This window comes from Corythoichthys intestinalis, chromosome 18 (genome assembly GCF_030265065.1).
Source record: "Corythoichthys intestinalis isolate RoL2023-P3 chromosome 18, ASM3026506v1, whole genome shotgun sequence".
Taxonomy (NCBI): Eukaryota; Metazoa; Chordata; class Actinopteri; order Syngnathiformes; family Syngnathidae; genus Corythoichthys; species Corythoichthys intestinalis.
Window position 1 is genome coordinate 9,175,253 of NC_080412.1, and position 121,896 is coordinate 9,297,148.

Sequence of the window (121,896 nt, forward strand, 5' to 3'; positions counted from 1 at the left end):
ACATGTTTAACATGCCAAAACATAGCACTCCTGTGGGGTTCAAACATCCATGGTACAGCATTTCTGCCTTATTTGTATCTCAAACTGAAAGATGCTTGATTTACTGGTGTTGTTCATTGTTTAGTTAAGACTTCTTAAAGTCATGTTGTCTGTATTTTACTTGTTTTGGACTCATGCGTTCGTGTTCTTCACTCATCAGTCAATATGTACTTGAACTCATACTATGAAGAAAAAATGTCAATTTGTTAAATTTAATGAGCAAATTCTCAATAAAAACAGTTGACAGTTAAATGTTTCTCTTGTGTGCTATGACTTTAGGGTAAAACAAACCTTATCCACAATAGTAATTAAATTGATATTTTAATTAGTTTTTTTTTTTTTTAATCATTGAAATAAACAACACAAATTCAATACAATCATGTGTAAATAATACTCCATTTTAATAGGTATTAGGTGATATAATCAAAAGGTTAAGTAAACCTTACCCAAAATATTTGTGTATATTATTGTTAACTCATTTAGGTAATGTTTGCTCATTAAAATTGGCTAAACTTTACACTATCAAACTGAGTGTAAATTGTTACCACAATTTTATTGAGTAAATTCTATAGGTTGTTTTTTACATTGTACATTATGAGGCAATAACAAATTAGTAACGCACAGACACTAATGAATCTGACTTTAATCAGATTACTGGTTTGGAAAAATGAACGCTTTAGATTGCTCATTACTAAAAGAAAGTAATCATATTACAATAACGCTTTACTAAGAGAGGCAACACTGGTGGCGACTTACAGCCAGGTGCACTTTATAGTCCAAAAATGGTAAATCTTACTTGTCAATTCCATTTCATTTCATTCATTGTCACACAATAGCGCAGGTGGGTTGAGTGAACTCCTTTTTTTAATTTTTATTTTTTAATCTTGTTTATTAAAGGGGATGTAGCGGCAAGATAACAAATATTGATAAAGTTAACAAAAAAAACCAATCACATTAATGAGCAATTATCGAAAATAGATCGAAAATGACGAACATTCCCGAAAGTGTTCCGGAAAAAGCCGAATGGGGCGGCGACGTCACGACAAGTGATTGACAGTCGAGGCGGAGCCAGGTGCCATTGTTTTTTAACGACGAGAGAGTAGCGTTGGGGTTTGTTTGACGAAAACATCTCAAAAATGGTTCAAAACTGCTGTGCTATGTGGTGTACAAATAGCTATTTATCGGAATATAGTATCCAGGAGTTCCCGAACGCGAAAAAAAAAGCTGGACTACGCAGACGATGGGTAAAGTTCGTCCGTGCAAAGAGGGCTAATTTTCTAGACAGCCTCCAGTGTTCGGCCATTCCTTACTACGCGGCGAAACGTCCTACACAATGCTCAGGGCGCTTGCGCATGCATTCACACGCATGCGCACATCGGTTGGAAGCAGCGAGTACTCACTATTTTTGTTTTTATTTAGTTATTTAGAACCTTTTCACAGCCTCAAAGATACTTTTTGCATGTATTACCCTCTCATACTTTTAACCATTGTGTTTTTTTGTGTTAGCTTTGAAGCAGTTGACCACATTAGTCGAGTAGCGTATTTAAACCGTCCTTATTTGATATAACTACATTTAAGTATTTTCTGCAGGCATTTTTTCAGTACGTTATTCCTATATGCATCTAAACAAAACAAGTTTAGAGCGCACGGTAGTACTTTAGGTGTCAAATTCGACTAATGTAGGACGTTTCGCCGATGTAGGATATTTTGGCAGAACACCGGCACGCTTTTCTGTGGTGCGCATTTTCCACTTGAAAGCTTCTCGAACTATGGACAAGTGAAATCGGATTTTGCTAAAAGATTGCTGCTCAAAGGAGATGCGGTGCCGACCATACACGCGCAGCGACCTAAATGTCCCGAGATATCAAGAAAGAGGATGATGACTAGCAAAGGAGGCTAAGGCTAAGCAAAGGAGGGGAGCAGCCAAGCTCGAAATGGCCAGAGTGAGTACTCTTTTATAATAAAAAAATGTCACGCATTGGATACAGGACTGGACTCATGTATACATTATCGTTCGTAAAATATATAGAACAAATCCTCTGATCCCATTCATATTTGTGTCTGTTGGCAGAGCGAAAAGCTATGATAGCGCAATAAATGATAATTATTCTATGCATTCCTTTATTTTGCAGTCACGGTGTATCAGCTTCACAAAAAGAAATGCAAAACAAATCATTGGTGTTTCCCACACAATCTGCTGCCGATGTTTCATCAGTGTCATTGCTCCCCTAAATGACCGTTTCATTATGCTGCATTGGCGTTCGTTTGGGCTCTAATTGGTAACCTAATACACCGATTAAAGCTTCGTAACTCTCCTCGTCACCATTAGATGAACATTCGTTACGTCCTTCTACGTCGGATTCGTCGCTGAAACTAGAAACGAAATTGTCTGCCATCATCACCGCCATTCAGTATTAAAGCACTGAGCCTTTTTATTGTTGAAGAAACACCCCTCACTGTCAATTCTGAATTCTCTTTTATTGACAACGAGGGGTGTTTCTTCATGAGGGAACCTGGAATATGTGCAGGGCGAACACAATGCATCAGCATAAACAGCTCAAAACACCCCTAATTCTCCCCTCACTAGAAGGAATTATATTGATGCAGACAGGCGCTGCCCCCCTAGTGGCCGGTGGCACTCTCTTCACTTGTCGTGACGTCACGCACACAATCTGCCAGATCTCGGGCGCCGGTCGTTTTAGCTTGACAATCGAGCCAAATTTCTCTCATTTTCTTGTGTGTAATTACACGAAGTGGCATGATACAAAAGGCATGCGTTTATGGATAAATGATGGAATATTAAAATTTTCCCAGGGCACTACATCCCCTTTAAGACAAAGCAGCAAACAGGAAGGGGTTATGAGGGAACAGAAAAAAAGGAGAGAGACAGAAGAAACAAACAACAACAAGAAATACATTGAACCCCTACACTAACTATGAATATGTTGGTGCTATCGTCAGCTCGATGTATTTACCGTTGACACCATGTGGGGGGCCTGTTAACCAGGGAAATAAGGGGGGAATCTATAAGATAAGTGATTGGGAGGGATGGTGTGTACAAAAACCAGCCCTGTGATCTAGAACCCAGTAATCGTGTGAATCCCTTGTGGTGTGAGCCCTTTGGCAACCCACCCTATGCTGCCCCAACGCCAATCCCAGCACCAAGGCCCCCCACCCGAGCGCGCCTAATCAAATCCAGCCATGCGCGAGTCCCATCTAACATGCTATAGCCACGCAGATGAGTGGTGACACCGCGCGAGCGCCACCCCAGGGCCGCGGCCCCCACCCAGCCAGTCCAGGGAGGGGGGCGGCCGGGCGGGCGGCTGTAGCCAGCACAGCCCATCCCTCCTCCCAAAGCCCTGCAAAGGGGCCATCGTCACCCCCAAGGGATCCAGGGTGGTCCCCCTTGCCCCTATCAACCAGCCTTCAGGGATGGGAAGAGGGGACGCACCACTAACCCCCACGAATGAATGACCACGTAGGTGCCAAGGTGAAAGATTTTTACAGTGCAAAGTGAGGAGTGCGTGAATTAAGAGGCAGGCTCCCATAGACGTGGCCCCGTCCGCCAGAACCACCGGCCGCAGGTCGGGGGAAGCTCCAGGGCCCTGGTCAACCCCCGCCCCAGCCCACCCCCGGTGCCCCCGCATCCGCCTACCTATCCCCCCGCCGCCCGAGCATCAACCACGCACACCGAACAGGCGCCATGCCAAGCGCCGGAGACCCGGGGATATCCACCCCACCGGCAGGGGACGACAAGCCCCACCCAAGACCCCACTGGCCCCAAGAGGCCCCGCCGACGACCCCACCAAAAGGAGGGCAGCGGCAGCCGGCGCAGTCTGGAGAGGCGGACAGGGCCGGAGAAAGACCAAGAGGACGGAGGCGCGACCCCCCATTGCCAGGAGGGGTGCATGGTATGACACCAGGGAGCACCTCCCTAGTACCCGGTACGAGGAGACGCGGCTCCGGCTGGGCCGACCCGGGAGGGTTCTGTGGCCCCCCCAAAGTGAACCTCTGAAACACAAAGTTACAATCAACTTGCCCAAAAAGGGGTAAAATCAGGACAGCGGTACATGGAAGAAAATAATGGATAGGACATAAATGAAACTTCCCAGGAACACAACCAGAAATGATCTTGTTCTACCGATTCTGCTACTAGGCTAAAGGAAGCTGTCAGAGTGCAATGATGGATGTTAAGAAGCCCACTATTATGAAGATAGAAGAGTAGCCTCTGGCGTCTTGTAAATGTGAGCCAAGAGTTAAAAGGGAATACTGTAGATCCAGTACTTTGGTCATGTCTAGTTGTAACTTGTCATCATTAGTGGGACACCAAATATTGTTTGTGCACTGCCAGTTTATAACGTCTTTATCAGTTTATTTTTCTTAAATGTAGTGAAATAAATTTCTCCATCTTGTTTTAGGTGTTTTTCACCTAAATCAAGAAAAATATGCTTTCAAATAATGTTTTGAACAATATCTATTCTTGAATTAAGAATATATATTTTTTAAAAACAAACTGTTTTTTAAAGATTAAATATACTAATTTATTGCTTAAAACAAGTTTGTTAAGCTTATTTCCAGAGAGCTGTTTTTGTTATTTTAAGAAATCTAAGTCTAAGTGAATAAAATTTACTTGTAGAATAAGCGGTAATTTCACTTATTTCTATTAGATTTACGCTGAAAACAAGGGAATTTAACAAGTTTTAGTGTGTTTTTGCAATTTGGATGTTTAAGCTAAATTTATTTGTTAGTTTTTTCTACCTGAAGCCCTAGTGCTTGTACAGTGCCTTGCAAAAGTATTCGGCCCCCTTGAATCTTGCAACCTTTCGCCTCATTTCAGGCTTCAAACATAAAGATATGAAATTTAATTTTTTTGTCAAGAATCAACAACAAGTGGGACACAATCGTGAAGTGGAACAACATTTATTGGATAATTTAAACTTTTTTAACAAATAAAAAACTGAAAAGTGGGGCGTGCAATATTATTCGGCCCCTCTACTTTCAGTGCAGCAAACTCACTCCAGAAGTTCAGTGAGGATCTCTGAATGATCCAATGTTGTCCTAAATGACCGATGATGATAAATAGAATCCACCGGTGTGTAATCAAGTCTCCGTACAAATGCACCTGCTCTGTGATAGTCTCAGGGTTCTGTTTAAAGTGCAGAGAGCATTATGAAAACCAAGGAACACACCAGGCAGGTCCGAGATACTGTTGTGGAGAAGTTTAAAGCCGGATTTGGATACAAAAAGATTTCCCAAGCTTTAAACATCTCAAGGAGCACTGTGCAAGCCATCATATTGAAATGGAAGGAGCATCAGACCACTGCAAATCTACCAAGACCCGGCCGTCCTTCCAAACTTTCTTCTCAAACAAGGAGAAAACTGATCAGAGATGCAGCCAAGAGGCCCATGATCACTCTGGATGAACTGCAGAGATCTACAGCTGAGGTGGGAGAGTCTGTCCATTGGACAACAATCAGTCGTACACTATACAAATCTGGCCTTTATGGAAGAGTGGCAAGAAGAAAGCCATTTCTCAAAGATATCCATAAAAAGTCTCGTTTAAAGTTTGCCACAAGCCACCTGGGAGACACACCAAACATGTGGAAGAAGGTGCTCTGGTCAGATGAAACCAAAATTGAACTTTTTGGCCACAATGCAAAACGATATGTTTGGCGTAAAAGCAACACAGCTCATCACCCTGAACACACCATCCCCACTGTCAAACATGGTGGTGGCAGCATCATGGTTTGGGCCTGCTTTTCTTCAGCAGGGACAGGGAAGATGGTTAAAATTGACGGGAAGATGGATGCAGCCAAATACAGGAATATTCTGGAAGAAAACCTGTTGGTATCTCCACAAGACCTGAGACTGGGACGGAGATTTATCTTCCAACAGGACAATGATCCAAAACATAAAGCCAAATCTACAATGGAATGGTTAAAAAATAAACGTATCCAGGTGTTAGAATGGCCAAGTCAATGTCCAGACCTGAATCCAATCGAGAATCTGTGGAAAGAGCTGAAGACTGCTGTTCACAAACACTCTCCATCCAACCTCACTGAGCTTGAGCTGTTTTGCAAGGAAGAATGGGCAAGAATGTCAGTCTCTCGATGTGCAAAACTGATAGAAACATACCCCAAGCGACTTGCAGCTGTAATTGGAGCAAAAGGTGGCGCTACAAAGTATTAACGCAAGGGGGCCGAATAATATTGCACACCCCACTTTTCAGTTTTTTATTTGTTAAAAAAGTTTAAATTATCCAATAAATTTTGTTCCACTTCACGATTGTGTCCCACTTGTTGTTGATTCTTGACAAAAAAGTAAAATTTTATATCTTTATGTTTGAAGCCTGAAATGTGGCGAAAGGTTGCAAGGTTCAAGGGGGCCGAATACTTTTGCAAGGCACTGTAAGTGTGCCTGCTTACCTCTTGTCAACTGGACCACTATCACCCACAATAGTCACTTGCCCTTAACTTTTCTTGAATGACAAATCCGTGAACCTTGTAAGTTTTTTTTTTTTTTTTTTATCAAAACAACTACAGCAAAGAAAGGAGTGGCAAAAGATTAAAGGCCTCACCTGCATATTGAAAAATATATCTATATATATTAGGGGTGTGACGAGTGCACACAAGTCACGGTTTAGTACGTACCTCGGTACGGGAGTCACGGTTCAGTGCGGGTTTACTACAACAGGAAAAACAAAAAGGCTTTTTTCTCACAGCATTTGAAAGTTAAAGTTAGTATACCATTACAATCTTATATAGGTGAAAAAATGTAAAACGTGTGACCTACGTTTTTTATTCTTTTTGGGGGCGGGGATGGAAAAAATCAGTTCAATCAGTTAATATGAACATTTATGATGTGAAAGATGCCATAGAATGTTTAATTTAATAACGTGTAGAACATGAAAAGTAACAATTAACAACACTGCTTTCAGTGCTGGCCAAAAGTATTGGCACCCCAGCAATTCCTTCAGATAATGCTCAATTTCTCCCAGAAAATGATTGCAATTGCAAAAACTTTGGTAGTAACATCTTCATTTACCGATTTGGCCCGAATATAAAACGGCCCTGATTATAAGACGACCCCCTCTTTTTCAAGATTCAAGTTTGAAAAAAAACTTTTTGAACACCAAATTAATTTTTATACAGAAAATAATTACAGTACATCTGAAACAAATGATTATAACAATATATTTGAGAGAAAAAGCCTTTTATTTTGCCTCATTCAAATCTTAATATCTGAACATTTAAATATGTAAACTAAGGTGCAATCGCATTCGTAAATGAATGGCTTCTGGTTTTTGAAATGTAAATAAACCAATCTATTGTTATAAAACAACAAAGTTGAAATAACTGCGTTAACCATCAAAGTGAGGTCTAACTGTAACTAGTCTTGAAACAAATCTGGATAAGGAAAAACATTGCAATAAAATAATGCAAACTTGTTAAACTTGAGAGTAGCTGAGATCTGTCATGACAGAACATTACTCCTCAAGTTCAGCATTCGCGTCAATGATATCTGGCGCCATCTAACGTCGTGAGTGGGTATAATGTCTAGACCCTGAATATAAGACTATTTCCCACTTTTTCAGTCTTATTTCAATGCAAAAAACACAGTCTTGTATTCGGGCCAATACGGGTATTTTGCTTGCAATGAAAAACCACAAAAGAGTATGGAAAAATTAAATCATGATAATTTTACAAAAATACTCCAAAAATGGGCCGGACATAAGTATTGGCACCCTTTGAAAAATCATGTGATGTGTCTCTAATTTGTGTAATTACCAGCACTTGTTACTTACAACCAAACCAGCTGCAGACAATAAGTTAAGGTTGTACCTAAGGATCCACCTAAAAGATTGTATGTTTGTTCTGATCACTTCCTTGATCATTCGTGGACAAAATTCTAACAACCTGTGCAGCCAGTGTTGCCGAATGCAGAAAGGCTGACACGGATTTTGTTGTTACAAGGAAATACTACAAGGTATGTACATACACCAGGGGTCGCGTTAACCGGATATTTTCCGTCGTTGACCAGTTTTTTAAAACGGTGACGGAAAAAACTGAAATCCGTCCGTCATTTTGACAGGTTGCAATTCACACCCCAGACCACAGGGTGGCGAGTCAGCATATTAGCTATTGTCTCTCTTAATGCATGACGTCGTTGGCTCTTCTGTCAGAATATTGTAGCGTCACCGGGGTCTGGCGGCGGCACCGTGATTGACACATCAACGCGAGGTTCTTATTGGTGCACCCGGTGTGCCAGCGCGTCATCCAATCACCCAATCACATGACGTCACAACTCCGCCCCCCTGACCGGAGCCGCCATATTGTGTGTCAGCTCGTCATATTTACACATTACCGCTACGTACATGCCTCCTATTACGGCGTGTTTTTCTGCTCATTAATATTAATAATCAAAATGGTGAAGATGAGAGCGAGATGGACTGCTGTAATTCGACAAGAAGTCTGGGCACCAAACGATCACCACAGACTATGTAGTAGTCTTTTTATATCTGGTAAGATGCATTTAATATATATTTAGAAGATTTTGGGCTGACAACCACAATTAAGATCATTGTGTGATGTTGGTGATTGGGGTCTATATCGTTGCCTCTTTTTCTTTGGGGGCGGAGTTGTTGGTAAGCAGAGTAAAAAGGGAGAAAAATACCACGACTTCCGTGTCTAATTTTTCGCCGCCAAGCAAGTGTTAGAATATTAATTAAAAATGAATGAAAACTAAATACTATTGAATATGTCATCATTATCATTTAAAAAAATTTAAGTGACGGGTAAAAATAGACTATGACCGGATTTTTATGACCCTGTCAGTCAAAATGACAGACAACGAAAATGTCTAGCGCAACCTCTGACATACACATAAACAAAAATAGTATGTCATTCTTTTTTATTACAGATATTGATCGTAATTAAACTTTTGGACAACATGATTCCATTTCTTGTTTTATTTAAAATGATTGGTGCACGTGCAAAGCATGACAATAAATCACAATTAATACAATTATTAGAAAAAATATTAACAAAGGTGGAGCATACGAGAATGTGATATCAGACAGCAGAGCTCCGGAGCGGCTTAAGGTAGCCTCGCCAAACTTTCACCCGACATCACGGAGACCCTTGGGGGCCTCCAGACGGGCTTTTTCCCGCTGTCCTCTGTAATTCCAGCTCCAATAGTGTATGTTAGAGTGGCTATATTTTGATTTCCTAAAAGGTGGACACTCGGCCCAGCCTTTAGATACATAAATTTTACTCAAAGTTCACTCAAAGATGCCTACGGTGCTGGCCAAAATAATTGGCACCCCTGCAATTCTGTCAGATAATGCTCAATTTCTCCCACAAATGATTGCAATTACAAATGCTTTGATAGGAATATCTTCATTTATTTAGCTTGCAATGAAAAAAACACAAAAGAGAATGGGGAAAAAAAAAAAAAAAATCATTATTATTTTACACAAAATTTTCAGATCTCTCCACAGATGATCTATGGGATTCAGGTCTGGACTCATTGCTGGCCAATTTAGAAGTCTCCAGTTCTTTGTCTCAAACCATTTTCTAGTGCTTTATGAAGTAATTGCCCTGCTGGAAGACCCATGACCTCTGAGGAAGACCCAGCTTTCTTACACTGGGCCCTACATTATGCTGCAAAATTTGTTGGTATTCTTCAGACTCCATAATACCATGCACGCGGTCACGCAGTCCTGTGCTAGAGGTAGCAAAGCAACCCCAAAACATCAGGGAACCTCCACCATGTTTGATTGTGGGGACCGTGTTCTTTTCTTTGAAAGCCTCATCCCCCCCCCAATAAACTCTTTGTTGATGCCTTTTCCCAAAAAGCGCTACTTTTGTCTCATCTGACCAGAGAACATTCTTCCAAAACTTTTTGGCTTTCACAGGTAAGTTTTGGCAAACTCCAGCCTAAAAAGGCTTTACATTTATTGAAGACACTACGCACGGTTGACACAGGAACATTCAGGTCTTTGGAGGTGGACTTGTAGGCTTGAGATTGCCCATGCTTCCTCACAATTTTGCTTCTCAAGTACAGTTCTTCGGTCTTCTTTTTTTTCCCCCATGCTCAATCTGGTACACACAAGGACACAGGACAGAGGTTAAGTCAACTTTAATCCATTTTAACTGGCTGAAAGTGTGATTTAGTTATTGCCTCCACCAGTTATGTGCCACAGGTAAGTAAAAGGTGCTGTTAATTACACATATTAGAGAAGCATCACATGATTTTTCAAAGGGTGCCAATACTTTTGTTCGGCCGAATTTTGGAGTTTTTACCCCATTCTTTTTTGTGTTTTTCATTGCAAGCAAAATAAATGAAGATAATAATACCACAGCATTTGTAATTGCAATCATTTTCAGGGAGAAATTGCGCATTATCTGACAGAATTGCTGGGGTGCCAAATACTTTTGGCCAGCATTGTAATACTTCAATACATCGAACTACCGTATTTTTCTGACTATAAGGTGCACTTGACTATACGCTGCCGTCCACCAAATTTGACACAAAAACTACATTTGTTCATGGATAAGCCGCACTGGACTATACAGTTGCCCTCACTGTATTATGGGATTTTTACACCAAAAACCCCTTATTTGACAGCGATATCATAAGATTGTCAAAAGATCAAATGAACAACCATTAAGCTTTGAACCAATTAGCTGCAAAGCTTTATTGCTTCAAGAAGCTTCATTTGGCCATCACTGCTCCCTTGGGGGAGGCAGTCGACCTCTGCTGTCCCCTGCTTTCAACACTGTTGTCATCTAACTTTCCTCCTAACATTCATTGCAGCACTACATATGTAAATAATCAAAATTCATGATCTGTGCAAATTATTTCTTCAGTTACTGTTCCAATTGTTTCATTAATTGCTATTTATGGTATTTGGTAACATTTTAGTTGACAGTGGCGCCATGAGACTGTCATAAGATCATCATACTGTAATTTATGGACTATAAGCCGCTACTTTTTCCCTCCACTTTGAACCCTGCGACTTACAGTCCAATGCGTCTTTTATGTGGATTTTGCAGGCTGATAAGGTGTATGTCTTTAGTAGGGTTGCTAAAAGTATTGAATTGTATTGATACTGAAATGTTGTATCAGGATACGATATTTCATTACTCAGTAATCCATTGGGTTTTCGACTGTCAGAGTTTAAGAGAATTTGTGATGGGGTAAATTTGATTCTGCACTCCTGATAGTAGGATATTGTTGCATTTTCCTTGTTAACTCATTGACTGCACTTGACATCCAATCCACACATTCAACATTCTTTCACTGCCACCCTCCCAGTTAATGGATGGATTGGACATCCACTAGTCATAAACTCTTTTAAAGAGTTTTGATTTTTCATAACCTACAAGAAAGGATGTCTATCATCGTCCAACGCAAAGAGTTCCTAAAAATATCAAGTTGACAGTGTTATAGTATCGCGACAACAGTCGTCTTTAGGTGTGACTATCCCTGTGGCTTATCGTCCAATGCGGTTTATACATGAACAAATAGTTTTCTTGTCAAATTTGGTAAATGCGGCCTATTAGCGGTTGCGGTTTATCTATGGATACATGTCGTATTTTCTTGTGTGGTGCAGCTTATAGTCAGGTGCACCTTATAGTCTAAAAATTAGGGTAATTATGACATGACACTATCATGAGCATTAATGATCCTTATAACAGATGCTATTTAATGTCATCCGGCAAATTATCTCACTTTTGAACAGATCTAAAAGATCCGAGCTGGACATAAAAGGAGCTAGTTCCATAATTTTTTCAGATGACACTTAATGACATCTGTCATAAGTATTCAGTAATGCCCATGACCAGGGCCGTTCCTGACCAATTTGGTGCCCTAGGCAACATATTTATTGGCACCCCCCCTACTTTCACCACATATATTTAAACACTCACACTGAAAAAGCACGTTATGTCTTTGTAATTCATTATATTAAAAAAAAGACAACGAACAAGTGCAGAAATTAAAAGAAAAATGCTGTAATAACTAGGGATGGGAATCGAAATTCGATTCCAATTCCGAACCTGTTCCTAGTGTTTCGAGGCCTCGACATCACCATGAAAAAGCCTTAACGATCCCTTTAACGATTCCTAAAGACGCGTATTGCGTCGTGACTGTCTTGTTGTCCAGATGCATCAAACTAGCATGGCGCCAAGAACCACTCGCTCTAAAGTGTGCTTCACTTCACGAGGATAAATGACAACAAAGCGACTTGCAGTCATTGCAAGGTGGAGATAACTGCATCGGGAGGGAATACAACTGCACTGTCCTCACCGAGACGCTAAGGCTCAGTCCTGGCTATACAGTAGTGATGTTACGCTCGAAGCAGACGCTCAAGACAAGTGTCGAGCGCTCGCGGCAGAAGTATCACGACTCTGTCGTCCCGATGTCTCGCTGGATCCGGTGGAACAGCTCGTGACGTCACGCTCAAAACAGACGGCCGACAAGTGTCGAGCGCTCGCGGCAACAAGTATTCCGATACGTTGTACTGATGTCTCGCTTCATTCAGTGGAAAAACACCTGGCCGCGGAAGCAAAGCGTTGTGATGTCACACGCGTGTCGGCCGTGACCGTGGACGTGTCACTCAGGTAGCGAGGGGTCGAGTCAGTCAATTTGGTTCAGTCAAACTCACAATGCTTATTAAAGGGGATATATCCCTCAAAATGTTGTGGGTTGTGAGGAGAGCTTTTGCGCTCATTACGTCATATTGAGAACGAGGGAGAGTAAAGTGAAACTAGATCAGATTACACATTAGATTAATTTGAAAATGCACATAGTATACGCATTCCTTGACACACTATACACTGATTTATATAATACGCACACACACGCACCCCTCCGCCCCTCCCACACACAAGTTACTTTTTGTGTCTGTCAGTTTGTCAGTTTTTGTGTTTGTTTTTGTGTCTGTCTGCTTGTCAGTTTTTGTGTTTGTTTGTCTATCTGCCAGTTTGTATATTTGTTCGTGCCATGTGAGAATATTCTCAAAAGCTGGAGAGGTCATTAGCAAAAAGAGGAACCGGCTGAAACCAAATGCTGCTGAGATGATTTTGTTTTTAAATAAAAATGTGTGAAACACCCAAATCGCCATCCCAGTGTCACTAGCATTCTTTACACCTACCATCAAGAGTTCCCTATTCCACAAGCATTTCCGTTTTTTATTTAAAAGTAACAAAACAGCTTTTTTTTGTTTTTGTTATTTTTATTTATTATTTTTTTAATTAATCTGGGGAAGAATAAAGATTTCATGCTAGGGGTCGAACCAACTACTGCTTGCACACTAAGCAAAGTATGTAACCACCATACGACCCACATATTTAGTTGCTCAGATGACACTTGGTTATATGAAAGTACAATATATTTTTGTCCAACAGATGTCATCAAACTGAATTGTGTCAAATGCCTCGTAGCACTGAACCATTTCAACACATTTGCTTCAGTGATACAGAAAGCAGTGGGGAAGCAGTGTCATGACTCACTACACCGATTCATGGCAAATGCTTCATAACACTGAACCATTTCGACACATTGCTTGATATTGATTCAATGCTTCAGAAAGCTTCAGTTTCTCCATCACAACTCATTTGGGAGTTTAGCTAGCAGTATAGTATACAGGGAGTTGGGAGTTTAGCTGAGTTTAGCTAGCAGTATAGTATACAGCTAGCTAAACTCCCAAATGACGATGCAAAAGACGTTGCTATAATTTGCTGACTTTATTCAACCATCACTTGAAGAGTGAAACTAAAAATAGAAATGAAACAAATCTATTTCGTCCCCAAAAACAAACAGGTTTGCATCAACGTAAATCAGCGATGATTAGCTGCTAATAACACAAACTGTTAGCATGCGTTCGCTAGCATTAGCACATCGTTCAAACCACTACACAACTGGATTTAAGTGTCCGATCGTGGGTGGAAACACACAACAACACAGAAGATGATACATACAGGCGTTGCCTCTGTAGATATTTTACAAACATTAACAAAGAACGTAGGCTCGTAGCAGTATTTCCCTCTCTCACTAACTCGCTCACTCGCTTGGATGCGGCACTTCTTCGCGTGTAAGTGCGCTCTTCTTCACGTGAGCGGCGTTCTTCTTCGCGTGAGGAAGCGCAAGGTTGCCCCCACTTGAGCGTGAATGCATCATAAATACTAAAAGGCATGCATTTCAATATGATGATAAATAATACACTTTAACACAGGAGTCCCTAAACTACGGCCCGTGGTCCGGCCCCCTGAACAATACCAGATAAGAAGCATTTTGATTTTTTTTTTTCTTCTTAATATATTGTTATCTATTTCCTGGCCTTTTGCTGTGAAGAACTCAGAGAGGGTTATTTGGTTATTATCTTTTTAATTAATGTTGTTATTATTATAATTATTATATTAGATTAGATTAGATTAGATTAGATTAGATTAGATTAGATTAGATTAGATTATTTTTATTTTTTTTATTTACTTTTGCTCCATGAAGAACCCAGAAAGGGTTATTTGATTGTGGCTTTCTGAAAAACAATAGTTTTTTAGATTTAGGCACTCCTGCAATCGTCACACTTTTTCTGTTACAAACTGACCCCAGCCCGTCATCAGAGAAGGGAAAAGTTATGTCGTCCTCACAGGAAAAAGTTTGGGGGCCCCTGCTTTAACACATATTGCCAAAGGCAGAACAACAACCTATATGCCAATTAGGGGTGCAACGGTTCAGTTACCCCACGGTTCTGTTTGAACCTCGGTTTTGGGATCACGGTTTCGGTTCGGTTTCGGTTTGCGTTTTGCATCTTTCTTTTTTTTTTTTTTTTTAAACTGCCTTTATTTTGCTTTTAAGAAAATGAAATAAACACTTAAAATGTAAACATTTTTGACTGTTAAAATGCCTCTTAGCTCTTTGGCTAGTGTAGTGACTGACTACTGAAATACACAGTAGTAAAAAAGTTACTTGGCAAAGTAACTGGTGTTAATTTTAATGTTTTTTTTTCATTTTTTCAAAAAAAAACAAAAACAAAAAAACATATTAACCTTTGCTATTTTTGGAGGTCATTTAATCAGCCATTAAAGTTGATAAAATTGCTCCCGTTTTTGCATTAGTTCCCTTCTGTCTACTCTCGACGTGTGAACATTTTAAAACTTGTTTCATCCTTTAAAGATAGACTCAAGTCAAGATTTTGCCAATTTAGGAGTGTTTTAGATAAAAAGTTACTTAGGTTCGCTAGGAAGGTTCACTACAATACAGCCTTTCTGAGAAGTTTACTGCTCTAAAATGGCGGCTGTTTACCAACGCTACCGAGTCTGTCATTTCGCTTGTAGTTCTATATGCATGAGATATCTAGGCGTAGATTGTAGGCTGTCGGCTACAGTCAGGAAATATTGGAGCCACCTAGCCTAGCATCACGTTTGCTACAGCGTCACAACAAACACTCTTCCCTCTCCGTGTCTCTGACTTTTCTCGCACCATTCAACCAACGTATTAACGCACATTGTCTCGTTGCCGAAACGGTGAAAAATCAGAACGGAGGAAAAAAAACATAATGCACGAAAAACGTAGAGATTTTGAACGTAACATACGGCGTACACATTTAAAAATCAGTGCTCACTTGTACAAATTACGCCGAGACCGTACAACTTGATAGGTATGAATTATAGTGGACCGTCACAGTTAAGTAGTAGCGCACTGTAGCACGGAACGTCCAACTATCAGTGGTCAGGGCGAAACTATGTGCTTTAGCGAAATCATCTTCGATAGCTTTGCGTGCCATTTCATAAATGTCAGGGATTACGTTGTTGGAGAAATATGTCCGCGAGGGAACAATGTAACGTGGGCCAAGCGTTGCAAATAAATTAACGAAGCCCGCCATGTGCTTTCACTGGTGTCATCTTCGGGTTTATTCTGCTCTGAGAAAGTGATATCTGTGGGTAATGCCGGCTGAGGTGTCGGAGTCATGTTATAAGTGTTGCCATTAGCATAGGGAACACGCGCTGAGCAATGCTTGCAAATTGTTTTGTTTTTTTCCCCCAATATTTTCTCTCCCTCCGCATTGTATTCCACAGGGAAACCGAAATGTTGCGACACTGCAGATTTGAAAGAAGCCGGTGCTTCCTCAAAATTCGGTCTCTCCACTCCTCCGCTCGCCATAGCTTTTTGTATTCTTTCTTGTTTCCCTTTCACTCCGCTCGTAAGCGAGAGAGGGCGTTATTCGGCTTCTATTATACAGGTGTTTGACAGCGATCGGACATTTACTTGCGGGAGGGGAATTTCTCCACAGCTGTGCTTCACGTCACAAACAGGCACACAGAGCTCGACCAATTCATTCCACAAGCGTTCGGAATAAATTAATTGCAAAACCGAAAAGGCGCAGTTCATAAAGGCGTATTGAATCGTACAGGGCGAACCGTACGGTTCGGCTTTTGAACCACACTGCTAATGTCAATATATACCAATATTTTTTATTTCTATCCGAAAAATGTTTCAGTAAAATGTTAAACATTCTTGTGTATTTGCCACTTATTGCCTCAGTTAACATTGAGGCTTTGACCCTCTTTTGACCTCGTGAGGTAAGGTTGTGTAAGGTTGTGACGTCTGATTAAACAAATTCGATGCCAATCAAAATGTTTGTTCTTCTTTTTTTCCCAAATTAGAATTGATAAGAGAATCGATAAAGAATCGAATCGTTAAGCAATATCGATAATGGAATCGGAATCGTAAAAATTGTATCAATTCCCATCCCTAGTAATAACTATTCAAAAGCACCAATGAAAACACTTCAAAAACAAATGCATTAAATAAATTACAATTGTTATTACAATACGATTAACACCCACCCACACAAACCTATATAAAGACACACAGAACACTTTAAAATGCAACTTTTTTTTTTTCACCTTGATTTATAACCTTACTCCAAGAATATTTATAATAATAAAATGAAAATAAGCGTTCTTTGTTTCCCATCATTCTTCAGGGGAATTCTAATTCAGGCTGCTTAGGACAGCTATACTTTTCGCCAAGATCGTCAGCCATTGAATATGGTACGCCCGCCGGTGTCGTGCCAATGTAGTTACCCCAGTCAAAAACTGTATCCCCTGGGCGGAGCCATATGGAGGTAAAAAAAAAAATGTGCTTGAATGCAAAAATAAATCTGAAACTCAAAAAAATGCATTTGAAAGCTATTTTTCTTTGTTTTTTTTTTGGGGTTTTTTTTGATTGAAGTCAATTTTTTTTTATTGAAGTAATGTTGTTTTGCGTTTGGGACATATTTTGGCTAGTATATTTGTGTCTTTATTATTTAATCGAAAAATAAGTTTCTTCAAACAAAAAATATATATTTTCAAACGAAAAATCACTTCAATCAAAAAAAAAAATTTCAATCATAGAAAAAGTTTTTGAGTGCAATAAAAGATTTGAGACTTAAATATTTGCATTTGAACACTTAATTTTTAATTTAAAAAGTTTTCTTTGATTTTAGCAATCCTTTTTGTACTTGGGCCATATTGTGGGTAGGACATTTGTGTCTAAATCCTTCAATCCCCCAAAAAGTTGCTTCAATAGGAAAAAAAATAAAAAAATAAAACAATAAAATAAAATTCAAACAACGAAAAAAATCATTTGAAAAATAAAATTTCCCTCCTCTATATATTTTTTTAATAATATGCAAAGCAAATGACCGTCTTGGGTGCTATTCACATGTTCTGTTCGAAAAATAATTTTGACCCATTATAAAAACATCTTTTTTTGTTCATTTCATTCATTTTTGGTGTTTATTTCAATGCTTTACAACTTTTATATATATAGGAGAGTCAATTACATGCAATGACACTTTTCAGCCACGTATTTTGTCTTATCTGCCCCCCTTAAACTCCGCTTATGCCCATGACAGTGTCATATCATAATTATGACAGTCTTATGATGTCACCGTTAAATAAAGTGCTACCTATTAACCCAAATAAATCAATAAATAAGCCGCACTGGACAATAATCCGCAGGATTCAAAATTAGGGGAAAAAATAGCGGTTTGTAGTCCGAAAGTTACGGTAATTGAATGAATTTAATGGTGTTCTGTGTATGTGATTTTGAGGTTTGCAGATGATTATAGTTACCTGCAACAAATCTTAAAATCAATATTTTGAACAGTGTTTTTTTCTATACCTTTTGAAAAGTGCTGTCGTATTAATATTCAAATTGAGGGATCAAGCACTCCTGATATTGAGATCCAAGTTTTCCTCCTGCTTTCATCAAGGGCATGGATGCATTTCTGGTGAACAAGGCCAATGCGCGCCTTTTGATGCTTTTAATTCTCGTTAGCTGTCTGTGCTTCTTCTTCGTGGCTTAATGGTGCAGCGCAACACACCGACGGAGAATACCGATTTCGGACCACTTCGGCCTTTCACTCGGCTGTGTCTCCTGTGAGCTGATGCAAAGCGGACGAGTTTATTCGGCGTCGATGGGCTGAAATAGGGGTGGGGGGTGATATTTTATTTGCGCGTGTTATGATCAACGGGAATGACACGTATCCAGAAGAAGCCGTGTTTGTTTTGTGCACCAATGAGGCAGGGGGTGGATAGTCGCCACAGAGACGCTGGGCTCCGGCCAAACATCTCTGCATTCTAGCACCTATTCCATGCTCCGGATTTGCATTTGCTGCATCGCCGATCGACCGTGTTCTCTGGTCTCCATTTTTTTTTTTTTTTTTTTTTTTTTTTTTTGCAAAGTGCATGGTGGATGGAAGATGCAGCTGCTTTGAGGACACCCCCCTCCGGATATCAATTCCTGCCATGACAGGCAGAGGACTGCTCTCGACCGCGGCTCGGCCGGTTGTCGACGAGGCAGACTGATTTGGGACGGTCGGTCGCATCTGCGGATGTTATTCTGCCGGTGGAGCCTATAAAAACTGTTCACTCAAAACAAGCCGCGATTGTCACTCAGGGAAAGGGGAGAAAGAAAACATGTCCTCTCGATCTGCATTACCGTCTGGAAACGACAGGAGTACTGGAGACCATGTAAGTGCAGCTGCAGCCTGAAGCCTGTTTGGGGGGCATTCGAAGATAAAATACGTGCTTAAATTCATATCTCATCATTTGGGGCCTTTACTGGCATGCATTTGCTGCTATGTTAACGGTGCAGGTTAAATGGGTGGCTTGATCCGTTTATATGATGGGACTCAAGAGGTTAGATTGGATTTGTGTATTAAAAAAAACATAAAAAAAGAAAAAAAAAAAAGCGAGCTAACCTTGAGTGTTTGCGCATGCATGTACACTTCAATGCATGAAAGAAGCCCCCTGCATGCAATAACCAATATGCGCAGAGAGCCTTAAAAGCAGCTGTCACATCTTATTATAAGGCTGTATGGAGATTGTGATGTCACAATACCCCTCTCTGCTGCTGCATCCTCTGTGTACATGCATGCATTCTCTGGCAATCGAGCGGGTGGGAGGTGTGCACAGGCCAAAACAAATGTATAGAGGATACCTGGGTTGTTCGTATTAAACGAGGGGGAATTACTGCATGAAATGATGTGCAGTCAGTGCTTGCGCAGGCTGCTTAGCGCCCAACCCTACAGCCAGTGGGTGTCAGACAGCGCCATACATCCAATCCAGTGCAAAGAAGATAGTGAAGGCTTATGCATGTGACTTCTGTCTATCTATCTATCTATCTATCTATCTATCTATCTATCTATCTATCTATCTAGCTATCTAGCTATCTAGCTATCTATCTATCTATCTATCTATCTATCTATCTATCTATCTATCTATCTATCTATCTATCTATCTATCTGCGACAAAACACTTATTTCACCACCCCAGCGATTGTTAGCAGAGCTTTTAGCACACAAAGGTGGTTAAACCAATGCGTGTGTGAATTTACAAGATGTATGATTGATTATGAATTCACATCCACCCTTTCCATTAGAATGATCTTGATCTGCTTTCCACAATAAAGTGATGATGGTAGATTGATGATCTAAACAGGGATGATATTGTTGTCACATTGACAAAGGTTAGGCTTAGGTTGTTGTGGGGGTTCAAGTAATTGAGCCCCCTGCTGTAAAATGTTGGGTTGGTCAACAGTTACATTTTTTTATTGTGATTAAAAGCACTTCACTCATTAACCATGCCGCTTATCCTCACGAGGGTGCTGCAGCCTGTCTGAGTTATTTACGGGCAATAGGCAAGGTACACCTTAAATTGGTTTCCAGCCAATCGCAGGGCACAACAAGACAAACAACAGTTCACACACACACACTCAAACCTACGGACAGTTTGGAGTTTTCAATCACCACGCATGTTTTTGGGATGAAACCGGAGGACCCGGAGAAAACCCATTCAGGCATGGAGAGAACATGCAAACTCTACACTCAAAAAAATGAAACATAGTATTTATGCAAGAACCATATTTCAAGTGGTTACACACAACTGTTTTAAGTAACTGTTAAGTTAAAGGTCGTTAAATGAAAAATGACTATCGTATTTTTCCGACTATAAGCCGCTACCTTTTTCCCTCATTTTGAATGCTGCAGTTTATTTTTTGAGTTACCGTAATTTCCCGAATATAACGCGCACTTTTTTCCCCCAAAAAATCAACTTGTGAAATCATGGTGCACATTATACATGGGTACAGGGATGGAGACAGAAATATACCGTATATAGGGATGGGAATTGATAGGATTTTTACGATTCCGATTCCATTATCGATATTGCTTAACGATTCAATTCTTTATCGATTCTCTTATCGATTCTAATTTGGGGAAAAAGAACAAACGTTTTGATTGGCATCGAGTTTGTTTAATCAGAAGTCACAACCTTACAAACTCACAATGAGGTCAAAAGAGGCCCAAAGCCTCAATATTAACTGTGGCAATAAGTGGCAAATGCACAAGAATGTGTAACATTTTACTGAAACATTTTTCTAATAGAAATAAAAAATATTGGTATATATCGGCATATAGGTCGTTGGTCTGCCGTTGGCAATTTGTGTTAAACTTGCAGGGGTCCCAAACTTTTTCCTGTGAGGGCCACATAACTTTTCCCTTCTCTGATGAGGGGCCACCACAATCAAAGCCACAATCAAATAACCCTTTCGGGATTCTTCACGGAACAAAAGTAAATAAAATAAAAATAATATAATAATAATAATTAATAAATAATAATAACACTATTAATCAAATATATAATAACCAAATAACCCTCTCTGAGTTCTTCTCAGAAAAAGGCCAGAAAATAAATAACACTATTGAGAAAAAAAAAACCTTCAAAATGCTCTCTGGTATTGTTCAGGGGGCCGGACCAAATGCCGGGACGGGCCGTATCCGGCTCGCGGGCCGTAGTTTGGGGTCCCCTGTTAAAGTGTATTATTTACCAGTATATTGAAATGCATGCCTTTTAGTTTTTATGGTGCTTTCACGCTCAAGTGGGGGGGCCTTTTCGCTTCCTCACGTGAAGAAGAACGCGCTCTCGTGAAGAAGAGCGAGCTTACACACGAAGAAGAAATGCCGCATCCAAGCGAGTGAGCGAGTTAGTGAGAGAGGGAAGCACTGCTACGACCCTACGTTCTTTGTTAATGTTTGTAAAATATCTACAGAGGCAACGCCTGAATGTATCATCTTTTGTGTTGTTGTTGTGTGTTTCCACTCGCGATCGGACACTTAAACCCAGTTGTGTAGTGGTTTGAACGATGTGCTAATGCTAGCGAACGCATGCTAACCGTTTTGTTATTACTGTATTAGCAGCTAATCATCGCTGATTTACGTTTATGCAAACCTGTTTGTTATTGGGGACAAAATTGATTTGTTTCATTTTTATTTTTAGTTTCACTCTTCAAGTGATGGTTGAATAAAGTCAGCAAATTATACCAACGTCTTCTGTATCATCATTTCGGAGTTTAGCTAGCTGTATAGCTGTCTCGGTGAGGACAGTGCAGTCTATTCCCTCCCGATGCAGTTATCTCCACCTTGCAATGACTGCAAGTCATTATGTTGTCATTTTTCCTCGTGAAGTGAAGACACACTTATGTTATGTTTACGGCTAGAATGCTCATGCTAAACCATTGTAACCTTTCATTTTCACCCTCTTTCCTGGTGAAGTGTAGCCAAACTTTGGAGCGGGTGGTTCTTGGCGCCATGCTAGTTTGATGCATCTGGACAACAAGACAGTCACGATGCAATATGCGTCTTTAGGAATCGTTAAAGGGATCGTTAAGGCTTTTTTATTGTGATGTCGAGGCCTCGAAACACTAGGAACCAGTTCGGAATTGGAATCGGATTTCGATTCCCATCCCTAACTGTATATGTATTATATATATGTAAAAATCGATTTATTTATTTTTTATTGACTCGGCCATGTTGTGTTGAAGAAACGTATGCGGCGATCCATTGCTAACCATTGCGGTACATGACGTCACCATTTTGTTTCGGTAATACTTCACTCTGATCGGGCGAATGATTTCGTCTGTGTTAAATTCTGCTTTTTTCACTCTTCATAAAGCACAGAATTTAGTTTCTTGAACTCATTTGAGTCAACTTTTATTGCAGCTCCGCAACTCGGACCATCACAACCGTAACACAACACGGACTTCCTGTGTCCGTCAACTATATCTGTCCCTCGGGAAACTCAAACCCAAATAACAATAGTTCCTGTTGTTACTGTCGTGTCTACAGCGATGAGCTCTCTCGGATTTCCGACTTACGTTCTCTTTTTCATTTTACCGAGCAAGTTATACAGCAGCCTTTAAAAGAAAAGTCACATCTGGTTTTTTTTTCTCCTGGATTCTGGTAAGTTGAAGAAGTTATCAGATCATATTATTACCGTACATATTTTCAGTTTACGGTAATGTTTTGACCATTGTGCTATGCTTGTGCTGTGTTTCACCAGTCAGTAAAATTACATTTCTGTATCAGTACACGAGCTCTGTTTTCTTGTATTCTACTATTAATTGGTGCTAAAATTAGGGTGCGCGTTATACACGGGTGCGCCTTATGTTCGGGAAATTATGGTATTTGATTTAATAGGGAACACTTTTACTTGACAACGGCGTCATAAGACCGTCATAATTTTGACATGACACTGTCATGGGCATTAATGAATGCTTATGACAGAAGTCATTAAGTGTCATCTGGAAAATTCTGTCAATAACTCCATTTACGTCGAATCTTTTACATCCATTCAAAAGTGAGATCATTTGCCAGATGACACTTAATGATAGCTGTCATAAGCATTCATTAATGCTCATGACAGAGTCATGTGATAATTATGATGGTCTTATGACAGTCTGACGACACCGCTGTCAAAGTATTACCAGTTAATATCTTTTGGTGTAAATATCTCATAATACATTTAGGACATCTCATAATACAGTGAGGACAGCTGCGGCTTATAGTCCAGTGTGGTTTATCTATGAACAAATGGCCTTTTCGTGGCAAATTTGGTTGGTGCGGTTTATAGTCAGGTGCGCCTTACAGTCCAAAAATTACGGTCATTGATTTAAGTATGACTTAATAAACTACTTGAACAAGTTAAGCAATTCCTATTCAAACCTTTTGCATGCAAAATGTGTAACCACACCCAAACAAATGAAACATAGTATTGATGTAAGAACCTTATTTTAAGTGGTTACAAACAACTGCTTTAATAACTGTTAAGTAAGATCGTTAAATTAAAAAATGCCTAATTGATTTAAGTAAGACTTAATAAACTACTTGAGCAAGTTAAGCAATTCCTATTCAAACCTTTTACATGCGACTTATACTCCGGTGCGACTTATATGGTTTTTATCCCTCTTCATTGCGCATTTTTGGGCCGGTGCAACCTATATTCAGCTGCGACTTATAGTCTGAAAAATACGGTACATTTAACACTGCCAGGGGTGTCTGTGTTCAAATCACTTAGATGACAGTGCGCCAAGAGCGATCTTAACACTGCTAATGTAAAACAACACCCAAATCAACACCAATCAACTCAAAATTCATTTAAACTTAAAAATCCACTCCACAGATTTTGCTGTGTACGGCAACCTCAGAGGGCAAGGCAAGGCAAATTTATCTATATAGCAAAATTCAACACTAGGGAATTCAAAGTGCTTTACATTGCATGAAGATCATAAAAAATTACATTAAATCAATAGAACTAAAAAACAAAGACAATTGAAACAGGAAATAAAATTGTACATAAAAAAAAATCGCATTTAATCACAAATAGAATTAAAAAGAAAATAAATAAAATATTTAAAAAATAATTTTAAAAAAAAGAGGGACAATAGTCATACAATTTGTGCAATCACGTTACATATATATTAAGCAATGCTTTTTCATACGTGTTTTAATTGACTCTCTTATACAACAATGGGTTCAGTAATTTGTAAAAACACAACGCTAATATGTATATACAATGAAAAACACGTATTTAAAAGTAAAAATAGTGCATGTGCTTTTTTATTTTTTTTTGTAATTGTAATTTTAATTAATTAAATCACGTTACATACATATTAAGCAATGCTATATCAAAAGTGTTTTAATTGACTCTCTTACATGATAAATATAACAATGGATGCAGCAATGTGTAAAAACACAAAGCTAATGTGTATATACAATGAAAAACACCTATTTAAAAGTTAAAATCACGTTACTTTTTAATTAAGCAATCCTTATTCATACGTGTTTTAATTGACTCTCTTACATGATAAATACAACAATGGATTCAGTAATGTGTAAGATCACAAAACTAATGTGTTTATACAATGAAAAACACCTATTTAAAAGTTAAAATTGTGCATGTGCATTTTTTTGAGTGGACACAGGAAGGCCAGAGCCCGGGCTTGATCCCTTGATCTCAGAACTGAGGTGGACATGCTAACCACTCAGGCACCGTTCCGCCATTCTTGCTGCTTATTGTGATTAAGCGTCACATTCAGAGTTACTCAGAGAAGTTGCGAACCGGTTAGATTATAATGAAAGACTTTTATCTCAGCCTGAGCGAGGATTTCAGCAGCAGTGTGTATTTGATTAGATGCTTTCTGGAAGTCTACCTAACAGTTCATGGACGCTACGAAGTGCTAGCGCAGCTAGCCAGACTCCATGATCCATTCAGCCAATCACTTAACTGACTCCGCCTCATGTAGAGTATTTGCTTGACAGCAAATGCTTCAGTGTGCTGGAAAATGACATTATGAAATAAAAAGGCCATTGTGTAAAAGGACTTGTGAAAAAGGCTTTTATCTTTTAAAATCTCATTTTGCTGAAATACACATTATGAAATAAAAAGCTAATTGTGGAAAAAGGCATGATGAAATAAAACAAAATACTTTATAAAAAATGTATTTTCTCTTGTAAAACATTTTTTTATAATTTTACCTTATTAAAATTTAAGGGTCATATCACACAATTTGTTATTTATTAAAGGGTATTTATTTCAAAATGTTGTTTTTATTTATGTAATTTTGACCCTTTTGGGGTTCCATACAGTAGTGGTAGTCATACCCAAATCTGTCCTGACTCCCCTCTACCTGTCCTATCTGTTATTAGGTCATCCCCTCCCTATATGATGTCCCCTTGATAAATCAAGTCATAATGAGCTAGTAACACTACTTATAGCTACAGTAGTCATCATATACCATATCGGCCCGAATATAAGACGGTGTTTTTTTGCATTGAAATAAGACTGAAAAAGAGGGTGTTGTCTTATAATCGCGGTCTGGATATTATACCCATTCACGACGCTAGATGCCGCCAGATATCATTGAAGCGATGTTCTGTCATGACAGATCTGAGCTACTCTCCCCATTAACAACGCTAGATGGTGCCAAATATCATTGAAGCGATGTTCTGTCATGACAGATCTCAGCTCCTCTCAAGTTTAACCAGTTTGCATTATTTTATTGCAATGTTTTTGCTTATTCAGATTTGTTTCAAGACTACAGTTACAGTTAGACTTCACTTTGATGGTTAATGCAGTTATTGCAATTAGTTGTTTTATCACAATAGATTGGTTTGTTTACATTTCAAAAACCAACAACAGCCCCAAAACATCACTGCTCTAGAGGAGATCTGCATGGAGGAATGGGCCAAAATACCAGCAACAGTGTGTGAAAAGCTTGTGAAGAGTTACAGAAAATGTTTGGCCTCCGTTATTGCCAACTAAGGGTGCATAACAAAGTATTGAGATAAACTTTTGGTATTGACCAAATACTTATTTTCCACCATGATTTGCAAATAAATTCTTTAAAAATCAAACGATGTGATTTTCCGGGTTTTTTTCCACATTCTGTCTCTCATGGTTGAGGTTTAACCATGTTGACAATTACAGGCCTCTTTAATATTTTCAAGTGGGAGAACTTGCACAATTAGTGGTTGACTAAATACTTATTTGCCCCACTGTAATTGTACCAGCAGTATTTATTAAGGATTTGGTGTAGGTTTTTGGGCTGTGGCACGAATTAATCAAATGATAATGTATTCTTATAGGAAAATTGACTTACAAATCAGGTCCTGAAACAGATTAATTCATACATAGAGGTACCACTGTGTGTACAATTAGTATGATAGGGTAATCTGTGCCTACATTAAAAAAAAAAAAAAAAAAAATCACAATTTTTTTCTTCGTATTCTTCATATTAACTTGTATTAATTCTTTTATTTTTATTATTATAATTTGGAATTGGTAGCTTTTATATTGGCGTCTACCATTCTCTGTTAGCATTAAGTTAGCCGGTGCTCAAAAAAATTGTGTTTTTTCTGTATTTTAGTGGACCATGTGTGTAATTTCCTTTGTCATGTGTGTTTAGCTTTCCTGTAGACCTCACCTGGAGTGTAATAAACCCCTTGATTAGTATTGACATTGGACTCTTTTTGAGGGACTGCCAAATGACACGGCTAATCACTGGGATTCATTTGGAAAAATTATTTCTGATCTCTATCTTAAAATCACCCAGTCCTATACAGTGTTGTTAATCTTACTTTAAAAAAGTAATTAATTACACTTATAAATTACTTCTCCCAAAAAGTAACTGTGTTAGTAACTCAGTTACCTGAATGTAAGAGTAATGAGTTACTTGGCAAAGTAACGTGAAAATTTTCATGTTTTTTTTTCTAAAAAAATAAAATAAAAAAGGGTCACACAATTTGAAGTTTAAAGGGTTTTTTGGGCAATTGGCCCTAGCACAGTTAACTTAACTAGACACAGGGGTATTGCGGATATTGCGATAACTAAATAGTAACCTTTGCTATGTGTGAAAGTCATTTAATGTTGTGAATCAACCGTTAAAGTTGTTAAAATTGCTCCCGTTATTGCATTAGTTCCCTTCTGTCTATTTTTGACATGTGTAAGTTTTAAAACTGTTTCATCACTCTGCTCTCTCGTCTCCGTGAGTCCGTCTTTTTCACATTTTTCTCGTGTCAGTCAACCAACATCGTAACGCATAGTAACGCACGCCTTTCCCGCCTCAGTAACGTCAATGGCGTTGCCAAGATGAGAAAAAGTAATTAGATTCCTGACTACTGAAGAAAAAACGCCGTTAGTAACGCCGTTGTATTCTAACGCCGTTATTAACAACACTGGATACAGTTTTACTGATATATACAAGTAGCACAGTTTGAGTGAGCCTAAAAAAGGCTTAACTTTTTCTTAGGTGGCTCTGATATTAATGTGTGACGTAACTCAGAGTTAACTAGTTGCACAGCCTGAGTAAAATGCTAGTTAAAAATATAAATAGCCCTGTACCTTTGCTCATGGTTTGTTGCTGCCTATGCCTATTGGGAGAAGGAACAAAATAGGCCATATACTGTAGATGGGGCGTGAGAGGAAGAACGACAGCACGGGATGGAAGACTTGTCTGAGAGTTTGTAGAGATCTGTTTATGTGTGTGCGTGTGCATGCGTGTGTAGATGGCATGCTGGGTGAATAGAAGTGTATTGCCTTAAGGCCTGGAACTGGCCAGGGACTACTGTGTCGGCATCTGTTCTTTTTTGAGTATAACCTCCTTTTATTTGTTTGTCTGTGCACCTCACCCACTTATCACCCTGACATCCTGGTTCCTCTGCCTTCTGTTTTGGGCTCTTGTTTCCCACTCTATCGAGTTCGTGCAAAATACTGATGACGATTTTTAATGGCAGAAAACACAAATCTTAATCTTAAAAATGTAGAATTGAATTCCTCACAGTTTTCCAGAGGTGGGTAGTAACTAGGGTTGCACGATATCCATTTTTTGAAACCGATACCGATATCGATAACTTCCTGCTCCTCAAAGCCGATACCGATCGATAACTGATAATATATAATTTTTAAAATGTACATTCACCCGAGTTTTTGAACACCTGGAGGTTTAAAAAAATAATAATGGTGGATTCAACATAGATTTGTATTTGATTTCACCAGAATTTTCATAATAACATGAACATTATTATAATGAACAAAACAAAGACAAGAACATTCTTGACTTCAAATAAAGTGCCAATATTTATTTTTTCAAATAAATATAATTTGAGTCAATCACAATCAATTAGTCAATATAATTGAAGATGTGTTTTCTGAGCAATGAGCACTGAACTAAAACATAAACCCAACAGGTATTGTGCTTTGTCATCAGATAAAAATATTTGGTGCCATAGGAGACTTTTGTGGTCTTGGTCCATGAAACAACTTTCTTAACCTGGGAGACAGGTTAGGACAGCAAGCCTATCAATAACCAAAAGGCCTCTCAATAACTTACTAACATAACTAACACTGTAAACATTATATAGTAAGGTTTATCACTCATTCCTCATATCAAAAATATGGTAGAACAAAAAGGATTAATGGCTTGCCATATAATAATCAATATAAATGGCAGTGAGTGAACCCATATTCAATAAAGTATGAGGTTTATTCTCTGCATAGTATAAAATCCTACCAAGCATGCTGACAGGACTAACATTACACGACAACTATTATATGTATGTATAGCATAGCACAGTAGCTTGAGCTACCAAGCCTTAAGCATTGGCTGGCTTCTATAACACAACAACTTATGAAGTTCTGTACATATGACCCTTCAACACCGAAGTAAACATATATTGCACATCCATATGTTATAGTAAACATAAATACTTGCAGACATATATTTCCGAAGCGGAAACGTAAGTAACAGAAAGCATTCACGATTGTCAATGCTACCGCTAGACACAGCACTGTGTAAAGTGAATGAGTTTGTGGGCCAAATTATAGATGCAGCAAATTATTCTGACCGGCAGGTGGCAGCAATGCCCCGCAAATGGTCTACTGATTTCCCAGACAGCGAGCACAGTTCATACTGTATTATCGGTCCTATTAATTATGTAATTGGATTTATTGGGATGACGTCATAATTCCTGTTATCGGACCGATAGTTATCGGACCGATAATTATCGGACCAATAATTATCGTGCAACAGTAGTAGTAACGTGTACACATCGTTACACTTTTCCTCTATATTCTACATATTAGATCAGTGTTGTTTTTTTGTAGGTCTTTTAATTTTTGTCGTAGTCTTTTGGACGAAAATACTTATTATTCATAGTCATATTCTAGTCATTTCAAAATGTTTTTGCCTTCGTCTAGTTTTAGTCAACGAAATCTCATTTCTTCTAGTTTTAGTCAACAGGTACTCAAAACTCAAAACGTTTTTGTCTGTAAAATTCAAAAGTATTAGCCAAAAAAATAAAGGTTTGCAACAATTTCGAATAAAGTGAAACAGATGAGCACATATTGTAGCGTCTATGTACAAGGACAACACCAACTTTGCGATGATAATACATACACACTCAGCAGCAAAAGCAGTTCATTATTTTCTATAAAACCTACCTAGAAGCCACGAACTGCATGTAAAAAAAATGTTGTGGGGGGTTTGGGTGGGCAAGAAAAAAATAATAAAAAATGAATATAGTTTGTTATGTTGTGTGAGCAACATACGAGTTATATTCTGTTGCCCACACAACATAATTAACTATGTGCATTTAAAAAAAAATCTTTTTTTTTTTTTTTTTTTTAATGCTGCGAGCTACCCACACTAGCGTTGTTGAAATCGCCTCGTCGATCGGGATCGACATAATGGGCACCCCTGCTCCTGACTTACTGATCAGAAAAGCCGAGTGGCTCTGCTTTGGCCTGGCCAGTGTTTTAAAAGGGCACTTGCATTCTGTAGCTAATGCTCACGTGAATGCTACGCTAACATGAGGAGTTGCATTTAGCGTCTGATTATCGCTCAGCATAGAGCTTGAAAGGCTAAAGCAAAATTGCATATTCTCTCTTGCCAAGATAAGAAAATACATTTTACCATGTTTCCAAGCAAGCAAGATGGCGCGCAGCCGAGCTTGTGATACAACCTATCACAACTCCGGTGAGCAGGGAGAGGCGCAGCACATCTCGCATGAGTGAAACGATATACTGCTACGATGCAAGCTGAAGTACTCTATGTACAATATGAAAATATGAAAATGTCATGCATTGTGAACATATTACAGAAACAATGTCTCATTTTCGTCTTGTCGTCTTGTCAGACAAAAACTGGCATTCGTCTTGTTATGTTCCAGTCTCCTGAGCCACGTTTTTGGCTTCCCAGATAGCAAAATATAACTAGAGCGGACATGTGCCAGATGAACTGCAAATTTTGGCCCAACTTCATGAAACGGATACACCCCAGTGTCTTTTTGAACAATGGCCCAAACTCAGTTAGAAGTCACTTGCTGGATAAGTAACCAGTTTTAGGCCAGAACTGCTCCAAAGTAGCAGACACAACATTTATGTATGGCCCGGATATGGCACACGTTACCCAATCTGGGCCAGATTTGTATCAAAACCGTTTTCAGTATTAAATTTGGAGTCCATTTTGTTCAGTGTATCATACTATAATGTGTTTTTTATTGCAAATTAAAAATGTGTCTATTAAAAGCAATGATAACAACACTTCGTTTTCATGCTATTTATTAACTCATTCACTCCCAGCCATTTTCACTGGAGCAAGCCCCTTTGCTCCCGGCCGTTTTACTGGATTTTGATTGATTTTGCAAGGCCCCACAGAAAATTCTGTTCTATTGCTAGATAACCATGGAACCCACGAAAAGAAGCAGGAAAAAAAAGTAAGTTCATATCTTTTTACGTTCTTTAGAAATCAGCATTAGAGAATAGCTTAGTTTGAGCAATTTTCCAATTTCTGATGAAAAAAGAAATTGGGCTTTTTGTGAAAGCATACATTTCAAACATAATTTTGACTTTAACAAAGCTATTTTTTGCTTCAGTTACATCCCAAACATCTGAATTATGTTTTCCTTTTACAAAATAACATAACAAGACAAATAGAGCTTTTGATAGCAAAGTAACAATTTATTTACACATAATTGAGATGACACTGTTGTGGCCGCGACAGCTGGGTAAATTTTTCCATCATCGCTGCCTGTCTCATAAAGATGGATTTTTTTGAGTCGCTGCGTGGTCTGCTAGGCGAGCAGCACGGACTCACGACATCGTCCGCTGCACTGGTGGTCCCGGCCGTTCTGCTCAGTTGTGTAGTGCCTGGCATCCCGGGCGTCCTCTCGGTTGTTCTGCTCAGTCGCCCGCCGCCTGGCATCCTTCCTCCGGCGCCCCGGCTGTGTGCCCCGGCCGTTTGTTGACGTTGAATCGGGTTGCGGGTCTTACCAAATGTGCTACAGCCCTACAGTGGCCAGTTTTATTGCTTTAAAATGGATTTTCAGCTTTGTGCTTTGGAGCTCAGTAAATCAGAACCCAGAGATGTCGCTGAAAAAAAACGTGTTAGACGTATAAATACATCTTTGGGACACTGAAACATTTAAAAATAGAACGTATTTATACGTTTTTGGGAGCAATTGAGTTAATGGAAACATATTCTTTCAACATACAACAACATGATGATGATGAAACTTTTTTATTTCGAGCATGCACACACAAAAGAAACAAAAAACATACAATATAATTCAACAAAAATAATTGTACTCGAAAGGGAGTGGGAAGAAGAAAAAAACTTATTTTGTCCCACCCCTGATCTCATTGTCCAGCATCCTTACTCGTGGGATACTCATGTCCACACAATGAAAAGAAGAAAAAAGGAAAAACAGACAAAAACAACTAAACCAACAGACAACCAACTAATCTTGCCTCATTCCCAAAAATTTCAATATTTACACCAACTGACATAAACAGCAACACACATTGTCAGCAAATGTCATTATATTGTGACCAGACCATATTTTTATACAGCGATTTAAATTTTTGGATATTCTGACACTGCTTGAAATGATTGTCTAAATTGTTCCAGAGTTTTACTCCACATACAGACACACGAAAACGTTTGCAAGTGGTTCGAAATCTTGGCAACATAAAATCTCCAGAGCCTCGCAGACTATGGATATTCTCACGAACCTTAAATAGGTTATGTAAATTTTGGGGCAGTAATTCATTTTTTGCTTTAAATAGCATTATAGCTGTATGATAGTTTACAAGAGCTTTGATTTTTAATAGTTTTGAGAGAGCAAATAAACGGTGGGTGTGATCGAGAAATCCAACCTTATGTATGATTCGTACCGCACGTTTCTGCAATGTGACTAATGAATTGATGGTAGATTTGTAAGTGTTTCCCCACACTTCAATACAATATGTGAAATATGGGAGCACTAGAGAACAGTACAAAGTGCGGAGTGCACTGTCATCAAGGTATGATTTCACTTTGTTTATTAGTGACAGGCTTTTGGAGATCTTGGTTTTGATGTGTCTGATGTGGGGTTTCCATGATAATTTACTATCTACAATAACTCCTAGAAATTTGAATTCATTTACATTCCCGATTGGGACCCCATCAATCTTTATTTGTAGTTCTGCGTTATATTTTAGGTTACTAAATATCATTACCTTTGTCTTATTTAAGTTAAGTGATAATTTATTTATATCCATCCACCTCTTTAATTTACTTAATTCCTCATTAACGGTAGTTACCAATTCATTTTGGTTTTCACTACTATAGAATATGTTTGTGTCATCTGCAAAAAGTATAAATTTCAATAACTGAGATACAGTATATATATCGTTGATATAAATGTTAAATAATTTTGGTCCCAAAACAGACCCCTGAGGGACCCCATGAGAGATACTGAGATGTTCTGATGACCATTTCCCCATTTTCACATATTGTACCCTTCCTGTTAAATAACTTCTCAACCACTCCCCAGCAACCCCCGATACCATACAGATGTAGTTTCTTGAGTAAAATTGTGTGATCAATTGTGTCAAAAGCTTTCTTTAGATCAATAAAAATTCCAACTGCATGTTTTTTTTCATCCAATGCATTTGTGATTTCTTCTACTGCATCTGTAATTGCCATTGAGGTGGTTGTTTTTGTTCTAAACCCATACTGGCCCTGGTTAATTATGTTGTGTTTATCAAGAAAATTATTAAATCGGCAGGTAAATAGTTTTTCCAAGATTTTAGAAAATTGCGGTAATAGTGATATTGGTCTATAATTTGTGTAACTGTGTTTACTGTCATTTTTGTGTATTGGAATTACTTTAGCAATTTTCATTTTGTTTGGAAATTGACCCGATTGAAATGATAAATTACAAATATAAGTGAGGGGCGTTGCTATACTATGTATAACTTTTTTAACAATAAACATGTCAATATCGTGACAGTCAGTGGACAGCTTGCTCTTGCACTTCAATGCAGTATTTATCACCTCCTGCTCACTGGTTGCATAGAGAAAGATTGAATTCTGATTCCGTTTAATTCTTTTATAATAGTGGTCGGGGTCCTGGTCCGGAATACCTGCAGCCAATTCTGAACCGATTTTTACAAAGAAACTATTAAAGCTGTTAACAACTTTTTTCATATCATAATTTATACCATTCTTTTCAATGAAGTGGTCAGGATATGTTGCCTTGCTAGATCCTTGTTTGATTAATTTGTTCAATATGTTCCATGTGCCTTTTATATTATTTTTATTTTCATATAATTGCTTGTTGTAGTATAGCTTTTTACTAGTTCTTATTATAGCTGTTAATTTGTTCTTGTAAATCTTATATTTCAGTTCAGCTTCTTTGGTTTTTAACTTGATAAACAACTTGTATAAATAATTTTTCTATTTGCAGGCGTTGATTATTCCTTTTGTCAACCAAGGGCATTTGAATTCCCTTTTCTTTGTACTGCTTCCTTCAACAGGACATTGCGTATTATAAAGAGAAATAAATTTCTCTAGGAACTTATCATATGCACTGTCCACATTTGATTCCCTAAATACAGTAGTACAATCCTGGACCATCAAACTGTTATTGAATGCGTTAATATTTTCTTCGGTTCTTTTCCGTTGATATACCACTTCACTATCCTTACTTTTCCAGATATCACAATCAAATAAGGTAAAAACCGGTAAATGATCTGTAATATCACATATGAGCAAGCCACTGACTATCTGGTTTCCCAAGTTGTTAGTAAAGATATTGTCGATAATTGTAGAACTGTGTGATGTAATCCTACTTGGTTTAGTTACTGTTGGGTAAAGAGACATACTATACATTCATTCATTCATTGTATCCAAAAAATCGTCTATTGCTGCCAGTTTGCTTGGATTTAATAAATCAATATTAAAATCTCCACAGATGAATAATGTTTTTTGCTTAATAGTGGAAAACAATTGGCCCATCCATTCAGTGAAGGATTCAATACATGAACCTGGTGATCGATAGATACAGCTGACAATTATATTTTTCTTTTTTTCATTGTAGATCTCTACTGTCAAACATTCCATGCACCCATCCAGTGTTCTTGACATATCTGTTAATACCATACATTTAATTGATTTATGTTAAGTATATATAGGGCAACTCCACCACCAGTTTTCTTTTCTCTATTTATGTATTTTAATTCATAATCATCCATAAGAAAATCAATACCTTTATCAATATTAAACCACGTTTCTGTGATAGCAATTATGCTGAAGGGGTGTGTAAATTGTTGCAGATAGTCTTTGATAGAGCTGAAATTTTTGTACATGCTTCTGCTGTTGAAATGTATAATTGACAGTTTGCCCATTGAGTTGATATGATTTTCATACAGATGCCGTGTAAAAGAATTACAATTGGTAACAGTAGAAGGAAAAAAATGATTGTCAGGATCAATATCTATATTAGGGTCTGTTTTGTTGGACTCGTTGGATTCAAAGGCCTCAAGTTCTATTTGTTTGTGCTGAAGGGTTCGCAGTAGTGTATCAATATCGCTCTTATTCCTGAGTACAGTTCGTGTGTTTGATGTATCGTTCATAGTCAATGTATGCAGAGATGGTACCTGGTCTTGATAGGTATCAGTACTTTTCAAGCTCTTCAATATCTCGCACCATCAGCACTTTTGCTTCCTCAGGCGTTCCGTTCAATTTAATGTATATTTTACAATTGACTACCCACGTGTGTTGAATTTTGCGTTGCTTTTTAAGATATCTTGCCTTTTTGGCGATATCAGCATTCTTCCGTGTTAAGTGATCGTTCATATATACGTCGGTACCTTTTAACTTGCGACCTTGTTTCAGCAGCATTGTCTTGTTTTTTTGACTGATAAATCTCATGATGATGGCTGGCGGTCTGTCAGTCCTCATCGGCAACGAGTGGCACGCCTCGATGTGCTCCAAATCCAACGTTATTCCCTTGCTCCGAAGGTAAGATGCCACTTGTTGCTCCACCGAGTTTTCCTCCTGCTGGCTGGGTTCCACGTCGTCCGTGGCCACCGCACGCGCGTAAGTGCGCGGTCGGATCTTGATGCCGGTGATAACCACGTCAGTTTTACAACGGGCACTTTGCTCCAGCTCGTCCACTCGCCTCTCCAGCTGAGTGATGCGCCGATCTTTTTCCGCATTTTGGATGCGAAGTTGTTTGACCTCTTCCAGCAGCCCCAGAAGTTGTCTTTGCTGTACTCCGATCGCAGTCACCTCTTCAATCAAGGAAGTAAGAGAATGTTTTATGTCCTCAAACTCCTCTGGTGTCGGACCTTTTTTCGGCGGCATTGCGTTGTAAACGGTGTGGTCAAGGTGTCGCTTGTTGCGTGCGGCTAGGCGAGAATAGCCAGCCAGCAAGCTAGCAATGCTAGTTGGCTGGAAACGATCCCAGTTCTTTCCTCCTCTTGCCTTTGTTTGAGATTGTTTTCCAACGGGCAGCGTTCTAAACAATTTTCAGGCTCTTTAAACAAGCATGAAGCTCGTTCTTAGCGAAGCCATTCGCCCTCTGGGTATCCCACGCAGCCATTCGCGTGACCCGAATGGCTGCGTGGAGAATATAGAACTGTTTTTTCAAATATTATAATTGAAACAAGCAACTCAACATTATAACTCATTTTTAGACAGTAAACAACATATTCTATTTGTTAAGGTTCTGGGGTAATGGTGAAACTAATTCATTGACGAGGGAGTAGATAGTATCCGAAGAATCCAGTAGGCAGTTTGGTGATGGAACAGGTGAACGGACAGGCAGGCATTTTGCCAGGCAAGCAATACAGGATCTAGAGGGGAAAAACACAAAAATGAGCTCAGTATCAAGACTAAAAGATTGTTTGTGAGCTGAAAGTCACATACCTGTAGGTGAATTGTTGATTTGGCAATGATGTGAGGCCAATGACCGGTTTAAGTAAGCTGCTGACGATGATCAGCGGCACCTGGTCCCAGGCTCACCCATCTGTGCAATCAAGAGACGATAATTGAGGCAAAACTGTCATATTGCTGATCCTGGTCGCATCTGACACACTAACATTAAGCGGGTGTGGTTGCTATGCGGATCTGGCGAGCTGAGGCCGGATCCGGCATGCAGTCGCCTGCTATTGGGGTTGTCATTGTCTCGTCATTGTCATGAAAAAATTGTTTGTGTACAAAATGTTTTCGTTATCGTTATTGTTAACGAAAACAACACTGTATTAGATTTTTACTTTACTTTTGCCAGCACACTGCCTCTACCAGTTTCACCATGAGACAACACAACAATAATCACATGACTCTGTAATATCAGACGTAACAATAGAGTCACATGACCTCACAGAGGCTTGCAGTCGGAAGTCCTATGACAATGCCAGCATGCTTAATCACGTAGTGTCTTTAAAGCACCATAAAATATATATACAGTATATATATCTTACAAAGAGCGCTGCATTACTACATCAACATTACTCAAAAGCGCAGATTTCAACCCTTTTACAGTTTTTATTTGGCACCAACACGGTCAAAGCAAAAGCATGTGTCATTGTTTAAAGATAACATCCGGTTTGCTTCCCTGTTGTAGAAGTGCTACCTCCAACGTGGCCAAACACATCATTAGTGTTAAGAAGACCCCTAGAAAGCATTTTGGCACGTAGAATGCAGTTGCAGTGCAAAATAATGATAGTATCGAGTTTTATAAGGCGTGTCTTACGTTCAATGACGTCACACATCACCAGAGAAATGCATTTTTTTTTTTTACCAAAATCGTCCATATATATGCACAACGTCGACTAATGTGCAAAACATCTACTTTACACATGATCTATTTATTATCACATCGGATCACGAGAACCGATGGCGTTTTTTGCGATAGGGCTACCGCACAGACAAGCAGATATGATCTTGATGTCACTCTTTTTCAACGGTAAATATCAGGCAACAATGATGTCTTCAGTTCCATAAAATGGCCAGAATAGTAAAATGATATCGCATTCAATAGTTTCTGATATAATTTTGCTCTAACATGTGTTTTGATAGTTTGAAAGCAAGAATATTGAGCCATTTTTGTATAGCTCCAGAATAGAATCCAAGATGGCTGCCATCGATCCGAAATACCTAACACTATGTGTGTTTGCCTTGTTTAAATTGACAGCAGTATTTTCTGTTGTCTGCAGCTTGAAGTGAGTTTGCTACCTGCTACAATGCTGCATATTTATGGATTTCTCAACATACACTGGATTTAATTGATAAAGCAGGTTGTGGATAATCATGACATCACAGATGATTTAAAGATTCTGGGGATCAACTATCACACTGTATGTATGGGAGGGGGCTGGAGCGCCTTGGCCAGCCATCTGCTTTGTGTGACATTGTTGGCGAAGTAGTATTTCCTTAAAGCAGTACTTCTCAAATAGTGGGGCGCCCCCCCCCCCCCCCCCCAGAGGGGCGCAGAGCGATGCTGGGGGTGACGCATGTGACCTTGGGGAAAATACTTTTTTGCCGTACTAGAAGAAAGTGTAATTGCACATCCACTCAGTGGGCGGCAGTGCCGCTCTCATTTTCAGCGTGTGTACAGTACTTTTGAACCAAACAAGAGCACACAGCAAAGAGCACTGAAGATATGAAAAGCTAAGACAATGAAATATGACAAAGCATATGTAGCATTTAGCTTTTGGCTTTGTCTTTTAGTACAGTGGAAGACGAGGAAACACCAGTCCGTCTACTTTGTCTAAAAATGTTCGCAGCGGACAGCAGGAATTATTTTTTTCAGCGAGTTCCAAATATTGCCAGCAATCCTCCCGCTTTGTCAGTGTTACATTAGTAAGCCAGCAGGCACGGTTAGCATCATATAGGGTGGCATATCAAGTTGCTTAGTGCAAACTAACCCCACACCATAGCAAAGGAGCTGATACTGCCTGCAGCAAAAATAAAAACTGTCCCTCTGCCCACTGCCATGTCGTTTTTGTTCTATTAATTTTTGTTTTTTCGGTCTAATTGTTTGACATATTGTCTTCATGCTTGATGTTGTTAATCAATTTGAATTTATTATTATTTATTGATTTAATTAAACGGTCAAAAAATGTATCGAGTGTATTTTTACAGAATGATGTGGGGTTTTTTTTCCCACACTTTATTGTAAGTTGATCTATATTACTTTTGTCTTTAATATTAAAAATAACACAATGTTATGCAGAGTTGTGCTTATAATAATAATAATTTTATATACAAATGATACTATAGTGTATTTACAGTGGTGGCAGAGAGTTGGGGGGGGGGCGCGGAACTTTTACGTCTTCCTGGGGGGGCTAACAGAAAATAATTGAGAAGCACTGCCTTAAAGTGTTTTCCTTTATTTTTTGCAGCATGTGTTGCTGGGGGCCAGCCGTTCAGACAAGAGTACAAGTCAGTCCAGCCGTTCACTCGGTGCCCGGTGCAGAAACTCTATCGCCTCCTGCTCTGACGAGCAGCCGCACATCGGCAACTATCGTTTACTCAAGACTATCGGCAAGGGAAATTTTGCCAAGGTCAAGCTGGCACGCCACATCCTGACAGGCAGAGAGGTAAGACAACAAGAGTCGATCGAGGAATAATTGGTGTAAGCGAAAGAAAATATTTGCATGATTAAGAATGGCAAAAAAGCCCAATTTTTCTTGTATAAAGTTGCCCACGACCCATTCAAATATTGTCACCTTGCTAAAATAATTGTAGGTAATGTAATGTTTTTTCACAAAAAGAGGTGTGGGTGGGGCTTTCCCTTGAACATCTAATGCAATTCTACCCTTCAAGTGCAATGATAATTAAATATAAATTCAGCATTTGTTTTTTTTTTTTTTTTTTTTTTTTTTTTTTTTTTTTTTTTTTATGGGGGGGTTTTGGAAACAATGTGAAAATAAAATAAAATGCCATTATATTAAGAATGCGGAAATATAATTTGTGTTGATTTATTGCATGTACATTCAACAACTAGTACCTGTATTTAAATCCTAAATAAATGGGGTGGTTAAATGACTAGGCTAGGGCTGCAACTATTTATTTACCTATAACTTATTTTTTACAATCAATCGGAGGATTAATTGATTAATCAGATAAATGTCAATTGTCTTTAATTTCGTGCACAATTTAACTTGAAGTTGTTTTAAGCATGTTGTAAGGCAAGGCAAGGCAAGGCAAATTTATTTATATAGCACAATTCAACACAAGGCAATTCAAAGTGCTTTACATCACATGAAGATCATAAAAATCACATTTAAATCAACACAACGTAGAAACGAAGACAAAAGATCGCATTTAATCACAGAATAAAAATAAATAAATAAAATAAAAATAAAACAAAAACTACTACTAATAATAATAATTGAAATCAGCAATGGAGATAAAAACAAGAAGAATAGAAAGCAGGTAGATTGAAATATATAGACAGTTATAGATATGCAGTGCTAAACAAAAGCGTTTTTAGCCCTGATTTAAAAGAGCTAACAGTTTGAGCATACTTCAGACGTTCGGGTAACTTGTTCCAGAGGTGAGGAGCATAATAACTAAATGCTGACTCACCCTGCTTGGTTCTTGTTCTTGGAACATGCAGAAGACCGGTTCCAGACGACCTTAGGGGTCTAGATGTCTCATAGGACTCTAACAAGTCAAGCATGTATTTTGGTCCAAGGCCGTTAAGTGTTTTGTAGACGAGCAGTAGTATTTTATAGTCTATCCTTTGACTTACTGGAAGCCAGTATAGCGATTTCAAAACTGGTGTAATGTGGTCCACTTCCTTGTATTTGTGAGGACTCTGGCTGCAGCATTCTGTACCAGCTGCAACTTCCTGACTGATTTTTTATCAAGACCTGTAAATATACCGTTGCAATAGTCCAATCTGCTGAAAATGAATGCATGCATAAGTTTTTCCATGTCTTGTTGAGTCAGAAGCCCCTTAATTCTGGTTATATTTTTTTAGGTGGTAATAAGCGGATTTAGTGATGGACTTTAAATGGCTATCAAATTTTAGGTCTGAGTCAATAATTACGCGAAGGTTTCTGACTTGATTTGTAGCTGTAAGTGACATTGTGCTAAGTTGGCTGCTTATCTTTGACCTTTCCTTTTTTGGCCCAAAAATGATCACCTCTGTCTTCTGCACATTTAACTGGAGAAAATTCTGGCACATCCATTCATTGATTTGATGAATGCATTTGCTCAGGGTGACTAAGGGACTATAATCATGTGGGGACACAGAAATGTACAGTTGTGTGTCATCTGCATAGGCGTGATAGGAGATGTCATACTGTTCCATTATCTGATCTAACGGAAGCATATAGATGTTAAATAAGAGTGGTCCAAGAATTGACCCTTGAGGGACTCCACACGTGAATTTGGTTCGTTCTGACTGATGGTTTCCGATTGACACAAAGAAATCCCTATCATGTAGATAGGATGTGAACCACTGAAGAATAGTGTCAGTAAGCCCTACCCACTGTTCCAATCTGCTGAGTAGTATGTTGTGATCAACCGTGTCAAATGCGGCGCTGAGATCCAATAGTAGCAGAACAGATGATTTGCCTGCATCGGTATTCCGACGAATATCATTTAGGACTTTGATAAGCACAGTCTCGGTGCTGTGTTGTGGTCGAAATCCAGACTGAAATGAGTTAAAAAGATTGTTTTGCATCATATAATTCTGGATCTGTTCGAACACAACCCTTTCGATAATTTTAAGTAACAATGAATACAAAGTGGATGAGTATTTCCTTCAAAAATAATATTTTATTACAACTTCCTGACTTAACTGTAGTCTACAACTGTATGTTTTAAAGGGGAAGTTTAGAATTTTTGACATTATGCTTAACCTTCGAGTTAGCAGTGGTTTAATTAGTGGCTGGGGTTGATTTCAACAAATTCCATGTAGTTTTTCAGTTATTTTTTAGTCTCACGGCTCTGGAGTGGCTAAGCTAGCGCAAGTCAATTGTCCTATCTTAACATGCCAATAAAAAACAACATATACATGCATGAGAATCACCGGTAACCCATGCAATCAATATTGTTGGCTATGTTTTCTGGATAAAGTTATTAAAGCTTACCATTGCTTGTCTAAAATTGTAGTATGAACAGCGAAATTCGTAATCCAGCAGCTCTGCAGGGAACAGGCTGCAGAGCGGAGTGATATTTTTTCCACCTGTGTTTTTATGTCATAGCCAGCAGCAAGTAACCACAGTTTGTATTGTTCCTCGTTCTTCATCGGGATTTTGTGGAAACTTTCATTTACCCATTTCTTCTGTTTGTTTGCACAGCTTTTAAATGCACATTTCACCATGTTTGCCGTTCAACAGTCAAGACTCAGGCGCTACACTAGGAGAGATAATTTTCTCCAGGGTATTTTGCTAACTATTTATATACCTGTCACCACTTCGTTTAAGGTGCATTTAAGGCCCCCCCGCTTTTGCAAGGTACGCCTGCATTTGCGCAAACTACGCATGCGTAAAAAAGAGAAGCCTCATGTGTTATGTCATCGCCTGCGCGGTTTACCTCTGAACCGGAAGCTCATTACTCGCCAGCAGCAGATTTAAAAATTATTACACCCTCTAGACCACAGGTGTCAAACCGATTCCAGAAAGGGCCAAGTGGGTGCAGGTTTGCTTTCCAACCAATGAAGAGGACACCTTTTCACCAATCTGATCTTTTACATGCGTAATCAGTTAAACTTTGTCAGGTGCTGCTTGATTCAGTAGGAGGTTCATTGGTTAAACTCTCTGCACGGTATCGGTTGGAACAAAATCCAGCACCCACTTGGCCCTTTCTGGAATCGGTTTGACACCTGTGCTCTAGACTGTCATTATTTTGTGATCACTGTTTTTTTCCTGAACGAAATTAAACTCATCACGCAGGAGAGCGAGTGAATGAAGAGCATGCTCGGCCTTTACGAGCAGTCGCTGTGTTGTGATTGAAATACATCTGTAGAAAACAACAAATGCCTGACATCGTTACTTGGGACGTTATAATCGATGCTCAATTGCGCTTTCACCACTTAATATAACAAATAGAAGCATATGGTGTGGCACTGCGTATATTTCCTGGAAGCCGCAACCAGGAGTGCTTGTGCATAACAGTGGCGATCCTGGAAGTGGCGACAGTTTTGACAGGCAGAAATGTCATGGAAAAAAACTGATCGCGCGCCTCTTTGACTGGGGGTACCACGCAGGTCACTTTTCGGGGTTTAATTTACGGATTTTTATATACCCAGGTTCAGTCAGCATTGAGTTGGGGAAATCCCCACAGCTGGCTGATTGGAGACATTGGAACCCTAGTCGAACTGGGAGGCACAAGTCGCAAAGTGAAAAAAAAAGTACCCCGACGTCACGAGTTGCTTCAATCTGACGTCACTCTACAAAATGGCGCTGCCTGACGAAAAGCAGATTGTCAATAGTAAAGTTAAAGAAGGCAGTTTACAGTATGTGCCATTTACCTTAGCTGTTGTTTTCCTCCACTATTTGATCGCTTACGAGAAGGCAGGTTTGCTGGAGGTCAAAATGGCCAAAATAAATAACAACTTGTCACAGTCAGCCATGTTGCTGTTTACATTCGCTCGGAACGCTTTGAGGTCGCAACTGGTACCAACCGAGTGGGATAAATTCGACTTCCCACCTTCCTCGTATGCAGCATGAGCACAAGTGGCCGAAGCACTCCTCTCTATAGTGGTCGCATTACGCATCTAAGAAAAATAGTCCTGGAGAATAAAATGGATTAAGGCAGTTTGGTGTGACATTGTTTTGGCCACATGGCTATTTGGAACAATGATTGGCATTTTAAGTTTATTTGACTTGTTAGATTAGTTAATATCGTTTTTTTATTGACATGCTAAGATGGAACCAGTGACTCACTCTAGCTTAGCCACTCCAGAGCCCTGAAACTAACAAATAATTGACAAACTGCACAGAATTTGTTGAAACCAACTCCAACGACTAATATAACCCTCGCTAACTCAAAGAATAAGCCTATTGTCAAAAATTCTGAATTTACGCTTGTTTTAAGTACCGTATTTTCCGCACTATAAGGCGCACCTAAAAGCCTTCAATTTTCTCAAAAGCTGACAGTGTGCCTTATCATCCAGTGCGCCTTATATTTGAAACAGTATTGTGCCGCAACAGCAACTCGGAGCGCAGCTCCATCTAATTGATGCATAAAGTAGCCCCAACCTCTACTGTAGCGTCTATTCAATGCGCCTTATGTAAAAAGTTTTAAAATAGGCCATTTATTGAAGGTGCGCCTGATACAGCGGTGCACTTCATAGCTTTCATAGTGGAAAATACGGTACATAAAACTTTAAAAAGTTTTTAATAACGGTTCTGAGTATAAAACATAAAACTAATTTCTCAGTACACAAATCTGACAAAAATCCTGTTCATTCAAATAAAAAAAATTATTGTGGGCAAAGCGCTGATAAATTGTGTCAATTACTCATTTATTTTCTTAAACTAAACAACAAATCGAATGAGGAGGAGACACACCATCCATCGTGAATCAAATTTCTTTATCCAACAGTTGTTCATAAATACAATCCAAATCCAATGTCAAATCACACTATCTTGTATGACAATTTACAATTTGAATGGGAGTTTGTGTTCAAAGGAGACGCTAAACTGTTATTCAAATGGGTTATTGTGTTTGGCTTCTTTATAAAAAGAAATGAGACAACCTTACTATCTAACAATAACTCAAGTGCTAATATGAGTCTCCAAAACACAGTACAACTTACACATAAAACACTGATTATCATTATCGCTAACTAGCTTAATGCTCCGTGCTAAGTTGTAACATCTCATCAACAAAGATTACAAGCGATACAGTTGGCTTCATTTACTCACCTCTGACAGAGGCACACTGGATCTAACAACACCAAATACAATCTGACTCGACACTTAGTATTGTTATTCATTCAGCAACCCAACCTTAGTGTAGCAGTGAACTCTCTCTTTCATGCGCTAATTACTGCCTCGCGCGCATCCTCACATTACACAAACAAGGATTCAAACGGAACTGCTCATAGCTGCTGGCAAAAATCGATTATCAAATTCATTGTTAACTCATTTATTAATCGTAGTGATGCACGATAATACATTTTTCAACCGATACCAATAACCGATAATTTCCTCCTCGTTCCAACTGATAGCCGATAATTTCAAGCCGATAATTGTATTAAAAGATTTATGTAAAATTTTAAAGTATACACAAGAGAAAATATTACTGTGCAAAAATACAATTTATTGCTCCTTTTTTCAACATCAAATGTGAACAAGTAGTAAATTCCAACATCTAAATAAAGACAGATTGTCTGACATTGTGTAATGGTAAACTTTTGGCAACAATTACTTACAGAGTAAATACCTAAGTTGCACAAAAGTGCGTTTAAAAGTAAGCCATTCCTAACATATAACAATACTACACTGCAAAAACACACCTCCTTAAAACTAGTTAAATTCCCTTGTTTTCAGTGTAAATCTGGAAATAAGTGAAATTATCTGCCAGCACTTCAGGTATATTTCACTCAGATTTCTTGAAGAAAAATAGCTAGCTGAAAATAATCTTAACAGCCTAATTTTAAGCAATAAATTATTAGGTGAAAAATGACCTTTTTTTTTTTTTTTTTTTTTTTTAGATGTATGGGCTTAATAAGAACAAATGGCAATATTTACTTCAAGTAAGTGGAAAAATCTGAAGCATTCATCTGTTAATTAGTCTTTAACACTCAAAACAAGATGGGGAAAATTATTTGACTAGATTTAAGAAGAATGATCTGATTAAGACGTCATTTACAGCGTACCGAATGCATTACTGACTGGCTGACTTCTTGCGAGTGGTTTGGTGCATGTTACAATTATCATCTAACCACTGTGCCGAAGCATGCTTACTTGATATCACTTGTCCAAATGTCCGTGGTGAAACTCATGTAATCGGCATGTTTTTCACGAAGAATGGTGGTCGTATAAACTGCATTATTTTTTTATCCGGGGCTTGGGCTCTCCGGTCACTTCGGTAAAAAAAAAAAAAAAACGTCTCTCATCCGGCATCACCTCCCTCCTGTGCCCTTCAGTCCGTACCGGCATAACCCAGCACCGGTGTTATATCTGTCCGCCCTGGCCGTCTCGCCGCGGCGTATTCGGGGAATGGCTCTGCTCCGGACAGAGGTGCGCGCCTCGCGTCCCGCACGCCATGGGGGAACGCTCAAGAAACCGGGGTGTTCGCCAGAGGTCCCGCCGCCAGGCAATCGGGCTCGGCCCGCCTGCCCGCCCCGCCAGGCCAGAGCGGCGGGCTCCGTCGGAAGACAGCTACTTGTTGACTATCGGTCTCCTTGCCGGTGTTTAACCTTAGATGGAGTTTACCACCAGCTTCTGGCTGCATTCCTAAACAACCCGACTCCAGGAAGGCCGCAGCGTCTCTCTATCGTCACAAGCCCCGTAGTTTAGCTTATTTTATGTGTGTGTAGCTGTAGCATTCGCGCTAGCAGCAGCCTCGTATTAGTTCCAAAAATCTTTGTGATGCAGTTTTAAATGGCTGTTGGGGTAGTGGTGTTGAATGAGGACTCTTTCTTTCCGCCTCGAGGAACTTCTGCAGTGCATGTTTTGCAGATGGTGAGAGCGACGTTTGTTTACCACACGAAAAACAACCCACGTTAATGAGATCCGCTATAATATTGCCTCAACCCTGTGTGTAACTCCGCCTCCTCTATGATGCCATACTCCTCAACCCCTCCCCCCTCAGAGGCTTCAGAGAAAGGAGGGGTTGAGGAGGCGGCAGTGGAGAAGTGGACAAAACTGCTTCGTTTGCGCACATTTGGAGGCTAAATCAATTCTATAATTATCGGATTGCATTATTGGTTGAATTTTTTTTTTTTAATCTGGATTATCTGTGTGACATCATAATTGCCATAATCGGCCGATAATTATCAGTAACCGATTTTATCATGCATCTTTAATTAATCCATTCAAGAGATAAGTTGTTACAGCCTTAGACCTAGTTGTACCTACAAGTACATTCGCGAAAATGTGATTCAATTATAAATGCAAGCAATTGGCTATTTATGGAAACTGTTGTGCACGTGAAAAGAGAATTTAGTGAGGTGCAGAAAAGTCACTGTGTGCAGCAGGCCTAACATTACGCTGCTGCCAGAAAAGGTGCAATTATTTCGTAAATAAACAATAAATATATTGTCAACCACACTTTACCAAATTATAATGGCACATAATGGTAAAGCGGAAAGTTCAGCCACCTCGTGTTACTTTTTATTTATTTCAGTTGTCTTCTAACTAAAGTTAATTTCCATCTCTTCTAGGTTGCAATAAAAATCATAGACAAAACTCAGTTGAATCCAACCAGCCTACAAAAGGTAAGTTACTGCACTGTCATACAGATACATTTTTCTACCATATTGTGTATTTAATAATACAGCACATAAAATATTAACTGATTAATATGTATGAAGTGTACTCATGTGATGCCAGCTGCATCAGCCACTGGACACATTAATAAATACAATCAATTAAGATGCATTCTACTGATGCTGTAAATGTGTTCTATACCTTCAGAAATGATGATTGTTAGAAAAAAGTATACATAAAAGCAGAGGTGGGTATAATGTCAGTCTTATGACAGTCCTATTACACCACTGTCAAATAAAGTGTTACCGGTTAATATCTTGGTGTAAATCAGTGTTGTTTTAAGGCAGCCCTTTTAATGTTCGTTTTCGTCTTTTGGACTATAATTCTTATAAGTCTTAACATATTTCAGTCATCTCAAAATGTGTCTCAAGACTAAATTCGCCTAGTTCGAGTCAACATTTACGGTTTTCATATGAAAAATTAAAACATTTCTCTCAATAAATACATAATGGCTTACAACTATTTCCAATGAACATTCTCAAACAAGCACATATTGTAGCGTCAACAAGGACAACTTGGTCATTATACAGGAAAACAGTACACTATTTTCATTTAATTATACCCTCCTGAACTCCACAAACTGTGTGTAAAAAAAAAAAAAAATTCAGAGAGTGTAAGAGGACGTTAGCATAGCATTCGGCTAATGCTAAGACGAACGCTATGCTAACGCTACGACTTAAAATCAGCACAGATTTTTAAAGTCTAAAGCAACACTGGATATTCTCTCTGGCCAAGAAAACAAATCTTGTCTGTGTGCAAGCCAGCATGGAGACTGGGAACGACAAACTCGTGTGGCGGGAAAGGGAGGAGGCAGCAGGCTAACTACACATAAATTGTCACACATTGTTAACATGTGACAGAAACTATTGCACATTTTCATATGGTTCTCGTCTCGTCAGATGAAAACGTTCAACGGCGTTGAACTCGTTATGTTTTAGTCTCCCAAAAGACGTTTTTACCTTGCTATCATTTCGTCATCGTTAGTGTTCATTGACGAAATATTTTCGTTATCGTCATTGTTGACAAAAACAACACGGGTGTAAATGTCCTGAAATCCAGTGAGGACAGCTGCGGTTTATATTCCGATATAAATATAGTGGGTGGCAGCTTATTGTCAGGTGCACCTGATAGTCCGAAAATTACAGTAACTAACTACGTATAGAACCAAATACATAGCGGGCTTTTGTTAGGCAAATTAGGCTAATTTAATCAAATAAATTTACATATTGATCAGACTAGATGGACGTTTGAACACCAATTGTTTTCTGTCAAGTGTTTTATTGTGAAAATGTGTGTTGTTTTGAACATAAGTGTACATATGTGTGTTACAGCTTTACAAACTGTCAAAAGTGAAGGCACTAAAATGCTTCAAAAAGCACAATTGCCTTGTTTGCTGTCTGTAAAGCTGAACAACTTCAGAGGAGGACAGAACATGTTATATTAATAAAGTAAAGTAAAAAAATAAGATACTGTGACGTAAAATAAGGTACTCTTTATACGACAAAAAAAACACACACACAAAAAAAAAACGACTGTAGACGAAATGGTGGACAAAACGTCTGCGTCATAAAGTCGAAATCACGCAAGTAGTAGTCGGAAAATTACGGTAACTAACTATGGATGGAACCGAATACATAAACTCCACTTTCATAGGATTTACTTCCTGGTAGAGGTAATCATGCACACTTTTCTCAAAAGTGACAATTCAGTTCAGTTCTTTTGCTGTGGATTAAAAATATGGATTTGACATGAAATGGTGAATATGATTACATTTCATCTTTAATTACAGGTATCTAAATCATCCTATTTTAACCCTAACTTTAGCCCCTATTAAAAATCCCCACTCAGATGTAAGCGCACTAGCTTCATGGCTATTGCTAATATTGTTTTCAGGTTGTGTTTATTTTTTCAAGATCACGACACACCAGTGTAAACAACTACATTTCCCTTCACAGAGTTAAACCCTAAATGAATCACTTCCATTTGAGTTCACAATACGTTACCTATCCTCCTGCTAGCAACTGGATACAATGTCAGTGGAGGGGGGCCTGTAAGGGCATCTCATCAATCTTCATGGCTTTTTTTTTTTCTCACAAATTCAAGTAGTGTTGTTCTTGACAGCCCTTTTAATTTCCATCTTAGTCTGTGTCTCTTAGTCTTAGACTTTTGGACGATAATACTTAGTCATAGTCTTAGTCATATTTTAGTCATTTCAGAATGTGTATGTATTCGTCTAGTGTTTGTTGACAAAAACTCGCGACTAATTTCGTCTAGTTTTGGTCGACGTTTATAGTTTTCGTCTGTAAAATGAAAACATTTCACTCCAACAATAAATAAGTAAAAATGTCCAACTATTTCGAATGGGCATTGGCAGATTAATTTCGTCTAGTTTTACTCGAAGTTTATTCAAAATGTTTTCGTCTGTAAAATTTAAAAGTTTTGCTCCAAAAATAATTAGATGTTTCCAACTTTTCCAAAAAAACATTGACTGACGAGCACATATTGTAGCATCTATAAGGACAGAGGCAACTTCCTAAAAATACACAGTCAGCAAGAAAACATTTTCAATTAATTATACCCACCTGGACGCCATGAACTGCATGCAAAAAAAAAAGTTGCCTGCCTGTAAACGCGTTAGCATGAGGCTAGCATTAGCTGCTATGCTAATGCTACGAGTTACATTTAGTGTGCGATGATCACTCAGCACAGACCTTTAAAGGCTAAAGCAACATTGTATATTCTCTCTGGCTGAGATGAGAAAATATTACCGTGGATGCATGTTTGCAAGTGGAGGGGTAGAGCACGTCACCTGAGTGACACAACCAGACACTACGATGATGCAGGCTAACTACACATAAAAATGTCACACGTTGTGATGAAAATGATGGCACATTCTCATCTCGTCTCATCAGACGAAAGCTGGCATTTGTCTCGTTATGTTTGTGATTCCCAAGTGCTGTTTTTAGATCATTATTGTCTCGTCATCGTCATGAAAAAAAGTGTTCGTTGACGAAATATTTTGCTTCCTGTCATCGTTGACGAAAACAACACTTAATTCAAGCCACTCACCATGCCCTCAAAGTCCCAGTTCGATTATTTCCAGTTATGTCAGTTGTCCTTTACTCATATTCCCCCTCTTTTTGCAATATTGACTAATTTGGCACCCTACTTTTGCAAAATAAGGGTATGTTGACCAGTTCGCTTTGAAACATTTTCAAATCCGAGCAAAACCACTTTCATACGGGGATTTATATCTTGATGTGGGCCACTTTTTTTTTTTTTTTTAAGAATTCGGCTGCGGTCTGAACTCTCCATTGCTGATATCATCAATTTATATCGCTTTATATTGAGGACAGAATGGAGGGAGGTATTGGAGGAAGAGCAGAGTTTTAGGATAAATACTTAGACATTTGAGTCACAGGGCTCCATGCTATGCTGTTTGTCTAGCATGTCTCCACCTCTACTTTGTGACATATTTTTTGCACATGGGGGTCACTTCACTGCAAGGGCGAAGGTTTAGTCTCAACATTGGGAGGGACGATATAACAGCATAACCTGCATGTACACTTTTTGCTGGGGACGTTACATTTATAAGACTAAACAGACTGGGTGAACAGGGGATCAGAGCTACATCTCTTACGAATATAAACAGAATGAATTGATAGGATTATTGATCAATGCAATATAAATCTGTATTGACTAATACTAACCTTCACGTGTATTGGTTTAGGTGATACACCGTTCGATTCAAACCTTTGTTTTCACAAACTACTAAAGAAAATTTTTGAACTTCCAGAATGAATGGCTGGATTTCATTAGCAAATTTAAATTGCAACAGAACAATTGAACAGAACTTAAATTATATTAACATACACAATTAATACAAACTTGTTGATAATCTCTTAATAGGGCTCCAGCAATCGATTATTTAAGTAATTGATCATTCTATTGATCAGTTAGTTCGAATAAACGAGTAATCGGATTACAAATATTTAATGTCTTGCAGAATCGATTTTAGGAGGTGTAAAAAGAAAGAAACAAGTGTTTATGATTGCAATAGTATTTATTTTGGCTTGCTAAAATTGCAGTTTAAAAGGAGCATTAAATACATTTAAAACTAAATTAAAATACCTGAGCTTAGCCTCAAATGGTATGAATAGATAAATATATGAGAGTCTAAGTACTATAAAAGAACAACTACCGGTAGCTAACTTGCATACCAAAAGTCTGCTAGCTTAAATGCTACAAAACGCTAACTTTTTTTTTTTTTTTTTTACTCAAAGCTCTTAACAAAACGTTCAAAGACATATGCCCACAAAAAACTGCTAAATATACTTCTAAACTAAATAACAAATGCATAAGTGTATCCACCCAAATCAATAAAACGGAATGAAACTTTCAAAATAAATAATTACAAAGTCACTCCAAACGAATCATCGAATCAGCAAAATTTGATTCAAAGCTTTTTTCCGAATCGAATTACTTGAGGTAATCGATTAACCGTTGAAGCGCTATCTCTTAATAATGCAAAAAATAAGCATTTGTCTTAAGACCACTCAACATTGTCCGGTCAAATACATAAATTAAATATAACTGGAAACACTTCTTTGTCAGGGTATAACAAAAATAAATAAAAATTGAGCCTTCGTTCAGGCAAAACACTACTGCTTTTGTTCACAAGCACTGCCAAACTCAACAAAAAAAAACTTTTTACCTAATTAGGCTTAATGTGTGATTATCTGAAAAAAATGTCTGCATAGGCTGCAAATAAAACTATTTTTAAATAAATAATGTAGAAAGTAAATAAACACATTTTAAATAAATGCAAGTCATCATCCAATTAAATGTGCCAATTAAATTCTATCCTTACAACAAATAGGAAGACAACCTAAATTACCTGTATCATAGACTTCATAATGATATTGACGGGACACGGGTCACGGGGCACGGGGCCGATTAATAGGGGGCCTGTATTGTTGGCGTGGCCGTCAAAGCTGACCGAGTGGAATCACAGACAAAAAGCTTTTTTCATTGAAAATTCTTGTGAATAAATGCTTAAATCCCTGAATTCTTTATAGATATGGATGTAAAACAGTCTCGATTCTTGGTTAAAAGCAAAAAAAAAAAAAAAAAAAAAAACATGCTGTTAGCATTTATTTTACGACAATATGTCAAAGTACGATGCGAGTCTGTCAGTCAATGTGTCGGCCGCCAAATGTAAACAGAGCTTTTCCATTGAAAATTCTTGTGAATTAATGCTTAAATCCCTGAATTCTTTATAGATACGGATGTAAAATAGTCTCGATTATTGGTTAAAAGCACACAAAAAACGTGCAGTTAGCATTCATTTTACATTAAGTATGTCGACGTACGATGCTAGTCTGTCAGTCAATCTGGCGACTGCCATATGTAAACAGAGCTTTTCCGGTGAAAATTCTTGTGAATAAATGCCGAAATCCCTGAATTCTTCATAGATATGGACGTAAAACAGTCTCAATTCTTGGTTAAAAGCAAAAAAAAAAAAAAAAAAGTGCAGTTAGCATTTATTTTACGTAAATATGTCGAAGTACGACGCTATTCTGTTAGTCAATGTAGCAGCCGCCATACGTAAACAGAGCTTATCCGGTGAAAATTCTTCTGAATAAATGCTTAAATCCTCGAATGCTTTATAGATATGGACGTGAAACAATCTCGATTCTTGGTTAAAACAAACAAACAAAAAAAACGTGCCATTAGCATTTATTTTACGTAAATATGTCGAACATTTATGCTAGCTTGTTAGACAATGTGCGGGCAGCCTTACAACAAAGAGCTTTTTACGTTGACATTTTTAAAAAAAAAAAGAAAAATATAATAATTACCTTGAATCTTCGAAAAAAATCACTGCTGAGACAATCTTCCCTGTTTGTATGCGGTACAGCTTTGTACTTTTTCAACATAAATCCGGCGTTGGATTGCCGCATGTGTCGCTGCGACCGACGGCGAATAACTGAGGCGTATTGTGGGATGGCCCCCCACTTGAAGGTGTGGCATAGTGAAGGTCAAATCTGGCCCGTCAATATCATTATGAAGTCTATGCGTGTGTGACTGAACTGACTATATAATGCTTAAAAGGTTGCTTAAAAGTTGGTGGGGACAATTTGAGCATCCTGAAAAGTTGGTAGTGATATGTCCCTACCGTCCCTATGCAAACTTATGCCCTTGCTTTACTTAGTGCATTGCTGTGACATATTATTGCTATTATTGCTATACTATTTTGAAATGGTGGTCTGAACGGTCCAACGGTGACACAAGTTTTGTTATTTTAGCTCTTTACGAAAACATGTATTTAACCAGTTTTTAAAAATTATCAGCAGACATCTGATAAAAAGAGACACAACAAATCATCTTCAATTTAAAATCAATAAAGAGCCATCTAAAGTGTACATTTTGAACTGCAATGCATTTTGGGAACAGTAGCTGACCAGGTCTCCTCAGAACCCTGAGTGAGTGAGTGAATGAATAGAACACTGTATTTTCATTAGAATGCAACCGAATACTCAAACCAAATGAAAATGCTCCATATAGTTTATTGTGTATACATGCCAAAAGGTGAATTTAATGACTCAATACCATTTGCGTAAAGTTCTAATCTGCATATATGACCCTGCAGAGTAAAATGAGTCACATTGACCCATTTTTCTTTATCTAAACTGAGGTTTTGGTGTAATAACAAAAAGTATACAAGTGTGTATCTCAGCTTTCCAATGCCATATACATTATTTTGACATAACGTTTCATCACAGAGAAATTGTGACTTGAAGTCAAGGGGTCAGTGCATTTTAGATTTCTATAATTGAGAGAAGTCTTACTTGGGACATTTTTACAACAATCTTTCACTTAATATCGTTAGCGACCAGCATGTTCCCTACGCCGGACAACCACCAAATTTGGCATAAAAACACAGGATATATCGAGGAACAATTACTGTACATTTCAGCAATGAAAGAATTCTTTACTGTATTAGATCTAACTTTTCAAATTCATTTTGAAGCTGTGTCAACGATCCTCATCAACAACTTCTGGATTCATTTCTTTTCGAATCCCGAAAAGTGTCAGTTTTTGTGAAAACAGGAACACTTTGTGTTTAAAGGGAACCAAAATTATCGCATTAATGGGCGTTAATTAATTTTTTTAATTAATCACGTTAAAATATTTGACGCAATTAACGCAGATGTCCCTCTCAGACAGATTTAAATGACAGTACAGTGAAACGCTCACTTGTTGTGTTTTATGGAGTTTTGCCGCCCTCTGCTGGCGCTTGGGTGCGACTGATTTTATAGGCTTCAGCATCCATGAGCATTTGTAAGTAATTATTGACATCAACAATGGCGGGCTACTAGTTTATTTTTTGATTGAAAATTTTACAAATTTTATTAAAACGAAAACATTAAGAGGGGTTTTAATATAAAATTTCTATAACTTGTACTAACATTTTTCTTTTAAGAACTACAAGTCTTTCTATCCTTGGATCGCTTTAACAGAATGTGAATAATGTTGATGCCATCTTGTTGATTGATTGTTATAATAAAAAAATACAATCCTTATGTACCGTATGTTGAATGTATATATCCATCTTGTGTCTTATCTTTCCATATATATATATATATATATATATATATATATATATATATATATATATATATATATGTATACACTGGGGACAACAAGTATTTGATACACAGTCAATGGGAAAACCCATTGGCAGTGTATCAAAGACTTGTTCTCCCCACTGTATATATACATCGTTGGAAAGCCTAAAATCTCAGTGTTCTGGGGGAAGAAAATTTTTGAACAGGAGGGCATTTAAAAAAAATTAATAATAATTAAACCGCAAAACCCTATATGGAGGTGAGAGCACACGAGAGCACGCGAGAGGAGAATTACAGATGCCATGACTTTAACGAGATATTATCACGTACTTACCTTGTTTCGATCCAAAAACTCCATGTAGCATGTATAACTGAGTGTCAAGACACAGCTGTGAATGGCCACAGCTGGATTTTTGGGGTATTTAATGGGTGAACTATGGTAATATAACAAGGGTCGTGATGCAGAAATCGCAGACATCTAGGAGTGGTTGAGATTTTCATTTTCATATATTTACCCTTTTAAATGTTTTTTTCAATTTTTCTTTTTTTTGGATCGATTATTAATCATCTAACATATCAGAGAAAATGCGACAGTCACAAAAAAAAAAAAAAAAAAAAAAAATCAAGCGATAGTTATAGATAGGTAGATATCCGTGACTTTTTTACAGACACCATTTTTTTCATTGTTATGTACCGGATTGGCCCTGATTATAAGACGCCCCCCCTTTTTTTCAAGACTCAAGTTTGAAAAAAGACTTTTTGAACACCAAATTAATTGTTATACAGAAAATAATTACAGTACATCTGAAACATGATTATAACAATATATTTGAGAGAAAAAGCATGTTATTTTGCCCCATTCAAATCTTTATATCTGAACATTTAAATATATAAATTAAAGTGCAATCACATTCGTAAATGAATGACTTCTGGTTTTTGAAATGTAAATAAACCAATCTATTGTGATAAAACAAAAAAAAATGCAATAACTGCATTAACCATCAAAGTGAAGTCTAACTGTAACTGTAGTCTTGAAACAAATCTGAATAAGGAAAAACATTGCAATAAAATAATGCAACTGGTTAAACTTGAGAATAGCTGAGATGTGTCATGACAGAACATTGCTTCAATGATATCTGGCGCCATCTTGCGTCGTGAATGGGTATAATGTCTAGACCGCGAATATAAGACGACCCCCACTTTTTCAGTCTCATTTCAATGCAAAAAACACCGTCTTAGATTCGAGCCAATACGGTAAATTGTTCAAAAGTTTAAAATATGCGAGTGGATAATTTTTTTAAGTCTTTTTTTTTTTTTTTTTTTTTTTTAAAGAAATATTGGACATCAATTAATGATTCTAAGCTAAAAATGACATTTGGAATAATAAATATGATTAATTACCTTCGTTTTATGGCTGGGTTAAAACAAAAGCAGTTGCGCGACGTCAGTAAACGTGTTTCCAGGGTAAAACGGACAAATTAAAAATAGTTTGGGGACTTAATGCGCCATGAATCTTCTATGGCAGCATGTAGACATATTGTTCTATCAAACACAACAGTTCTTTTGGCTTAAAATACAGCCGTTTCTTTTAAAGAGGAGTGCAAGAGCAGAAACTGCTTTTTTAATCTTGTCTGTTTTCCGCCATATATATGTATACATATATATATATATATTAGGGATGTGAAAATTATCGAGTTAACGTGCGTTAATTAATTTTTTTAATTAATCACGTTAAAATATTTGACGCAATTAACCTAGATGCCCCGCTCAGACAGATTTAAATGACAGTACAGTGAAACGCTCACTTGTTGTGTTTTATGGAGTTTTGCCGCCCTCTGCTGGAGCTTGGGTGCGACTGATTTTAGGCTTCAGCACCCATGAGCATTGTGTAAGTAATTAATAATGTTAATGCCATCTTGTTGATTTATTGTTATAATAAACAAATACAGTCCTTATGTACCGTATGTTGAATGTATATATCCATCTTGTGTCTTATCTTTCCATTCCAACAATAATTTACAGAAAAATATGGCACATTTTATAGATGGTTTGAATTGCGATTAATTATGATTAATTAATTTTTAAGCTGTAATTAACTGATTAAAAATTTTAATCGTTTGACAACCCTAACACACACACACACACACACACACATATATATATATATGTATATATCTGGAGGAAGACAAACATATACACCCAAGGGTACCTGACCAGAAGGCCATCTGATCACATGTACAGATAGTCCATCATCCAGTCACATCAATCAGAAGCTCCCCTGCACTAAATCAATCAGGTACCAATAAAGAGCTCATGTTTGTGGTGAAGCTTGAAGAGATGGAGTCTTCATATAACCATCCAATCAACCCATATTTGCCCTTAATGCTGCTTATATGCACATATGGGCCAAAGTGTCTCACTCATTGAACCGGAAATCTGTCACTCTCCTACTTAGCCTGCTCAGCCCGCATGAGCTGCTTTGCTTGCGGCAAGAAGTGGAAAGACCACAAATAAATCATTGAAGAATGACATTTTTGGTGCGTGTGAGAAATATTATTACATTCTGTTATATCTGTTTATTGTAAACATCTTCGAGGGAAACGTAAAATAATTCTAATATTCCTCTAGAACGAATGTCATTTTGGAGTTGTCGTCATTAGTCTAGTAATGAATGATATTCATCCCAGTTTTTGTTTTTATAGTACAGGTAGTCCCCGAGTTATGACGTATTCGACTTTATGATGCCGGAGTCTCGTCCGCCATTTTGTCACCAGTCGTTTTTTTTTTTGTTTGGTTTTTTTTTAGTCGCATAAACAATCCCTTATTGTAGCTCACAGTATCTTATATTTTATTTTACTTTATTCATATGACGTAGTCTGTTCTCACTAAACGTGAAGTTGTTCAGTTTTACAAACATCAAACAAGGCAACTGTGTTTTTTTAAGCCTTTTACTTCCTTCAGTTTTAACAATTTGTAAAGCTGTAACACACATGTACACTTAGGTTCAAAACGACACACATTTTAACAATAAAACACTTGACACAAAAAAATTGGTGTTCAAACATCCATTTAGTCTGATCAATATGTAAATTTAGTAGAATAAATGATCCTTATTTGCCTAACGAAAGTCTTAAATGCTACAAATGCTCACGTATTTACACACACGCGTGCATGTTGATTGCATATGAGACTCTAGTAGCTTTCACAGATGTTCATTGGCCATAGGCACACCGTAGAATTAAAGTTCAGACATACAAAATAAGGAAACACTTCTATATTCAACAGTGTAAAATCTTAGCATTGCTACATTGAGGCTAATGGGAAAAAGACAATGTACTAACCACTTTAACCTGCTGTAAAACATTGGCAGTCTTCTCCAAAACGCAAAATTGCGGTTAAAAGGTGGCACTTCAAACAACATGAAAACTGGCTGGATTAAAGAATTTGCAAGCGATGCGAACGAAAGGGGGGGAAAAATCTATTACATGCATGACAAAGGCGAAGTGCACTTTGTTTTTGTTTCTTTTTACTAAGTGTAAAGCTTACGGTTAGTAGCTTAGCAAACGTACTTCCGGCGGACATTTCAAAATAAAAGCACCTCATGTGCAGATTTCTGGAGGCAATCGCATATACTTCAGATTCTACACTAAGAATAAATTTAAAATGACACCCATTATGAAAAATCTGATTGGCAATGATATAATGATGTAATAAATGATAATTTGGCTTCAAATTTGTTGCATACACACTTTGCAGGACAAGATGACAGCCATTTTGGATAAAATTAATACTTTTAACGGGCTCTAATTGGTAGACAACAAAATGACATTGGGTTTCTCACCTATTTCATATTCTGCACCTAACTAGTTTGAAATGACTCATTAGTCATTGTGTGTGTGTGTGTTTTTTTAAAAAATATTTTATAAATTTTAACATAGTTTGTGTTTTATTTAAGGATAACAATTTATTGCATTTGAATCGGTGATTTATTAGGATGTACTGTCACTATATTCGTGGTTGAATAGGTTGAAAAAAACAGGCAATGATATGACATATCAGCAATAATTATGAGACACTATATCACCTAGTAAAATTTTTTATCGTGACAGGCCTACACGTAAGTCCACAAACTGTAGCAGTCAACGTAATTACAAATGCATACACAAACATATTTTAGCTGAAACAACTTACAGCCTTATGTGGGCCACACCAGATTGCAGTTCCCCTTTATCCATGTCAGTCAGGAGTCTGCTCCTCAGTCATAAGGCAGCAGTCCAGCCAGACCCAACGCTGCCACCAGAGAACAGTGTATCCTCCATCATTAAACAAAATACAATACTTTTGGACTCTTTTGACAGTTATTTTGGGGTGGTTATAGGGTTAATTCTGACTTACGCGGAAATTTGGGTCACGTTGCCAGCGTAGTAACGAAACACGTTCATAACCCAGGGACTACCTGTACAATGTTGATGTATAGACTTCATAATGATATTGACGGGACACCATCCCACCAGATTTAGGTTGACAAAGTACGGAAGCTGTACCGCATACAAACAGGAAGGATTGTCTCAGGAGTGATTTGTTTGAGGATTCAAGGTAATTATTATATTTGTCGTACCATGCATGCATTTTGAAACAAAAAAATCAAAACAAAACAAAAAAAAAAATCAATGGGAGAAATTAACTGCTACGGCATTGGCGTCATAATTCGCAATATTTACGTAAAATAAATGCTGACTGCCCGTTTTTTTGTTTTTAACCAAGAATCGAGACTGTTTTACGTTCATATCTATAAAGAATTCGAGGATTTAAGCATTTATTCACAAGAATTTTCAAGGTAGATAAGGCGACGCCATGGTGGCTTAAAGACGAGCAGCACATTCGACACAAACTACCGTTCAAAAGTTTGGGGTCTCTTGGACCCCAAACCTTTGAACGGTAGTGTATTTATGTAAAATAAATGCTAACTGCCTGGTTCTTTGCTCTTTTAACAAAGATTTGCGACTGTTTTACGTCCAGATCTATAAAGAATTCAGGGATTTACGTATTTTTTCAGAAGAATTTTCAACGTAAAAAGCTCTTTGTGGTAATAAGGCGGCGCCACAGTGGCTGAAAGACTAGCAGCACGTTCGACATATTTATGTAAAATAAATGCCAACTGCCCGTTTTTTTTGTTTGCTTTTAACCATGAATCGAGACTGTTTTACGTCCATATCCATAACGAATTCAGGGATTTAAGCATTTATTCACAAGAGTTTTCAACGTAAAAAGCTCTTTGTCTGTGTTTCCACTCGGTCAGCTTTGACAGAGATAGGCCCCCTATTAATCGGCCCCGTGCCCCGTCGATATATTATGAAGTCTATGGTTCGTGATGACCTTAGGTGGTTATTATTAGGCATATAATAACTAATTGCAGCTTGCTTTTTATACTACAGAGTAGGGCTGCAGCTATCGATAATTTTAGTAGTCGATTATTCAATGAACTAGTTAGTGCGAATAATCGAGTAATCGGATATGGAACATAAAAAATTTAAATACTTGAGCCTCAAAGCATATAAAAAAAAAAAAAAAATGAGAATCTAAGTACAACAAAAGAACAGTTGGCTAACTTGCACAGCAAAAGTACGTTACCTTAAATTCTATAAAATGCGAACGTTTTTTCATTCCCGCAAAAAATGGGTAAATATACTTATAAACTAAATTACAAATGCATTGAACAAAAACAGCGCAATCAAAAACTTTGCTTATGTTGGTCTTAACAGGGAGCAGCCTATATTCAGCTATGTGATAGGAGTTATGTCATATACACTATTGCCACTAGAGGGCAGTATATCCACCCAAATCAATAAAACTAAATGCAAACACTTTCAAAATAAACCATTAAAACGCCACTTTGATTAAACAAATATTCGAAGCAGCAAAATTTAATTTTAATCTTTTCTTCTAATCGAATACTTGAGTTAATTGATTAATCGTTGCAACACTAACTACAGTGATATTATACTTACGAATATCTCTATATACAGAATTTTCAGGTTAAGACACGCCTCAATGAGGAAATATTGCCTCTAGTTACGAAAGAAATTTCAGGATACGGAACGCAAAAACACAGTATGGCTGGTACTCGCAGCTCCTAGTGTTAACTGAACGTAACATACAGTACGTATAGCTTCCGAGCCATTAGCTATTGCCAAGCATTCCTGGCATCCAATTGGCTAAGAGGGACCTCTACTGTATGTGTATCCCAGCGTCCTCTTCATTAGCCCTTGTGTTCCGCCAGTTTTACATGAGTGTATCAACTTTAATTATTTACTCCATTCCGGGTTTTTTACATTATGCGCAACTCGGATTTTATGTTTATTGTGCAATAATGTAATTGTAACATGGTTTTTTTTTTTTTTTTTTTTTTTTACATGTTTTGATGCTTTTTTATGCATGATAAAAGACGTATGTCTTTATTTTGGGGGGCTTGGAACGAATTAGGGCATTTACATGGAAAACGCGTCTCTACTTACAGAATTTTCAAGTTACGAAACTACTTCCAGGACCAATTACCGTATTTTTCGGACTACAAGTTGCACCTGAGTATAAGTCGCACCAGCCATAAAATGCCAAACAAAGAGAAAAAAAAAAAAAACATAAGTCTCCCAAAAAAGGATAAGAAAAGAGGATACACACAGGCGTTGCCTCTGTTGAGATATTTTACAAGCATAAAGAATGGTTCATAAGTCCATAAGAACATAGGTTCACAGCCCTGTTTCTCTCTCGCTAACTCGCCCACTCACTCAGAGCTGCGTAGCTGTCCGTCTTCGTCTTCTTCTGGCGTGTGAGCGTACTTCTTCTCGTTAACAAATGTGAGTGCGCCCCCGTGAAGGCGCCACAAATTAAAAGCATGCATTTCAATATAAAAAGTCAATAATACCATACTGGCCCGAATATAAGACAGTGTTTTTTGCATTGCAATAAGACTGAAAAAGAGGGGGTCGTCTTATATTCGCAGTCTAGACATTATACCCATTCACGACGCTAGATTGCGCCAGATATCATTGAAGCAATGTTCTGTCCTGACAGATCTCAGCTACTCTCAAGTTTAACCAGTTGGCAATGTAATTGCAATGCAATGTTTTATTGTAATGTTTTTCCTTATTCAGATTTGTTTCAAGACTACAGTTACAGTTAGACTTCACTTTGATGGTTAATGCAGTTATTGCAATTTTGTTGTTTTATCACAATAGATTGGTTTATTTACATTTCAAAAACCAGAAGTCATTCATTTATGAATGTGATTGTGCTTTAGTTTACATATTTAAATATTCAGATATTAAGATTTGAATGAGGCAAAATAACATGCCTTTTCTCTCAAATATATTGTTATAATCATTTGTTTCAGATGTACTGTAATTATTTTCTGTATAAAATTTAATTTGGTGTTCAAAAAGTGTTTTTTTCAAACTTGAGTCTTGAAAAAGAGTCGTCTTATATTCGGGCCAATACGGTACAATTGAACACACATTGCCAAAGGCAAAAGGAGAACGTGGCCATAGCTATTAAGAGTCATTCAGATAACTATAGCATAAAGAACATGCTAACAAGTTTACCAAACCATCTGTGTCCCTCCAAAACACCAAAATAACATGTGAAATGATATCATAATGTGTTAATAATTGCACACATAAGTCGCTCCTGAGTATAAGTCGCACCCCCAGCCAAACTATGAAAAAAAATGCGACTTATAGTCCGAAAATACGGTAATTTCGTTAGTAGAGGTACCATTGTATAGCCATTTCTATTTTGATCAGTGACATCCCATAACCTTAGGTTGTTGTGTCTGTGCTTACATCATTGTAAAATTACTAAATCCTTCATTCCAGTTTGTACTCTATCCTGTTTTCCCAGTTTTCCACTGACTGACCAGCTGTTGTGATAGACTTTCATGCCACATTTAGATCAGGGGAGAGGATTTGGAAATTATAGTTTTACAATTACAATTTGCTTTTGGTGAATTTGTGTTTTAAATACCCATAAATTCTCAGAAGAAAGACTGACATTAGCATAATCTCAACAGAAATTCTTGTAGAGGGAAATCAGTGATGTAGAGGGGCGGACAACAGAGGAAAGAGAAGACACAGATGGGTCACTTAAGCACTAACACCATGAAGGCATTTCTCTGAAATGGCAGGAGGAGGTTGTGTTCCTTTATACTAAAAATGCTGAAAAGGGCTTTTAGTACATCCAATTTAAACTCCTAGAGTGTAATGTCCTTTAGTGTGAGTTTTATTGTAGATCTACCAAACAATTTACTGTAGGTAACATGGTTTTGCTGGGAATGCATGGTGTAGGAGATCAGACACCAGCACTACATATCCCATAATTCACATAAGCACAGCTGGAGAAGGGGAGAAAGATTGTGGGCTTAATACCTGGGTTGCCATGGCAACAGTGACGTTAGCCTTTGCGAAAGGAGAAGACTGCTAGAGATGGAGGAGGGAGAGACTAGATGAGGGGAGAACTGAGGAAATGCGAGTTAGAAAAAAAACCTGACACTAATCTTACCTTCCTGTTGTAAGAATTTGTACAACGAGTGTATTACGGCATATTTTTTTAAGCTTACATGTCACATGCACAGCTGATTTTTGTGTTTTCTTGTAAATTAATTTAATTTGTAATTCTCTTTGACCTTATACTATCAAGTGATAGGAATAGTCCACATAATGCTTGAGCATACCAATAGCACTAAAATAATGTGCACCGAGGAAATTTTGGTAAGGCTTTAGGGGCATTTTAATCATTAGGAGGGAACTAATACTAGAAAATACAATTCCTGGAGAAATTGTGATGGTAGCTTTGCTGTGATGGTTGATGTACCGGGTCACTTCCTGTTGATTTTGAGGCATCTCGAACTTCCTGTAGATATTGGGTAAATTCCTGTTAATTTTGGGGCATTTCGGGTTCACTTCCTGTTCATATTGGGTCAATTCCTGTTGATTATGGGGCATTTTTGGTTCACTTCCTTTCCAAGCCCCGTTTTTAGCTCGTCATCGTCATGAAAAAATTGTTCGTCGACGAAATATTTTCGTTATCGTCATTGCTGACGAAAACAGCAATGCACTATACCGGTATAAATTTGCCTCACTTTTCTGATGCTTTTGGAGGGAAGTGTAGCTGTTGTCCATAAATATTTTTTAAATGTACAAATGATTGAATGGTGACAACAAAAATACAGAATTTCTTTTGTTACCTTCATATTATTATGATTATTAAAAGCATGTTATTTCTTTCCAGCTCTTTCGGGAGGTACGAATAATGAAAGGCTTAAATCACCCCAACATAGGTAAGACTTGAGGTGTTCACAATTTTATCTGTATGAATTGATGATTGATTTTCATCTGTTTCTGTTTTGGCCTACAGTGCAGCTGTTTGAGGTGATTGAGACAGATAAGACCCTTTACCTGATCATGGAGTATGCCAGCGGAGGTGGGTAATTGAGCAGTCATGTTCAGAAACTAGTTTGTGTGGCGTTCAATTAAAATGAGAGGGAAAATATGCCTTTCTTTAATATATATATGGAAGAGGGATGTCCCGATCGCATATTTTTGCACCTAAGACCGAGTCACCTATTTTCGAAAATCTGTAGATATCGAGTCCCGAACCTATACCGAAAAAAATTTTTTTTTTGTGTGTTGTTTTTATATGAACAAAAGTTCTGGACTTTTTACAGTACTTCCTCCGCTTTTTCCGGGAGTGATACAGAATGAAAAAGAATATTATTTACGTATGTATGTTTTGGCAATGCCTTTGTATTTCAGGATTATTTTGTTACTTTTTAGCCCTTCAAAAGTAAAAAACCAATATAAAAATTAGGCTTGGACGATAATTGAAAAAATTTAACATTGCGATATACGTATACAGTTTTGCCATAGACTTCATAATTATATTGATGGGTCACACCTGTCAGACACTGTGCCACCCATTCAAGTAGGGGGCCTGCCCACATGAATTATTCTCAAACACAGGCACGCAGCGATCTAACGCTGGATTTAGGTTGAAAAAGTACGAAAGCTGTACCAGATACAAACGGGAAGGATTGTCTCAGGAATGATTTGTTAAGGATTCAAGGTAGTTATATTTTTCGTACCATGCAAGCATTTTGTTACGTTGTGAAATAAATCAACGGTAGAAATTAGCCGCTATGGTATTGGCGTCATACTTAGCAACATTAAAGTAAAATAAATGCTAACTGCCCATTTTATTTGCTTTTAACCAAGAATCGAGACTGTTTACGTCCATATCTATAAAAATTCAGGGATTTAAGCAATTATTCACAAGAATTTTCACTGGAAAAAGCAATTTGTGGTCATAAGGCGGCACTCGAGTGGCTTAAAGCAGCACATTCAACATGTTTACGTTAAAAAAAATGCTAACTGCCCGGTTCTTTGCTTTTTTAACAAAGAATCCAGACTGTTTTATGTCTGTATCTATAGGGAATTCAGGAATTTAAGTATTTATTCACAAGAATTTTCAATGTAAAAAGCTGTTTGTGGTGATAAGGCGGCGCTACAATGGCTTAAAGACTAGCAGCACATTCGACATGTTTACGTAAAATAAATGCTAACTGCTCGGTTCTTTGCTCTTTTAACAAAGAATCGAGACTGTTTTACATCCATTTCTATAAAGAATTCAGGGATTTACGCATTTATTCACAATAATTTTCAACGTAAAAAGCTCTTTGTGGTGATAAGGCGGCGCTACAATGGCTTAAAGACTAGCAGCACATTCAACATATTTACGTAAAATAAATGCTAACTGCCCGTTTTTTTTTTTTTTTTTTTGCTTTTAACCAAGAAATGAGACTTTTTTTTTTTCGTCTATAGCTATAAAGAATTAAGGGATTTAAGCATTTATTCTCAAGAATTGTCAACGTAAAAAGCTCTTTGTCTGCGTTTCCAATCAGTCATCTTCGACAGGGATAGGCCCCCTATTAATTGGCCTCGCGCCCCGTGTCCCGTCAATATGATTATGAAGTCTATGATATTGCCAAGGCTCCATACTTACTTTTTCATTGGTTGCACTGGTGCGCCTAATTTTAGACATCACCATCAGTTGACGAGACAGCTCCTACAGGCATTGCGCCACGCCTTACCGTAAGGGGCCGGCCCAGGCAGAGCGTTGTTGTGGCTTTCACTGTAATAAACTCAAACACACGTTACGTTCTAACGCCGGATTTAGGCAGAAACAGGACGAAAGTTTTACTGCATACAAGCAGGCAGGAGTGTCTCAAGAGTGATTTGGTCGAGGATTCAAGGTAATTATCACATAAAATAGCACCATGCATGCACTTTTACACGTTGTGAAAAAATAAATGAAAAAAATTAGCTTTAACTTTAGCTTGAAATATTTACGTAAAATGAATAACTGCCCGTTTTTTGCCTTTAATCAGGAATATAGACTGTTTTACGTTCATATCATAAATTATTTGACGCTCATGCTGCCGAGAACAGCCTCTCACTTACTTAATAGATGAGTTGCTACAGAACACTTAAAGATGATTAACACATTTGTGCCTTTGATCGTAGAGCTAACAAGAAGGCTAGATCAAAGCTACAAAACTGTCAATCATCGTTAACTTTAAAGCAGTAATGTGAAGTAAGGTTGGCCAACCATGTTTTTGAATAATATCAATGGCTAAACAGTTTTAAGCATATTTTCATTATTTTTTTTAACGCAACCCTTCCAGATTCTTTGTTTAACCCATAGCAACGCCCTTGACAACGAAAATGCTTTTCTTCGGCAATCTTCGGAAATTACGTCACACCAGGAAGTGCAAGGGAAGTCCGCCATAGAACAGTATTGTTTGTTGCTTTGCTTCTCGGTAAGATGCCACGGCAGTGTGTGGCGATGTTTTGTTCTCACTCAAATGAAAAGTTGTATGGGTGGCCAAAGGATAGCAGGGCACGTAAATGGACATCTTTCGTTCGCACGAAGCGAATGAATTTTACGCCATCATCGAGTAGTGTTCTCTGCTGCAAACACTTCGAAGATGCCTGCTTCCTTAACCGGTCTGCTTATGATCAAGGATTTGCCAAAAAGTAAGTGTGATTTTTGGATAGATGACTGATGACGTTGTCAAAGCAGAGCTGCCAACTGTTGTGGAATGAACAGTATAAGCTAGCGACATTAGCCGAAAGTTAACTTGTGGTAATCCCTGATCATAGTTCTTGTTGCGTTCGCTAGGTTAAGCGTGTTTAAATTGTGCGTCATCTACGATCTTGTCCGAAAGGGTTAGTCCACTGTCAATTGGGAAAGGGGTGTGGATGTGCATATAAGCGGGTCGGCGTCGCGGTAATTCACGGTCACGTTGCAGTAAGTGACACACACCGCCGGTGAGTTTGTGCACATTTATTTGTATTTGTATTATGTATTTCCACCTTCATGCTTCAAGCATTGCATTGCATTTGTATGGTTCGGCGTTTCTTTCACGGTGATCGCTTGATAGCCTTCTCGTTTGTGTTTTACGTACAAGAGCCGCTGACAGGTGACAACAACATGCGTGTTGCTTTTAATGTCTGGCAGCGAATCAGCGAGCATGCAGGTCACGCGGTGAATCATGGGAAATGTAGTCTCGGGACAACACTGAAGTGGTGCTTTGTAATCTGTTCGCTTGTGTGAAAAAACTACATTTCCTCACGACATTAGATACCACTTCCTCCCGAGAGCCCCGAGCCGTGTTGTACTATTAGCTCCATGTGTTAATAAAGAAACAAAGTTGTCAGCACGTCGTGTGTTTGATACATTTGTAAACAAAAAGCTCATAACAAGACACTCTGCACGATCCGTTTAAGAGACGTTGGAGCAGTAGGAGGCGAGGAGGAGATCAGCCAGAAGAAAAACTTCGCGGTCGAATGTGGCGGCAGTCCGCTATTATTTTGTTTACTTATTGTTGCCACAATAAAGGGGAGGAAGCCATCAACGGCTCATCTCCTTCTTTCCCACCAACGTTTTTATATTATTATTTTATATGCACGAGAGCTGCCGGATCTGCCAAAATGAACATGAAGTCTGATTATTATTTTTTTTAACAATGTCATCAGATAGACAAAAACATAAAATTATGTGCAAATGCCTGCATCTTCAAATCATGAAAATAATAACAGCCTATATCTTACCAATGTTGTAATCTTGATGTATCCATTCCATGTCAAGTAGTCTAGGCACATTGTTTGCATCCTGATTAGCGTCTGGCTAATACATGTTAGGTCCAACATAAAATTCCAACCTCCTCTTCCTCCTCCAACTCTTCAAAAACTTGGATCTCCTCCCTTGCGCTCGATCTATCGCTTATATCGCTGTTTGAATCATTGTTTGAAGGGCTTTGTATGGTGGCCGTATGTATAGAGCTGCCATCGCTGTTCCCGGTGTGACATATCACTTCCGGGTTCGTCCCCTTTCAGGTTCGAACTTCGGAAACGCGATTATTTTGTCAAGTATACGACATGTAAATTATTTTTTCATGCTTTATTTGTTGGACAATGTTTAATTACTTTAATTGTGACCCTATTTGGCATGTTATGAAATTACTTCACATTACTGCTTTAACTACCAAACGCCAGCTGCACTGGTGACCACGAAAGTCGCACTGTTCGACAGGAGGGAGGGTGAGAGGCTGTACAAATAATGAAGCAGAAAAACATCAATATATACATTTTTCAAATTTAAAACCCGATCCTTTTCACCTCATTCCGATCCTCTGAGTGATCATGTGATCAGGACATCCCTAATATGTACCGTATAAAATACTGTATCTTATATTATCACATAGATGCTTCTTTCTGCTCAGTTGGTAGTTTGAGCTGTCCAGTAAGTGTGCAAGACAAGTGTGGAAGTGAACTACTGTGCTACAGTGGTATGAAAAAGTATCTGAACCTTTTGGAATTTGTCTCATTTCTTCATAAAAACACGATAAAATGTGATTTGATCTTTGTCAAAATCACACAGATGAAAAAACAGTGTCTGTTTTAACTAAAACCACTCAAACATTTATAGTTTTCATATTTTAATGAGGATAGCATGCAAACCATGACAGAAGGTGGAAAAATAAGTAAGTGAACCCTCTGCCTAAGGGGACTTAAAGAGCAAATGAAACCAATTTTTACCAAACAATTTAAGTCATGTGTGTGCCCAATCACTGATGTGTGGTTTAAAGCTGCTCTCCCCCTATAAAACACACACCTGGTAAGAATTGTCTTGATGAGAAGCATTGTCTGATGTGCATCATAGCTCGGTCAAAAGAGCTGTCTGACGACCTGCGATCAAGGATTGTTAATTTGTATAAAGCTGGGAAAGGATACAAAACTATCTCTAAAAGTCTGGATGTTCATTAATTGACAGTCAGAGAAGTTGTCTACAAATGGAGAGAGTTTGGCAGTGTTGCTTCTCTCCCATGGAGTGGCCGTCCACCAAAGATGACGCCAAGAGTTTAGCGCAGAATACTCAGAGAGGTAAAAATGAACCCTAGAGTGTCTGTTAAAGACTTACAGGAATCACTGGCAGAGTCCAATATCTATGTGCACACACCAACTATATGTAAAACTATGGCCAAGAATGGTGTTCATGGGAGGACTCCACAGAGGAAGCCACTGCTGTCTGAAAAAACATTGTTGCTCGTTTAATGTTAGCAAAAAGGTATTTGGACACTCCACAGAGGTTTTGCCAAAATATTTTGTGGACTGATGAAACCAAAGTTGAATCGTTTGGGAGTAACACACAACATCATGTGTGGAGGAACAATGGAACAACTCACCAACATCAACACCTCATCCCCACTGTGAAGCATAGTGGATGGTGCATCATGATTTGGGACTGTTTTGCTGCCTCAGGGCCTGGAGAACTTGCAATCGTTAATGGAAGAATGCATTCAAAAGTTGATCAGGATGTTTTGAACACATGAGGCCGTGTGTCAGACAGTTAAAGCTAAAAAGAGGATGGATGCTGCAACAAGACAATGATCCAAAACACCAAAGTAAATCAACTTCAGAATGGTTTCAGAAGAGTAAAATACACATTCTGGAGTGGCCAAAGACCAGACTTGAACCCCATTAAGATTTGGTGGCATGACCTAAAGACAGTGATTCATGCCAGACATCCCAGGAATCTGACTGTACTATAGCAGTTTTGTAGAGAAGAATGGGCCAGGATTTATCCTGATCGATGTGCCAGACTTTTCTTCAGCTACAGGAAGTGTCTGGTCGAAATTATTGCTGCCAAAGGGACGGGGGCACAAAATATTAAATGTGAAGGTTCACTTACTTATTTTCCCCTGTTCTGTCATTGTTTGCATACTATCCTCATTGAACCTATTGATTTATGGGTGGTTTTAGTTAAAGCAGACACTGTTTTTTCATCTGTGTGATTTTGACAAAGGTCACAACACATTTGATTGTGATTTTATGCAGAACTGTGGGAAATTCAAAAAGTTTCAGATACTTTTTCAGACCACTGTAGCATAGTAGTTGGTTGCTTACACTTTGGAAAGACAAATTATGTTTCATGATTCGGTAATGGTGAGGAAACAAGTAAAGAACACATTGTTCCTCCTCTAACTACTTTGCACTATTGATAGGAACGAAGGACAAAACGACTCAAATAGAAAATGCTAATGCAAGGCAGTGAAACATTCCATTCAGAGTAATAACAAATCCCAATAACCAATCAGCGAGCACCAGTAATTAAATAAACACTTATGGCATTTGGGTGGCTTGTCCCCCTTGATTTTTGTTTTGTTTTACTGACTCACCTGTCCACATTCACAGGTGAAGTATTTGACTACCTCGTGTCTCATGGAAGAATGAAGGAGGTTGAAGCCAGAGCCAAATTTCGACAGGTCGGACAGAGAAAAATCACTATTCTTTATTAAAATGAATTCAAATTAATGTTGCATCATTATTATTTGTTCACAGATTGTTTCTGCTGTCCACTATTGCCACACTAAGAATATTGTCCACAGAGATTTAAAGGTAAGAAAGTGAAGAAGATGTTTTGGGCCGCCTTTAGAAATAGGAGATTAAGGCTAGTTCAAGTCATAATCTCAGACTAGTCCTAATCTTTGTGTGTGAAAAGGGCCCCGTTGCGTCTTAATCACACAGTATGGAGAATTTAAAAAATGGGCGAATGCTGGCATGTGTTCTAATAGATTACTGAGCACTCAGTACACGCATGAGTCACGTGAAGGTATCTGTGTTGTTGGACAACATGCAGTTACCCCTCCCCCTTTCCATCTGCCTTATAGATCCTTTTTTTAAAATTTGCAATGTACGTTTTGTCTTTCAACTTAATCTCATTACACTTTTCCTTCCTCGTCCTATTATTTTCCCCCCTATTCTCCTATCCTGCTGTTTTTCCATTGTCACTCCATACACTCTTCTTCCATATTTACCTCCTCATCCTCTGCAACAATTTACACAGGCGGAGAATCTCCTGCTGGATGCCGATGCCAATATCAAGATAGCCGATTTCGGTTTCAGCAATGAGTTCACACTGGGAAACAAGCTGGACACATTCTGTGGCTCGCCACCCTATGCTGCCCCAGAACTTTTCCAGGGAAAGAAATATGATGGACCCGAAGTGGATGTTTGGAGTCTGGGAGTCATCTTGTACACACTGGTCAGCGGCTCGCTGCCTTTTGATGGGCAGAATTTGAAGGCAAGTGGTTGGGAAGGGAAGACTACTAGTCGGTAGAATATGCAATTGTGTAAAGTTGTTACAGTTCTGGATGAGCGGAGGACCCAATTAGGAGGACCCAAACTATGGAGTATTTATTCAACATAAACTTGTTCTCCTTACAAACTACCATAAGCAGAACAAAAAGTAGCAAATCAAACGCACAAACTAAAGGTAAATACGCCAGGACAGACAACTAGTGATAGGTGCAATGCCACCATTGCCATACTTTACTCCCCTTTTTTTAGCTGGGCTCACTGCAGAGTTTAACTCATCCCCATTCACAATACAACAGTTAGGCGCTGAAACAACGTGCAGCCATCTCTTCCGGCGGCAGTTCACCATTGTACAGTGGTACCTCTACTTGCAAATGTCTCTTCAAATGTTACTTTCAGGTTATGACATGTTCAAACGGGAAAACATGGCCTATAAGAAAGACATTTCAGGTTACAACAGGCAAAAATACTACACAATAGTGTATAGTGATCCCTCGCTACTTCTCACTTTAAACTTCTCGCCCTAAATCCATTGCAGATTTTTTCCATTTAAAATAATAACTAAATACAGTATTTTATTTAAAAATTATAATTTTATATATTATACATACAGTATATTATTATTATATATTATTATTATTATTTAATAAACATTTTATATATACCTGTTTACTGCCCACAAAAATTAAAGGAACACTTTTTCCTTTAATTTTTGTGAGCAGTGTATTTATGATATAGACATATATAACTTATTATTATTTATTCTTATTCTTATTATATATATATATAGTATAATTTTATATTATTAATAATATATGCATGTATACAATAACACATCATTGTTTTCTTATATATACAGTGGGGCAAATAAGTATTTAGTCAACCACCAATTGTGCAAGTTCTCCTACTTGAAAAGATTCGAGAGGCCTGTAATTTTCAACATGCGTAAACCTCAACCATGAGAGACAGAATGTGGAAAAAAAAATAGAAAACACATAGTTTGATTTTTAAAGAATTTATTTCCAAATTAGAGTGGAAAATAAATATTTGGTCAGTAACAAACAAGCAAGATTTCTGGCTGTCAAAGAGGTCTAACTTCTTCTAACGAGGTCTAACGAGGCTCCACTCGTTACCTATATTAATGGCACCTGTTTTAACTCATTATCGGTATAAAAGACACCGTTCCACAACCTCAGTCAGTCAAACTCCAAACTCCACTATGGCCAAGACCAAAGAGCTGTCGAAGGACACCACAAAATTGTAGACCTGCACCAGGCTGGGAAGACTGAATCTGTAATAGGTAAAACGCTTGGTGTAAAGAAATCAACTGTGGGAGCAATTATTAGAAAATGGAAGACATACTGTACAAGACCACTGATAATCTCCCTCGATCTGGGGCTCCATGCAAGATCTCACCCCATGGTGTCAAAATGATAACAAGAACGGTGAACAAAAATCCCAGCACCACACGGGGAGACCTAGTGAATGACCTACAGAGGTTCGCTAGAGAGCATTTGGATGATCCAGAAGAGGGCTGGAGAATGTGTTATGGTCAGATGAAACCAAAATAGAACTTTTTGGTAGAAACACAGGTTCTCATATTTGGAGGAGATAGAATACTGAATTGCATCCGAAGAACACCATACCCACTGTGAAGCATGGGGGTGGAAACATCATGCTTTGGGGCTGATTTTCTGCAAAGGGACCAGGACGACTGATCTGTGTAAAGGAAAGAAAGAATGGGGCCATGTATCGAGAGATTTTGAGTGAAAATCTCCTTCCATCAGCAAGGGCATTGAAGATGAGACCTGGCTGGGTCTTTCAGCATGACAGTGATCCCAAACACACAACCAGGGCAACAAAGGAGTGGCTTCGTAAGAAGCATTTCAAGGTCCTGGAGTGACCTAGGCAGTCTTCAGATCTCAACCCCCGTAGAAAATCTGTGGAGGGAGTTGAAAGTTCGTGTTGCCCAACGACAGCCCCAAAACATCACTGCTCTGGAGGAGATCTGCACGGAGGAATGGGCCAAAATACCACAACAGTGTGTGAAAAGCTTGTGAAGAGTTACTTAAAACGTTTGGCCTCCGTTATTGCCAATAAAGGGTACATAACAAAGTATTGAGATGAACTTTTGGTATTGACCAAATACCTTTTTTCCACCATGACTTGCAAATAAATTCTTTAAAAATCTAACAATGTGATTTTCTGTTGTTTTTTTTTCCACATTCTGTCTCTCATGGTTGAGGTTTACCCATGTTGACAATTACAGGCCTCTCTAATATTTTCAAGTGGGAGAACTTGCACAATTAGTGGTTGACTAAATACTTATTTGCCCCACTGTATATATATACAGTATTAGGGCTGTCAAACGATTACAATTTTTAAAACGAGATAATCACACCATAGAAATTTATTAATCGTAATTAATCGCACTTCAAACCATCTCTAAAATAAGCCATATTTTTCTCTAAATTATTGTTGGAATGGAAAGATAAGACACAAGACGGACATAAACATTCAACATATTGTACACAAGTACTGTATTTGTTTATTATAACAATTATATTATTATTATTATATTATAATAAATCCACAAGATGGCATTCACATTATTAACTTTCTTTCTGTTAAAGGGATCCACGGATGGAAAGACTTGTAGTTATTGAAAGATAAATTTGAGTACAAGTTATAGTAATTTTATATTAAAACCCCTCTTAATGTTTTCGTTTTAATAACATTTGTAAAATTTTCAATCAAAATAATAAACTAGTAGCTCGCCATTGTTGACGTCGCCGAGCGGTGACATCACATCGGGCCCCCTGCCGTTCTTCCACAGTGTCTTTAACCATGTAAAGTAGTGATTGAAATACACTACAAGGTGTCAATGGCGAGTTTTAAATTAATTAGAGTAGGGCTGTCCCAAACGACTAATTTTTTCCCGATTAGTCAGCCGACTATTTTTACGATTAGTCGACTAATCTAATAATTAAAAAAATATATATTTTTTTTTGTTTTTGTTTACTAATTTAGCAATGAAATTTTTGTTGACGCTTATCAATTCACAAAAAACATATTGGAACACTTAAATTATTTATTAAAGTACAAATAAACACATAAATAATAATAAATCACAAATAAACAATGAGTTCAAATGCTGATAGAATTAACTAGTGTAGCATCCCGATTGAAAAGGTGGTCTCTTAAACTGATGGTTTACAACTTTTATTCCATCCTTGATGTAATCACACTGTAAGAGCTATGGTGCACACAAATAAAACAACACAATTAGAAATTAACAAAAACTTTTCACCTTTTTCCTTTTAAACCTTATTTATATATCAATGAATTGCCTTTACCTTAATTTATTACCTTATCATTGACAATCTCTCCCTTGAGTGCAATCACTGTATATATTTATGACCTTTTAACCTTATATAATTTTCTATACCATAAAATAAACCATAACATGAAATAAACCTTTCAGTTAGGATTAAGGACAATACTAATAGCACTTATAGGCCCATTGTCAATGAAACATTATTATTCAGTATGGCGACAGCACCCTCTGGTGTACAAAAAATGAAAAAAAAAAAAAAAAATTACAAACGGTGACGGCGCTTGAGGTGTTTATTCTCGGCCGACGTGCAGCCAAGCTTGGCATTGAAGAGACAGGACAGAAGAGTGTACCCTCCGTTGTTTCTTTGTAATAAGTCAATGTTTTGGACACTCTGGCGCGCTTTTTTTGGCTTTGTGCAGCTTTCCCCGCTTGCATACATAGCATCCGACATTCTGAACTTTCCACGCATGTATTTTTTTTTAACCATTCATTAACCGTCGACGGGATGTTGTGCTCGTCGACGGATTTACGTCACCGATGACGTCGACTACGTCGACTAGTCGGGACAGCTCTAAATTAGAGATCTAGCCAAGGTAAAGTCTGAGTAAGTTTTATGTGTACTTTGCATAACTATTTTGATTGGGAATGCCAGTTCTCTTTGCATTGAATGCTTTTCTTTTCGTGAACATTATTTTTTGAGAGATAGGAATATTATTTTTGTTGTGCTTTCACTAAATGATGCTGCAGCGACTTAACTGTTCCGCCCAAATGCATGATGGGAAGTTGGCAAACCATGACTGTCAGTGGTGGCTGCAAATGGTCTACAGTATGTTCTGCGTTGTGTTTAATTAGACGTGTTAAGAAAAAGATCGTCTCCTGTGAGAGATAGGAATATTATTTTTGTTGTGCTTTCACTAAATTATGCTGCAGCGACTTAACTGTTCCGCCCAAATGCATGCTGGGAAGCTGGGCAACCATGACTATCAGTGGTGGCTGCAAACGGTATACAGTATGGTCTGCGTTGTGTTCAATTAAGCGTGTTAAGATAAAGATCGTCTCCTGTTATTCTTCCCCATGTCGCCCGCAACAATGCTTATATTTGTTGTTAAAGTGTTGCCAAAGCTTATGCCAATAAAAGGCGTGGTCCAATGAACGCCTGTGTCCACTCGCATTTCTCTGCCTTTTCGCTTTCAGTGTGCTAATACGGCGTCATTGTAAACTGTTTGAGGCAACGCTTGAACGGGTCATTCCGTGCATGCGTTAATTGCGTCAAATATTTTAGCGTGATTAATTAAAAATAAAGTAATTACAGCCCGTTAACGCGATAAATTTGACAGCACTAACATACAGTACTGTGCAAATGCCTAAAACTTTTGCACAGTACTGTATATATATTTTTTTAATTATTAAATTTATTAGGATCATGGAAGCTTCCACTTGGGGAAAATATATACATACAGTATATCTTGTATATACATAATATAATAAAAATATACAGTACTGATGCCTAAAACTTTTGCACAGTACTGTATACATATATATATATTGAAATATTGTATACATATACAGGTTGTCCCCGGGTTACGAACGAGTTCTGGTCCTACTTGATTTCTGCATAAGTCGGAATTAACTCTTTCAGTACTCCTAATTACCCCCCTCTCAAAATAACTATCCAAAAACATGTATTATAGGTTATATTAATAAAATAAAGTAAAAAATTGGGTGGGTGGATGGATGGATGGATGGATGGATGGATGGATGGATGGATGGATGGATGGATGGATGGATGGATGGATGGATGGATGGATGGATGGATGGATGGATGCTCGAAACGCTCGAAACTACCAGAAAATAGCACGAGCGTGATGTCAATTCCGAGTGCAACAAAGGAAAGCGGACCACACATACACTATACTGTAGTACAATAAAATACCAGCTATGCATAGTAATTACTGTAGAAATCAACCACTGTATTTACCCTTTGTTATGTTCATATATGGAGGCCCGAAATGAGAAATATATTGAAGTAAATACTTACATGTGACATTCATTTATTAAAATGGAAATCAAATTAAAGTGTCATTAAATGTGTCATTAAAATATCCATCAAAATCAGTGGCCGGGACAAACACCTTTTTTTTTTTTTTTTTTTTTTTAAACCTGTCCTGTTCAGCTGCTTGACACAGAGACTAACACCTTATGAATGAGTGAATTTTTAGGCTATAGTCCAGCCTGAAAAAATGCAACCAAAGCCTGCAATAATGTTTTACAATGAGGTCCGGTTGCATTAGCAACCAGACACTATGTCTGTTACCTCCTCTGCAAGGCAGATGCACAGTAAAGGGTGTGACAACTATTGTAATTGCAATGAAAAACTGATATTACAATTTTCTTTAAATGCCGTTTTTTTTTTCTGGTAATATAAAAATAAAACTGGCAAGATAAAATAAAAGCTTTCTCATTTATGGTCTTGCTGTCCATTTTAGTATGCCAGCAACAAATCTTAAATAATCCTTAAAGCTGTTGGATACTGGCCCTCATCTTCCCAGGCAGTGAATCACTTAACAGCATGGTAAAGAGGAAGGGTGGGAGAACTCTTTCCTTTTTACCCTCCAAGTTCTTTTTCATCCGACTTAATGTTTTGATGTCTGAAATGTTTTCTTTTACAAGTAATTATTTATTCATTACTACCCGCTTCAGGTTTATCACATTAGAGAATGTTGTCAAAATTTTAGCATTTTGAACTAGAAAACGTGAAACAGTTATTCATCACACACAAAAACAATTTATTTATTTTTTAACTTCCATCTATCCATCCATTATCTACCGCTTACTCCGGGTCGAGTCGCGGGGGCAGCAGCTTTAGCAGGGAAGCCCAGACTTCCCTCTCCCTAGCCACTTCAACAAGCTCTTCTGACGGGATCCCAAGGCATCCCCAAGCCAGCTGAGAGACATAGTCTATCCAGCGCATCCTGGGTCGTCCCCGGGGCCTTGGGCCAGTGGGACATGCCCGGAACACCTCTTCAGGTAGGCGTCCAGGAGGCATCGGAACCTGATGCCTGAGCCACTTCCGCTGGCTCCTCTCAAAGCAGAAGAGTTGCACATCCACAAAACACATGTAGACCTGTTGGGCGAACTCCCACGCACCCTTGAGGACCCTGCCGAGGGTGTAGAGCTTGTCCACTGTTCAACGGCCAGGACAAAAACTGTGGTGCTCCTTATGAAACCGAGATTCGACCTCCCGATGGACCCTCCTTTCCAGCACCCATGAACAGACTTTACCAGGGAGGCTTAGGAGTGTGATCCCTCTATGATTGGATCACACCCTCCGGTCCCTCTTCATAAAAAGGGGGACCACCACGCCGGTGTGCCAATCCAAGACACTGTCCCTGATGTCCACGCAATGTTGTAGAAGCGTGTGAGTCATGACAGCCCCACAACATCCAGAGCCACCCCTGCCGCCTTGCCACCGAAGAGCTTATTTATTCATTTTTTTGTACTTAGAAAACACTAAAAAAGTAAACATTCTCTTACTTTTTTTTTTTAGAAAGACTTTATATTATCTAATTTCTGTCGCGAGAAACATGAAGTCAATGAAAATGATTTACTTTGTGGGCCCCGCAAAATAATGTGACGGTCTGAATCTGGCCCCAGGGCCTTGAGTTGTCCACCTGTATATTAAGAGGATTTCCTACCAAATTTTAATAAGAAAAATTGCAGTGAAATCGATCTTACCAAACAATATGCTTTATGTCTCATTCTGCTACTTCTCCTCTCTTAAATTCCACAGGATCAGGTATGGACAAGGTTTGGTCAATAAATCTTGATTTTACTACCAACGTTTCAATTTGCCACTTGAGGTCTCATTGTGAACAATGTTACATTTTCTTGTTGTGCCTTCAAAATATGTCTCCCCCTCTCTGAGGCCTCCCAATGTTAAACATCTGTATCCTGTAACCAACAGGAGCTGAGGGAGCGTGTGCTGAGAGGAAAGTACCGCGTGCCCTTTTACATGTCCACAGACTGTGAAGGGATCCTCCGGCGATTCCTGGTGCTCAATCCCGCCAAACGCTGCACCCTAGATGTGAGGAGCACCCCCCGAACCCAACAAAAAATAAACTGAGTGAACCTCATATGCAATATTAACAAAGCGGACTGTGTTTTTATGTCTACGCAGCAAGTCATGAAGGACAAGTGGATAAATTCAGGGTATGAGGGTGAGGACCTAAAGCCTCATATAGAACCTGTTGAAGACTACAGCGATCCTGCTCGCATAGGTGAGTCAGTTGGAGCAATTGTCGTTTTAGTCGACAATGACGATAACAATTCTTTAATGATGTTGACGGGACCATGACGTGCTAAAAAGGTGGCTTGGGAGACAACAACGAAACGAATGCTAGTTTTCATCTGACTAGAGTGCAACGAGACAAAAATGTGACATCTTTTCTGTCATATGTTCACAACGCGTGACATTTTCATATTGTACGTGGAGTACTTCAGGTTGCATCGTAGCAGTGTTTAAGTCGTGTCACTCACATTTAGGGTTGCCACCTGTCTCTTGAAATAAGGAACGATCCATAATTGGGAATTAAATGTTGCGCTCCGTATTGAACTAATACGGAATATATATAAATAGATACATTTCTATGCATTTTAGGAGTTTTGGGGATGTCCCTTTTTTTTCTGCCTGTACAGGTTCGGGCGCGAGGGGGGCGTCCCTTATTACTTATTACTGAAAGGTGGCAACCCTACTCACGTTAGATGTGCTCCTCACTGGAGTTTAGGATGTGTTTCAAGTAGGGCTGTCAAATTAAAAATTTTAATCGAGTTAATCACAGCTTAAAAATTAATTGTAATTAATCGCAATTCAAACCATCTATAAAATATGCCATATTTTTCTTTAAATTATTGTTGGAATGGAAAGATAAGACACAAGACGGATATATACATTCAACATACTGTACATACAGTGGGGCAAATAAGTATTTAGTCAACCACCAATTGTGCAAGTTCTCCTACTTGAAAAGATTAGAGAGGCCTGTAATTGTCAACATGGGTAAACCTCAACCATGAGAGACAGAGTGTGGGAAAAAAACAACAGAAAATCACATTGTTTGATTTTTAAAGAATTTATTTCCAAATTAGAGTGGAAAATAAGTATTTGGTCACCTACAAACAAGATTTCTGGCTGTCAAAGAGGTCTAACGTCTTTTAACTAGGTCTAACGAGGCTCCACTCGTTACCTGTATTAATGGCACCTGTTATAACTCATTATCGGTATAAAAGACACTTGTCCACAACCTCAGTCAGTCACACTCCAAACTCCATTATGGCCAAGACCAAAGAGCTGTCGAAGGACACCAGAAACAAAATTGTAGATCTGCACCAAGCTAGGAAGACTGTGGGAGCAATTATTAGAAAATGGAAGACATACAAGACCACTGATAATGTCCCTCGATCTGGGGCTCCATGCAAGATCCCACCCCGTGGCGTCAAAATGATAACAAGAACGGTGAGCAAAAATCCCAGCACCACACGGGGGGACCTAGTGAATGACCTACAGAGAGCTGGGACCACAGTAACAAAGGCTACTATCAGTAACACAATGCGCCACCAGGGACTCAAACCCTGCACTGCCAGACGTGTCCCCCTGCTGAAGCCAGTGTGTCCAGGCCCGTCTGCGGTTCGCTAGAGAGCATTTGGATGATCCAGAAGAGGACTGGGAGAATGTGTTATGGTCAGATGAAACAAAAATAGAACTTTTTGGTAGAAACACAGGTTTTCGTGTTTGGAGGAGAAAGAATACTGAAATGCATCCAAAGAACACTTTACCCACTGTGAAGCATGGGGGTGGAAACATCATGCTTTGGGGCTGTTTTTCTGCAAAGGGACCAGGACGACTGATCTGTGTAAAGGAAAGAATGAATGGGGCCATGTATCGAGAGATTTTGAGTTAAAATCTCCTTCCATCAGCAAGGGCATTGAAGATGAGACGTGGCTGGGTCTTTCAGCATGAAAATGATCCCAAACACACAGCCAGGGCAAAAAAGGAGTGGCTTCGTAAGAAGCATTTCAAGGTCCTAGAGTGGCCTAGCCAGTCGCCAGATCTCAACCCCATAGAAAATCTGTAGAGGGAGTTGAAAGCCCGTGTTGCCCAACGACAGCCCCAAAACATCACTGCTCTAGGGGAGATCTGCATGGAGGAATGGGCCAAAATACCAGCAACAGTGTGTGAAAAACTTGTGAAGAGTTACAGAAAATGTTTGGCCTCCGTTATTGCCAACAAAAGGTACATAACAAAGTATTGAGATGAACTTTTGGTATTGACCAAATACTTATTTTCCACTATGATTTGCAAATAAATTCTTTAAAAATCAAACAATGTGATTTTCTTTTTTTTTTTTTTCACATTCTGTCTCCATGGTTGAGGTTTACCCATGTTGACAATTACAGGCCTCGCTAATATTTTCAAGTGTGAAAACTTGCACAATTAGTGGTTGACTAAATACTTATTTGCCCCACTGTAAGCACTGTATTTGTTTATTATAACAATAAATCAACAAGATGGCATTAACATTATTAACATTCTGTTAAAGAGATCCATGGATAGAAAGACTTGTAGTTCTTAAAAGATAAATGATAGTACAAGTTATAGAATTTTTATATTAAAACCCCTCTTAATGTTTTCGTTTTAATAAAGTTTGTAAAATTTTCAATCAAAAAATAAACTAGTAGCTCGCCATTGTTGATGTCAATGATAATTATGGTGCTGAAACCCAGAAAATCAGTCGCACCCAAGCGCCAGCAGAGGGCGGCAAAACACCAAAAAAAACATAAGTAACAAGTGGAAATGACACTTTGCTGTCATTTTAATTTGTTTGAGCAGGGTATGTGCGTTAAATGCGTCAAATATTTTAACATGATTAATTTTAAAAATTAATTAACGCCCGTTAACGCGATAATTTTGACAGCCCTAGTTTCTAGTTAGGCTGCACTCCATCTTGCTTGTTTGGAAACACATGGTAAGATTTGTTTTCCTATTTTGGAAAGAGAGAATATCTAATATTGCTTTAGCCTTTAAAGTTCTGTGCTGAGTGATCATCACACATTAAATGTAACTCGTCGCATTAGCATTAGTATCAACTAGCATGGCGAGCATCCTCTTAAACGCTTGGACAACAATTTTTACATACAGTTGTCATTGCTTCTAGTTGGGTTTAATTGAAAATAATGAAATGCTTTTCCTACTAAGTGTGTTCATAACGAGATTGGCGAAGTCCTCATAGACGTTACAACTTGTGCTCATCTGTCTATGTTCATTCGAAAGTGCCTTAAACCTTTATTTTTGGAATAAAACGTTTGAATTTTACAGACGAAAACATTTTGTGTAACTGTCGACTAAAAGTAGATGAAATTTGTATGATATTTCATCGACCAAAACTAGCTGAAGACAAACACATTTTGATGACTAAAATATGATTAAGACTAATAAGTATTTTCGTCCAAAAGACAGACCAAATTTAAAAGGGCTGCCAAAAACAACATGGACTGGAGCAGTGATAATGTAGCTTTAATGTTTGTTGTACTGTATACTGCAGAGATAATTGTTCACATATACAGTGAGGAGAAGTATTTGTACCCCTAGAGATTTTACAAGTTTGCCCTCTTAGAAAATAGGTAGAAGTCTGAAATTTCAATCATACTGTTGATGCTTTTCCACTCATAGACATAATCTAAAAAATAAAAATTTGTACCCCTGAGAATCAGCAATAATCATGACACTCAAAAAGTTTTCAGTATACCTTACAAAACTCCACCTTTATCCCATGAGTAACCATCCACTCACCACCCGTTTGAGCTCAATATTGTCACCTGTGCACCCCACAGTCAGTCATAATCCAACTGCTACCATGGGCAAGACCAGAGAGCTTTCAAAAGACACCAGAGAAAAAAAATGTTGAGCACCACAAAGCTGGAAAAGGCTATATAGGACAATTGAAAAGCAGCTTGGTGAAAATAAATCAACAGTTGGAGCAATTAGAAAATGGAAAAGGCTAAACATGACTGATAATATACCTCAGACTGGGGCTCCATGTGAAATCTCTCCTCGTGGGGCATCACTCATGATAAGAGCTGGATGCACAGTTTCAAAGGCTACCGTCAACAGAACACTACGGTGCAATGGTTTAAAATCATTCATTGCTCTGAGGGTTCCCCTGTTGAAGCCAGTACATGTGAAAGCCCGTCTGAAGTTTGCCAGGGACCGTCTGAATAAAGCAGAGGGGTCATGGGAGAAAGTCATGTGGTCAGATGAGCCAAAAGTAGAACTTTTTGGTGCAAACTTTACTCGTCATGTGTGAAAGAAAAAGAAGGATGAGTACAATCCCAAGAACAGCATCCTCACTGTGAAGTACTGTATGGGGTGGAAACCTCATCCTTTGGGGCTGCTTTTCAGCAAAGGGGACAGGATGACTGTACTCTATAAAGCAAAGGATGAATGGTCAAATGTATCGTAAGATTTTTAGCCACAACCTTCTTCCCTGAGTCAGAAACTTGAAGATGAGTCGTGGCTGGATCTTCCAACATGACCATAATCCGAAGCACACAACCAAGCTGACCAAGGAGTGGCTGCGTGAAAGGCATTTCAAGGTTCTGGAGTGGCCTAGTTAGTCTCCAGACCTCAATCCAATAGAAAATCTTTGGATGGAGCTGAAACCTGGTGTTTCTTGACAACAGCCCCGAAACCTGACAGATCTAGAGAAGATTTGTGTGGAGAAATGGGCCAAAATCCCTGTTTCGATACGTGAAAACCTGGTAAAGAACTACAGAAAGTGTCTGACCTCTGTAACTGCAAGCAAATCAGATCAGATGTGGTAGATCGGGGCACAGTTGACTTGTCTTTGTTGATTTACGGTTGTCTTCTCTGCTATAATATTAGCCAACATGGCCCCGTGTTCAATACAAAACCCTCCTACCACAACGAAACATGTAGGAACTAATATTCACATAGGAACTAAAGTTATACAACATAAAATATACAATATAAATGAATACAACATCACATTTGTAAAATACAAACACATAATAAAATAAATAATAGCCCATTTAAATAAAATAAATTGAAATGAGCTAAACACCTTTAATTAAATAATAAGAATAATACACAGATCCTGCTTACCCTAATTTTCGCACTATAAGGGGCACCTGACTATAAGCCGCAGCCCACCAAATTTGGCACGAAAACGGCCTTTGTTCATAGATAAGCCGCACTGGATTATAAACCGCAGCTGTCCTCACTGTATCATGGGATATTTACACCAAAAGATATTAACCGGTACAACCTTATTTGACAGCGGCGTCATACGACCGACTGTCATAAGACCAAATGAACCATCATTAAACTTTGAACCAATTACTGCATAGCTTTATTGCTTCAAGAAGCTTCATTTGGCCATCAATGCTCCCTTGGGGGAGACAGTCAACCTCTGCTGCCACCTGCTATTGACTGTTGTCATCCAACATGCCTCTTAGCATGCATTGCAGCGCTACAGATGTAAATGACAATCAAAAATCATGTTCTGTGCTAAATATTTCTTCAGTTACTGTTCCAATTGTTTCATCAATTGCTAGTTATGGTATTTGCTAACACTTTATTTGACAGTGGTGCCATAAGACTGTCATTACACAATCATAATTATAACATGTCTCTGTCCTGAGCAATTATGAATGCTTATAACAGATGTCATTAAGTGTTATCCGGCAAATGATCTCACTTTTGAATGGATGCAAAAGATCCAAGATGGACAAAAATTGAGTTAGTGACATAATTTGCCAAATGACACTTAATGACATAAGCAATTCAATGTCCATGATAGTGTCATGTCATAATTTTGATGATCTTATGACAGTCTTATGACACCGCTGTCAAATAAAGTGTTACCTAAAAAAAATCAACAAATAAGCCGCACTGGACTATAAGCCACATGTATCAAAATGAAGGAAAAAAGTAGCGGCTTATAGTCCGAAAATTACGGTACACAATTAAATTTATTAGTTTCTGTGTGGCGCTTTAACTTGAGAAAATCCACCAATAAAGCTTTTGAAAACTGTTCATTAGAAGAAAAAAAAATCACTTGGGCATTTCCTTTGTAAAATACATGTTTAAAACTTTGTCATTGGGATTGCTTTTCTCTTGAGCACAGGACTTCTTTTTTCTTCTTTCTTTCAGAAAGAAAGCTGACCAATACGTGGGGTCGGAAAGGCAAACTGTTGTTGGATTATTATCTTTAAATACCCATGACTTTCAGAATTCTAGCTTTGTATAGGCTACTGTTCCTATTGTTGAAAGCACAAAAGTATGTAATAAACAACTAGCACATTTATATTTTGCATTTTGTTTTCTTACTGTACCGAAAATGAACTGAACCATGACCTCAAAACCGAGGTACGTACCGAACTGAGATTTTTGTGTACAGTTACACCCCTAGTTGCTAGTAAAATTCCACTTTCTTGTGAGGGTTAACATGCGGGCCTGCTGATTTGCATTTGGAATAACAAAAAGTGTATGCATTGGAAGGTCGGGGCAGATCTTCTCTAAGTCAGCTATTAAATGTTCTTTTCTTAATAAATGCATTTAGCTGAGGTTTCGATTGCTTTGTTTTGTTCCTGAATTGTGTGTCGGCATCTCCAGTTCATTAAGGGAATTAAGAACCTGTGAAAAGAGAAAATTGACTTTTTTCATCTTCAATCCACATAGAATATGATCGGAGTTGTCAGCAAAGGATGATTTACATCACCATTTACTGCTGCTTATGTTTCAGAGGTGATGGTTGGCATGGGCTTCACCCCTGATGAAATCAAGGACTCTCTGCTCAATCAGAAATACAATGAAGTCACTGCTACCTACTTACTGCTGGGCCGCAAAGGCGATGTGAGTTAATTGTATCTACATTTATTTATCATACGTACATGTATAAGGAAATATGATGTAATTGAATTTACATCTCTTGCCCTTGATACCTGTCAAGTGGGATTGGCTTGATTTATATTTATTAGTCCCCCACTGGTCCTTAACACAGTATTTCAAAAAGTCTTTTAGGCTAGGTTCATACCGCAGGTATTAATGCACGAATCCGATTTTTTCCTGTTTTTGAGTGAGGCATTACTTTGACGGTCTGAACGGGAAAAGTCGCATGAAAGTGGACCATCTCAAATCCGATTTAGGTCACTTTCGCATGTGGTTAAAATCCATTTTGGGCTACATTTTTTTAATGTGGCCACGGTCTGAACTGTCAAGTCCCCCAAATCGGAATTCATGCAGCAATTACGTCAGCAATGAGCGAGAGAGACACGGCACTACGGTAGCGCTGCAGCTGTGCATTAGCTTTAGCGCCTGGTTTGAACCCGGCTTTTGGGGAAGGGGCGGGCTTGACAACAAGAGTCATTAAAAGAAATAAAATGAGTTGAGGATAAGCCTGAGAATGCTCGGTTTTCTCTATGCTCTAAATTAGCAATATTCCAAGATTGCTAACACGGCCGAGAGTCGGGGCAAACTGTTCATATGTGTGTGTGTCATGCACAGACAGTGCGTGCATGCTATCAAGCCATATAATCTTTGAATATAAGACTAAAATGGGATTATTTAAGTCTGTTATTTGTGTCCTCTTTTTGAAAATCAAAATATGATCACCCTTGAATGACGTTGAGCCAGCATGTGTGGTCATTTGTTTTGATGCTCCTACGCATGCGTGTCAGTTTGCTCAGGGCATCTCGGACTGTGAATTTGTGCGCTTGCGTGATTAGGCATGTGCCGGTATGAGATTCTGACGGTATGATAACCTTAAAACGAAATATCACGGTTTCACAGTATCACGTTATTTCAATTACAGCTGTAAATGTGTTACTTTGAGATATCTGGGTTTAAAAAAAAAAAAAGAAAAAAACTTTTTACCCATTGAACAGGAATTTTGTTTTACAAAGCATATTAGCACATTGGAACATAAGTATAATGTTAAGTTAAAATGAATTTTAAAAAATAACTGAAATGTTCTAAATAAATGGTGATCCTAAACCCACAACCACAGCTAAACATTATTACCATCAGAACAAAAATAATTGAATTATTTTCCATAAAAAGCATGTGTGTATGACTTCCTGCGCCAAAAATAAAAGCTTGCAACACAAAAGTCAACATTATAATCAAACAAGGGCAGAAAAGTCATATTTATAAAATTAAGTAAAAAATAAGATGCTGTGAGGTTCAACAAGATACTTTTTACGTGACTGATGAATAAATAAATAACGTGAGTAACAAATAAATAAATTAAATTAAATAAACGACTGGAGACAAAATACTTGTCTGAGTAGTATATTTATAATATATTCGGACTTTTTATGTAGTATTAAAGTACGTGTTTTTTTTTTCTCGCAATATTACGTAAGAATACCATTTTTTTCTCGTAACATGCAAAGATATGTAGTTTTACAACTTTAATCTCATATATTACAATGTGTAACTTTATTCTCAAAATATTTTGGTATAATATTGCGACATATTTTTTTTATTGCTTTGTGTTGAATGTAACTGGTTGTGTTAAATGTGTTCATCATATTAAATCGATTGAAAGCCCATGAATCAAATCAAATTCTTGCAGATTTTGTAATATAAGCAAATATCCTATCTCGCCCAAAGTCTATCGATATCATATTGCATTGCATCATGAAATTGGTGATTTGCACTTCTGGCTCACTGCGTACTACCTCTGGGCGACCCACTGCTGGGCTCTGAGGCATCTTGGCATAGCTCCTCTTCCTACGTTGCATCGCTGCTTTCAACCACTGGCAGTTTTTTTGTTTTTTTTACACCTGCATTATGCGTGGTCATCTAGGGCAGTGCCATTAGAATGGCAAACCGGGGTGGTGTTCCCTATCTTTAAGAAAGGCGACCAGATGGTGTGTTCCAACTATCGGGGAATCACACTCCTCAGCCTCCCCGGGAAAGTCTACGCCAGGGTACTGGAAAGGAGGGTCCGGTCGATAGTTGAACCTCAGATCGAGGAGGAACAATGTGGTTTTCGTCCTGGCCGTGGAACCATGGACCAGCTCTTTACCCTCGCAAGGGTGCTTCAGGGGGCATGGGAGTTTGCCAATTCAGTCCAAATGTGTTTTGTGGATTTGGAGAAGGCTTATGACCGTGAACACATGAACACCTGAGGACAGATGTTTTTTTGGGGGGGGGGTGCTAAGTTATAGGGATAACATGATGGCAAAGTTATTAGGAATGAGGAAGTTGCTATTAAAAATGCACCGATACTGATATCAGTATCTGCAGGGGGTGGTTGATGGTATCGGTGACTACCAACAAAGAGGGCGCCGATACCATTTACTGGCATCACCTGAACGCAGCTGTACTGTCCTCACCAAGACGCTACGGCTCAGTTCTGGCTATACAGTGAGCAAAAACTCCCAAATGACGATGCAGGACATCGGATTTTTTTTTACTGTACTATGCCATTGATCCTAATGTCATCACTGGAAGAATGAAACTAAAAATAGAAATGAAACAATCAACTTTGTCCTCAGTCACAAACATGTTCACAACAATGCAAATCCGCGATGATTAGCTAGTTGCTAATACAGTTGTGACATTCACAAATGCTTAGCATACGTTCGCTAGCCTCCGCACATCATCCAAACAATTACACAACTGGCTTTAAGTGTCCAATCGCGAGGGGAAACCCCCAACAACAATACAAAAGACTATACATACCGGCGTTGCCTCTGTAGACAGCATCTGAGCGATTGAGCGTGCTAGTGTGACAGGAATGCACAGCTGCGAGCCTACATGCATTTTTGATGCATGTAAAATATCCACTCTTTTTTTTTCAAACGGAGTTTTGCAGTATCGGCCAATACTGCACAGCCAGGTATCGGTTTTGGAATCGGGGCAAAAAAATTGTATTGGTGCAACTAGTTGCAATTGCACTGAATAGCTACTGACGGTTCTTAGTCCCTATAAAATGGGAGGGGCAGGTTAGAAACCCATTAATTTGCTGATGTCAATTAATCCCTCATTTAACCCCACCCAAAAAATCCTGCCATTTGAGGAGGTGAAGAAGAGTTTATTTTTAGAATTTAGCAGCAATTCGGCCCTAAACTATTCTCAAATTTTCCACGTTTTATAGTACTTAGTGTCAAACGTATTTTATGTATTTAGAAACAAATCATGATAATGGCTCAACAGTATATGTTAATAAGGTGTCATTCATCATTGTAGGAGGGCAGCGAGGCCCGCTCAGCCAGTACCCTGTCTTTGGCGAGGGTGCGACCGAGTCCTATCACCAATGGAACTAACAAACACTCTTCAACAGCTACTGGCTCCTCTTCTTCTTCCACCTCCTCTTCACACAGTAAGACACAGCGCAGTGCCTCCACTTATCACAGGCAGCGACGACACAGCGACTTCTGTGAGTATCTACCCCGACTTGAGATTTGTGAAGGTGTTAAAAGTAATGTGTAATTCAGCTTGTCAGCCAAGCTGGTTGGCAATTGACCATCCCTTCATTAGCAACTGAGGGGCTGCTGATGCAGAATACTCCTTATATGAGTCTCTTGTGTATCTATGCAATGCTGTCCTCCACAACAAAGGCGGGCCTTCCATGCCCGTCATGCACCCCAAACGGAGCCCCACGAGCACGGGCGAGAGGGAGCTACGAGAGGGACGAATGCCTTCCCGCAAGGCCAGTTGCAGTGTGATGGGAAGCCACAGCCTCCCTCCATCCAGTCCAATGGTTAGCAGTGCCAACAACCCCAACAAGTCGGAGATACCAGACCGCCGTAAAGACATGACCGCCACCACAGTAAGTTTTTACTACTTATTTTGCCTGGGGCCTCTGTCATTCATAGACTGTCTTTTAAGTCTTATACATTGTAAAATATACTTTCCTATTGGTCATGCCAATGTAAAATTTTAGTAAGACATTACAAGTAGTCCTCGGGTTACGAACGAGTTCCGTTCCTATGCTGGCGTTGTAAACCGAATTTCCGCGTAAATTGTAATTAACCCTTTAAGTACCCCAAAATAACTATCCAAAAAGTTCAAAAGTATTGTATTTTGTTTAATGATGAAGGATACACTGCCCTCTGGTGGCAGCGTTGTGTCCAACTGGACTGTCGCCTTATGAGGAGCAGACTCTTGTCTGACATGGATAAAGGACAGCTGCACTGTGGTTTGGCCCACATAATTGGCCCGTGGGTTGTTTCAGCTAATATACAGCGAGGAGCAGAAGTATTTGCACCCCTTGTGGTATTGCAAGTTTGCCCACTTTGAAAATAGGTAGAGGTCTGAAATTTCAATTATAGATGCATTTCCACATAGAGACACAGTCTAAAAAAAATCCAGAACTCACATTGCATGATTTTTTTTTTTAATAATTGCTTTGTAATTTACTGAGGTTCATAAGTATTTGTACCCCTGATAATGAACACTCAAAGAGTTGTCAGTCTACCTTTATCTCATGACTAACCTTCCACCAAACACCCGTTTGAGCTCAATATTGTCACCTGTGCACCCCACAGTCAGTCATAATCCAAATGCTACCATGGGCAAGACCAGAGAGCTTTCGAAAGACACCCGAGAAAAAATTGTCGAGCTCCACAAAGCTGGAAAAGGCTATGGGACAATTGGAAAGCGGCTTGGTGGGAATAAATCAAAGGCTAAAAAGGCTAAACATGACTGATAATCTACCTTTGACTGGGGCTCCATGTCAAATCTCGCTTCGTGAGGCATCACTTATGATGAGAAAAATGAGGGCTCAGCCTAGAACTACACGGCCGGAGTGGTCAATGACGTGAAGAGAACTAGATGCACAGTTTCAAAGGCTACTGTCACTAGAACACAATGGTTTAAAACCATGCATTGCTGAAACGTTCCCCTGTTGAAGCCAGTACATGTGAAGGCCCGTCTGAAGTTGGCCAGTTCCATTTGAATGTTTAGAGGGGTCCCAAAGGGAGAACAAAGTAGAACGTTTTGGTGCAAAATTTACTCTTCGTGTGTGAAGGTAAAAGAAGGATGAGTACAATCTCAAGAACACCATCCCCACTGTGAAGTATGGGGGTGGAAACCTATTGCTTTGGGACTGCTTTTCTGCAAATGGGACAGGACGACTGTACTGTATAAAACAGAGGATGAATGGTGAAATGTATTGTCAGATTTTGTGCCACAACCTCCTTCTCTCAATCAGAGACTTGAATATGAGTCGTGGCTGGATCTTACAACATGACAATGATCCGAAGCGCACAGCCAAGCTGACCAAGGACTGGCTGCGTAAAAAGCATATCAAGGTTCTGGAGTGGCCTAGCCAGTCTCCAGACCTCAATCCAATAGAAAATCTTTGGATAGAGCTGAAATGACAGACCCGAAACCTGACAGATCTGGAGAAGATTTGTGTGGAGGAATGTGCCAAAATCCCTTTTTCCATATGTGAAAACCTGGTGAAGAACTACAGAAAGCGTCTGACCTCTGAAATTGCAAACAAAGGCTTCTGCACTAAATATTAGTTCTGATTTTCTCAGGGGCACAAATAGTTATGAAACCCAGTAAATTAAAAAATACAGTCATGTGAAAAAATTCGGACACCCCATTAAATATTCAGTTCTTTATTAAGAAAGGTTCACATATTAATGTTTGATCTTGTTTTTCTTTATCTCTGGAAAAGAAAGTGATTTAATTGCAGGTAAACAACAAAATTTAACATTGTTTTATTCATTTAACCAAATAGATCAACAAAATGCATATTCTAACCGAGGAAAAAGTTAGGACACCCTACCACTTAGTAGCTAGTATTACCCCCTTTGGCTAAGGACTACCTGTAATCAAATTCTTGTAATCAAGTTCTTTTAAATAACTTGTTATTCTGAGTATTCCCTAATACCAATTACTTTTATCAAATTAATATTGTTGCTCTGGACAGTCATCTAGGGTGTTTACTTAATAGTCTTCACTTTTCGCTGCTTTTGTGGCAAAACATATTTGAATCGTGCTTTTTATGTATTTCCTTGAACCGTCTCGGAAAATAACTGAATGAATGAGTTCCACTTTACTTAAAATGTTGAGTTTAAAATTTACCTGAAGTTTTATCGAAAGGTTTTTTACTTAAATTATTCATGAAATTGCCATAATATTTCAGTAGACATTAAAGTTTTTGGGGAAATACAGTACTTCTAAAATGGATCTCAATGGTTAAGCGGAGATTTTCCCATTTTAAAGGGGATGTAGCGCCCTGGGAAAATTTTGATATTCCATCATTTATCCATAAACGCATGCCTTTTGTATTCATATCATGCCACTTCGTGTAATTACACACAAGAAAATGAGAGAAATTTGGCTCGATTGTCAAGCTAAAACGACCGGCGCCCGAGATCTGGCAGATTGTGTGCGTGACGTCACGACAAGTGAAGAGAGTGCCACCGGCCACTAGGGGGGCAGGGCCTGTCTGCATCAATAGAATTCCTTCTAGTGTGGGGAGAATTAGGGGTGTTTTGAGCTGTTTATGCTGATGCATTGTGTTCGTCCTGCACATATTCCAGGTTCCCTCATGAAGAAACACCGCTCGTTGTCAATAAAAGAGAATTCAGAATTGACAGTGAGGGCTGTTTCTTCAACAAGAAAAAGGCTCAGTGCTTTAATACTGAATGGCGGCGATGATGGCAGACAATTTCGTTTCTAGTTTCAGCAATGAATACGACGTAGAAGGACGTAACGAATGTTCATCTAATGGTGACGAGGAGAGTTACAAAGCTTTAATCGGTGTTTTAGGTTCCCAATTTGAGCCCAAACGAACGCCAATGCAGCGTAATTAAACGGTCATTGAGGGGAGCAATGACACTGATGAAACATCGGCAGCAGATCGTGTGGGAAACACCAATGATTTGTTTTGCATTTCTTTTTGTGAAGCTGATACACCGTGACTGCAAAATAAAGGAATGCATAGAATAATTATCATTTATTGCGCTATCATAGCTTTTCGCTCTGTCAACAGACACAAATATGAACGGGATCAGAGGATTTGTTCTATATATTTTACGAACGATAATTTATACATGTGTCGAGTCCTGTATCCAATGCGTGACATTTTTTTTTTTTATTATTATTATAAAAGAGTACTCACTCTGGCCATTTCGAGCTTGCCTGCTCCCTCCTGTGCTTAGCTTTAGCCTCCTTTAGCAGTCATCGTCTCTCTCTTGATATCTCGGGACATTTAGGTGGCTGTGCCTGTATGTCGGCACCGCATCTCCTTTGAGCAGCAATCTTTTAGCAAAACCCGATTTCTCTTGTCCATAGTTCGAGAAGCTTTCAGTTGGAAAATGCGCACCACAGAAAAGCGTGCCGGAGGCTGTGTCTAGAAAATTAGCCCTCTTTGCACGGACGAACTTTACCCATTTTCTGTGTAGTCCAGCTTTTTTTTTTCGCGTTCAGGAACTCATGCATACTATATTCCGATAAATAACTATTTGTACACCACATAGCACAGCAGTTTTGAACCATTGTTGTGATGTTTTGGTCAAACAAACCCCAACGCTACTCTCTCGTCGTTAAAAAACAATGGCACCTAGCTCGACTGGACTTTCAATCACTTGTCGTGACGTCGCCGCCCCATTCGGCTGTTTCCGGAACACTTTCGGTAATGTTCGTCATTTTCGATCTATTTTCGATAATTGCTCATTAATGTGATTGATTTTTTTGTTAACTTTATCAATATTTGTTATCTTGGCGCATAATGGTTCTATTGATGTCTCACACCCCCTTTGCCGCAACATCCCCTTTAAAAGACGATTTATGCGTCGCAAATGTGTTCCTGTTTTGCTTCTGTGTTCATCGTCAGCCAATCACAAGACCAGTTTCCAGTCTTCGTCCGAGATGCAACAGCTCTGTGCGCCCAATAAACTAAGGCTGCGGCAACCTTGTAGAACAGTCCAAATTATGTCTACTACTCAAGCAAAAAAAAAAAAAAAAAATAGAAACCTTAAGAGCACTTAATTTGTGAAACTGAAATGAGACAAATATATTGTGGCTATGCTGTGAAATAATGTATGTCACAAAAATATGTCCACAAAGTGTTATTTTGAAGAGCAGAGCGCAACTTGCAAACAATGTAAAAATGTTAAGTTTGACTGTAACATTACATACTCATTACATTAAACAAAGGAAGAATATATCGCCAATGCGCAAACAGCGGGAAACAATGGTAGGAACTGCAGTTATACAATAGCTGTCGAATTTGCTTCGTACACTGTGAACTCAAGACGCCATGCGATTACGTCTATTGACTAATCCAGTACTTCTCAAATAGTATGCAGAGCGATGCTGGGGGTGGCACATGTGACCTAGGGGAACGTACTTTTTTATCGTACTTCCTCTCAGTGGGTGGCAGTGGCGCTTTCATTTTCAGAGTGTGCGCAGTATTTTTGAACCAAACTAGCACACAGCAAAGCGCACTGGAGATATGAAGAGCTGAGATGAGGAAATATGACAAAGCGTATGTAGCGTTTGGCTTTTGTGTTTTAAGACAGTGGCAGACGAGCAGAGACCAGTCTGTTTACTGTGTCTAAAAATGTTTGCAGAGGACAGCAGGAAGCCAAATCAATTAAGACGTCACTTAAAGACATTAGACCCCAAACACATTGATAAACCGCTTGATTTTTTTCAGCGTAAATGTGCCGAATATTGCCAACAATCATCCTTCTTTGTCAGTGTACCATCAGTAAACCAACGACCACTGATAGCATCATATAAGGTGGCATACCAAGTTGATCAGTGCAAAAGAACCCCACAACATAGTTAAGGAGCTGCTACTGCCTGCAGCAAAAAATAAGACTGTCCGTCTGTCCAATGACACTGTCGTTTTTGTTGTCTTAATTTTTGTTTTGTTTTTTCGGTCAAATTGTTTGGCATATTGTCCTCATGAGTTAACTCATTTGCTCCCAGAAACGTATAAAAACGTTCTATTTTTAAGTGCTCCACTGGCCCACAAACGTATTTATACGTCTTTTGCGTTTCTTTTTTTAATAAGAAGCATATATAGCTTCCGTTGTATCTGAGAAACAAAGAACAACGCTCCAAACCCCTTTTAAAGCAATAAAACTGGCCACTGGAGGGCAGTAGCGCATTTTGGAAGACCAGGCAACCGATTCAACAGCAGTGAACGGCCGGGCAGCTTTGTCAGAGTGCTGGCGGCATGAAGCCAGGCGGCACTCCGACCGGACAAAACAACGAGAGGACGCCTGGGACGCCAGGCGCTGGACGACCGTGCAAAACGAATGAAACCGCCCGTGGAGCGGCTCGCCAAGCAGACCCCGCAGAAATGCAAAAATAATCAATCTTTGTGAGACAGACAACGATGAGAGAAAAGTTTACACAGCTGACATGGCGACAACGGCGTCATCTCGGCGACAAACCGTCATCTCTCAGTAGTCGTGTGTGAATAAATTGTTACTTTGCTATCTAAAGCTCTATTTGTCTGGTTGTTCATGGTATTTTGTAAAAGGAAAACATTATTCAGATGTTTGGAATGTAACTAATGCAAAAAATAGCTTTGTTAAAGTCAAAGTTATGTTTGAAATGTATGCGTTTACAAAAAGCTCATTTTCTCCGTTTTTTCATCAGAAATTGGAAAATTGCTCAAACTAAGCTATTTTCTAATGCTGATTTCTAAAGAATGGAAAAAGATACGAACTTACTTTTTTTTCTGCTGAAAGAAGAGAGTCTAATCTTTCTTTTGGTGGGTTCCAAGTTTATATAGCAATAGAACATAATTTTCTGTGGGCCTTGCAAAATCAGTCAAAATCCAGAAAAAACGGCCGGGAGCGAAGGGCCTTGCTCTGGTGAAAATGGCTGGGAGTGAAAGAGTTCATTAATATTCCTAATCAATTTGAATTTATTATTATTTATTGATTTAATTAAATTCCAGTTTTCGGCACAGCCATGGCGCAGTTGGTAGCTTGATTGTCCTAAAACTGAAGGGTCAGCGGTTCAAATTCCGACTATGACTGCCCAGTCGAAGTGCCCCTGGGCAAGGCACTGCTATATAGGTACTCTCCATTTACCAGGATCACATGGTAAAAAAATGTCCCTTGAGTGTAATTTTACAGTTGGGATGTGACTTTTTTTTTGTGTTTGATTCGGGCAAATTGATGCACTTGAAGTCTTTTTTGTTTGCAACAGAAAAGTATTATTAACTTTATTGTTTGTAAGTTGATCTATATTACGTTTTTCTTTCATTTTAAAAAGGACACAATGTTAGGCAGAGGTGTACTCATAATAATTTTATCAACAAATGATACTATTTACATTGGTGGTAGAGAATTGAAGGGGGGGGTAGTAAAACATTGACGTCTTCTTGGAAGGGGGCATAACAGAAAATAATTGAGAAGCACTGGACTAATCCGAGTCGACATTTGTGGACGTCGCTCTCTAATACCGCGATTAGTGCTGGACAGTCAATGTGAGTAGTAAAGTTAGCTGCTGCTACGGTTGCCAACTCCCTGAAAATAAAAAGAAGGCCACATCATTGGTAGGGCCGGCCGGCTTGATAACCGTCACCTTCTGATTATGTTTTTTTGTTCGTCAAAAGTGATTTTTTTAATGAATACAGTAATTGTTATTTAATAATTTTACTCAAACCTGAATTTGGTGCATATTTGAGTGACATAAGCACATTGAAAAACAACATTCATTCATTCATTCATTTTCCATGCCGCTTATTCCTCACGAGGGTCGCGGATGAAAAACAACAATTATTTGCAATGTATTTTTAATACTTTTGAAAAAGTGCAAACATAAACTGAGGTGCGTTCAAAGTCTCCTCAGCAATAACAGTTTCGCAAATGATCACTCCAAATATAGTGTGAAAATGCAAACAAAATTGACTGCACACAAAAATATAATACAAATAGTCAAAGTACACAGAGAAGAACAATTAAAATGATTTTTAACATGCTTTTTACTCAGGCTTCACTCAAACTTCTCCCACACTATGTTGTCTTCCAGTATCATAATGACAACCCACAGTCCCTCGACTAATGAGATGAGCAAGATTTTCATTGTTCTGTCAGCTCATTGGTCAGAAAACAGGAGAGGTGGGGGGAAGAGTTCCCCTACATATTCTTGAAAAGCACCAAACCAAAATTCATTCGTTCTATAAATAAAACACTTTTTTCAATTCTCATGACAATACAGAGCAGAGTGTGTCCATTGTAAAGTGAATGCAGGATGCGTACTTTTTTTTTTTTTCTAAACCTGTCCTGTTCAGCTGTTTGACATGGAGAATGGAAGTCTAAAAGTGTCTGGTTGGTCTGAACAGTTTTAATGTTTCACATTGAGAGTATGACTCACTCCCATTGTGATCATTCGACATATCTTGTTTATTATGACAAAGCAGTGAATAGGAAGAGATAAGGGGGAACAGAAGAAAAGAAACAGAAGAAAGAAAAACAAACAACAACAAGAAATACATTGAACGCCTACACTAACTATTAATATGTTGGTGCTATCGTTAGCTAGACGTTTTTCTGGTTGACATACTGTGGGGGCCTGTTGACCAAGGAAAGAAGGGGAGGGGTATTGGAAAGTCTATAAGCTAAGTGATTGGGAGGGGTAGAGTATACACAAATCATCTCTGTGATCTAGAACCCAGTAATCGTGTAAATCCCTTGTGAGTGTAAGCCCGTTGGTAACCGACCTTACGCTGCCCCACCGCCAGTCCCGGCACCGGGACCCCCCCCACCCAAGTGCGCCGAATCACATCCAGCCGCACGCGAGCCCTATCAAACACGCGACAGCCACGCAGGCGGGCGGAGACACCGCACAGGCGCCAACCCGGGGCCGTACTTTTGTTTGTGATTACGAGACGTTCCTGTTTTTCAATGGACGGTTGGCAACCCTATCATCTGCTGACTCAGTGTGCTGTGCGCGACAAGGGTACTTCCGTTCGTTTTGCTCGGATTAGTCTATAGAACAAGCTGGAGTTTAACAAAGTAGCTACAGCAAAGAGCCACAAGGGGGGTGACCAAGTACTACATTAGTACAAGCAAACCATTACAGCACAATACAGTATATGTGGTAATTTTATTTTATTTTATTTTTTAAATTTTTTTTAAGACTGAGGCACTGAAATGTTTGTTGATATTCTGCCAGACCGAGACGACGAGGTGGACTCAGTTGCGAAGTTTTGGGCAAAAAACTTATTTTGAAAACAGAGGTTCTTCTGCTGACATGCGGGGATGAGAAAAGTACAAACAGAAAGCGCTCCAACGGAGGAATGAGTCAGGATGACTAGAAACAAAAAAAGTTCAAACACAAAGCACTCCAAAAGGGAGGAAAGGTAACAACATAAAATGCTCCAAAAAGAGGACAAAGTCAGGATTACTATGATCAAAATTTACAAACACAAAGCACTACAAATGGAGGATAAATATACAGGATTACTATGAAAGCTATGCCATAAGGCTGCTGTGACTTACTTGAGTAGAAAGACACGTCTGCACTGGACAAGGGAAACGAAGGCAATATATACACAGGAGGTAATGGGGAACAGATGGAAACAATAGGTGATTAGGTGACCAGTGGAAGGGCAAGTACGCAGACACGAGGAGGGTGAAGCCTTCAAAATAAAACAGGAAATTGATTCCAAAATTTGGAACCCAACTCTCATAATAAATGATAGGCTAAGATGTGTTAAGACTGATATTATTTTCATTATTTGCAACACGTTTTTTTAATTTTCAGCAGTCATAAAGGCAAATTAAAATACTTTGATCCTTTACATTGAAGGTCATGTACACAAAATGTTTTTTGTCCCTTCAAGTATTAAACGCTGGTCTTGGTTCAAGCCCTTAAAAAATAAATGTAATGGTCATTTCATCATATTTAATTTTCATGTGACTTTTTTTTGCTTTTCCACTTACTTGCCTCATGAAGAATAACATCCCTGGAAGTGCTATGACACGCCGAAACACATACGTGTGCACGGATCGCTCAGGAGCTGACAGGCACTCTCTCCTGCAGAATGGCAAAGATAACAGGTACTACTATGTGTTGTGTCTTGTTTATACTGGTTATTTTATGCAGATATTTTTTCAAGATACAATAACTGTGCTCTTGCAATTGCCATGCCACAGTAAAAAAATTTCAAGATACAATAACTGTGCTCTTGCCAATGCCATGCCACAGTAAACAAGATAAAATGCATGAAAAAATTATCCACACTTTTCGTCACTATAATCGAAAACCAACTCACCAACGCATTCTCTTGGGCCGCGTGCTCTCTTTTTGTCCAAATCATATCATTTATACTTAAAAAACAAAGGGACACGAAAGTTCTGTTCAGTTTCAATTCAGCTAAAAACGTACAATTTTGCCAAAAACATACCCATTCATTTCTAATGGCCAAAATTTCCCCTTGATTTACAATGCCCCGATTCACCATTCATTTCAATAGCACAAAAACCTCCATTCACTCCAATTTCCCAAACAAGTGACTCAATATAATAGGGAGATTACCCCTGAATGCCCCAAAATCAACAGAGGGTGATCCAATATGAACAGGAAGTGACTCTGAAATGCCCCCAAATCAAAAGGGGCCCCTAAATGCCCCAAAATCAACAGGAAGTGACCCTGGAATCCCTCAGAAGCAACAGGAATTTACCCTGAAATAACCCAAAATCAACAAGAAGTGTCCAAGAACCCCCCCCCACCCCCCCCCCCCCACCCCCATCAAGAGGAAGTGACCCAATACAAACAGAAACTCAACCCAAAATGCCCCAAAATCAATAGTACTTGACCTGATATACAGTGCTGGCCAAAAGTATTGGCACCCATGCAATTCTGTCAGATAATGCTCAATTTTTTCCCAGAAAATGATTGCAATTACAAATGCTTTGGTAGTAATATCTTCATTTATTTTGCTTGCAATGAAATAATGCAAAAGGAAAAAAAATTAAATCATTATCATTTTACACAAAACTCTAAAAATGGGCCGGACAAAAGTATTGGCACCCTTTAAAAAAACCTTGTGATGCTTCTCTAATTTCTGTAATTAACAGACCCTGTTACATACCTGTGGCACATAACAGGTGGTGGCAATAACTAAATCACACTTTCAGCCAGTTAAAATGGATTAAAATTGACTCAGCCTGTGTCCTGTGTCCTTGTGTGTACCACATTGAGCATGGAGAAAAGAAAGAAGACCAAACAACTGTCTAAGGACTTGAGAAGCAAAATTGTGAGGAAGCATGGGCAATCTCAAGGCTGCAACAAAATGGACGAGAGATTTCAACAAAAGATTGTGCTGATGGTGGATAAAGAATCTAGACTAACATCCAAACAAGTTCAAGCTGTCCTGCAGTCTAAGGGTACAACAGTGTCAACCCGTACTATTCGTCGGCGTCATGAGACTCTATGGTAGGATACCCAGGAAGACCCCACTTCTGACCCAGAGACATAAAAAAAGCCAGGCTGGAGTTTGCCAAAACTCATCTGAGAAAGCCAAAAACGTTTTGGAAGGATGTTCACTAGTCAGATTAGACAAAAGTAGAGCTTTTTGGGAAAAGGCATCAACATAGAGTTCACAGGAAAAAAATGAAGCCTTCAAATAAAAGAACACAGTCCCCACAGTCAAACATGGCGGAGGTTCCTTGATGTTTTGGGGTTGCTTTGCTTTCTCTGGCACTGGACTGCTTGACCGGGTGCATGGCATTATGAAGTCTGAAGACTACCAACAAATTTTGCAGTATAATGTAGGGCCCAGTGTGAGAAAGCTGGGTCTCCCTTAGAGGTAATGGGTCTTCCAGCAGGACAATTACCCAAAACACACTTCAAAAAGCACTGGAAAATGGTTTGAGATAAAGCACTGGAAAATTCTAAAGTGGCCAGCAATGACTCCAGACCTGAATCCTATAGAACACCTGTGGAGAGATCTGAAAATGGCAGTTTAGAGAAGGCACCCTTCAAATCTCAGAGACCTGGAGCAGTTGGCCAAAGAAGAATGGTCTAAAATTCAAGCAGAGCATTGTAAGAAACTCATTGATGAATACCGGAAGCGGTTGTTCACAGTTATTTTGTCTAAAGGTTGTCCTACCAAGTATTAGGCTGAGGGTGCCAATTTTTGCGGACCATTTTTGGAGTTTTGTCTAAAATGATAATGATTTAATTTTTTAAATTCTCTTTTGTGTTTTTACATTGCGGGCAAAATAAATGAAGATATTTCTAAATTGAGCATTATCTGACAGAATTGAAGGGGTGCCAATACTTTTGGCTAGCACCGGACATCACAGCAAAGCTACCATTGCAGTTTCTCCAGAAGTTACATTTTCTATTTTACTCTAGTTGTCAAACAGGGTCATGATCAAACTAGAAAATAATTAATTTTTTCAATTCATTTTTTGTTCTTTTCAATGATTTTAGCTCCCTGGGCCACCGGATGCCTGCAGCGTCTCCATCCACACTCAGCATTTCTGGGGCCGGAGCTGCATCTTCCTCTTCTTCGGACCGATGCCGCTTGACCCGAGGCTCCACCATCCGCAGCACCTTCCACGGTGGACAGCTGAGGGACCGTGGCCCGCCGATATACTCAGCCCCGCCCACTTCACCTACCCTGTCCCACCATGACGCCAGCCCGCTGCCCCACGCTCGCACCAGGGCAACCTCCAACCTCTTCACAAAGCTGACCTCCAAACTCACTCGCAGGTAGCTTGCGTGGTTTTGATAAATTCCTGAAATAAGGTATTTTACTATTAAACTGTCTGTATTTATTATTTTCAAATGGTTTTACACTTGCCATTTTGAAATATCTACCCCTTAATATTGTTTCAGAAATGAGTTAATGTATAATTCAATATACAGTGATACCTCAAGATACCAAATAATTCGTTCGGGATTGGCTTTCGAATCATGATTTTTTTTATTTATTTATTTATTTTTTTTTTTTTTATGTACCGGTATAATGAATCACGTCTTACACTTAAATCGCCTAATTTGTTCCAAGCCCTATTAAAACACCACATTAAATTTGCTTTCATGTCGTCTGATCGCCAATCTTGTAAGGTGTTGTCACCACCTAGTGGTACCTAAGTTTAACTAGTTTGATTGGTTTTAGCTCATGCTACAGATGTTATCACAAGACTACTAGAGCTCATAGCAAAGCGGAGTGCTAAAAGACGAGCTAACTTTAGCAGACATTGCTTGGTATTCCATCTCGCTGTTTGCAGCATTGTTAATCTTACTTTTAAAAAGTAATTAGTTACAGTTACAAATTAAGTCTTCCAAAAATTAATTGAGTTAGTAACTCATTTACTTCATTGTAAGAGTAATTAGTCACTCAGCAAAGTAACTGATGTTACTTTTCAGGTTCTACATGTTATTACAATATACTTTCGATAACATCTTTCACATATGTTAACTGATTGAATTGATTTTTTCATTCAAATAAACGTAGGTCACACTTTTTACATGTTTTTTTTTTTTTTTCTACTAATATTAGAGTGTAACGGCACACAAACTTTGAATTTCAAATGCTGTGAGAAAAAAGCCTTTTTGTTTATCCTCTTGCACTGAACCCGCACCGAACCGAAATCTCTGTACCGAGGTACGTACTGAACCGTTACTTGTGTGCATTGTCACACTTCTAATATGCTGTATATAGATATAACACAAGGTTCATGGATACGTTATTCAAGAAAAGCTTAGGGTAAGTGATTCTTTTTGGTAATAAAAAAAAAAAAAAAATTATATTGTAACGTCGACAAGGACAACGCCAACTTGGTGATGATAATCCACACTCAGCAGGAAAACAGTACATTATTTTCATTACGGTGATCCCTCACTACTTGCCACACCAAACTTTGTGCCCTCAGTCCATCGCGGATTTTTTTTTTTTTAATTAAAAAAAAAAAAAAAAAAAACAGATAAGCTGTCCCGAGCTGATCGCTCTGGTACACTACTTCACAGTTTTTCACTTATCGTGGCGGGTTCTGATCTCCATCAACTGCGAAGAATGAGGGATCACTGTAATTGTACCTACCTGGACGCCACGAACAGTATGTAAAAAAAAAAAAAAAAGTTGCCCGAGAGTTAAAGATAATGCTCATCAACGCCAATGCTAACGAGAACGCGAACCTATGCTAACGCTCTGAGCCACTTCCCATCATCATCGCGTTTGCACGACGTTACCAGCCCCTTCCCTCCTTCCCCCTCCCGCTCTGCATTCTCCAGGGCAGGCACTGGCAGGCAGGCAGATGTGCAAAAAAATCAGACAACTTGCTCTTCATTCACCCAAATTGTAGTAACGCGTACCTTCAAATCCTCAGTAACGGTAACGGCGTTGCAAAGCTGGTAAAAGATATAATTAGATTACTCACTCCTGAAAAAAAATACCACCGTTAGAAACGCCGTTTTACTCTAACGCCGTTATTAACAACACTGGCTGTTTGTGCCTTGTAAATCATATTCATGGGCATTGTGTTGCACATTAAGGTCTGTATCCAGTATATATAGTCAAACATAGTTTCATTATTGCATTGCTGCAAGCGGGAATTATCTAATACAGTGCATATTATTTTTCGTATAATGAATAATTCTTCATAATATGAAGCGAAGATGCTTAAAAAAACTGCGTGAAAAGAATTTTTTTGTGTACTGAACCTTTCGTATCTTGAGGTACCACTGTGTGCATTTTTGGAGGGACTTCAGATTGCACCTGAGTATAAGTCACACTCTGAGTTATGTTTATTGTGCAATAATCTAATTTTAACATACATTTTCTACATGTTTTGATGCATTATGAAAGATTTATGTCTGAATTTGAGGGGGGCTTGAAATGGATTAGGGCATTGTCATGGAAAACGCGTCTCTACTTATGGAATTTTCAAGTTACAAAACTATTTCCAGAACCAATTAATTTCATCTATAGAGGTACCACTGTATTTATATACTTCATTATGTCCCATTTGGTTCTTCATACTGTAAGTGAAAGCTGCTATGAAGATCTCAGGTTAAAATCTGTCATAATACTGTAAAACAGTGGGTAAGTTTCTTTCATTCAACTTGAGTTCAACCTTGCTGGGATCCATGTTTATTAGAATGTTGACTCATATTTGCGTCCCTGCAAGTCTGTCTGTGGCCCAGGATTATCCCCGCTTCCCTTCTTCATCTTAGTTGTCATAATCACACATGACTAATCTAATCAAACCACAGCTTTATCCTTGCCACTCAATTTCCGCGCTGCACTCTCCTTTATCACTTGGTCTTCTGCGATTCAATTATCTTTCTTGTATCTCTTCAACTCCACCCCTTCACCACTCATACCCTTTACTCCCTCTTCTACATTGTTTCTTATTCTGCTGTCTGACTGTCACGGCATCAGGGTTAACCTTGACCCATCCAAGCGCCAGGGCTCAAACAAATCAGTGTCGGGTTGCACTCTTCCACAAGGATCAAAAACCGTTAGTAAGTTCCCGTGTGTCTTGCTTATTTCTTGTGTGCCTGGGCTGCTCCATTGTCTGCCTGGTCACATGGGACTTGCATCATTCTGTGAATGCCTCACTGATTTTTCTGTATGGCTCAGTCTATTAATTATTGCTCCTCTGCATGATTTTCTTTAATTAGTTTCATCAAATTGTTTCTCACACAATACGTTTTGAGCATGATTAAGCGGTTTAGCATGAAAGTTTTCATTTAATTTTAGTTCTTGTTGTATCGAGGGTCATTGTAATCAGCAGTAGAGAGAATGTTGAGTGGTAACTCTCCATCCATTTAGTTCAAGTTTTCCTATATTCTCTGGTTACATTGAACACGCCATTTCATCATGTGAAAAATGCACACCACAGTAAAACACATATTTTAAAATATGACACTATGGTGTATTGCAGAAGACTTGAACACCATCTTACCATAGAGCTGGAACCGTACACAAATCCAGTGACGTTTCATTGCGTTATAAAGGCCCCGAACTCTATTAGAAATACCTCAAACCTATGTGCGGACAAAAATCAGGACCTAAAAAAGAGAGCGATGGGCCATTCCAGAATTGGAGGATATTTTACATCCCACAATTCAGATTTTAAACGATCTACGTAAAAAATACTGAAACATGAAGTTTGTGAGTAACTTACTTAAATCTTAAAGGGATCCACAGATAGAAAGACTTGTAGTTCTTAAAAGATAAACGTCATTATGAGTGAAAATAATTTGATATTAAAACCCGTCTTGATGTTTTCATTTTTATACAATTTGTAAAATTAGTTAAACTAATAAGTCGCCATTGTTGGTGACGTCGCAGGGTGGTGACATCACTGGGTTATGCTGAAGGTCTTCCAGAGTATGACTCTAGCGAAATAAACATGTCATCTGTTCAACCCTTTTAATTTCAACAAATGGAACGTTAAAAGGAACATTAATGACCATGACAGCACTGTCGATATTTCACAAAACAAGCAGCAGAAGCAAAATGAACAGGAAAGACGGGATGCGACGAGACAAGAGTATGACAAAACCGGTGCTACACCGGTAAAACGCCCTACAAGTGGTGAATTTGACACCCAAAGTACCACTGTGCACTTTCAGCTTGCTTTGTTTAGATGAATAGAGACAGAACAAACTAAAGATGCCGTAAGAAAATATTTACATCAAAAAAGTGTGGTTTTAATACTTTACGTTACGGGACAACAGATCAACACACTGCATTAAAGCTACCGCAAGAAAACACAATGCTTAAAAGTATGAGAGTGAAACACATGCAAAAAGTATTTGGAGGCAATTAAAAGGTAATAAAAGACTAAATAAAAACACAAAGAGTAAGTACTCACCGCTTTTAAATGTTGTACGCATGTGTTGGACGTCTCACCACGTAGAAGGAATTGCAGAATACAATGCAATGTTTGACTAGTGAGAGTGACAAACTACGTGACCACCCTGAGCATCCATTGTGCGCATAAAACATGGCGCCCTCCGTAGGTCAAAACATGTACTAAATATTATAGATTTTTTAATCAATGGCAATGTTTTATGTGTTTCTCATAACATATTTATGTAAAAGAGGACAATTGTAGATTATTAGAGCCTATAAGTCTTTAAGTCCAATGTTCCCTTTAAAAAAAAAAACATATTTTTAATGCAAAATAAGTCTGATATACACCCTTAAATGTCATTTTTCTCTTGTCCCACCCCTGTACTGACCAATTTGAATCTCAAATAAAACGGTTAAAATGAAGTATAAGTTGCATTTTTTGGGCAGAGGGTATTGATACTTTTATTCATTGCTTTCTTATGTAGCTGTGGGAAGATTTATTTTTACAAGCAAAATCTTGCAAATATGAATTATTATTAATGGAACATGTGTCCCAAAACATACACACCAATGTCGCCATAACTTTTTTTTTTTTTTTTTTTTTTAATCATAGTAGAAGAAGGCTGTGAATCGCATAATGAGCTACTCTTTACATAATTAGTTTGCGTTTGAGCAAATTTATATCCTTGGTTCTATTTTTTTTATATAGTAATAAAAATAGCAGACTCATTTTATGTATATTGTCAGAATTTAAAAAAAATCTTAACTTACTTATTATTACTACATATTTACAGAAGTAAGCTTATACTCTTAGTCAGCTGTAACAGCTAGCTTGTTTAGCTAGCTGTTACAGCTAGCTTGTTTAGCTAGCTGTTACAGCTGTTATTGTCATTCCCCGATCATGACAGGCTACTGGATCGCGACAGATTGCTACTGCGCATGCGCAAACCGACGCCACTTTCTCTTCTCTTAAGCAATGACAGCATATATAGATATGTATGTGTTAGACTAAAGGATTAAAAAAATAATAATAAAAGATTCTTTACTTTTTTTTTTTTTTTTAACCTGTCCTGTTCAGCTTTTTGACGCGGAGAATGGAAGTCTAAGTGTCCGGTTGGTCTGAACAGTTTTATGTTTTATGACAGAACAGTGAACAGAAAGGGGTTAAGGAGGGACAAAAGAAAAGAAACACAAGAAAAGAAAGAAAAGAAACACAAACAACAACAAGAAATACATTGAACGCCTACACTAACTATTAATATATTAGTGCTATCGTTAGCTAGATGTACTTCCGGTTGACACCATGTGGGAGACCTGTTGCACAGCGCATCCCTCCTTGCGCAGCGCATCACTCCTCCTGCATCCCAGCAAAGAAGCCATCGTCAACCCCCCCCCCCCTCCCCCCCAACGGTCCCATCCATCCCACAACCTTAGTGTTTGATGCAATAAAAGCAGGAGGGAAGGAGGGAGCCGGGCCGGGACTGTATGGCCCTGTCCCAACTCTCCCCGGAGAAATGAATGAGTATGTAGGTGCCAGGGTGAAAGATATTTACAGTGCAAAGTGAGGAGTGCGTGTATTCGGAGGCAGGCTCCCATAGGCGTGGCCTCGTCCACCAGAGCCAGTCGGTGATCTTTTTTTTTTTTTTTTTTTTTTTTTTTTAAACCATCAAATGGTTATGCCGTGGATAGAAGTAAACACAATGCCTTCAAATGTTGAAACCACTTTAATGTACATGTGTAAAACATAAACTCAAACAATTCTATACTCACATATGCGAAACAGGACTCTGAAGCCTTTGTTCATTTTTACAATAACACTGTTTCTTACATACAGTATATGTTATCAAAGAGTAACTAAAAAGAAGAATTTTAAGGCGCATGCGCAGTACTGCTACCCAATTGCGATCGGCTATTCACGCGACTGCGCTACGTCACTTCCCCTGTTGATTCCATGCTTATAAACAAGATTCTGACTTATAAATTAATTATTTTTTGACTGGTCTGTCATGTGGGTTGAACTTATAAATCACGTCTTAAACATAAAAATCACTTTGGTACACTGCGGCACGTAAAAAAAAATCTTCTTCTTTTGATTAATTGTGGATTGCAAGCAACTTTCCGGTGCATACCGCCATCTAGTGTACAAGAATATGCAGGCGCCCATGCCTTCACCCTTACAATCTATATCTATCATCTATCTATCTATCTATCTTAAACTTAATGTCTTTCAAGAATTTAAATAAACAGTCTTCCTCTCCCCGAGTCCCAAGTAGTTTAGGGCTTCAGAGGCCATTATCACCCATAAAAAGAAAAAAACTATGTTTTTTGTTTAATCTATCATGTACATATCTATATCCCCTGTCATCCCTCGAGAGAAAATGGCGTCGCTTCACGCGACTGGGTAGTGACAGTTACCACTTCTGTTGTTAGATTCCCCTCCTGAGAAAAAGCTAACATGTGTGCAAATTTGCTACCCGGTTACCTGAAACCCAGTTACTGTGATTAAGCCAAGTATTTGGTATTTACATTACAAACTTCCCATTGCTCTGTAAAGTGAGCTAATCAAGCCTTTGATAGTTGATGACAAATTATTAACTCAGCACAACCCAAGCACACCCCCTCATGGTTTTGGCCAACAGAACTGACCAGAATGGAGTCATATGACCTTGACGACCCTGGATAGCTACATTTGAATCAGAATTAAAATAGAATATTACAAATAGCAATATATTTCAAATAGGGTATCAAATAAGGTGCTCATGCGAATGTGAATGACGAATGAATACATCAACGCTCACAAGAGATAATATCTGATTAGGGTTAGGATTAAGGTCAGATGAGCTTTCTCTGGATTCAATAGGTACTGTATACAAGTAGTCCCCGGGTTACGACGTACCCGACTTATGTTATTATGAATGCACGCCGCCTGAGTCTTGTTGTTTTAAATTTATATTTTTAAAAAAAAAAATATATATATATATACTGGTCCTTCTCAAAAGATTAGCATATTGTGATAAAGTTCATTCTTTTCTGTAATGTACTGATAAACATTAGACTTTCATATATTTTAGATTAATTACACACAACTGAAGTAGTTCAAGCCTTTTATTGTTTTAATATTGATGATTTTGGCAAAAAAGTCAAGTAAAACCAAACATCCCTAACTCAAAAAAATAGCATATCATGAAAAGGAATTCTAAAGAAGCTACTAACCTAATCACCTGTATCAACAAATTAACTCAAAACACTTGAGAAAGATTCCTGAGGCTTTTAAAAACTCCCAGCCTGGTTCATTACTCAAAACCGCAATCATGGGCAAGACTGCCGACCTGACTGCTGTCCAGAAGGCCGTCATTGACACCCTCAAGCAAGAGGCTAAGACACAGAAAGAAATTTCTGAGCGAATAGGCTGTTCCCAGAGTGCTGTATCAAGGCACCTCAGTGGGAAGTCTGTGGGAAGGAAAAAGAGTGGCAGGAATTGCTGCACAACCAGAAGAGGTGACCGCACCCTGAGAAAGATTGTGGAGAAGGGCTGATTCCAGACCTTGGGGGACCTGCAGAAACAGTGGACTGAGTCTGGAATAGAAACATCCAGAGCCACCGTGCACAGGCGTGTGTGATTTCATTTTTCAGCACAACCTGGCACCTGTTCAGTGCCAAAACCACTGGTAAATGGTTTACTGACCATGGCATTACTGTGCTCAAATGGCCTGCCAACTCTCCTGACCTGAACCCCATAGAGAATCTGTGGGATATTGTGAAGAGGCAGTGGAGAGACACCAGACCCTACAATGTGGATGAGCTTAAGGCTGCTATCGAAGCATCCTGGGCCTCAATAACACCTCAGCAGTGCCACAGGCTGATTGCCTCCATGCCATGCCGCATTGAAGCAGTCATTTCTGTAAAAGGTTTCCCGACCATGTATTGAGTGCAAGCTGATATAATTAATTGAAGGTTGACTTTTTTTGTATTAAAAAACAATTATTATTTTTTGTATTGGTCGGATGAAATATGCTAATTTTTGGAGATAGAGATTTTTGGTTTTTCTTGACTTTTTTTGCCAAAATCATCATTACTAAGACAATAAAAGGCTTGAACTTTTTTAGTTGTGTGTAATGAATCTAAAATATATGAAAGTAATGTTTATCAGTACATTACAGAAAATAATGAACTTTATCACAATATGCTAATTTTTTTAGAAGGACTAGTTTATATACATATATAACAACTTTTGTACTGTTTATTGTGCGTTTTCAATTGTGTTTGAATACTTGGGGCGAGTTTATGTGATTGTTTTTGATTACCTGCGGACGCTAACTGATACATGCTTATCGTTTGTTATTGCTGTATCAGCAGCTACTTGTAAACGCAAATTTGAAATGCTAGTATGGAAGATGAGACTGATTTAATTTTATTTTAGTTTAGTTTCATTCTGCAAGTGTGGATGACATGAGTAGCCGAATAACGTGAGCAAACCACAGGGACGTCATTTCGGTGCTTAGTTCGCTGTCTAGCCAGGACTTAGCTCCAACATCTTGGCAAGGACAGTACAATGACGTATAATACATTTTTGGGGGGATATTTTTATTTGTGTATTTTTATTTAGAGGGTGTTTAGATGCATTTAAAGGGTTAATTCCGGTTTACGCGGAAATCCGTGTTACTTTGCCAGCGCAGAAACGGAACTCGTTCGTACACCTGGGACTACCTGTATGTACCCACAGATCCATCCTTGGTAATGCAAGTGTTAATTAAATATATCAGAAAATCAGAAAAGTAAAAGCTTATTTTTCAAGAACTTTGAAGCTAAAATGTCCTCCCCTTCTGGAATGACTTATATGTAGTCCTTTGATGTAGTAAATATGTCACTTTCATGCAATTCGCATGCCTGATTAAGCTAGTTCATTGATCATGAGGATAGTGTTGCATTGCAGCAGCTGCACTGTGAACGGCCTGCATACGTTAATGTGCTCAATGTTGCCAGGGAGTTTTCATTATCAAATTAGTGTTAATGGGTTGGAACTCATTAAATGTTTATTCTGTGTTTTACACGTGCATTGTTGTACTAAAGAGAAGAATCAATGCATGCGTTAAGTTGAAGTGTGCTCGGCTGTAAAGTTACCGGGCAATGCTTGTTGTCGACGCTTGCTTGTTTTGAACATCATTTCATCTCAGCGTCTTTGTCTGCTTTTGCTGTAGATTTTTTTGGATTCCTTTTTATGTTGTTTTTCTATCTTCCAGGGTCACAAATGAATCTGAGGGAATCAGGAGATTTGCGGTCACAAGGTCAGTGTGTTTGTCGCATCTGAGATTTATTTCCACTGTCCTTCACCACGGATGAGCAAAACATACATTGTGAATGTATTTCGTAATACAAGCTGTGTATTTTGTAGTTGGCTTTGACACAAGTACATACTACGCGTAGGAAAGTGGAGCGTTAACTGCAGAAAAGTACAATACAGTAGGAAGCACAGCTGAGGCCTACCAGACTCGAGGCATGCAAAATCAAAGAATTAAAATAAAATCATTTTTTAAATCATTGTTTTACTGCTTGGGTTAGATATACAGTGGTATGAAAAAGTAACTGAACCTTTTGGAATTTCTCACATTTCTGCATAAATTCACCATCAAATGTGATATGATTTTTATCAAAATCACATAGATGAAAATAGGGTCTTCTTTATCTAAAACCACCCAAACATTTATAGATTTTCATATTTTAATGAGGATAGCATACAAACAATCACAAAAGGGGGAAAACCCTTCTGTCATTGTTTGCATGCTATCCTCATAAGTACGTAACCCTCTGCCCTAAGGAGACTTAAAGAGTAATTGAAACCAATTTTTACCTAACATTTTAAGTCAGGTGCATGTCCAATCACTGACGAGTGGTTTAAAGCTGCCCTGCCCACTATAAAACACACACCAAGTAAGAATTGTCTTGATGAGAATCGTTGTCTGATGTGCATCATGGCTTGGTTAAAAGAGCTGTCTGAAGACCTGCGATCAAAGACTGCTGATTTGTATAAAGCTGAGAAAGGATAAAAAACCATCTATAAAAGTCTGGATGTTTATCAATCGACAGTCAGAGAAGTTGTCTACAAATGGAGAGAGTTTGGCACTGTTGCTTCTCTCCCAAGGAGTGGCTGTCACCAGGGATGACGCCAAGAGTTCAGCGCAGAACACTTAAGAGGTAAAAAATAACCCTAGAGTGTCTGCTAAAAAAAATTCAGAAATCACAGACACAGTTCTATATATCTGTGCACACATGAACTATACGTATGTAAAACTATGGCCAATAACGGTGTTCACTGGAGGACTCTACGGAGAAAGCCACTGATGTCTAAACAAAAAACATTGTTGCTCGTTTAATGTTTTCAAAAAGGCACTTGGACACTCCACAGAAGTTTTGGCAAAATATTTTGTGGACTGATGAATCCAAAGTTGAATTGTTTGGGGGTAACACACAACGTCACGTGTGGAGAAAAAATGGAAAAGCTCACCAACATCAACACCTCATCCTCACCGTGAAGCATGGTGGAGGGAGCATCATGATTTGGGGCTGTTTTGCTACCTCAAGGCCTGGACAACTTGCAATCATTAATGGAAGAATGAATTCAAAAGTTCATCAAGATGTTTTGCAGGAAAACCTGAGGCTGTCTGTCAGACAGTTGAAGCTACGGATCCTGCAACAAGACAATGATCCAAAACACAGAAGTAAATCAATTTCAGAATGGTGTCAGAAGAACAGAATACACCTTCTGGAGTGGCCAAGTCAAAGTCCAGACTTGAACTCCATTGAGATGCTGTGGCATGACCTAAAGACAGCGATTCACGCCAGACATCCCAGGAATCTGACTGAATTACAGCAGTTTTGTAGAGAAGAATGGGCCAAGAGTAGTCCTGATCGATGTGCCAGACTGATCTGCAGCTACAGAAAATTTCAGGTTCTGCCAAAGGGGGGGGGGGGGGGGGGGGCACAAAATATTAAATGTGACGGTTCACTTACTTATTTTTCCCCCTTCTGTCATTGTTTGCATACTATCCTCATTAAAATATGAACACCTATAAATGTTTGGGTGGTTTTAGTTAAAGCAGACACTGTTTTTTTCATCTGTGTGATTTTGACAAAGATCTGATCACATTTGATGGTGATTTTTTGCAAAAATGTGAGAAATTCCAAAAGGTTCAGATACTTTTTCATACCTCTGTATAGTCATAACTAAGGCTGCAGCTATCCATTATTTTAGTAGTCGATTAATCTATCAACGAGTTATTTCGAATAATCAAGTAATTGGATTAGGCACATTAAACACGTGCAGAATAAATTTTAGGAGCTGTAAAATGGCTTGCTGAGATTGCACTTTCAAAAGAGCATTATGTTTGACTACCCAACACACAGCATTAAACCATTGGGTTTTTGCTATTTTAAAGATTTAAAAAATGATGTTTTAGGTCACGACCACACGGTCTTGATATGCAACTACGGCTAGGTGTCCGACTTTTGTGATTTGGGGGCGTCGTTTTGTGATAGGTCCGTTGTAATACATACTGTATTTTAAATTCAGTATTTATAGTGGAAATGCCCCTCATACCGGCCTTCAGCTTAAGTATAATGAATGTCTATCTTTCCAGTTGCCATCTACCTGGGTATCAAAAAGCGTCCGAGCCCAGGGCCGTCGGACGTGGCTGGGATCTGAGAAGCAGTGGGCGGCGGGACCCTGCGGAGGTTGTATTGGCTCTGCGGGAGGCAGCACTCGGATGTGGCTGCCAGGTGCACCACGCCGGCCCCTTTCTGCTCTCCTGCACCCACGGCGTGGCAGGGGGCCGCGTGGCTTTTGAGGCCGAGGTGTGCCATCTTTCCACGGGCGCCTCCGGGACTTCCAACGGGGTGCGCTACACACGACTCTGGGGTGCACCACTAGCTTTTCGGGACATCGCCACCCAAATATCCAAGGATCTTGAACTCTGAATGGAGGGTGGGCTTGACCGTGGGTGCGGGGATGTGTCAGTGTGTGCGCGAGTGTTTGAAAGGGTGCAGAGTTGGACGGTTTTGAAATAATGGATCAGAGAAGTGGTAAGTTGAATTCCAGATGAAATAACTCCTCTTTCTTGACTGTTGCACAGCGCGCGCGCACACACACACAAACACACTTGACCCTAACAAAGACACGCACACACTGAGGCAACTGCCCCTAACCCAAGCCACTCCCCACGTCCCCCTCCATTCAACTTAACCCACTGGACCTGGATCTGACTGAATCTAGTTAAATATTTTTTACTACTACTCTAGCCATAATTATATTATTTTTTAATTTATTGCTCTGATGGTTGTTTTTACCCATTCTTATTTTTACTAGATCAGAAAAACATCATTAATTGTATTTCACTGACCAGCCCATCCTCTTTCTCAATATCGATATCTGTTCATCTTTCCGTACACTATTGAATTTTTCATATACTTGTGGATGTAACATATGGAGATTGCTGGCTCCGTGTCAGCTAAGCAATCATGTTGTGTTGCTTTGATTAGTCCACGTGGCAATGTACAACAGTGGCGACCGCACTGGATTAAGGTCAACGGGAGCAGGGTTGGCCAGTCAGAAGCTGACTAACACTAATGAGTCTTCAGCTTAACGAGGTAGCGAGTTTGTGGCTTTTCAATCACATTTCCAGGTGGCAAATGAGCGGAAAAATGCATTGAGTGGCAACTAAAAGGATGCAGACGGCTCTTTTAAGAAATTGAGCTTTTGTTTGAGCTTTTGTTGTTTTCAGGTCAAATGTACGCATAGGATTTTCACACGCAGTTATGCCACAAAATATTAATACCCTAGCCAAATTTGGGCTTATTCAATTTTGTTATGACTGGATCTCTTAATTAAGGTGGCCGGGAAGTGTCGGGGAATTTGCAAACGCTTGGCAAAAGGAAAAAACTGCGAATGCCAATGGCTACAAAATGAGTGCAAATAGTCGCAACGCGAATGTAAAATGACCACAACAGAGGTTAGAAGCAAACTTAAAATTGTAGATACTGTATTTTTCGGACTACAAGTCGCACCTGACTATAAGTCGCACCAACCATAAAATGCCCAACGAAGAGAAAAAAAACATATAAATCGCACCGGAGTATAAGTCGCATTTTGGGGGACATTTACTTGATAAAATCCAACACATAGAACAGATCTGTCATCTTGAAAGGCAATTTAATATAAAAATACAATAGAGAACAACATGCTGAATAGGTGTACAGTGCATGAACAACGAAATGCGAATATACTGTCCTCACCAGGACGCTACGGCTCGGTCCTGGCTATACAGCAAGCTATACTCCCAAATGACGATGCTTGACGTCCATGTAATTTGCGGGATCAATTTCGTCCCCGATACCAAACAGGTTCGCGTCAATGTAAATAAATGATAATTAGGTGCTGTTACAGCAATGACACAAACGGTTAGCATGCGTTCGCTAGCATTAGCACATCACTCAAACAACCACACAACTGGCTCTAAGTGTCCGATCGTGGGTGGAAAACACACAACAACAACAGAAAAGATGATACACACAGGCGTTGCCTTTGTATAAATATTTTACAGGCATAAACAATGAACGTAGGTTCGCAGCCGTTGTTTCTCTCTTGCTAACTCGCCCACTCACTCAAGCTGCGTAGCTGTCCGTCTTCTTCTGGCGCGTGAGCGGTCTTCTTCACGTAAACAAGTGCGAGTGCACCCTCACGTGGGCGTGAAAGCGCCATAAACTAAAAGCATGCATTTCAATATAAAAAAATCAATAATACAATTGAACACACATTGCCAAAGGCAGAACGCGAACGTGGCCATAGCTTAAGAGTTATTCAGGTAACTATAGCATAAAGAAAATGCTAACAAGTTTACCAAACCATCAGTGTCACTCCAAAACACCAATATAACATGTGAAATGATATCATAATGTGTTAATAATTTCACCCCCCAAAACCTTCACTGCAGATCCGTGGTGTGGCACCATTGTAAATGGGCTGCATGGAACCGTGTTGCACGACGCAATCCATCCCCTTCATCCAGGTCAGTACTCAAACCCACTCCGCGTGGTGCGTCCAGCACGACAGGAGAGAACCCTAACCGCTAGGCCAAAAGCCCGCTAGCCAAGCCTCCAGTGCACTCTCTTGAAAGCATCAGGAGGAAGGTTTCACATGCAACGCACACAATGGACCTGCGTGCACCCCTTAACGTAGGAAATGTTTTCTCCACTAGAGGGCACTTATATGCATAAGTCACATCCAAACTGTAAAAATACACTCAAGGTACATTTTTCGACCATTTGATACTGAAAAATACAATTTAATAAAATCAATAAATAATAATAAATTCAAATTGATTAGCAACATTATGAGGACAAAATGCCAAATATTTTGACTTAAAAAAAAAAGAAAATGAATAGAACAAAAACGACAATGTCACTGGACAGAGGGACAGTTTTTATTTTTGATGCAGGCAGTATAAGCTCCTTTGCTGTGGTATGGAGTTATTTTGCACTGAGCAACTTGGTATGCCACCTTATATGATGCTAACAGTGCTCACTGGTTTACTGATGTAACCCTGACAAAGCTGGACGTTTGTTGGCAATACTATTCTGCATGTTTTCGTTGAAAAAAAAATCAAGCGACTGATTCTGTGTGATTGGGGTCTAATGTCTTTAGGTGGCGTCTTAATTGATTTTACTTTCCTGCTGTCCGCTTGAGACACAATAAACAAACTGGTCTTTCCTCGTCTCCCACTGCATTAAAAGTCACAACCAAAAGCCAAACGCTACATACGCTTTCGTCATAATTCCTCGTCTTAGCTCTGCATATCTCCAGTGCTCGTTGCTGTGTGCTCTTGTTTGGTTCAAAAATAATACGCACACTCTGAAAATGGATGCGCCACTGCCACCCACTGAGTGGATGTGCAATTACATTTTATTCTAGAAGCCTACGGCAAAAAAGTATGTTCTGCGAGGTCACATGCGCCACGCCCTACCATTTGAGAAGTACTGGTTTAGCCTAATATGATCAAGTAATAGGTTATAGCACAGTAAAATAAAAGTTTGTTTTTAACAGAAAATCAGACATTGTACGCATTTACTCATGGCCTGAGTATTCTTTTTACAGAATACTTTTTTACTTGTACTTGAGTAAATTTTTTGGCTACTTTACCTACTTCTGCTATTTCTGTCGTGGTCATTTTATGTTCATGTTGCGACTATTGCCATCCGCTTTTTTGTTTAGGAACTTGGAATGGTTTGGAATTTGCTAATGGCGTACCGCACTCAGCACGTCACTTTTGCTCATTAATATTTATGTCGTTAGCAATTGTTGCTTGGCAGGTAAACCTCCCGTTTGTCCCTAATAGTAACGGTATGGAAATAGTGTACGAACAAGATGTTTACTGAGCTAAACCTACCAATTCTGTCCGAAAATGTCCATGGTGCCAAATTCACTGGTAAAGATGTGGAAGAACATACAAATGTTGAGTTAAAGAGATGGCTTGAGTGTCGAGAGCTTAAAAAGACAGGAAAAAGAGCTGACCTGATCCAGAGGTAGCTTTTTTATCGACACCTTTTTCTTGTGTGCATTGCCTTTCACCACTGACAATGACATTCTCCTGTTTCGAAAAACTATCCTTTACCACCATAGTCCCTGCCTTTCTTATATATTGTATTCTTTGGTTGGCTTACGTCTGACTGTTCTTGGGGATAATTTACGTTGCTATTTTTGTGTAGCGATCGCAAATGCTACTCAGTGACAGCCAACAAACACTTTTAATTTTTTCATTGATAACAAATTTTAATTCTATAATTTATTTACAATTCCCCCTTACCAAAGTTGCTTTTTTTTACAACAGAAAACGTAACAACAGTGGCAGTCAGATACCATTTTAATTTTTTTCAGGTCATTGTCAGACAGAAGCAGCACGGCAAAACGCCACGCTAAAAAATAAATGAAAATATCAAAATGGCCTCTTCGTCCTCTGTAGGACCATGGCCCCCAACAAAATGTTTACTGCATATGACGGGGAATGGCTTCACCTTGCTGGCGTTAAACTGGGCTTTTGGACATCTGCGCAAGTTGATCCATTCTTCATATTTTTTTCCTCCGAGTTTTTGACTTCGGAGAAAACATCCTTCAGATGTCATGATGTCTAGAGTCGTTTCTACAAGTTCCGTAGCAGCAGTGTTTCTCGGCATGTTCTTTTTTGAAAGATTACCGGTAGAAAACAAGCAGTAATAACATTGGTTTTGTGCGAGGGCGTGTCCATGTTGACCCACTTCTGGGTTACGATGGCGAAATACAGCATTCGTGCGGTACGCTGTTGCCTTCCTACACTTCCCGGTCACCGAACCTAATGATGCACAAGAGGATAACAACTGTGCAAAGTTATTTTAAGGGACAATACGCATCCATTTATTTTACAGGGTTAGCCTATCCCCGCTGACCTTGGATTGGTCGTAAGACAGTCACAGGGCAAGTACAGACAATGATTCACTATAACACTGAAACCCATAAGGCTGTTCAGTTAGTGTAGTGCAAATGATTGTGTTTCATCAAAATGGTCTGATCAGGGCTATTAATTATTTTGCAAATGGCAAATATTAGCTTAAACTCAATAATTATTTTACTATTTTCTTTCTCATTTTTAAGACAACTGTACCTTCTCGACGAACAAATTTGCACTTCAACTTTAATTTGTCCAGGGTATGAATAATCTTGGGTTTAACTGTACATAAAACAAATTAAAGAAGCCGGATTCCTCGTTATCATGCTTGTTCAGGGCATCAGAATTACCCAACCTGTCAGGGTGTGTCATCACTTCACCTTTACTTCAAACACATAGCACTTATGACAGCAATTCTGACACATACTTGAGAGAATCCGTCTAATCTGTAGCCCTCGTTCACTTGGATGTTTATGAAGTGTGGTTTCACGGTGTCATGGGCAGCTGAGGATGTGGCGTGCCATCGCTACTGGCTTACTTTCAGTGCAATGCAGCACTTGCGCCCAACTCTGCTCTGTGCAGGGTCACCACAGTCATTAACCAAAAAAGTGGATGAGCCAAGTAGCAAAATATATCAGAGCACACAAATAACACTCCACCCTGTTCTTCTTGTTGTGGCACAGTATATAAACTTGTCTGTCCATTCTTGATGACTATGGGCTGTTGCATATAAAAAGGAGTTCCTGGCCCTAACAGGCATGATGAAGGCATTGTGGACATTTTTTTTCTTGTTAGTCCAGTTGCCTTTAAAGTGAACTACCCCAGCGCCTTCACACAGTATCTATTTAATGTACAAAATGGAAGAAGCAGAAAGAGTCAAGACTGCTTTCTATTCTGTTTTTAGTGAATACCGTACTGTGATATTTAACGTAGGCTGCAGAGATCATGTCGTTTGGCTGCTGATTTACTGTTAATACTATTTCTCAAATGTGGCTTTTCTCATGGTGACCCTAATCAAACCAGGTCCGTGTAGTTTTTGCCCTTTCCTTTTTTCTTCTGATTTCGGAAAACAAGCCTATTTGAGTAACCCTAACCGTGTGTCAATAATAAGTGGGAAATGGATCATCTTCCACCAGGTCAAAAAAAATGAAGCCTGAAAAATGAGCCTTAATCTGTTAGTCCATTATGAGCTTTATTGACATTTCACAAAAGCTCCGCCCCCGCCCCTCATTTAGGGTTGCTCAGCCGACCAATGAGGCGTCGCAACATGAACCCATTATACCATTCAGAGGTAATGATACAAGGGATGTCCCGATCGCATATTTTTGCTCCCAAGTTCGAGTCACTTGATTTTGAGAATCTGCCCGTATCGAGTCCCGATCCGATACAGAATTTTTTTTTTTTTTTTTTAATAAACATATTACACACCTATGCAAGTCTAACGATCATTGAGAGATTTGAGGCACCAAGCTTTAATGGTAAGATTAAAGCTACAAACCTGTCAGTCATCGTTAAACTTAAGTACCAAATACAAGTTGGACCGTTTGGCTGCACTGTTTACCAGGAGGGAGGACAAGAAGCTGTGGCGCTGTATGACCATGAAGCAGAAAAACATTAATATATTTTTTGAGTGAAAAACCTGATCCTTTTCACCTGATTCCAGTCCTCTGAAAAATGGTGCACTCAGCCCGATTTCGGATCACTTGATCGGATCGGGACATCCCTAAATGATACAGTCCCATGACCACACACAAGCTTGAAATCGGAAGTCCTATGATCACGCCAGACTGTAGAATGCTAATGACGTAGCGTCTTTAAAGCACTGTAAAAAAATAAAATCTATTTCACACAGTCACACAAATTACTCAAAAGCTCAGATTTCAACCTCTTTCCCAGTTTCTATTTGCCATCGATAGACCATGGAAAACCCTGAGATATGAACCTTTTGTTTTCTCCACTTGAGGGCACTTAAACTCTTTGGACGGCTGATATTTCATTTTTGTAGATTTTTTTCAATTATAATTCCCAGTATTTTCTTGGCTAATATGGTCATATAGTCAGTTTTCTTTATACATATATATATATATATATATATATATATATATATATATATATATATATATATATATATATATATATATATATATATATATATATATATATATATATAATATACACACACACACATACTGCTGGCCAAAAGTATTGGCACCACTGCAATTCTGTCAGATAATGCTTTCCCAGAAAATGATTGCAATTACAAATGCTTTGGTAGTAATATCTTCATTTATTTTGCTTGCAATGAAAAAAAAGTAAAAGCGAATGGGAAAAAAAATAAATCATTATCATTTTACACAAAACTCCAAAAATGGGCCAGACAAAAGTATTGGCACCCCTTGAAAATCATGTGATGCTTTTCGAATTGGTGTAATTAACAGCACCCATTACTTACCTGTGGCACATAACAGGTGGTGGCAATAACTAAATAACACTTGCACAAGTTAAAATGGATAAAAGTTGACTCAACCTCTGTCCTGTGTCCTTGTGTGTACCACATCGAGCATGGAGAAAAGAAAAGACCAAAGAACTGTCTGAGGACTTTAGAAGCAATATTGTGAGGAAGCATGGGTAATCTCAAGGCTACAAGTCCATCTCCAAAGACCTGAATCTTCGCGTGTCTACCGTGCAGTGTCATCAATAAGTGTAAATCCCATGGCACTGTGGCTAATCTCCCTAGATGTGGACGGGAAAAAAAATTGACGAGAGATTTTAACCAAAGATTGTGCGTATGGTGGATAAAGAACCTTGACGAACATCCAAACAAGTTCAAGCTGTCTTGCAGTCCGAAAGTACAGCAGTGTAATCCGTGCTATCTGTCGGCGTCTGAATGAAAAGGGACTCTTATGGTAGGATACCCAGAAAGACACAACTTCTGACCCGGAGACATAAAAAAGCCAGGCTCGAGTTATCCAAAACTTACCTGAGAAAGCTAAAAACGTTTTGGAAGAATGTTCTCTGATCAGATGAGACAAAAGTAGAGCTTTTTGGGAAAAGGCATCAACAGAGTTTACAGGGGGGAAAAAACAAAAAAGAAGAACACTGTCCTCACAGTCAAACATGGTGGAGGTTCCCTGATGTTTTGGGGTTGCTTTGCTGCCTCTGGCACTGGATTGCTTGACCGTGTGCATTGCTGAAGACTACCAACAAACTTTGTGTGAGAAAGCTGGGTCTCCCTCAGAGGTCATGGGTCTTCCAGCAGGACAATGACCCAAAACACACTTCAAAAAGCACTAGAAAATGGTTTGAGAGAAAGGACTGGAGATTTCCAAAGTGGCCAGCAATGAGTCCAGACCTGAATCCTGTGGAGAGATCTGAAAATGGCAGTTTGGAGAAGGCACCCTTCAAATCTCATAGACCAGGAGCAGTTGGACAAAGAAGAATGGTCTAAAATTCCAGCGGGGCATTGTAAGAAACTCATTGATGGATATCGGATGTGGTTGTTCGCAGTTATTTTGTCTGAAGGTTGTGCTACCAAGTATTAGGCCAAGGGTGCCAATACTTTTGTCCGAGCCATTTATGGAGTTTTGTATAAAATGATCATGATTGATTTTTTTTTTCCCATTCTCTTTTGTGTTTTTTCATTGCAAGTCAAATAAATGAAGATATTACTCTCAAAGCATTTGTAATTGCAATCATTTTCAGGGAGAAATTGAGCATTACCTGACAGAATTGCAGGTGTGCCAATACATTTGGCCAGTGT

General features: G+C 38.8%; 1 protein-coding gene across 2 annotated transcripts; it reads left to right on the forward strand.

The window, feature by feature from the left end:
* Nucleotides 1-18,335: 18,335 nt before the first annotated feature.
* Nucleotides 18,336-119,548, forward strand: mark4a (MAP/microtubule affinity-regulating kinase 4a). 2 transcript variants are annotated; one of them, XM_057820509.1, is made up of 18 exons: nucleotides 18,341-19,067; nucleotides 39,102-39,299; nucleotides 47,051-47,104; nucleotides 64,070-64,118; nucleotides 64,196-64,261; nucleotides 70,594-70,664; nucleotides 70,741-70,797; nucleotides 71,246-71,482; nucleotides 78,798-78,917; nucleotides 79,011-79,110; nucleotides 85,654-85,763; nucleotides 89,109-89,298; nucleotides 89,480-89,691; nucleotides 98,808-98,911; nucleotides 101,292-101,573; nucleotides 104,248-104,330; nucleotides 110,910-110,954; nucleotides 113,304-113,517. In XM_057820509.1, the coding sequence occupies exons 1-18, from the start codon at nucleotides 19,014-19,016 to the stop codon at nucleotides 113,366-113,368; spliced, it is 2,097 nt and encodes a 698-aa protein (XP_057676492.1). In that variant the 5' UTR covers nucleotides 18,341-19,013; the 3' UTR covers nucleotides 113,369-113,517. The 2 variants fall into 2 exon arrangements, with proteins under 2 accessions (XP_057676491.1, XP_057676492.1); XM_057820508.1 differs by lacking the exon at nucleotides 104,248-104,330 and having other exon boundaries at nucleotides 18,336-19,067; nucleotides 113,304-119,548.
* Nucleotides 119,549-121,896: the final 2,348 nt, after the last annotated feature.

What these genes read in the sequence shown, in the direction of transcription:
- mark4a (XM_057820508.1), top strand. Translation starts at nt 19,014, where the DNA reads ATGTCCTCTCGATCTGCATTACCGTCTGGAAACGACAGGAGTACTGGA. An exon ending in CTTAAATCACCCCAACATAG is followed by an intron (nt 64,119 to 64,195) that starts GTAAGACTTGAG and finishes TTTGGCCTACAG; the next exon opens with TGCAGCTGTTTGAGGTGATT. An exon ending in CCAGAGCCAAATTTCGACAG is followed by an intron (nt 70,665 to 70,740) that starts GTCGGACAGAGA and finishes ATTTGTTCACAG; the next exon opens with ATTGTTTCTGCTGTCCACTA.